Source organism: Sinohyriopsis cumingii, chromosome 14 (assembly GCF_028554795.1).
Source record: "Sinohyriopsis cumingii isolate HCF-2022 chromosome 14, ASM2855479v2, whole genome shotgun sequence".
NCBI lineage: Eukaryota > Metazoa > Mollusca > Bivalvia > Unionida > Unionidae > Sinohyriopsis > Sinohyriopsis cumingii.
In genome coordinates, this window is record NC_142974.1 from 93,461,796 (window position 1) to 93,573,506 (window position 111,711).

The 111,711-nt window shown below is 36.3% G+C and overlaps 1 protein-coding gene across 1 annotated transcript; it reads left to right on the plus strand.

The window, feature by feature from the left end:
- Window positions 1–17,647: 17,647 nt before the first annotated feature.
- LOC149784412 (membrane-bound glycerophospholipid O-acyltransferase 1-like) lies at window positions 17,648–96,922 on the plus strand. The gene is made up of 13 exons (XM_089932470.1): window positions 17,648–17,723; window positions 25,974–26,119; window positions 44,040–44,117; window positions 48,499–48,591; window positions 52,339–52,449; window positions 59,170–59,311; window positions 67,800–67,847; window positions 70,459–70,549; window positions 73,397–73,498; window positions 75,826–75,929; window positions 79,491–79,688; window positions 83,639–83,790; window positions 84,909–96,922. Exons 1-13 carry the CDS (start codon window positions 17,652–17,654, stop codon window positions 85,105–85,107), a joined length of 1,536 nt encoding a protein of 511 aa, XP_089788596.1. The 5' UTR covers window positions 17,648–17,651; the 3' UTR covers window positions 85,108–96,922.
- Window positions 96,923–111,711: the final 14,789 nt, after the last annotated feature.

Below are 111,711 nucleotides of genomic sequence, written 5' to 3' on the forward strand. Positions count from 1 at the left end.
AACAAATAGCAGCAGGGGGGGCGAATCCTACAAGATATTTTTCCGAGACACCCCATCCACTGAAACTTTTCCCGATAGAAGCGTTATTTCCATGAAATAACACTTTTATTCAGAAAACGAGACAAAAAAAAAATGTCCTTGAAAATGCTTTGTATTTCCGCTGATATAACGCGAGTTACTTCAATAAATCCGACTCGTATCCGACATAATTTCCACGGTGAGGTATCATCGAAAAATCAGGTGTAGTTTGCGCCCTCCCTGCTGCTCTGGGAAGACGAAGATTTCCAAGGAAACATTTTCATGTTAACGGAATTAAATCATTGATAAATAAATAATGGCAAATATCGGAGAAGCACTTACAACTAGATTGGCACGACAACGACTAGCCGCGATTAAAAAATTTCTTCCGGTTCGTGATTCCGTCAAAGAAAAATTAAAAGCAAGACAAGAAGCGCGAGTTGAGTTTGCAACATCTGCGGAGGAATTATTTAAGCCTATTACAGCAGCTACTGGTGAAGTTAAAACTGCAATTGTAGGAAAACCTGATCCTGCTGACCCTACCAAATCAAAACGAGGGCTACTTCAAGCAATAGAAGAACTTAAACAGCAACAGGCAGATGCAGGTGCCGCAGCTGATCCAGGTGCCGCCGGAGTAGTGACAGTTGCTAAGGAAACATTTATTAATAAATTTACCGAAGATGGTATTACTGAAATAAAAAATATTCCGCTTACTAACATAGATGAGCTTAGGAAGTTTTCTACTTGGATTGTCTTAAATTATCCTAACCGGCAAGATTTTCTAAAACCAGGAGCTGGCTCGGGTATGACTCAGGGTGAGTGGCGGGATTATGTTTATAAAGTAAACCGAGGTATTTCTCGAATAGCTAGCATTGATGATACCTATAATTTTATAAAAACTGGCGTAATTGGGGTTAATAAGGAACTAAGAGACCAACGAAAGGAGGCAAAGGAAAGGGAAAGGCAGGCAAAAATACAGGAAAGGGAAATGAAAAAGCAGGCAAAAATACCGACGAAGAAAACACAAGCTCTAAAACAGACCCCGCAAATGACACTGCCCGATCCAGTGCCTGAATTTTTATCGCGTGAACCCGTGGGTGCTAGTGCTCCCGATGACGATGATGATTATACTACTCCTGTTTTGTCGTCCATTCCGCCGCAAACTCGGCTGTCGTCTCTCGAAGCAATGATAGGAGAATTAATCATGAAAAAAGATAAACTGATAAGGGAAAAGCTCGATCTTTCAATAAATAAACAAAAAACAGAGAAACTGGACAAAAGAAATAAGAAAAATAAGGCTGAGCACGAAGCCGCAATTGCTGCATATAATAAAAATAAAAAAGAAATTAAAGCGATAGAGGAAAAAATTCATGAATTAAAACAACAAGAAAAAGAGAAAACAGGCAGCGGATACGACCACATCTGTCCTGATAGCGTCGTCGGAGATGTATCACGGTTAGAAGTTCTCATCGGAGGAAAACGCGCCGGAAACAACTCCCCAGAAATAATAAACGAAGCCGCAGATATCTGTCAACGACTATTTCAGCGTGGTCTTATGGATATAAGTACATACCGGGGGCTCATTGATGAACTCACGGATGGTTACCACAGCGACTAGTGAATTTAGTTAGAGAAATAATAATTAAATAAATGATCGTGCACAATTCTCAACCCAGACACGCTAGCGTGTTACCAGTCCGCGTAGTGAACTCACGATTACCAGTATACAGAGCAACCTACGGAGATGGTCTCGGTGATACAATTACTGGTTTGTTTTCAAGAATAGCCCCTAAGGCATTACCGATTGCAAAACAATTGTCGATGAAAGCTATTGATGTCATTAAGGATAAAGCCCTTGGATCTGTTGGTGATCTCGCCGGGAAGGCATTCGCGTCAATCAAGGACAGACTGTCACGGTTAATTCGCAGATCAAAAAAACCACCACCGGTGAAACTGGCGAGTACTGAACTTATGCCAGCGGATGTCGGTAAAATAATAAATCAGGCTGCCAGTCAAAAACTCGCAGAGTTAGTAGCCCAAACACCCGAACAAATAAATACAAGTCTGATATCAGGAAGTGGATTTCGTTTTAGAAGACGATAATTTTATATAAAATGTTTAAACCTATATCTGATCCAGCGTTCGACATGGATGCACCAACACTAAAAGATGAGTCCGTGCGCGATTATCAGTATTATTCTTATGAGGCAACAGTACCTAATCAACGCGGACGAATTGAATTACGAGTCCAGGATACAAGTAGATATTTCCTGCCCGCTGAAGCATTTCTTGAAGTCACGGGTGAACTTGTAACAGATGTTGTCGCTAATACACCATACGCCGCTAATGTTCGAGTTGGTTTTGTTAACAACGGTATCATGGCGCTGTTCAAAAGTGCTTCATACAGCATTGACGGAAGAGAAATTGAAATAATTCAGGATAATGTTGACGTTGCTACAACAATCCTGGGATTAGCGAGATACTCAGATGATTACACTAGATCAGCTGGTCCGACTATGATGTTCGCTAAGGATAATTCTGATCATCCTGAACACAGATCTGCTATTCAAGTGCAAACAGCACAAGACACTGCTGTAGACCCGCAACCGGCTGGATTTGCGGCCAGACCAGGTGCTGCATTTCCAATATTAAGGCCTAGTCCAGAGTACAATCTTGGTTTTGCTACGCGTAAATTAATGTTATCAGGTGACCGTAGGAGATTTTCATGCGCAATTCCACTGTCTCACATCTTTGGATTTTGCAGACATGTCAGAAGGGTTATTTTTGGAGCCAATCATACAGTTGTACTTAACCGAAAAAGTGATGACGTTGACGCCATCTGGCGAGAAGACGGTGTTGCTGGCGGTAAAGTAATAGTATTCAAGCTTGCTTTGTGGATGCCAGTGATGTCCCCATCGATCACTGAAGAGCAACGGTTACTCTCTTTCATGGACACAGGCGGTAAATCACTGATATCGTGGTTAACAACATCAACAGATTCCATTCAAGGTGCCGGTCTCGGGCAGTTTACGTGGCATATATCATCACAACAGGGAATATCAGCGCCGCGACATATTTTTGTTGCACTCCAGCAAAATGCGAGGTTGACTTCCCAACTACATAGTCATATGATATTTGACAAACTTGCTGTCTCTGAGGTTTCGCTGCGAATAAACGGACATCAAGAACCATCCGAGGATATAGCGATAGATTTTGAAAATAATCAAGTTGCGCGTGCGTATCATCGTTTGATGACATTTATGGGACGTGATCAAAATATTGATACCGGCTTGCAGATATCACAGTTGGATTTCACAACGTTGTATCCGATTTATTACTTTTCGCTGGAACATTTGGATCTAACCAAACAATCTGTCGTTGATATACACTTCAAAGCTCATGTAGGTGAGTTTCCCGCCGGCCCGCCTGCTGGTTTTAGAGCTGTCGCGGTTATACTCTCCGATAAAGCAATGCTGCTTGAAGGTGTTGGCGGACGAATGAGGGTCATCGATGCTCCAATCGAGAATATGTAACGCAATTAAAATCAAACTTAGGATATAATGTCATACAGTCATGTTAATGTCACCTTGACTTCCGGTCAGACAAAGAAATTGCAATCGAAGAACGCAAGCACGTGCGGGACATCAATAACACTAAAACGAGATCAGATTACTGGTGGTCCAAACAAGCTGTCGTTGACTAATACTCAGCTTAAACATTTTAATAAGGCACTAACAGCAAAAACCGGTGTCCGACTTGATTTCTCTGCTGCAGCTATCAAGGACATGACTAAAACCGGTGGAATATTTCCTCTTCTCGCAGCAATACCGGCGTTGATTGCCGCGGCAGCACCAGCCGTAGCAAAAGCTGCAGCGTTAGGTGCAGTTGGAACCGCAGCTGGAATGGCACTTAAAAAGGCAACCGGGGGACGATATAGCAAACGGGGCGCGACAACGGGTGGTATGTTACCATTTGAGGTCCTTCCGGCACTTTTAGCTTCATCGTCATCAGCTTCCCCCGCAAAGCGAGCACTCATGTCAGGTCTTGTTGCACCAGCTCTTGGCGTGCTGGCAACCCGGAAATTTCTTGGATCCGGGTACAAAAAAAAGGGGAGATCCGCTCGCGGATCAGGGCTAAGACTACCAGGAACTCCGGCATCATGGTACCCAAAACGGGTTTAAAAACGCTTCGTGAGACGCAGTCTCCAATGAGCAATTTTGATTTATTAGATGCTGTTAAAAAATTGCGTGTAAAACATTTCAGAGGAGTATTTATGCGAGATCAATTACCGCAACGACCAAATAATCCAGAAACTGGCATTATCAATCTCGACAACAAAGACGGTCCTGGAACTCACTGGGTTGCTTACGCGATCGATCCACGTGGAATTATCTATTTTGATTCGTACGGTTTAGCACCGCCAGTTGAGTTTCTCAGGTATGTCAGCAGATTTTATAATGTTCCAGTGTGGCAGTCGACGCTACCAACACAAACATTAGTTGATCCGCCCATTTGTGGGAACGAGGTTTTAAATGTTCTTGATGCAATCTCAAGAAATCCGGCAACGTCTCCGCATCGAGTAGTGCATGAATATACCGCATCGAGAAATGCTTAGCATTTTCATGCTCGCATTTGAAAAACAGCAATAACAAATAATGGTAGATATTTACGGAAGACCTTTCACAAGAAAAGTCAAACCAGGCACGGATGTTGATCTCTCAAAATATGCGACCCGAGATGAAGTCGATAATCTTTTGAATATAGCTGGAGTTGACCCAGATGAAGTTGCTATTTTCCAAGACAGGCAAGGAAAACTAAGAACGAGCAACATTAAGTGGAATGATATAATTCGCAGAGTTCTTGGAGCTACCAAGGATAACTTCGTTGCATTTAGTGATGGCGGCCGGATCAAGGACTCGAATATATCAATCGCAAGCATCAAAGACAGTATTGATAAAGGTGTTGACAAGTGCGTGAAAAAAGACGGTGACACGATGACAGGAGAACTCAGCATGAATGGAAACAAAATAACCGTACTCAGAGATCCAGCCTCGAACGACGATGCAGCAAACAAACAGTATGTGGACACAGCCGACAGCGTCATAGATACCAAATTATCCACGTTACGAGCTGAGTATGATGTTCATGTGACCCAGTTTGGAAGACTTCGCAGAAACGTTCTTAACACCGTAGATGAGTTCTTCGGGAAACCTAATGCCGTCAGTATGAAACTCACCGAAATTAAGGAAACATTAGATAACGTAGTAAATGGAATTCCGCAGATAATGGAAAAATTTAATTTAATTAAAATTCCTGCCGGAGTAACCCCAAAAAACCTTGTGTGTACGATAAAATCAGGAAGGGAAACATGGTCACAACAAAACAAGACTATTACACATACTGCAGATGTTACTGGAATATACAGACTGACAGTACTCTCTGCTGTAGAATTTAAGATATCTACCAGACATGATTTAACTAGCAGGTTTTCCCGAGTTGCGTCTGTGGTGATAAACAAAAGAACCGAAGAAACTTTTACGCTGGAAGCCGAAAATCCGGAAGGATTAGCCACAGTCAATTACTGGTATTGTCTGGAATTTGTCGCCGAAACACCTTAATTGGTCACCGGGTAAAGTAATAATGGAAGCATCCGCGTATAGATACAATCAAGTCCGTGAGTGGCAATCTGAGTTAAAAACTGTCATCGACGCGACGTCCCAAAAAGTAAAAAAATACCGCAGACGCATAACAGTGTTAGACGTTATGGTTTATTCAGTATCCGCCGTTGTTGCATCCTTGGGAGTAATACTATCAGCGGTCACTCCGGTAACTGCAGCAGTCGCCGCCACGATCTCTGTTTGTGCGACCACAACCACGGCAGGAGTTTTCGGCATCATAGCAAAAAAAATATCCTCGTGTGCTAACACAAAATTACACGATTACACGACAAAATTAAATACAGCCACGACCGCATATCAGAAATTATCATCGCTGATATCATCATCGTTAGACGTGCAAAGTAGCGATGCTGCGTTGATATCAGATTCTGAATTCAAACTAATGTCAGATGCGTACAATGACTATTTGAAAACTAAACAAATAAATAATGTCACAAGAACTGCTTCAACAAATAGTCACAAACACAACACCGGTAAGGACCACAATGATCTCAGTGTCCTCGACAAAGCCAGAATTCAGTATTAATTTTCGAACTCCAATTCGGGTGAACGAAATCGCGTTGTCGAAGCTCAGCGTGTATCACAGCTGGCCCAATATCAGGTCGGAATCATTTGGCGGTCAGCAGCCGAATAATTCGTTCGTGTTCGGGAAACCAAGCACGGACCCACAACAACGTGAACTTGAATGGGATACAATTACACTCCCCACTGGGAGTTATCAGATCGAAGAAATCAACAATGAGATACAACGCCAAATAAAACGAATCACCGGCAAGGAAGCCAAAATATCTATAACAGCTCATGAACCAACGCTGTCTGCGGTCATTGAAATCTCAACACCGGGATACGCCGTGGATATTTATAACAGCTCAATCAGGACCGTATTAGGATGGCCACAAAAACAACCCGGGTTCGTGCCGGGTCCGGAACTGCCACCGAAGTCGGATTTCACGACCACGAAGGAAGAAGTACACGACCTTGTCAACAGGGTCGGCAGCGACAATTTTGTTTTAGTTCGAAACCAACCATTAATAGAAGAAGTTGCGTTTACTTCAACTCACAAAGACGATTTGGGTTTAGGATTTAACCCGTCCGAGAATCATTATCTCGAGATTCTACATGTAACCGAGATAGAACCTCAGATATTTGTTCCGATCAAACAAATGCATCAAGAACAGCTAAAACTGTTGCGGGCGTATTTCCAGGATTATATTTCTGATACGACAAGTGGAAACGCTAGCTTTTCTACAAGCAGTTCTCGCACGAACATTATCACGACCATAGAAAAACTAAACAAACTCGCATCCGCAATGGAAAAAACAAATCAAATAGTAATTCAAAAATTTCTGGATGATCCCGACAAAGGAATAAAATTTGCGACGTTGTATAATATCCGCGTGGAAGATATTCCTAGTTTTAAATTTCCTGGGTATAACGCACCCGTGCTGCGAGAATCAGTCCGGGATCTCATCGAGGAATCCTACAAAGATATCACTGACGCGTACGCGCGAACAAAACCGCAGCCGGTTATTCTCAAGCACGACAACAGCACTACCGCGGACGGCAGACACATCTCACCCGGGATCGTAAATATCACAGATGTTATCGCGGTCAATCTTGTATGTGACGTCATCGACGGTAGCTACAGCGCTGGCAGCGCTAGCGCTGACACAACGACGGCACAACAGGGGTTTATCCTGTATACGTTCACACCAAGAGACCCCCCTGGTTTTCTGATTGTGCAAGAACCAATCAATGTGGTCTATCTGCGGTGTAATAATCCGTGGTTGTCAACGATAAATTTCAAACTCACCGACCAACGGGGAAATTTGTTGGACCTGCGTGGCGAGACTGTCTCCGTGAACTTACTGGTGAAATCCTGAAAATGCGCAAAGCACATTTTGGAAATGCTCCCCCGAGCGTGGAAACTCGAAGAGTTTCTCATGCTAGCATCGCCAGGTGGTTCATAAGTTATCGTTGGAAACTCAAAGAGTTTCTCGCACGCATTTAAAAAAAAACGGTTGTGTATAATGTATGAATACATTCACGCACGAGTTCATATTCATGATAAGCAAATTCTTTACGAGGCAATAAAAACCGCATTTGGAAACTCAAAGAGTTTCTCGGGACAGCCCCCAGAACAGTATTTCCCCGTTAAAATAATAGTTGACGTGTATGGCAACGAAGACTTCTTGTTAACTCCGTCACAATTGACTTTGTTACAGCAAAATCATATGATCACAGCTTGGTGTCAACGAGAACAGATTATGAACTATTCTCATTGTTGTATTGATGCGCCCGCGCTCGAGTTAATCCTGAAAATGTAAAACATTTCCAAAATCTGAAAGCGCCCTGGGCAAAAAAAATGTATTATTTTTTTTTACCGTGAAAATGTACAAAGCGTGAGACACTTTCAGTGTGTGAAACTCAAAGAGTTTTCCACGCATAGCGTTTCCACGTACTTATACTTCGTCGACGGAGTCACAAACACTAGTACCCGTAGGCATTTCCGTGTCAGAACTCGAAGAGTTTTCGGAAGTGTTAGCGTTTCCAAGATTCTTTATGTGACCTTGCAGCCGTCGTACCCTGGTGTTGATTAATTTTCGAGTCTCATATTGTTGTGACAATCCAAGCCTGATCTTCTCAACTGCGCCGCACAGTGGAACGAATTCAGATACCTGATCGTCAGTTATCGACGCAAGTGACCCGTAAACGTAATTCTGTATATTTTTAATGAACCTATAACACGCGGCGAGATTGTTCTTGCCGACGCGCTCATTCAACGATTCAAAATCTGACATAATTGTTTCAGCGTTTAGTAAAATATTAAAACCACGCTGTTGCAATTTTTCGAGTTCAACAATTATGACATTTATGTTTTCGTGATTCATATTATTATATTTTTTATATTTTTAAATTGCATGAGAGTGTTTACGAGTTATCGTCGAGGATAAGCTGTATGTAGGAAAATGAAATATATTGTTTGAGCTTTTTTGAAAATGCTGTTTTGTAGATCCCATTTGCGACTCGTTGTACCGAAGGTTGACAAATACCGAAATATTTGCCAGCTGCGGCCATTGATTGAAATATCATTTCTTGGCCCGTCTCTGTATTTCGAGACTTAACAGCCCGTTTTCCAACTGTTTTACAATGACCTGTGTTACCCAGTAAGCAGTTCTTGCGTTGCGTGACCATCCGAAGATTGTTTATGGCATTATTGGTCGGATTCCCGTCAACGTGGTCAACGACAAGACCCTTAGGGATCAATCCATGGAAACATTCATAGACGAAACGATGACAGAGATAATCTTTTCCTCCAGCATGGAATTTTAGATAACCGGTATTGGATACCATACCGAGTGGTTTCCGTCGCCGGCAGTGTCTGACTGTACCATCGTGTGACGCTTCATAATTTGGAATAGTTGGATGTGGAACAAATTCTTGTTCGGGAACAAATTCTTGTTCGGGGACGAATTCTTGATTCATTATACTATAAGCAAATCATTTGTCTAATTCATAATTTGTCTGAAAACTTATTTATGTAATCACGCTCCGAGAGAGTGTTCGAGGCTGGATATTTTTTATTATAATACCGTTTTAGTTCTCGATAGCGTTTTCCCCCACACGCTGAACATAATTGCGTTTTTCCTCGTACTCCAATGCCGCATCTGATACACGGTATCGGTCCTAGACTCCCGCCGCGGACCTGTTGAGCATGTTGTCCACAGTATTCGCCTCTGCAACGTCTGTTACACGGCGCTGATGAATTTAGTTTGATCCACTTGCATTGGTGCATATAATATATTTGTCTATTTAAATACTTGTCTTAATTATAATAATGAGTTTTGAAAGACTATCCAGAATAAAACCCGCAGGTTCTCGATTCGATCTTGACCGGTTAACCACTGATCGTCGACGAAGAGAGTTAGCAACGGTAATTGGTGTTATCAAGGATGCCAAAGAAGAGTTTCGTCGTGATGGTGCCGCACACACGTGGTCTTCGTATAAAATTATCCCGGAAATGCAAAGCATTTCTGGAAGAGTTTCCCGTGAAAACTCCTTGAGTTTCATCATTGATGGTACCATCAACGATACAATCGCGCGTAATATAATTGAGTATCTCGACGCGAGAAGATATTTCGTGCAGATAAAATTTATTGTTGGAGTCGACGACGAGGGAACCCGAAAGTGGATTATCAGAGACAAACTAGACCCTGTTCTTGATCCGCGCGGAAAAACCATTTTGTTGAGCAAAGACTCAAACCCGGGAGTACTTGTTGGGATTGATAAACCGTATTATGCCAGAGCGTATCCTGTGACCGCGGTCGTTTATGGAATTTATCCGATAAAGAAACCAAGTGTCGATAAACTCGCCCCGATGAGGGTGTCGCCGTTGACAGAGTCAAGGATGAATTGTGTAGCTGAGCGAGTAATGGAACATTTTAAAAATGCACCACGTGGAAATGGTCTAACCGAGATCAGAAAAAATAAAATAACAGAATGGGCTAAACGAGTAGCGGATACAGGAGCGTCAATAAATGATGTTGCCGCGTTGGAACGCTCGCTGAGATTTCCTATAACGGTTTCATCGTTAACCGGTACGGTATTGTACGAGTCAAAATATAATCGCAATGGAGCTTCAATAAATATTATCGATCATAACAGTCACGCTTGGACTGACCAGGTTAGAATATTTCCGCGAGACCGTGTTGTGAAGTATTACTCGGGAAATATGTTTGATTGTATTCATCGGATAAGTAAAACCGATCCAGTGTCGGTGTGGTTATTCTCGAGCGAAGATGGAGAATATAATCAGTTTGTGAGACCCAACGGGGAAATATACAGAACGGCGGCGTTACAGCACGAAATGAAAAAACTCGCAGAAAAATATCATGCGACGGACACTGATACGTTACTGCGACACTGTTTTACTGTCCCGGGTGTTGCCGCGCATGTAGCCCGGGAACGAAATTCATGGAGACCAACTCCGAAAAGTTTTCTTGCGGATATCCAACAGAGCTGTGTTGAATACGGACACGGCGGTTTGTGGAATACTCGATATGATCACCGCGGTATGATATCCGTGGACATGACGGCGTGTTATCCAGGAAGTTTCCTTGGGCGTGGAGAATGCAGCGAATATTTTAAACGGTTTGGCCACGTTACAAACTCGATGACAAGAGTTGCTGTAAACGGACCATTGCCTGATTTTGACTTGACCGGATTTGCTTGTGTGTCGTCGTTTAAATTCGCTAAGGATTTACATGTTGTGTGTTATGTTTGGTTTGGCAGACATTTCGTTGAGAAGCGATGGGCACCGATAGTGTTATTGCGATACATGCTTGACAGTCGAATACTGTTGTCGCTGACGGTCAGCGAAGCGATTATATGTTATTGTCGTCAAACCGAAGTTTGGTTGCCAACTCCGGTTACGTCACAAGAAGTCATCGAAGATTGGTCACGAGAATATCCAGAAACTTCTATCGACGATATTATCAAAAATGATGCAAGCACAGCAAAAGATCTAGGACGAAGAATAATAGGGAAATTCACTCAAGGTGGAGCGTATGATCATAAACAACATCACAGTCGATTAATCATGGACAAGGCTGAATTGGATCTTGTTGTCGCTGATGCAGCCACGAACAACATACTCTGTAACCGCTAAGATGTGTTTCTGTCAAACGGGGAAAAGCTAGGGACTGTTTTTAGTTATATCGACGGAGAATCATCTCAGTACACACATTTGAGATCTTCGATGCTAGCTTATGTATCCATAAATTTGTTGTCGATGATTAATAGATTCCCTGTTGCCGCAGTGAGAGTTGCAACGGATTCATTTTATATTGATAAAAAACACTCAGCGCTGTTGGATAATGTTATATCGGATGATCCATCGTGGGGCTCGTGGAGAATAAAGAATGAAATGTTACACGGATATTGTGAATCGGCTGATGTGACAATCGAAGATAAATACCGCAGCGCAGAAATGCCTTCGACGTCGTTGTCGCCGCCGGTGCACGATCCTGTTACAAGACACAAAACAGTTTATCTGAACGGGCCTGGTTGTTCTGGTAAAACAACTCGAGCGATTGAATTATTTAGAAACTCTGACATGATTGTGCTAACACCCACACACAGACTTGCCAGGGAGATGAGACAACGCAAAGTAAAAGCTTGCACGTATCACAGTTTTTTCAAATACGGTGGTGGTACGTGGACACCATCGCGGATGGGGACGAAATATATCCCTGAGAAAATCATCTGGGATGAGATAGACACTGTGCCGTTGGATACATTAAAACAGTTTCTGGATTGGCTGCTAAAAAAAAATACCGCAGTGGTGATGTGCGGCGATCATGGTCAACCACCGCCATTTACAGGTGAATCTCCACACACGTGGCTGAAAACTTTTGTAGATTATTATGAGGAAATAACTAACGATCACAGAGCACTCGATGAAACGCTGAAAGAGTTTAAGGCGTTGATCAGGCTACAAACTAATAAAGTCCAGTGTGAGATAATGCGTGAAATAATTCCAGAGACGGAGCTGAGCGACTTTTGGGAAACGTGGAAACCAGATGATTTAATTGTTGCAAGTAGAAAGATAGTCAGGGACACGCTTCAGCAGCAGTTATTTCAGTTACATCAGAAGAAATTTCCCATGTTGCCAGTGCCGTTGTGTTATAGACCAGCTGATACGCGATTGCAGAATATTGATGTTGATATTCCAGGAAAATCGGAAAAACAAAATTTAGTATTAAATGATATTGTTATCGTTGATGTTGATGCTGTTGAACAGGCACTGAAAATGAGCAAATCCCCGTGGACGCTAGGATACGCTATGACCATCCACAGTTCGCAGGGACTAACTATTTCAGATACAACAGTTTGGATTGTTGATGATCGCATCGAGTGGTCAAATTTAGTTTATTTAGCCGTGTCAAGAGTAAGAAGGATAGTTCAGTTACAAAGAATTGTATTAGATGATGTTATCAACGACAGCATCAACAGATCAATCGCTGATGATACAATAAGAAAGAAATTAGCCGGTTACAAACAGAGCGACAAAAAAAATGGCAGAGAGTTTGATCTCGACGAAACATTTATTATACAATTACAACAACAGCAGAATAATCACTGTGCGAGTTGTAATTGTTTATTGCTGTGGCAGTATTCGAAAAATAATCCAAGGCAATTTACCGTAGATAGAATAGATAGTAATCGCGGTCATACGCGTGAAAATGTAATGCTGACCTGTCTTGAGTGTAATCGACGCAGAGGTGTTGCTGCAGTTATTTAAGTGATCGAGGTGGTAATTGTGTATCCGTGGGAATCACCTGAAGTTGCTCGCGTGTGAATCCACGCTGAGGAGCAGTTGAATCTAATCTGTAGATTGCGTTTCTCCCAGTTGATCTGGTTATGCTGGATATCTTATGTGTAGTAACACTCCATGTGGGATCGGTTGCTCTTTTTTTTCCTCCTTCTAGTTCGCCTGGTTCGTATAAATACCTAACGGTGACATTACCCAGCAGTGGGGACGCTAGCGTCCATGGCTGCGTTGAAACATATCTGCGTGTACTGACGGGGGGTATATATTTTTTTGTGATTGCATTTACAGGTCTCATGTTTGTTGTTCTGGTAATTTCATTATTCAGCGCGGCTATCACGTTTGGCAGTCTTGCAACCCATTCACGAGATCTCGTATCGTAAATGAATTCCCTCGCGTACTGGTATCCGAATAATCTCTCAGCGAGTGTTCGGTTAAATCGCTCAACAATTGCCTGATCCCGATGAATTTCAGTATGCCCTCGTCGTATGGTAACGTTATGCTGCTTTGTCAGTGATGATACCGCGCCCTGAAATTCTTTACCAGGATCAACTTGTAATAATCGGGGCCAGCTTAGAGGTCCTCGCTGATAAATTCGTTTAAACGCAGAGGCAACTTCAGCGGCTGTTTTAGTCGCTAACGGTTCTGCTTCTTTGTATCTACTAGCAACATCAACTACTGTTAGCGCGTATTTGTATATTTTTCTACGGACAGTATCATGAGGAAGAAATAGTATGTCAGCCTGATGAACTTCATTGGGGGTACTAACATCAAAATGTGCAAAATTGATTTGTCGAGGTGGTGGTAGGTAGATTTGCCATATTGCTTGTTTTGACAGCCATTTTTTGGCAACCTTGCGTGTTACTTTTGCTGCGCTGGCGAGTTTATTAATTGCTGAGTTACCTCTCCAGTATCCGGCCGGGGAATAATAAATCGCTTCCATTGTTATTAATTATCCAGCGCCTAATACTAATTTAGATTTCATCGCTGATCTTACTAACCAATTAGCGAGTGACTCCTTAAATGATTTATTTTTTATGGCGCTTAGTGCATGAATTAATTTCACATCCGCGATATGCCTGTCTTGTAGATCTTTACTTCGATAAGCAACATCATGTATGTGACACGCTGCGTCGATAGCGTTTATCGGATACTCTCCCGGTTTTGGTTTAGATTGTTCATCAAGTCTGATATCTAGTCGGGTCCCTGGACCGCAGTAATTGTATCCCGGAAGATGTTTTTCTCCGGGATATTTAGCCCAAGGGGTACCTGGAAGTCGTCCGAGGGTTGCTGCGATGTCACCTCCGCTGACTTTGTCAGGCTTTTTTTTTGAAATCTAAATTTGTTTGTGCCACATCGCACACACTTACCAGAGAGTGCTTGTCTGTTATTTTTTGTTGTAATGGTTGTTATGTCGTTTGTAGGGGTTCGTGCCTTACACTTTACACAATATAAATCCATAATTATTATTCTTTATATACAAATGGAGATCACTGATTTTTCTGCGACGCGAAGGAAAGAACCAGTCAAGCATAATTCCGTGCTACCAAATTCTATCAGAATGATCATCATAGGACCGTCAGGATCAGGTAAAACGCAACTGCTACTGAACATGATAATGAAGTGGATGAAATGGGACAAACTATACTTGATAGCTCCGTCTGTGGATGATCAACGTTGTTATGATGTTATAAAAGATTTTAATGAGAGTGCAAAAGCGCTGAGTGAAGACGGCGAGGATGTTGTTGAATTTATAACTGATATTGAAGAAGCTCCGTCCGTGGAAGACCTTAACGGGGAAATAAATAACCTAGTAGTGTATGATGATGTGATGCTGGACAAGCAAAAAAATCCTGCAAGAATATTTTCCCGGGGTCGTCATAAAAACACTGATGTGATTTATGTTACTCAGCGTTATACACAAATTCCTAAAGTAATTAGAGACAACTGTAATCTTCTTGCGGTGTTTAATGGAGTTGATGTTCACACGCTGAGAAACATTCATCAGACATGGTGTAGCGGTGATATGGACATAAATAAATTCAAAAATTTCTTTAGTCGCGCTCAAAGAACCCCGCATGGATTTGTAACAATAAATTTACACGACCCCAGAACAAGATACCGTATCGGACTTGATACACTGTATGGTTAACATGAAAATGTTTCCTTGGAAATCTTCGTCTTCCCAGAGCAGCAGGGAGGGCGCAAACTACACCTGATTTTTCGATGATACCTCACCGTGGAAATTATGTCGGATACGAGTCGGATTTATTGAAGTAACTCGCGTTATATCAGCGGAAATACAAAGCATTTTCAAGGACATTTTTTTTTTGTCTCGTTTTCTGAATAAAAGTGTTATTTCATGGAAATAACGCTTCTATCGGGAAAAGTTTCAGTGGATGGGGTGTCTCGGAAAAATATCTTGTAGGATTCGCCCCCCCTGCTGCTCAAATTTACCTTCGCCGAATCGCCTTTATTACCTTCCTGTCGAAAATAATTTAGCAAACTCATTTTATCCACAGAGTAACTATCAGTTTGCTTGACAGCTACTTCTAAAGTGATCATAACATCAATTTTCTCTTTTAAATACGAACTGAAACAGCTCATTAATTAGTGTAATTGTTTCATTTCAAACACAATATCGCACGTAGACGTTAATCATCTGTATAATCAATTATACATTAAAGAATCATTACTGTCATTTAATCAGTTCGTAAAGGAAAAACCAACACTGATGTCGGTAAAGTACCTTTCATCAATTTAGTTACACTTACTCGCTGGATTAAAATGATAGTGAGCCGCTCGTTATGATCTAGATTGAGTAAACTCATTGCAACAAAACTGCTTACAACACCGCTAATTGATCATACTGGCTTTCTTTTGTTTGACGTGTTTTTATTTGCCGATAATTAGGTCGCTTAGCCCAATATGCAGTCAAGTGGTAACAGGATGTAAGTGTATACACGAAGAGGGGTAGAATAAAGTTTTCAGTACGCCCCGAGGGCATGATTGGCCAAATAAAGGCAGATATACTGATTAGGACTAGTCCGAATTTTTTTTTTAAACTATTTGTCCCGGACTAGCGACTTGGAAAATTTTACTTGTCTGACTTCAAAAATGACTAGTCCAGGATGTCGGGCTATGGGATTTGCTCAGCCCTGTACTGGTCGGCTACTCGCATTCCTCTCCTACCGCCAGACACTTCTATTCTCACTTCAGCACAACTGTTACTACCCTCCATGTGACCGTCATCCCCTTACCCCGCCAACAGCCCCAATGGTCCAGTAAAACTATTGCTGTTATGTGAGAGCAAAATGTAATGCAAGATGTAGCCAAACCCCAGTGGGTGTGGGGTCAAACATTGCCTTCTGCTATCTACGCTGCACACAAAAAATGGAGACGACGTGGAGCCAAACAAACCTTGTACATTTAATATAATATAGCTATATTAACGATAATGAGTAATCATTATTGTTTATACTTATATAAAGCCAGATCAAGTTTCATTTATTGTTAATACATGTATACAGCCATATCATGTCTATTCAGTTCTGGATTACCCCATTAAGCACATTAAGCACGTGCTTAGGTCACTAGCCCAACAGGGGGACCAGGAAAAAAATCTGATGCTAAAACTGAAAGAATTATATATATTTCGATCGGCATATACAAGTAGTTTGATTTGAAATGATGGCAACACTGATATTTTCCCACCTTTTAAGCTTAAAATATTGGTGTTTTGTTGTTGTTTTTTGTTGTTGTTTTTTTTTTTTTTAGTTTCACATTTTGAAGGGGGGGTGGGGTGGGGTTACTATTTTCAGTGCTTATGGTCCTTGAAGGCCTTCATCCGGCACTGTGTCATTAATTGTTTAAAGATACCCAAGTCCTTTACAGTATCTACTAACTCAAGCTGGAAATGCACCGGTACTTATTGAGTTCAGATAAGAGAGAGATGAGAGAGAGAGAGATGAGAGCGACATATATATATATATATATATATATATATATATATATATATATATATATAGTTAATGTCGCATTTACTGCGGAATGTATTTTTTAAATATGGAAAAGGGTAAGTACAGACTTTGGGGACGCTCATATCAACGCAAAACAAAATTCAAACAAAAGCAGAATTTTTTTTTTTTTTTTTTACATTTAGAAAAGAGTTTGCCTTGACGTGAATAATTCCTATCCTATCTAGGCCCATCTTAACATATTTATAAAATGCACATGTCAAAAAAAGAATTGCAACGTTTGAGCTGTAGAAAGTGTATGCCGATAAATCAGCCCTTCACCCGTGATGACAACATCGTCCATCAGTATCAATACAGATTTGTGGTATTGATTTATCGGACTAAAGAAAGTGTTGTCTACTATTTTATATTAACTTATAAAACGTATAATTTGTGTATACATATTACATAATACTTTAAATCTGGCTGGATCAACAACCGCTTGCTGTTTTCCTTGCATACATTTATACAACGTACAACGTGTCAAAAATATTTTAAAAACAAAAAATATGCCCTACTTGTACTGTTGTTTATCTAATGGTCCCTTCCTTGTCATGCAAGCTTTAATATGATTGGTTACATTCATGGTCTGGTCACATAATCTCCATCATGGCTTCGATTTACTCTGGTAGCGATATTCTGCTGCCTTTGTCAAAAGCTTTTGGTATACCAGTAGATCAGGTAAGTGAACATGGACTTTTATATTAAGTATAGAAAAAAAATGGACGCATTTATACTATTATTGTTAAATATGTTAGAAGAATGCTAGGAAGGGAGTCATCTCAGCAACAGCTGTAGCTTGGGTCATGAACCGAGAAAGGCGCGCAAGCGGTTCAAATTCCGCTGTAAGACAAATGGGCGTATGCTTACTACATCGTAGTATGTGATAGGTACGTTAGTAAAAATAAATCATGAAGGCTCACAATTACAACATCACTTAAAATCAATCCTCAGTAAGTGTGAATCAAAACCAAACAAAATTCCATTCAGTTGCTTGCGGACTAGTCCTGCAAAGTAAGACACATCACCCGATATTTTTGTGGGGTGGGGGTGATGACACTTAAACAAAAACAACATGTGATATGTCTTACATTGTAAGACTATATGGCTGACCTTAATTGTATCACCCCACATTTTGCTGTTAGAATTACAGTGCAAATTGCATGCAGATTTAGTGTATTTTACTTGAATTTTAACAGAAACTATACAACCCTTTGTTGGTAGTAAAGCGAGCTAAGCTGAGAAATATGACAAAGACAACACTAAAGTCATGCACTAATTCGATTTCGTACATTGTTCAGTTGACATTTAGGATAATGTGGGTCGCCTTTCCTTTGTATGTTTTCTAAGTAACAATGTGAGAATAGGACATGCTGATTCAAAAGTGAATTACACTGATGACATAAAAGAAAAACATTTAAAAAATAATGTAAAAAAATCTGACGAAAAAGGTACCACCACATCAAATAGGTGTTAACTGATCCACTGACAAGTATCATAGCATGTAGGTTTCTTGTCACAAGGCCTTGTGGTTAAGATTAGGCTTAAATGACTACAGTTATATTTGGATTTGTTTTTATTTAGTATTTGAAACCTTCAATTCAATTGCTTACCTTATATTCTCAATAACAATAAGATCTGGGGTCTGTGATGGCCTGGTTATGGATTCATTTTTGTTGTACAGTACCGACCTCCATCATGAACAGCCACCCCTGACCAGTGGCCACCCACTTTTTATGGTCAGAATCCCTTGGCACAGATGAGTTTGTGTTTGAACGTACCCAAGAAAGGCCATACTTCTAACGTGGTCAGCATATTAGTGCAAAACTGTAAAATTTACCCCTCTCAAATTACCACATTTTATTTTAATATGTGTCCAGAACCAATATTCTTTTACAGTAAGATAAGTAATCCAATTATTTTTATTGATGTCTGTTTTCTGTTGTCAGGTTTTCATTACTGAAAGAAGTATTTTCTAAAGTACATGTACCACTAAGGTTAATATTTAGAAGTATTTTCTAAAGTACATGTACCACTAAGGTTAATATTATATCATTAGTGCTGATATTTATTTACAGGCATTGGGTTCAACGGTGTGCACTGTGGTGATAAAGTTTTGGGGTTCACACAGTGGTTGAGTGTTTCTTCCAGTCTATTGAAGTTGATCAGAATTATTTATTCCCTTCACAAATGACAAATATAAAATGAGAACCATGCGTGCATAATTAAGAACATAATGAGTACATGATTAAGCTCTTAAATTGTTGTGTTAATAAATGTAAACATTTGTTTGAGTTTAAATGTAAATTCCTTTGTATTATTTTTAAGTAATGACAAACAAGAAAACCATGTCCTTCTATGCTTTAGATTCTCGACACATCACATATGAACAGAAGGATTTTGGGCGATTGCAGTATTTCAGTTACTTAAGGCTGATCAGCCGTAAAAAGTTGCCTTCGTTTGTGAAAGTTTTTGAACAAAAATAACAAAACGGTTTTTTAAAAATGTAATATTTTTATATGGTTAAATTATACATGTCATTATAGAGATTGCTCTGTTCATTTATTTATAACTTGAGCAAAGATATTGTATTTAAACAAAAACTGAAGTTTGCTTTTTGTAATGGATTATAATTGATTATCAATTGGTTTAGTGGAACAGATTATCAATTATGGAAAAAAATGTGTGACTTGAATCCAGATGAGCGAAGCGGATGCTGAGATGATGCTGACACTTGCATCACTTTCAAACTCCTACTCAGCAGTATAAAGACCAATAAATTTAGAGATGACATTTTCATGTTTTGCAGTTATTTAATTTCTTTGTGGCTGTGATCATGTGAAGTGTGTGCATATGTGATTGCAAGTTTGTGATATCGAACTGTGCTAAACTTAGAAACCAACCATTTTGATTTTGGGGGGGATGGGGCAAAGACTTAATTTTTTAAAACAAATTTCTTGTCCCTTGATAGTTTAAAAGGATTTCTTTCACAGATCTGTTCAAAAGACTAGTTTTATTCATTTATCAGTTGAAAATAAAAACATTTGTGGTGTCTGGAGATAAAATAATTTTTTTTATCCAGATTAAAGTCAAAATCTAGGCATGAAAACTAAAACCTAATCTACTGTTTTCAATTGTTGTTAAATGCTTCAGAGATAACAGCTATTTTATTTTATTTTATTCCGTTTTGAATTTCCAGTCACTTTTAGTAGACTGATCACTTACTCGTAACTGTTTGTGCACACTGACATCCGCTTCCCCCTTATAACCTCAGAACACTTTTATCCATAAAAAAAAACAGCCCAGTGCTGTCTGGAAGGTTGGCATGTATTGTGTCATTGATCAGATTAGCATGTAGGCTTCTATCAACAATCTCAGACAAGTTACATTATCCACTCATCTACTGGCTGATTAGAATTTATCAGATATACACTGTATGCGCTGTTATCATCATTAGTAGAATTTATCATCAGGATCTTTAATGAGTGTGATCATGAGCAACATTGGCACATACAAAGGTGGTGCCTTGCATCTGATAGGTTGAGCTTGTGAACACTCAATAGGCCAAATTTCTAATCAGATTTTGACAAGATCCATTTTCTTAACATTGTGTCATCATATGCATGACACATTAACAAGGTAAGTTTGCGTCTGGTTGGGCTTGTAAACACTCAGTAGATCGAATTTCTAGTTAGATTTTGACAAGATCCATTTTTTTAACATTCTTTCATCATATGTATTACACATTAATGAGGTAAGTTTGCATCTGATTGGTTGAGCTTATAAGCACTCTAGAAACCTAATTTCTGAACAGATGTTGATCAAACTTTGTATGTTAGCATGAATCATCAAACTTTCAGATGAGTTTGATTACAGGTGACATCTGTGTATAATAATTATGTTGCCTTGCAGCTGACTGGCTGAGATTGGTAACACTTTAGAAACAATGTTTCCGAACATACTTTTATAAGCCTTATTATATGTAAGCTTACATTATCAAGATCTCAGATTAATTTGATATGAGCAAGAACTCACATTAATGTGGTGATGTGCAAGATCTCATTAATTTGATTATGATCGAGATCTCAGATTAATGTGGTTATGTGCAAGATCTCGGATTAATTTGGTTATGAGGAAGATCTCAGATTAATTTGACAATGATCAAGATCTCAGATTAATTTGATTATGAGCAAGATCTCAGATTAATTTAAATATGAGCAGGATCAGATTAATGTGGATATGTGTAAGATCTCAGATTGATTTGATTATGAGCAAGATCTCATTAATGTGGATATGAGCAAGATCTTAGATTAATGTGGATATGTGCAAGATATCAGATTAATGTGATTATGAGCAAGATCTCAGATTAATTTGATTATGAGTAAGATCCATAAATATTAACAAGGATCCCAGCTGAACAGATGTTTATCAAACTTTGTATGTCAGCATGAATCATCAAACTTTCAGATGAGTTTGATTACAGGTGACATCTGTGCATAATAATTATGTTGCCTTGCAGCTGATTGGCTGAGATTGTGAACACTTTAGAAACATTGTTTCCGAACATACTTTTATAAGCCTTATTTTATGTAAGCTTATGTTATCAAGATCTCAGATTAACTTGATTATAATCAAGATCTCAGATTAATTTGATTATGAAAAAGATCTCAGACTAGTTTGATTATGAGCAAGATCTCTGACTGGTTTGATTATGAGCATGATCTCAGATTAGTTTGATTATGAGTAAGATCTCAGATTAGTTTGATTATGCGCATGATCTCAGATTAATTTAATTATGAGCAAGATCTCAGATTAATTTGATTATGAGAAAGATCTCAGATTAATTTAATTATGAGCAAGATCTCAGATTGGTTTGATTATGAGCAAGATCTCAGATCAATTTAATTATGAGCAAGATCTCAGATTAGTTTGATTATGAGTAAGATCTTTGATTAGTTTGATTATGAGCATGATCTCAGATTAGTTTGATTATGAGAAAGATCTCAGATTAGTTTGATTATGAGCATGATTTCAGATTAGTTTGATTATGAGTAAGATCTCAGATTAATTTAATTATGAGCATGATCTCAAATTAGTTTGATTATGAGTATAATCTCAATTGAGTTTGATTATGAGCAAGATCTCAGATTAATTTAATTATGACCAAGATCTCAGATTAGTTTGATTATGAGCATTGTCTCAGATTAGTTTGATTATGAGCAGATCTCAGATTAATTTAATTATGAGCAAGATCTCAGATTAGTTTGATTATGAGAAAGATCTCAGATTAATTTGCTTATGGTCATGATCTTGGATTAATTTGATTATGAGTAAGATCTCAGATTTAATTATGAGCAAGATCTCAGATTAATTTGATTATGAGGAAGATTTCAGATTAATTTAATTATGAGCAAGATCTCAGGTTAGTTTGATTATGAGCATGATCTCAGATTAGTTTGATTATGACCGTGATCTCAGATTAGTTTGATTATGAGCATAATCTCAGATTGGTTTGATTATGAGTAAGATCTCAGATTAGTTTGATTATGAGCATGATCTCAGATTAATTTGATTATGAGCAGATCTCAGATTGATTTGATTATGAGCAAGATCTAAGATTAATTTGATTATGAACAAATTATTTTTTATGGCTACCTGTCATAAATCAGAAGAACCTATGGGAGGGCCTGTCGTCTGTCATGTCTTTAGCACATGTGTCTTAAATGTTTCGGTGGCCTAGGTGGTATAATTGAAAAAAATTGTTAAAGCTATGTTAAATTTCCAAATCACACACACACACATGTATCTTGTCACTACTGCCACAAAACTTTCCATAACAATTCATCAGATATTTTAGTTGGCCCTAAATGAAGATGGCGCTCCTGCATTAAATGACATCGATATAGTGGCATATTGACATTAATTTTTTCTATCCCCTACTCCTCCTGAATGAATATTCATGTCAGCATTGTGTTTCATCAAATGACATTTTATGATGTCTGTGTGGTCCCAGTTTGATTACAAACATGGTTACCATCTTGAAAATGTTATCAGTATTTTTAAAATGAATGTTATATCAGCATACGGTTTTCAGAAAGAGACTTCTTACGATTTCTAGATTGTTGTAAAAGTGCTGATCTGACTTTTAATATGACAGACTGTTCTTTCACCAAAAGACTTCTTGTTATGTCTAGTTGATAGTATATAGAAGTGGTGCCAGTCTGATATCCAATATGCTATTGTTGCATCCAACTTGAATATTATGTAATTGTTACTTCTCAAAACAGAAAGTCATATTGAGATGTAGTTTCCATCAGAGGACCTTGTTGGTATCATCTGCATCTAGTTTTCTTTAAAGTATTTAAAAAATTTACCTCAAGTTTGATGTGGTATAATTTGTCTAATGACTAGACCATGTCTGTATATCTATGGCATGTTGCAGGACCCAATGCTTCTTAGGTCTTTATAAAAATTGGACTCGCCTATTACTCCAGGACCCAATGCTTCTTAGGCCTTTATAAAAATTGGACTCGCCTATTACTCCAGGACCCAATGCTTCTTAGGCCTTTATAAAAATTGGACTTGCCTATTACTCCAGGACCCAATGCTTCTTAGGCCTTTATAAAAATTGGACTCGCCTATAACTCCAGGACCCAATGCTTCTTAGGCCTTTATAAAAATTGGACTCGCCTATTACTCCAGGACCCAATGCTTCTTAGGTCTTTATAAAAATTGGACTCGCCTATAACTCCAGGACCCAATGCTTCTTAGGCCTTTATAAAAATTGGACTCGCCTATAATTCCAGGACAACATAGTGGATTACATGTACACAGACCACTCTTTCTGAGTATGTAATAAACATGTTCAAAGAATTTTACATATTTTAAGTATTTTATTATGTTTGGAACACAGTACACAGTTATCTTTCCTTGTGCAAGAAAAATTATATGTAGAACAATGTGTCATGAGGTAGCTCATCGCTGTCTGTGTCAACCAGTTCCTTAATGTACTTCTGATCCTGTTCATCACAGACAATAAGCTATTGCAGTCTGGGAAGAATGGAACATAAGCTTTATTGATTAATTTACAACAAGATGCAATACATGTACCTGAAGTCAATAACCAGTAGCAGTAGTCTAGACTGTGATGTGTTTGAACTAATCATGACAGTATTACTACGATAATACACATTCCATTGCATTTAAAATGATAGATTAATATGTAATGTTTCATTTATTTATTTAATCAATGTCAGACAGCTAAACGAATGTTTAAAAAAAAGTCTGATTATTCCAGCTTCTGTCAAAATGACGTGAAATCCTTGATACAAATCAAATCTGACTTAAAATGTAAAGCATGCTAAAAATAAACCCGGTATCTTTTATTATTTTTGAAAATTTTTATATACAATAAAAAACACTCCAACAAATAAAACCAAACAAAACTCGCCACGTAATTTATCATGTAATGAATTCTAATTCCAAACTAATTGTTTATTGTTGGAAAAACAAATTTCATTTACACGTTTTCAAGATCGGGGAAAATTGGTAAATAAAGACAGTTCTTTTCCTTACTGGCACTTGGATAAAGAGAAAAAAGAAATGTACCACATAAGGTATGCTGATCAGGCTATTTTGCTACGTAAATATAGAGCAACTTGTGATAAACTGCAACTTTCATTTCGTGTCACATTCTCTTGAAAATAGTAAGAACAACAAATATCGCAACTACAGCTACTGTTTGACTATAAAATAAAAATATTATATTCTAAAAGTGCCTGATGAATTGCCCTGTCCCTATTGATAAATAATTAGTTCTGAACCTCATTTTAGTAATATGGAGAAAAAAATGTACGATATGATCCAGCAGATTTCACCCTACGAATATCATACCTGCCAACCCTTTACGATTTTGCTGTCTTAAAAAAATGTCCCTTAAATACAGACTTAAGAATACAAGCAAAAGTGGTATTAATAAAGTTGTTGCGGTAAAATCAGGATAAATAATTCGCTCATTCTTGTTTGATTTGGATCCATGTTTCAGATTAGATTTAGCAGAGTTAATCTGGGAACATGATTAATTGTACACTAGTACCTCAGATGATGAAATAAGCCATTGAGCTTCATAGGATTTGTGCAACTGTACTAGAGGTAAATCAGTGGTACGTGTACTTGACGAACTATTCAGTTGAATATGTTTACCATCGCTTCATCGGTTTTAAATACTAAACATTTTAAGTTATTTTTCCAACTGTACAAGAGCAGTAAATTATATTTTGTTGCACATTAATGAAAACTGGTCAAACGTATGGAAAAAAAAATCAACTGTCTTACTGAGAATGTCTTGTTAGGGTTGGCATGTCGGGAATATGAATTTTTCTGTTCAATAGAGAATTTTTACTGAAGATAAATATACATTTCATGTCAGTTTCGTTTTTCTTTTTTGTTGGTAACAGCAATGCACAAAATTAAGCCATCATGGAAAATTGTTTGGTAAATTTGTGTTAGGGTTAACAGTTAAATCCAATGAAATTGTTTGGGATTTTTGAATAATCCCAAACCACTTATGTTTCATCCCCATGAGTATTTTCTTTTACAGTAGATACAGTTAGATACCTGTTAAGATGAACACTGCAAATCAAAGGAATATTTTATATGCATATTTTTTGCACATTTAGCAACTTTGATCAAAATTAGAACTTTTTGTGATCCTGAGGATTAGTAACATTTAAATTGTACTTATCCTAAAAAAAACCCTACTTATCCTCAACAAATTGTACATATCCTCAAAAAATTGTACATATTCTCACTCAAAAAAATGTGGGGAGATCAAAATCTCTGTATACAGAGAGTGAGACAAATGCAAGTAGACTGAGACACAAAGAGAGATGAAATATCAATGGATGTATAAAAATGTATTTTCTATTTCAGGTGAACTTTATTGCCATTGAAATAGTGGCCTTGTTATTTGGAGTTGTGTTTAGAAAACAACTTGGCCCAGAGTTGGTCAGTTCAAGAACACGGCATGCAGTCTCGCTTACATTAGGAGTTGCCTTTGGTTGGTTCTGCTTCGGAAAGTAAGTAGGCAGGAATGTTAACTAGTATATACCACACCATTAATGTTGAAGGGTGGTGTGTTTTTTTAATGGTACTTTTTCTATTAGTCCACACTTCCTCATGTCTATCCATCATTACACCTTGCTTAAAGGTTTGCACTTAGTTCTGGAAATTCATATATATATATATTTAAAGAGTATGTGGCGGGACAGCTTTTTCTTTGAGTCTATGTTAATCACAAACCAGTAAGTTGTATCAGTCCTGCTAGATGTATGTAACACGTTCATGTCAACCTGTACATGGCAGATACAGCTTTATATCCCTGCTACAACTTTTATTTGGTCTCGATGAGTGGGGAAAGTCTAACGTTTTGGAGAAATCCTCTAATTTGTGGATGTCTTCATTTTCTCTGAGAAAGTTTGCTTATGCAAGACAAACGGACCTTGTATGCCTAACAAGCTGGTATATAGAAACTATCCAATTTAAAATGGCCAGCCATGCTTTAGATAAGCAGTGTATTTTAATATTTTATACTTTTTTTTATACTTTATATATGTATATCCAACCAGTAGCACTATCCTTGTTTTTTAGTGGCGTATTCAATCAGTATAAACCCTGCCACCATTATAGGTTTCACATCTTTGTGTATATTTAATTTGTATTGTTTGTTGGCTTTTTTTAATGGTTATGTTATGTATCTCTATTTTGTAAACAGCTTAATACATAGCTAATATATCTCGATGATTGTGAATTATTATTAATTGTAAACATGCTTACTTCAATTTAAGTTGAAGATAGTCTTGGTTCTGAACTCAGACACTTCCGGAATGGAAATTTCCCATTAAGTTGACAGTATTTCCAGAAAATGGAAATTGCAACCTGGGTCAAGCAGAGGGGTATACAGTCTGTTTACCTAAGAATTATTCATTCTTACCTTAACATCTGAAACAGAATCAATCATAATGTTGTGTTTAGTTTTTAAATTGTTTGGATTTATTTTTTCAAATTATTATTCACTGGAATTACAAAGTGCTCAGTAATATTTTTTTAACTAAAATATTAATTTATAAATAAAGTGAATTCAGCCAAGGACATTTTGTATTATACTATTGTGTAACATCAAAAGACAGCATATCACTACGTGCCAAGTCATTTGCATATTGGCACATTTGAGACTATTGGCACATCAACACATTCAGTATCAAATTTATTTAGAATACCATTGGAATTCTATCCATAGTTTGTCTCCAAAAAAAGCAAAACTATTTTATATAAGTTGGATATATATATATATATATATATATATATATATATATATATATATATATATATATATATATATATATATATGCAATAAACTAAGAACAGTGAAAAACTAGTATCTAACTAGCCTGATCACTTTCGAGTCTTAATGAGTCTTTTTCAAAGGCAAATACAAAACATATACAAGACAAATAAAACAGAAAAACCGTTGTGTTTGCAAAACTTTACATGAATATGACTTGTTGGGAATGCTGGAAGATATTTTATATTGACCAAAATATCGATGAGCCATAACAACATGTTATTTTATTTAAATTTATGTGCACACAAAATATATCCTGGGTATATCATCGTTATAGTAGCAATTGTAGGTTATTGGGTGACAAATAAGCAAATTTAGATAATTATTTTTTTAAAAATGTGACGCCTGCAAAAAGATAATTTTATTTGTAAATGGCTGTCTTTTTCTAGTCTTCTTGGTTTAAATCACTTCGAACTTACAACGTCTTCATCCAGGCTGGTGGTAATTATTGTCTTTATTGACTGCTCCAGTTTCCTAAATGGTTAGAGCTGAGACTGAGTCACTATAAATTACCTCACAGTAGATATAATAAGGCTATGACTTAATGGTCAAAGCTGCATTAATACATTAACCCCTGGAGCTTTTTGCCATTTTTGCCTGAAAATCGAGTAGGAAACACATTTTGAAAGCTATTTCTGAATAGACTCGAAAACACCAAATCCCTGGTCATCTTTCAATAACATACTGCCTAGTTGTGTTAGAAACATCATTTTTCGTTGGCTATTTGACTCATGCATGAGCAGAAGGGTAAAAGTTGAACTTCTTTTTTCTTCTTTTTTTTGTGTTAGACGGAGCCATTATTTTTGTATGGAGACCACTCTTTACTCCAAATGCACATCTTATCCTACTTTTGCAAAGGCTTATCTGTCTGTTTGCAGTTCATACTGGTTTGCCTTAGATCTGAGACCAAAAGGTCTAAAATCCGGACACAAAATGGGATTCCGACCACGGGCGAATTTTGCATTAAAAAAAAAATGGGTCCAAAAAAATTAGGTTTTTCTATCTGTATGTTTTAGCGCAACTAGATATTCCAGATTATTTGGTATCATTTTAGAGCTACATCTGTCTACCTTTCTATAATACCACCCACTTTAGTGTATCATGCATGACCATGACGCTACAGAACTCGGCAGTAGGCTACTACCTCCTGCCCTGTAAAGTCGTCGCTAGGGGTTAATGTTTTAATTTTCCATACAAATGCACACATCATTGTTATTATAATTATTGTTGTTGTGGATAGAAATATTGATGAAAATGATTATGTTGCAGCCAGATCCATAAAATAGTTCATAGTGCAATGAACATAATTTATCTTTTTACATCTTAATACATGTATAATTTTACTAAATGCAAATACTGCTCCGATGGCCTAAGTGAAAGGTCACAGGTTCAAACCCCAGCCAAGTCATACCAAAGACTTTAAAGAATCATATTTGCAGCTGCCCCGCTAGGTACTCAGCAATAAGATTTTAGTGTTGGGACTGGTTGTCCTGGTGTCAGTATAATGTGATTGGGTGGGACATCATGCTACATGTCTGTGACATGATTCCCCAGTGCTAGATGTCACTATAAACTGCCACACTGCAGACATCATAGCTATATGCTTAAAAATTGTTAAAGCTATGTTAAAAATCTAAATCACACAAAAACACACACTAAACACAGGCATGAGTTAGTTCAGAGGTAAGGACCACATCAGTCAACCTTATAAGCACCATACCCCTTCCCATTCCACATGCATTGGGTAATTGTTGGGGATAGTTTTAGCACTCTTTCTAATATCATTATTATCATTGATGGATAACTTTGCTAGAAATATTTAGAAGAGATGTCTTTATGTAAAATACCTGACTGGTCCCTTATCATTTTATTCATGGACAAGAGAATAAAAAGCAATCAACTTTTAAAATCTGTACAGTATCTGAAATTTCTTTCTCCTGAATGGATGTTTATATCAAGATGGGGTTTTAATATGAAGAGTTCTTCAGATGTCTAGTTGGTCATTAATGGAAATTTCACTGATCTGACTGCCAATACGACCACCACAGTGTCCATCTTAATTTTTTGTTGTTGTTGTGATTTCTAGATTGCTGGTAATATTGATATCACCAGAAAACTCCTTGTAATGTTCAGTTTGGTTGAATAGCTACATATGGACCCTAATATAATTGTCAGCTATTAATATTGTATGGTTTTGTTTTATCGATATGCATATGTAAGTACATTTGTAATTTGTACATGCAGCTATGCATCATGGTTTTTGTTGTTAATTATATGCTTTTACATTGCTATAGTTACAACACATTGTGTATATATATATATATATATATATATATATATATATATATATATATATTAATTAGTACCTACATTAGGTTTATGAATCTATGATCATGCTTCTGGTGTTATTTACAGTTGTACTGATTTTGTTTTACACATTCATTGTTGCCTTTCATACATGTGCTTTGTTGCCAGATTGTTGATTTGCTAGTCTTTGTAGGCACTAAAGTCAAAGGTGAGTTTCTGAATCTTGTTTGAAGTTAAAAAGTTGTGTAAGGATCATGAAACAGATGCTTGGCAAATAAACATGATGTTTAATTTGCACAACCACTGGCACAGTATTACAATTAAACTTTGAAAGCTGTTGCTCAGTCTTATAAAGACACAGCTTGTGTACCTGTTGACCCTAGTTTTAATAAGTGCCAGCTGGCCTTTGTTTTACTTCACACACAGCCCTAGGTTATACCAAGATTGTTGATTGATCTCACATCTCCATTTATCTGCCAGCTGCCTGTTTGAGGTTTGAGTAAAATTTCTGTTTTATGAGAAATTTCTTTGGGATTTTCAGAGTTACAGAGTGGATTCAGTTTGGTGAATATTTTTAAAAAGAAATACAAATTTGGGATCAGAACAATGTTTCAGTTTAAGAGGATTGGAGTTTTGTCAGATTTTGGCTTTGAGTGGTTTTGCTGTAATTTCCTCTAAAAGGACAGGTACATGTATTTGTGGACCAATTTTCTAAAGTGCTTTCTTCACAACAGTCGTAGAAGTTCGGTGGTCTCTTTTGAGACATTTGCCTGCTTTGCATTAGATGATTGTTAGTATGTGTGACCTCAGAAAATGAGGGGGCCCCGAGTGGTCTAAAACGCTCTCCATTATAGATCATTGCCATCTCACCTGTCTGCATGGGTTCAAATCTTGGATTTGGCCAAAGTTGGTATGTAAGAAAGCTTGCCAGTAGCTTCTCATGGGTCGGTGGTTCTTTCTGTGGTTTTCCCAGGTTCTTCCTCCACCATTAATATTAGCCACCATGTATAGCCTATCATGTGCTGAAAAATGGCGTTGAACACCACAACAACAGCAACAACATCAGAAAAGGATAAAGGGAACATTCTTAATCGGCAACTTCATTTGAGAAACTTAAAACTGCCTCTTTTTAAATTAAGAAAAGGAATGATACATCTACATGTATCTGATATCAGCATTTGCAGAATGGCTCAAATGTGTGCAAACTGTTATCCTTTGAGCTGAGGGTTCAACAACACTTAGAATTCAGCAACCAAAATAACATGTATAACAGTGTTGATCATGAAAACCAATCCATATTTTTGCTTATGAAAAATTAATTTAATTCCTACGCAGTCCATTATATTTGAAAATAACAGTCCAATAGAAAATGACATGAAACAAAAAATTAAAAAGAATGATGGTTTCATTTTGATTATTAAGTCCTGTTTCACTGATCCATGTTGAACATAATAACAATATTTAATGAATTTATTGCTGTATTTTGCATTATGAGCTATTACCTTGACAGTGATACAGTATTAACCATTACCTTGACAGTGATACAGTATTAACCATTACCATGACAGTGATGCAGTATTAACCATTACCATGACAGTGATGCAGTATTAACCATTACCATGACAGTGATACATTATTAACCATTACCTTGACAGTGATACAGATTAACCATTACCATGACAGTGATGCAGTATTAACCATTACAATGACAGTATTATAGTGTTAACCATAATCTTGATGCAGTATTGACCATTACTTTGACAGTGATAAAGTATTAACCATTACCATGACAGTTGTACAGTATTTACCATTACCATGACAGTGATACAATATTAACCATTATCATGACAATATTGTAGTATTAACCTTAATCTTGATGCAGTATTGACCATTACCTTGACAGTGATACAGTATTAACCATTACCTTGACAGGGATGCTGTATTAACCATTACCATGACAGTTGTACAGTATTAACCATTACCATGACACTAATGCTGTATTAACCATTATCATGACAGTTGTACGGTATTAACCATTACTTTGAGAGGGATGCTGTATTAACCATTATCATGACAGTTGTACAGTATTAACCATTACCATGACAGTGATGCTGTATTAACCATTACCATGATAGTTGTACAGTATTAACCATTACCATGACAGTTGTACAGTAGTAACCATTACCTTGAATATGGACCGCTCCAGTGGCCTAGTGGTTAGAGCATCCACCTCGGATGTGGGAGGTCGTGGGTTCAATCCCTGGCTGAGTCATACCAAAGACAAATGGTACCAATAGCTGCCTTGCTTGGCTTTCAGCATTTAGAGGTTAGTGTTAGGACTGGTTGGCCTGATGTCAGGATAATGTGACTGGGTGGGAAATCATGCTACATGTCTGTGGCATGATGCCTCAGTGCTTGACATCACTATAAACTGCCACACTGCTGACATCATAGTGATATGACTGAACAATTGTTAAAGCTACATTAAAAATCCAAATCACACACACAATACATACATTATTAACCATTACGTTGATGGTAATACATTATTAACCATTGACAATGATAGAGTATTAACCATTACCTTGACAGGGATGCATCCTTGTGCTCTTTTCTGCTACTTAAGAAAAATATGAGACCAGCCATTTTTGATGGTTACTCAAAATCTTTTTTACTATATTTTTCCAAAACATTAATTTATTATGACAGTATTAAGATATAAAAGATAGCTGTACTTAATAGAGTTGGGTGTATCAACGCACTGTTCAGCGTCTGTCTGTTACTATTGGTCATGTGACCTACAACTTCACAACAGTTGGAGGTATTTTTGTAAAACTTTTTCCATGCATACATACATCATGACTATAGGCAGTGTTTAGCATAACTAGGCCTCAAGGTCTAGGTCATGGCGAGAGAGAGAATACAAAATTAATGTCCGTGATACATGGACTGGTATTACTATTGAAGATATTTTATTGATCTTTTGCCTAGATATACATCATGACTAGGCATTGTATTAAGTAGCATAAACAACCCCCGCACCTCAAGGTGTCGGTTATGTTTCTATGTACTGGTATAAATTTTAAACTTTTGAAGATATTTCAATGAAACCAGTCAAGAATACATGCATATCATAAATAGATGGTGTGTCATGTACCATGGCTTGCCCGCTGCCTTGATGTAATGGTAAAAATATTCCTACTCGACTTGAATGGTTGGTCATGTTAACATGTTTTTCATTTTACTCAACGACTTCATTTGGTATCTAGTATGGTCTGAAGGAATATGGTGCCTCACAGATATCCAGTATGGCTGCCCCGGTGGCCATCTTGAAAATGTACTTCACTGGAATGAATGAGGTTTCCACAACGACGTCTTATGATAAATTAAACAAATGTTGATCTGAATTCCAATCTGGTTGCCATAACAGCCTTTTTGAAAATCTTGTCCTTTCACCAGAAGACTTATTCGTTATGATGTCTTTTTGGTTCTGAATGGAAATGGTGCCAATCTGATGTCCAGCTAGCCACAGTGCCATCAATATACTGTTATGAACTGATCACATATCATGTAATGGACCAAATAAATCTATCATTAAAGTCAAAAAGAAAATTGTTAAAAATATACTTCCTAAGTTGAGTCATAGCTTGAAGGAAGTTTGATGTAAGATGAAGTTGTGAAGCCAGTATAGAATAAAATATATTAGTATCATTACACTAACTACGAGGGCCCCAAGTGGCCGAAAGTGCTCTCTGTTACAGATCACTGCCATCTCACCTCTGCTTGCATGGGTTCGAGTCTTGGATTCAACCAATGTAGGTATGTGAGAAAGCTTGCCATTAGCTTCTCATGGGGCGGTGGATCTTTCTGGAGTTTTCCCAGGTTCTTCCTCCACCATTAATACTGGCCGCCATGTATAGCCAATCGTGTGCTGAAAAATGGCATTAAACCCTACAACAACAACACTAACTGCACCTTGTCTGCCATGACAGATAACATGAGATTCTTGTGGTAACTCATTTTCCAGTAAGGCTTGCTATACCATATTTGGATGTTTTATGGGGTGTTATTCAGTGCATGCCATTTATTACGATCTGTTTACAGTTCCAAATAAGTATGCAGTGACTTTATATGTCACATAAAAAATGAAACGAGTTTGAAAATGGAAGTTATTAGATGAAATAACATGCTCAATGATTATTCGTATGAAGAAGGTAAACACTGTTTTACATGTATTTCAACAATACATTTCAGCAATTTGGACATTGATTAAATGGAATATTTAATTTCTTTCAGTATATATATGGAGCATCTTCAAACCTTTTGACAGTTTGCTGAAAAAGTGCACAGTGTGAATCACACCTAGCTGTTCCATTGCTAGGCTTGTTTTAGTACACCGTTCATGAAGTAGCGGTACTAACATTAGTACTAATATCCAATATGTCAGCCATCTTGGAAAAATTCTTATTGTAACTCCTCCAGCAATGGAAGTCACATCAACACTGGGTTTTTCACCAGAAGATTTTGTGATATCTTGTTTGCACTAAATGAAGATGGTACAAAGTTGACATCTAATATGTCCAGTGCATCAGCAGCTAATTTGAAAGTCATGTTGTTGCTTAGGAATATTAGAGATTATTCCAGCACTCGGCAGTTAGAGAAGATGAAATGGTCTTATCATGATATCCTAGTAACTCTTCAGTCCGTGGAGCATCTGTCCATTGCAGGTACTCTTGTTTTTGTGTTATCATGCATAATTTAGATAAGATACCTGAATAAGATTCTTGAATACTTGTGATGTGATTAACATCTTAAAAGATCACTGTGCAGAGCACCACTAAAGCTATAAAATTTGTAGACGGCACCCAAGAGCATCATGTTGTTATAAATTCAGGAAATCCTATATTTTTCCTATCATTTTCTAGAATGCCCATATTTAAAAAGTGTATATGGTCAGAAACATAAAAATCGGTTAAACTTCGCACATGTAGTATCTTATAAAAATAGCAATATAGTGTTAAGAAATGAATTTCCCAGAAATTACGTGTACTCTGTTTGATTTTATTTTGTGCATATGCATTACTCATTTGAGTGATGTGCAGGGGAGCTATAGAGTATGCTACCTTATAATGCAGTTGCTTTATAAAGAATTACGTTACACATACAGTACTTCTTCATTTGAAAGTTGTCCTTGGGAGCCATAGAAGATACTGTCTTAAGTGAAATTTTGTTAAATGAATTACATTGTACATACAATACTCCATCATTTGAATATTGTTCTTGGGAGCCATAGAAAATACTGTCTTATAGTGATTTTTTTAATAAATGAATGACATTGTATATACAGTACTCCATCATTTGAAAGATGTCCTTGGGAGCCATAGAAGATACTGTCTTATAGTGAAATTTTGTTAAATGAATTACATTGTACATACAATACTCCATCATTTGAATATTGTTCTTGGGAGCCATAGAAAATACTGTCTTATAGTGATTTTTTTAATAAATGAATGACATTGTATATACAGTACTCCATCATTTGAAAGATGTCCTTAGGAGCCATAGAAGATACTGTCTTATGGTGAAATTGTTAAAAGAATGACATTGTTCATACAGTACTCCATCATTTTAATGTTGTCCTTGGGAGCCATAGAAGTTACTGTCTTACAATGAAATTTTGTTAAATGAATGACATTGTATATACAGTACTCCATCATTTGAAAGATGTCCTTGGGAGCCATAGAAGATACTGTCTTATAGTGAAATTTTGTTAAATGAGTTACTTTGTACATACAATACTCCATCATTTGAATGTTTTCTATTAGAACCACATCATTTGAATGCTTTCTATTAGAACCACAGAGTATGATATATATATATATATATATATATATATATATATATATATATATATATATATATATATATATATGTATGTATGTATGTATATATACATATATATATATATATATATATATATATATATATATTACATTGAATGCAGTGAGATTCATGACTCTACTAATAAAGGGCCTTATAATAAGGGAGTATTGTTTATATCTTGAAGAGCACCAGTACTTAATACCGACAAATTTGGAGCCTCAGTGGTTAACCTACTGTACAGCAGGATGTGAGTTCAGATCCTACCATCGAACAAGTCTGGTTGTGCTAATGGGGTTTGTCCTTGGTTGTTGTTGTTGTTGTAGTGTTTAACGCCATTTTTCAGCACACGATAGGCTATACATGGCGGCCAGTATTAATGGTGGAGGAAGAACCCGGGAAAGCCCAGGAAAGAACCACCGACCCACGAGAAGCTACTGGCAAGCTTTCTCACATATCCACATTAGCTAAATCTGAGACTTGAACCCACGCAGACAGAGGTGAGATGGCAGTGATCTGTAACAAAGTGCGATTTAGACCACTCGGCCACTCTGGGCCCCATTTGTCCTTGGACAAGGCACTTTACTCAGATTGCCTCAACACAAAATAACCTATTTGTTTCGCTGTGATGTAAAGTTCCAAACCAAATGAAACCAAACCATCAAATACACCTTTATTGCGTCTAAGGATAGTAAAATATCTTTAAACAACAGTGTTTAAAGTTCTCTTGCCCTTATCATTAATATTGAAATGTTCTATATGAATTAGAAATAGGAAGTAAGCAAAGAGAAATAAAAGTTTAGTAATCTTGTTAATGACAGAAAAATAAATCCACATAAAATTGAATTGTAATATTATATGATTTTTAAATGTGTTAAAACATTTTAAAAAAAAATGATTTCATTTGCCTAGTCAATCATCCACGTTTTTATTACATACAGCAGTTTTTTTAAAGTTTTTACTCTTTAAACTAATGTATGAATATGTTGTACACTGGTATAGTCTTCCCAGTGTTTTACAAAGTAAATCTGCTTTAGTGAACATGGTTGATACCGGTAGTCTGCCTGGTGTGCAGGACTCACTTTAGAAAGTGAACCTACTTTATTGAATAAGCCCAATGTTTTATTACAGACATTGAAAGAAGCCATGATCAAGCATGTACTACAGTGAATAAGCCCAATGCTTTATTAGACATTTGAGAGGTCCGTATAGTGAATAAGCCAACCCAGTACTTGATTACAGGCATTTGAAGAGGCCATGTAGTGAATAAACCAAATGCATTATTACAGACATTTGAAGAGGTCCCTGTAGTGAATAAGCCCAGTGCATTATTACAGACATTTGAAGAGGCCATGTAGTGAATAAGCCCAATGCATTATTACAGACATTTGAAGAGGTCCCTGTAGTGAATAAGCCCAGTGCATTATTACAGACATTTGAAGAGGCCATGTAGTGAATAAGCCCAATGCATTATTACAGACATTTGAAGAGGTCCCTGTAGTGAATAAGCCCAGTGCATTATTACAGACATTTGAAGAGGCCATGTAGTGAATAAGCCCAATGCATTATTACAGACATTTGAAGAGGCCATGTAGTGAATAAGCCCAATGCATTATTACAGACATTTGAAGAGGTCCCTGTAGTGAATAAGCCCAATGCATTATTACAGACATTTGAAGAGGCCATGTAGTGAATAAGCCCATTGCATTATTACAGACATTTGAAGAGGCCATGTAGTGAATAAGCCCAATGCATTATTACAGACATTTGAAGAGGTCCCTGTAGTGAATAAGCCCATTGCATTATTACAGACATTTGAAGAAGCCATGTAATGAATAAGCCCATTGCATTATTACAGACATCTGAAGAGGCCGTATTTAATCATGTTCCATGCACTCTCTATTTCAGAGTCAAAATTTTGCCTGATCTTTTTTAGATTTGGTCAAACATTAGTATGACTTCTTGGACACATTTCACTTACTGTAGGTAGGCATATAATAAACTGCATCTCAAATGGCAGTAATCAGGGCTTGATTCTCAGTTCAGTGTTGCATGGCAAAATTTGTTTATGGATAAAACTGTAAACAATGATAATTTCATGTTGAATGTGAAACATAATCAAGTTGAACAATGTAACTTTGGTGCCTTGTTTTTTTAAATTGTTTTTTTTAAAAAATATGTTTTATCAGGTACTTAACATAATTCTGTGGTGATATACTAGATTCAGGTTTTTTGAATAAATTTTTTACATGTGCAAGATTTATATGAGCAAAATATATATATATGTATATGTATGTGATAAATCTTTAAAGTTTACATGCTTATACATTTGTAATTTTTCATCACACTTTCTTTAAACAAATGGAAAATGCTTAAGAAAATTAAATAATAATTAAATTTCAAAAATGTTCATACCAGGAAAATTAAGGATTTTGTTTCAATCACACATTTACATACTTTTTCACTCACTTTCCTGGCCACAAATCTTCTAAATGTTACTTCATTATTCCTACCATTTTAAATGTATAAACATATTAAAGTTTTTAACAAAAATCTTGACTTCATCAAAAACATCGTCTGCTTTTCCAACAAGTTTAAGAGATTGTGCCATGGGTTAGGAGTAGATAATGGCACATTCTCGGAAAATGGTAATGACTGAATAATTAATACACTTAATATTCCATTTCACAATTTCACTTTTGTTTTTTGTTTCAAGTTTAAGGCTATATAGATAGCTTGCTGTCTTCATTATGTTATTATAAGGAGCTGAATTCATCAATAGACTTGTTAACAGGTTCTTGGTCTGGTTCATTGATGGTATTTCTGAATCTTGTTCCATCTGGATGATTGGCATTAAAATTCATTTCTCCATATTTATGGATGGAAGCAAACACTTGTTTAAGCAGAAAAAGTACCATCTCTGCTCACAAGTCCATCTGTGAACAACATAGACACTGATCCGCCCTCTGTTGTGCTGATTGCTACTATCTGCAAAGACCATCAAAAAGGCATAGTACATGATAGGAAGATCAGTGTCTATGTCAAAGCATGTTTACCATATTTACTGTATATGTTGGGACACCATAAATTAATTTTAAAAATATTTTTTTGTGTCTATGGTTTTGGAAGAGGAGTTTGTAAAATCCAGTCATAAAAATCATAAAAAGATACATTATTTGGTCATAGACTTGTTATTTTACAGCTGTATGGTGCCAGTATATGAGGTGGTAATGTACTTGCAACTTTACTGTTTCTTACTCCTCAAGACGAATAATTAATATAAATAATTATTATATAAAAAAATTATTTTTAAAAATAATGACAGATGGCAAAAAGATGGGTATTAAAGAGCTGTGTTGAAGCATATGATTATAGGGATTGGATAATTTGAAATAGTGGATTTTATTTGTTTTTACACTGAACATAGTAAGAAGAGTTGTAGTGAAAATTGCTGCTTATGCACATTTCATAATTGAAAACTGATGGAAAAGAATGAGAATATATTGCAGTCATTTTCAATACAGTTTTCCTCAAATTTGGGAATATATATAATCACAAAAAGATTGACACCCTGGAATCCTGACATAAACAGTACTTCTTTCTTTTGATGTTAAAAACCTGATAGTATAGAAGTATTTACTGTTGATTTTTGCTGCCATCGTACATTGATTTATGAACCCCAGAAAAAACAACATTCAGCCAAGTTGCGGGTAAATATTGCCTTTCTGCAATGATAATTCAGTGGAACAGCTGAAATATATAAAAAAATCTGTAATTGTATTATTATGTGACTTTTAATTTGTCGTATTCCCTTTCCCTAAAGGTAATGAGATAGCGCTTTATACATTTTATGATAATTTACAAACGTACCAAAAAAAGACAACCAGCATGAAAAATTGCAATTGAAGAGTTACTTACTTCATTAGATACTACTATACAGTAATACCTCATGCATTCGCATTTCTGGATTCGCGAATTCACGGATTCGCAAAATTTTCATTGGTACCCTCTGCGTACATGTTTTCTTTATTTTATTGAATTGTACCTTCGTTATATGACTTCTGTGACATATGAAGTTTGCCTAGTTTACCTTCCTGACAATGACAAAGAAAATGTCAGACATTAAGTTTACAGTCCCATTCGTTACTTGGTTTTACCTTACTGTGAGTGCAAAAAGAAAACGGCAGCCAATGAATTAGGATAGGGGTAATATTAGTATACCGTACTGTAAATGCGCTAGTGTGGCAAATACCCATTAGGCGACACTGTACTCTATTTTTACGTCAACCATTTATTTTTATTTTTAAGGGTAATGTATTAAGCTAACTTTTAAATGAAATTAAAGTGCTTTGGGAGCATGATTTGGGTGATATTTAGGGTTTAAACCCTAGAAATAAGCATTTATTAGCATTTTTAGTGACTCGTATCAAACATTCGCGATTCCTCCTGATCCGCGACTGGTTCTGGAACCTAACCTCGTGAATGTTCGAGGTATTACTGTACTATAGTGTATACAATAATTATATACTCTGCTGTAATGTCTACATTAATTAGATACTCTGCTGCAGTGTATACAGTAATTAGATTCTATAATGAGATCCTATACTGTAAATGTATACAGTAATGAGATCCTATACAGTAAATGTATACAGTAATGTACATGTATACAGTAATGAGATCCTATACTGTAAATACATACAGTAATGAGATCCTATACCATAAATGTATACAGTAATGAGATCCTATACTGTAAATGTATACAGTAATGAGATCCTATACTGTAAATGCATACAGTAATGTACATGTATACAGTAATGAGATCCTATACTGTAAATGCATACAGTAATGAGATCCTATACTGTAAATGTATACAGAAATGAGATCCTTTACTGTAAATGTATACAGTAATGAGATCCTATACTGTAAATGTATACAGTAATGAGATCCTATACTGTAAATGTATACAGTAATGAGATCCTATACTGTAAATGTATACAGTAATGTACATGTATACAGTAATGAGATCCTATTCTGTAAATGTATACAGTAATGAGATCCTATTCTGTAAATGTATACAGTAATGAGATCCTATACTGTAAATGTATACAGTAATGTACATGTATACAGTAATGAGATCCTATACTGTAAATGTATACAGTAATGAGATCCTCTACTGTAAATGTATACAGTAATTAGATCCTATTCTGTAATTGTATACAGTAATTAGATTGTATACTATAAATGTATACAGTAAATATATACTGTAGATATATACAGTAATTATATACTATATGATAAATGTATATAGTAATTAGGTCCTATGCGGTAAATGTATACAGTAATTAGATAGTACACAGTTGTAAGCAACCCACTGTCCACTTTGTAGAAACCTTACACAAAGTCCCCTCTTCTTGCAAGAGGTTTGTGGGTTGGCAGATTGTACCTTCTTTCAAGGTGTCTGCTTAATTTGGTTCTCATTATCTAGAGGTTGACCACCCTTGATGTTAATGCCCGGTTTGAGTAAATATAAGTGGTGAAACTTATAGGTGGAATAGATAGAGATCTGAGCAGAGATATAGAACAGACCAACATGAGCCCCCATACATGTAAACAGCAATTTAATCAATTACATAAAACAACTGTGAGAATTCATTACATCAAGAATATACTCTGCTTCTAGAAATAAAACTTTCACCAAATTACAAAAACAAATATATTTAAATAAAGTAGCCAATCTGTTATACTGATAGATTTAGTTCATAGGATCGAGTGAACAATCAAAGCCAATGCTTTGTACAGTTGCATAACATGCTTCTCCGGTCCACTGCCGCTGTAGCTGTTCCTTCGACTTCCCTCTTTCTTGTCTCTTTCAGTCCTCAACTCTGTGCGTAGAACGTAGATTCACAGATACCTGGATCTTGGGATAATATGTCTCACTATATGTCTCATGATACATTGTAGACTACGTCTCAGGTAATACATCACAGGATACGTTGCAGAAATAATGTGTCACAGGATACATCTCAGATAATACGTCACAGGATATGTCTCAGAGATAATACATCACATGATATGTCTCAGAGATAATACATCACAGGATACGTCTCAGGGATAATATGCCACAAGAGCTATTTTCTCCCTTTGAGCTTTCAGTGTTCCTTGCTTCTATCGCCAAATTTGTTCATTGGTTTTCCTCAACAACGGTTCTCTTGGACAGCAGTTTTACGAGAGAATTTCTCCCAAATTTACTCTCGAAGTCCTGTTACACGTTTTCTCTTGCTGAAAAGCTTAAAATCATTAAAATGTTCAATGTGGCGATATTAAAACTAGGAAATTTAGTGTGGGAAACATGCCCCTTATTTAGTGTAACCAATCAGGATTAAATATATTTGCCACCTTTTTATAACTAGGTGCCAAATCTGGGGTCAGTTTGACCTTGTAGTTTGAGTAAAAGTGTCCTGCAATCTTTCATTTCTGATATTTACACTATGGAATCAAAGTTTGCTTTTGTTTTCATCAGTCTTCTGTTGGCTAAATAAACAAATGCTTAATTTAGAATAAAATTCTCCCCACGAAAAGACATTACCAATGATGGCAGTATGGCGATTTGATACGCGCCTGTCTCCATAAATCTAATTAATTGTTCTCTGGTCTCATACTAATGTGTTCTTCACAGATTGCCAGAAATTTCCCCTTCACAACAGTAATACTGATAAAGTAATTTGATCAGTGTCATTAACAAAATATTAAGCAGTTGGGACAACAAAAAATTATTTATTGCTTTTTCCAAAGTAATTGTTGTCTTTAAACTTTCATTTTGAGCTAAAGATATTGGCAGGCAAACAGGAAGAATGCATAATATTGAATGGAAGAATAAATAAACATACAGAAAATTAATTTCATGGATGAATAGTAATGCATGAGGTTCACTCAGTTAGAACTGTATGCTCTTAAAAAGCTACACTAGTACTAAGAATATAAGTAAACCGTTAAAGCTTTTATAGCACTCCTACATGTGTACATGAGGTGCTTTAATGTTTAGCAGTGATGCTTGGTGGTCATATAATCATTGACAGTGCAGCAAACTCTGAAGTCTTTTTATAATGTTGCATATCTTGCTCGTAATGTTTTAAAGAATTGACCTGAAGTGGGTACAGTAAAGCCAGACCTGGAAGTGGGTACAGTAAAGCCAGACCTGGAGTGGGTACAATAAAGCCAGACCTGGAAGTGGGTACAGTAAAACCAGACCTGGAAGTGGGTACAGTAAAGCCAGACCTGGAGTGGGTACAGTAAAGCCAGACCTGGAAGTGGGTACAGTAAAGCCAGACCTGGAGTGGGTACAGTAAAGCCAGACCTGGAAGTGGGTACAGTAAAGCCAGACCTGGAAGTGGGTACAGTAAAGCCAGACCTGGAGTGGGTACAGTAAAGCCAGACCTGGAGTGGGTACAGTAAAGCCAGACCTGGAAGTGGGTGCAGTAAAGCCAGACCTGAAGTGGGTACAGTAAAGCCAGACCTGAAGTGGGTACTGTAAAGCCAGACCTGGAAGTGGGTACAGTAAAGCCAGACCTGAAGTGGCTACCTAAAGCCAGACCTGAAGTGGCTACCTAAAGCCAGACCTGAAGTGGGTACAGTAAAGCCAGACCTGAAGTGGGTACAGTAAAGCCAGACCTGAAGTGGCTACAGTAAAGCCAGACCTGAAGTGGCTACAGTAAAGCCAGACCTAAGTGGGTACAGTAAAGCCAGACCTGAAGTGACTACAGTAAAGCCAGACTTGAAGTGGCTACACTAAAGCCAGACCTGAAGTGGGTAAAGCCAGACCAGAAGTGGGTACAGTAAAGCCAGACCTGAAGTGACTACAGTAAAGCCAGACCTGAAGTGGCTACAGTAAAGCCAGACCTAAGTGGGTACAGTAAAGCCAGACCTGAAGTGACTACAGTAAAGCCAGACTTGAAGTGGCTACACTAAAGCCAGACCTGAAGTGGCTACACTAAAGCCAGACCTGAAGTCACTTCCATCAACTCCTCCAAACATTGTTTTCTGTTAATCAGAGTTGTCCTATATCACATTAATAATGGTACATGTACAGTATGATTTGATTCATTTTCAGTATGGGGGGGGGGGGAAGGGAATATTTAATAATTATTTTAATAAGTTAAAGTATTTAATAACATTATATATTAAAATGACCTCATTTGTAACATGGTACACATTAATGACCCGCATGAACAGCTAGATGGTAAGGTAGTACTGTAGAATGAACAGATCCTGTTCTGCTTGAATGTACATAATGTGACTCAGATTAGGATCTGTGTTGTTTATATTTATATGTGCATTTCACACCATCAAATACTGCATTAGGCATCCTCTACTGAAAGTGATTTAATCTTCTGTTTTATTTTCTTTTTCAGAAACCTGTTTCATACTGTAGCTCAGACGGCAGTATGTTACACGTGTCTAAAGCTGTTGCCGGCCAGTGTTACCCATATGTGAGTCACTCATGTAATTTTATCACATAGCTTAAAGTCAAGTATTTGGTTTACTCTGGTGTTATCCTTAAATCTATGTTAAACTTTTTCTTTAAATTTCAAAACTGTATTAAGCCAAACATGCAATAAATGTTTCTGTCATTTTCATTACAGGAATTTTTTTAAACAGTAAAAGCAGTACACTTCACAATGATATCAGTTGAAATTATTAGAGCTTTTAAGCATAAAATTTGAGTAAATCACATTTAAATAAAGGAACATGGATTTCTCATTAATTCATACAAAATATGACTTAAGTTATAAAATAATATACAGAAATGCAGAATCTCAAATAGCTGAGTAATTTCTGTTTTTTTAAATCATGCTGAGAAAAACATTGGAATGATTCAAATAATTTAATCAAATGAGGATGGAAGTTGGATTCTACTAAAATATTAGGAAATTTATTTTCATTATTGAAAAAAAAAACGAAACAACTCGAACATTACTGAACCCTTTACCTCATGCAACCGTCTGGATGCCTCTACAGAAGTTGCATCGAAGCGCCTTTTGACGCCTCTACAAAAGTCCCATCGAAGCGCCATTTGAAGTTGGCTGTAAACATCAGCCATTTTAAGCCGGTTTTTGTAGCACCACCTTCGGGGAAAGCCCCTTGTTAGATACTAAATTCATTTCTGCGAATGACAATTATGTCAGATCATGTGGTCACTGTTTATGTACTGGTCGATATCTGCTATTTAAAGTAACTGGGTCGTAATCTCCACTCTCCAAAATGGCGGTCGCGGATTTCATTCAGTACTTACAAAGTTTTCACAATTAGAATCACAACTATGAAAGATTCAATAACCTAGGTAAAGGCTCTGATATTGATGTAGGCAGCAATTAGTTTTTATAAATTATCAAATTCAGATGACTTAGTGATGTAGACACAGACGAAAAACTTGTAAATTTCGAGTATGAGAAATGGCTGCTACAGTTGGTCAGGTGGCCTCACTGACATGACGGTGAATGAGTTCTCTCAAGATTTTAAAGCACATACAAAATTCTTCCATGAAAAATAATTACACAGCTATAACAATCGGACTTTACTCTTAAATTTTTCCACACATAATAGATGCGTGCCAAAAATGTAAAATGGTTAAAATGGCTGTTAAACGTAACATACACTACATTGCCTAACAGTTAACAGGCAGACCTATGTGTATGGAGTCGTATAGGTAACAGGTGTTCTATTTATAGTGTGCTGCACTTGGCAACTATGCTGTTTGAGGTAATGGGTTATAATGAATCTGCCTGTTGGTCTGAATCTTATTAAAGAATTTGTCAACGAAACTTGTCAACTTCTTTACTTGCACAAATTTTTTTATATCTGTTTGCAATGAAATATTGTGTGCCAGCTCCTTAAGAGAACTTTAGCTTATCATCAGTCTTGAAAAGCACATTTTACATACCAATATTAGCCTGTCCATCAGCACCAATAGACACTTGCTTTGAATAAAAAAGCTGCTAAACACTATTTTCTAGATCCAATAATTTCTGTGCTAACACTAGTTTTTCAATTGATTTTGAAAGTGAAAATTGCAAGCATGGATGATGGGATATGCATATTCTGCAATAATTACCATGGATGATGGGATATGCATATTACACGAGTCCCTCAATAACTCGCACCCTGATAACTCAAGAACCCACGTTTAACGCGCTGTCAGGTATGGATCCCATTTTTTAAAGCCGAAAATACCCCATAAATTTATCCCTATTTGTTAAACTTGAAGAAAATCGCGATCAAAATTGGTAACGGAAACTTCGATGTCTCGCTCATTTTATCGTTGAAAACGGTGGATAGGATATGGAAATTTTAATTAACACTATGAAATATCAAATTTAAAAATAGCTCATACAATTTTTTACATTTTCTTTCCAAACGACATTCTTAGTAAACTGCAATTAACGATATGTAAGGAAATTTCAATCAATGAAAATGTCACTTATGCTGAGTGGAGGCAGTACTTTAATAAATAAATACAAATTACATAACAAATTTTATCAATTGAAATTTGTGTTCTAGTTCCTATCATTTAGTTCCTTTTAACTGTAATCGTCATAAGTGCAATGTATCCTCTTGTAATTAAACGTAAAATGCGTCAATCTACCATAACAGCTATGTCTGCGAGCGTTTCTCTGAGAACCTTGTTTTGATAACTGACTTGCAGAAGTATTTGTTGTATTGTTGCACTGAATTAAAAGCTAGCCTCCTTTATATTATCACATTTATTATGTCTTTTGAATAAAAAAAGGAGGTGGAATAAAAGAAAAGTTAAAAGGCACAAAAATCGGACTAACTTAAAATCTGGCGGCTTCGGTCATATGTCAGTTGAACTCACTTCATTTGATCAGTTGAACACTGTAATATACGTTATTGTGTATGTAGCAGAAACTACCTTAAATTAACCAACTTGTTTCATAACTGTGATCAAAGATAACAAGGCAGCAAAGCAAAAAGAATAATTCGTAAAATAAAGAGCTTGATTTCACAGATATGGACCATTGTGGGCAAGCGAGTTTCAGAGAATTCTTGAACTGGCATTTAGAGATATCCTCAGGGATAATAAGAAATTTCATTATTACTTACAAAGAAATCATGACATTAACATTGTACTAATTGAACAATAAAAAATTGAGTTTTGACGTAGACATGTCACGAAATAAATGTCGTGTGTTTTTGAGAGAGAGAAATGAGTCTTGTTTGGTGTTGTATCAACAGTTAGTCTAGTTCCCAAATTGTGGACTACCGATTTGGCAAGATAATATTAAATACCACTACGGGAACCAGACTCATCAAGAAAACAAAAAGCAGTGACGTAATACACAGATTTTTTGCGTACAGGTGATGGGTTGTTCAAACCAGTTGGAATGATCTTTCATATCTTGGATATTTTGAGGGGGAAAATGTTATTTTAACAGAATAGCGAACAACTTCATTAGAAAAAGCGCATTATTAAAAATTGTTATCGACATGATTGTAAAATGAGGATTCAGTCATTAAACAGCCCAGCTCCCTAACAGCGTCGCCCCCGCCCCTCCCCTCCCCCCCCCCCCCTCACCCCCCCCCCCTGGTTTTCTCGATGTCAAAGCAATTTTTTTTTTTTTCAATTTTTGGAGGCCCATCTGTAACTCGCGCCTCACTTATAGTGCAGTCTGTGTTTGTGTACCCCGTTGTGCGCAAGTTATCAAGGGAGAGGTGTATGTAGTAATTAACATGGATGATGGGATATGCATAGTATATAGTAATTAACATAGATGATGGGATATGCATAGTATACAAGTAATTAACATGGATGATGGGATATGCATATTATGCAATAATTTAACATGCATATTGAGATATGCATATTATACAGTAATTAACATGGATGATGATATATGCATATTATACAGTAATTAACATGGATGATGGGATATGCATAATATACAGTAATTAACATGGATGATGGGATATGCATAGTATACAGTAATTAACATGGATGTTGAGATATGCATATTATGCAATAATTAACATAGATGATGGGATATACATATGCAATAATTAACATAGATGATGGGATATACATAGTATGCAATAATTAACATAGATGATGGGATATGCATATTATACAGTAATTAACATAGATGATGGGATATGCATGTTATGCAATAATTAACATAGATGATGGGATATACATATTATGCAATAATTAACATAGATGATGGGATATGCATATTATGCAATAATTAACATAGATGATGGGATATGCATATTATACAGTAATTAACATAGATGATGGGATATACATATTATGCAATAATTAACATAGATGATGGGATATGCATATTATGCAATAATTAACATAGATGATGGGATATACATATTATGCAATAATTAACATAGATGATGGGATATGCATATTATACAGTAATTAACATAGATGATGGGATATGCATATTATGCAATAATTAACATAGATGATGGGATATGCATATTATGCAATAATTAACATAGATGATGGGATATGCATATTATACAGTAATTAACATAGATGATGGGATATACATATTATGCAATAATTAACATAGATGATGGGATATGCATATTATGCAATAATTAACATAGATGATGGGATATACATATTATGCAATAATTAACATAGATGATGGGATATGCATATTATGCAATAATTAACATAGATGATGGGATATACATATGCAATAATTAACATAGATGATGGGATATGCATGTTATGCAATAATTAACATAGATGATGGGATATGCATAGTATACAGTAATTAACATGGATGATGGGATCTAGAAGAGCTTTAATAATATTTTCAATATCTTTTTCAGAGTTGTATTTCTTGTTGCCATGGGGTACCTGGTTTTAATACACATTGACAGAACCTTCTTTGGTGAGCCAGGATATTACATGGACATTTCCGGGTAAAACATTCCATTAATACTGTATTTATCCTGTGATCAGCTGATTCCTGATGATAATCCCACCTACCATTTTACATTATTTTGGCAAATTGTATGAAAATGTTTGTCTGATAGAAAGCCCACCCCCTGCCTTTTAGCAATTGTATTAAGCCAGTCAACAGATCTTATCCTGGAAAATAAATTATAAGGGATGGAAAAATATTCCCCTTTTTTAGTAGCCTAGGACAAGTTTAAAATTGTACTGGACAATCACTAATCATAAATAGTTGGACTGGACTGATATGTAAACATTGACAAAACTTATTTTCCATTTAAATCCCATTTCAAGGTAAGGACATCATTGGACATATCCAATTCTGATTTTTTTAAATCATTTGGCAGACACAATTTGAGATAGATCCTGGATCAGAAGATGTTTTATGCGTGAAATTAATCAGGGGAAATACTGTAAAAGTTAGTTCCCTTTCCAATATATCAAAAGTAGGGTTTTGGTCTTTGGCTGCAATAAAGATCATACTGGTTTAAGTTTTCGATAAGGTTCGTAATTGGGCATTCTGGAACATCCGTATCCCAGTTTGCATTATGTATGAAATCTGAATTTCATTCAGTATGTAAAATATTTACACAAAAATACCCCAAAGCAAAACAGCATGAGAATAATAACTTAGAGCTGTCATCTTCATCATCAGCACAGTGACACTAATCAGTTACTTTTATAATGGTACTGTATCGTTTGAATTAAATCTGCATTAAATAACAAAGTAATAGCAACCAAACAACACAATTATATTTCTGCCGTAACAATGTCATGGTAAAATGCTTCTAAAGTCTAAATAATGAATGACAGCTCTAGTTTTTAATGTCAGTTTGGTTTTGATGCTTTACCTAGCAATTAGGCATTTGAATGACCAATGTGAGTTAAGTGTTTGGTTTTGATGCTTTACCTAGCAATTAGGCATTTGAATGACCAATGTGAGTTAAGTGTTTGGTTTTGATGCTTTACCTAGCAATTAGGCATTTGAATGACCAATGTGAGTTAAGTGTTTGGTTTTGATGCTTTACCTAGCAATTAGGCATTTGAATGACCAATGTGAGTTAAGTGTTTGGTTTTGATGCTTTACCTAGCAATTAGGCATTTGAATGACCAATGTGAGTTAAGTGTTTGGTTTTGATGCTTTACCTAGCAATTAGGCATTTGAATGACCAATGTGAGTTAAGTGTTTGGTTTTGATGCTTTACCTAGCAATTAGGCATTTGAATGACCAATGTGAGTTAAGTGTTTGGTTTTGATGCTTTACCTAGCAATTAGGCATTTGAATGACCAATGTGAGTTAAGTGTTTGGTTTTGATGCTTTACCTAGCAATTAGGCATTTGAATGACCAATGTGAGTTAAGTGTTTGGTTTTGATGCTTTACCTAGCAATTAGGCATTTGAATGACCAATGTGAGTTAAGTGTTTGCTTTTGATGCTTTACCTAGCAATTAGGCATTTGAATGACCAATGTGAGTTAAGTGTTTGCTTTTGATGCTTTACCTAGCAATTAGGCATTTGAATGACCAATGTGAGTTAAGTGTTTGCTTTTGATGCTTTACCTAGCAATTAGGCATTTGAATGACCAATGTGAGTTAAGTGTTTGGTTTTGATGCTTTACCCAGCAATTAGGCATTTGAATGACCAATGTGAGTTAAGTGTTTGCTTTTGATGCTTTACCTAGCAATTAGGCATTTGAATGACCAATGTGAGTTAAGTGTTTGGTTTTGATGCTTTACCTAGCAATTAGGCATTTGAATGACCAATGTGAGTTAAGTGTTTGGTTTTGATGCTTTACCCAGCAATTAGGCATTTGAATGACCAATGTGAGTTAAGTGTTTGGTTTTGATGCTTTACCTAGCAATTAGGCATTTGAATGACCAATGTGAGTTAAGTGTTTGGTTTTGATGCTTTACCCAGCAATTAGGCATTTGAATGACCAATGTGAGTTAAGTGTTTGCTTTTGATGCTTTACCTAGCAATTAGGCATTTGAATGACCAATGTGAGTTAAGTGTTTGGTTTTGATGCTTTACCTAGCAATTAGGCATTTGAATGACCAATGTGAGTTAAGTGTTTGGTTTTGATGCTTTACCTAGCAATTAGGCATTTGAATGACCATTGTGAGTTAAGTGTTTGGTTTTGATGCTTTACCTAGCAATTAGGCATTTGAATGACCAATGTGAGTTAAGTGTTTGGTTTTGATGCTTTACCTAGCAATTAGGCATTTGAATGACCATTGTGAGTTAAGTGTTTGGTTTTGATGCTTTACCTAGCAATTAGGCATTTGAATGACCATTGTGAGTTAAGTGTTTGGTTTTGATGCTTTACCTAGCAATTAGGCATTTGAATGACCATTGTGAGTTAAGTGTTTGGTTTTGATGCTTTACCCAGCAATTAGGCATTTGAATGACCATTGTGAGTTAAGTGTTTGGTTTTGATGCTTTACCCAGCAATTAGGCATTTGAATGACCATTGTGAGTTAAGTGTTTGGTTTTGATGCTTTACCTAGCAATTAGGCATTTGAATGACCATTGTGAGTTAAGTGTTTGGTTTTGATGCTTTACCCAGCAATTAGGCATTTGAATGACCATTGTGAGTTAAGTGTTTGGTTTTGATGCTTTACCTAGCAATTAGGCATTTGAATGACCATTGTGAGTTAAGTGTTTGGTTTTGATGCTTTACCTAGCAATTAGGCATTTGAATGACCAATGTGAGTTAAGTGTTTGATGCTTTACCTAGCAATTAGGCATTTGAATGACCAATGTGAGCAATAAATATTAAAGAATTTTCTAGGTTTCATTTGACTGGTAGAAGATACTCTGTTCACTCCTCTAAATAGGGAATTGTTTGGTTTTGATGCTTTACCTAGCAATTAGGCATTTGAATGACCATTGTGAGTTAAGTGTTTGGTTTTGATGCTTTACCTAGCAATTAGGCATTTGAATGACCAATGTGAGTTAAGTGTTTGATGCTTTACCTAGCAATTAGGCATTTGAATGACCAATGTGAGCAATAAATATTAAAGAATTTTCTAGGTTTCATTTGACTGGTAGAAGATACTCTGTTCACTCCTCTAAATAGGGAATTCATGTTGGGTATTCACTCAGTTGCATGTCCTTAGAAAATACAGAGTTGTAGAAATGTTGCTTAACTATTGATAATATTCCATTTGGCTATGAGTGACTGATTTTTAATTGGTAGTTGTTACAATTGTTATGAGAAAAGTAGCGATGGAAAAGGACACCAGGTGTTGTTAGATCTATAAACTCCATGCTTGAAATCTAGATTGCACCTGAGAAATGATTCCATAGTTTTATTTTCAGCATGTCACCAATATAGACTATTTTTTGAAGTATGAAAGTTTAATACATTGAAGATTTCTCGAGACGAGGCATTTTGAAACTCTTGTCGGAAGGTTGTGCAATATTGTTTGAATGTTTGAATTTGCGCTTCAGAACACACAATAAAATACTTCGAGTTTTGGGTACCATTTCAAACAGCATAGACCCAGATATGCATGATGTCTCTAATGATGTTTGTCTTATCAGTTTTTGTTCTGTTGTGTGTTAAGCCATTTTCAGTTGAATTTGTATTTAAGACATGTAGAAATGCTACCTTGATAGGTTATTTTAATTTTCTTGTTGGCGTAGTGGATGTACTAGCCAGGAAAGAACGTGATAACTTGTATTTATATCCTCTTTTTGGCTCCTTACAGGCCCCTAATGATCTCTACACAAAAGATGACAAGCCTGGCCTTCAGTATTAATGATGGTTGCCACAGAAATTCAGAGAAGCTTACAGACTTGCAGAAAAATAAAGCAGTTAAGTAAGTCTCTGTCACGAAGAAAAATCATGATTTTGTGAATTACGGTTCAAGTCCACAGCAGTGTTTAAGATTTGCATTAAAAAGGCATGATTTGAAGACTTTGACACCTGGACACAGGTGAGACACTTTGGGGCAGGGGAGCATTTCTTTTTGGACATAAATTTTCATTTTCCTGGCTTTAAGTCTTTTCTTTTTTCATATATATTTTGTTTTATAAATGATGATTTGTCATCAGATATGCTGCTAGTAACAAATGTAGACAGACCTTCAGATAATTTCTAATCAGATTTGACAGAACGTTCATGAAGACATTTTAGAAACGGCTGCTGTTACTAAAACTTTTAAAAGCCTTAAAATTACTTTTTTGTCAGAACCGTTGAACAGCATTTTACCCAACTTTACAGGAAGCATCCTGGCATGAAAACCTTTCACATCTATGTAGAGGATGCCATTTTGGCATTTAATATGGCTGCTGTTAGTAAAAAAAAAATAAATCTTCAGTAACTTACTTTGTAAATAACCATTTAACAACATAATTTGAACAAATCTGAGAAAAAGTCCCTCGCTTGAATGCCTTTCAGAATTATAAAAGATGCCATTCCATCATAAATAAAAGTGGAAAAATGCTTGCAGAACTTTATGTACAAAATTAGTGAACAGAATTTGGTCAACATTGATGCAGACTATCCTGGTATACATGCATTACGATACTAAAGTGTTGTCAGTTATGGGTGAAAATATAAAAACTAGCAAAGCATACCACTGATATGGACTTCTTGGCCATCTGCTCTTGCATTTATCCATTAATCAGTTGTCAGCCAAGTGAGCAATCTCAGGCCCTCTTGAGCCTCTTGCTTGAGAATAAAAATCGTGATATTATGCTTTTTGTCAATACCATATTTACTGTATATGTTGGGAAACCGTATTTGTTGGGACACCATACATTTATTTTACAATTATTTTTTTTGTGCACTGTATGTAATGGGACACATCTTGTTTACAATTTTCTTCCTAGATGCATATTTGCTAAGAACAAGAGCTCAGGTAAGAATGAATCGTTGTGTATATGAGAATGAGTTCAACTTTTTCTGTTCTTATTTATGCTTCAACATAATTTCTAATCTGTTCTAATTTATGTTCTGGTTTGTTTCTAATTTATGCTTCAACAAAGTTTTTTAAAAATTAAATGCCAAGGCTTATTTGCCGTTAATGCTCGTTACACGACTTATTTTGACAAAATAACTAAAAATGAGCACAGTATAAACTATTCACTGTAATTACAGAAAAATTATATTCAGGGAGAGAGAGAGATACCGGTAGATATTGACGGTACAAAGTGATTGATAAACATACTAATTCCGAAACCGAACATCTTTTATTTACACAGGAGTGATTTCTGACATAATCCAAGTACTGCTGAACAAACTTTAATTTAAATCCTTCAGTCTGTCCACATTCTTAATTGCCTACTCAACCCCACCTCAGGCTCAAATCCATCAAATTCTTCCTCTTCACTGTTGCTGATATTGTCCTCACATCCATTCAAGTTATTGTTAATGCCACAAACTTTAAATGATTTTCGGATCAGATCTGGCCTGTCCCGAAGCGATTTGACTGCTTTCACAATCCAGCCTACAACTGCTTTTTTATCTGCACTCTTAATATGAGACTGTTTTCATTTTCCTTGGAAAGGCCCTCTGCTGCTTTACGAATAAAATTTGTCCAGCTTTTCCTCATGTTGGACTTCTGTTTTTCTCCTGACTTGAATCAGATATTTCTTGATATAGTCCGTTTTTTATTTCATCTCTGATCAGGTTGTTTAAAAACGGTCTGTCCGGTCTGATACCGCAATGACCCTTGTAAATTATATGTTCCATATATTAGTCAGCACACGACTCTCATAAAGAGTATTCTGATTGGTCAAAGGTTTAAATTCGTCCAGTGAGTCTTCATGTAATGGAAACTGATGACAGTGGAAAGAAGAAGCATACTTGTAAAACAAGGCATCCTGAATTGTTGCATGACATGAAACGTTTAGATAAAGGTTTTACAAACATATGGAAATGGGAATGGCAGAAGCGAAAAGTTGACAGAAATTTAGTTGGTCGGTTTATAAGAAACTGAACACTAGAGGACTGTTATTTTGTGACCTCTGCAAGAAAGATCTGAATTACGGTAATCGCGGTTGGAAGAGTTTGGAACAACAGCTTCAGAAGAAACTGCATATGGAAAAACAGAAGCTCAGAAGGCATCTGGAAAAAGTGTAGTTAATTACTATAAGAAGAAAGATTTCTTGCATGAGAGAACAGATGTAGCCCTGTCAGAATATGCACACTGCATGTCGCCAATGCAAGCACCAGCTTGAAAGGAAAATAGGCTCTCTTTGAGAAGGAAAAGAAATGATTGCACATTGAGTCAGTGGTGACAAAAAGGAAGGCTAAAGAAATCTTTGCTAAAGCCGCAAAAAGAGCTCAACTGGCATTATCAGCAGGTTGTGTCCATTGGAGAAAAAGAAGTGAATGTATGGGATTATTTGTATATAATTGATGTACTTGAGTGTTTATTTTACAGATTTGTTTTGAAAAGAGATAAGTATAATATATTTGCTGGAAAAATTGACAAATTATTGTGACTTAATTATGATGTGAACACTAAAATGCACATGAAATAACTTCAGCATCAGCAGTATTAGAGAACAAATTCATGTGACTATAAATATTGTGAAATTATTGAAGTAAAGCTGAACATTTTTGGTAAGTTTATTAGTTTTTCAAATGATTATTTTGGTTTATTTTATGATCATAAGTTGCACCAGGAGCAGTTTTTTATGAGTTTACAATACATCTTTGGCGGGGGTCTTCAGGCTTCTGGATCATGGTCACTGCCCTTTGAGACCCCATTGGAGGAGGACCCCCAAACCTCACTTAAAATGTTTTCAGGTTTTTTTTTATGGAAGACCAAAATCGTGTCTGTATCACTAAAAGAGATTGTTCCTTTCCTGTATTCTTGAGATAATTATTATATCTCTTTAATCCACTGCAGCATCACCTCCTCATCAACCCAGCCCTTATCCTGTACATGTACAATCCATCCTTTTGGTGCCTGATTATCTTTTAGTTCCCTAACACAACGAAAAATTATCATTGGCAGCAACACATCTCCTGCTGCAGAAACTGCAGGTACTGAGGTTAGATGCTTTTTATCCACACCAGTCGTGCAAATTCTCACACTTTTTAACACCTTTCTGTCAACAGTTCATCTTGGAATGAGATCAAAGTACATGGGAGTTTCATCCATGTTAATTATCATCTTGTCTTCGAAATCGTCTTCTCTTCGTCTTCAAATTCCGTGAAATTGTGGAATAATTTTTTTTCTATAATGTGTTTTTTTTTGTTTTATTTTTATTAACCTTTATATACGCTGTGTACATGATAACAATGACCAAGGAATCACTTTTTGTGTAAATGTGTGAGAAGTTATCGTTTCAAAGTGTTCCATTGTTTCTGTTTATTTTTAAAATCCCAGTGAAAACCGGTAGAAAGAAATCAAAGTTGGCTTCCCCATGTCGGCTGACTTTGTATACATATGTATAGTTTTTTAAAAAATCTTAGCCTACTTTTTGGGAAGGTTGGCCTGTGTGTACTTCAGACTGGTCTGCCTTAGAACTGAGGCCAAAATGTCTAACATTCAGGCACAAAACAGAATGAAACCTTGTTCAGGGTTCCCACAATACCGGGAAATTAGGAAAAAGTTGGGAGAAATGATAAATTTTTTCCCCGACCATGAAAAGACCTTGAATTTTGCAAATATTGAAAGTCGGGAAAACCCTGTGAATTTTCCTCCACAACGTGATGCACGAAACAGTTATGTAATTGAGTCGTAACTGAACTGATTGTGAGTTTAATGTAACGATTTCTAACCAGAATATTGGAGGTTGCAGTATGGATCATTTGGGTGCTTGCCGTAAATATATTTGCTGAGACAATCCAAACGCTTAGTGGATTAAATTCATCTAGCAGACTTTTAGTTTCACCGATAGCTTGATATCTGTATTTTTTAAAAAAATTATGGAAGGTATTAAAACCAGTCTAGCATCACAAGCGGCCAACATGTTGGCATTAAAGCATATCCCCTTAGCAGATGGGCTAGGAAACTTAAATATTGTTAAATCAAGTTATACCTGCATGAAATCGTGATGAAAATTATTTATTTTCTCAGAAATTGTGAGAGTATTAAAATCATTATGTCTTTAATCTGTTGAAAGACGATTAAACTAATGCGTTGATGAAATTTGAGCTGGTACTAGCGATTTAGATAGCAAGTCGCACGAACACACAGAATCTCACAACCATCATTTTGAAATATTATAGAAAAAATATTAAATAAAAGCTGTATACTGGTTGTAATAATAATACAAGAATGAAAGAGCACAAAATTCTCTATTTATTCCGAGACCAACTTCGAAGTTTTGTTGTATCACATGATTACTACGTTTATGTGCTCTATCATGTATGGAGCATACAAAGCAGGTAACCAGACTACTCTGCTTGATGAATCAGACTGGCCCAGCTTCTTGTAATTGTTCTTGAAATAAATTTGTTGAGAATTATATGTTCTTTCTGATTTTTACAAAAGGTAATAGACTTTCATTTAATATAATTGAAATTTTATACAACAACATTAAAAAGGAGTTTGTTGTTGATATCACATGCCTATTGGACTTCTGATGTCGTTGTTTGAGATTTGTGAAGTAATGTGACTATTAACGCAAATGGCAAGTACTGGGTCAGGTTTCATCTATGCTTCATTTCATCTAGTCTGTCAGCAGATTAAAGACATAACGATTATAATACTTACCATGTTTGAGAAAGAAAGAAAAATTTCCTATTGATTTCATGCAGGTTAAAGTCAATATAACCCAGCTTAAATTTGCTAGGCCTGCTGGTAAGCTATCTTACAGTGGTGGCAGATTCCAAATTTGATATGTAATTACTCTGAACCCACACTCCATCCAAGATGTCCAAAGGTGAAAAATGAGGTTGGAATATTCGGCGGAAACCCGGATTAGAAAAATTTTGAATCTCTGAGCTGAATTTTGGTGCGAAACTATTACACAGTGACATGTAGCTTAAAGCATTGGTTCCAGATCTTGAATAGAATGCAGGAAAAATGGGAAGTTGTCGTCCTGTTAATTATATATTAAGAAACGATAATAGCCCATGTTTCAATACATGTTTGGGGACTGGTTTATTGAACTACAAGAAGATAAGTTGATTGTACAGAAAATTCAGTCCTTGTTTATATAACATTATATAATTTTGAAGATCTTTTGTCAAAATTTAAATCAGCCCTTTTGTAAATGTCTTTAAATGATGGAATTTTTAACCAGATCATCTTAAGAAGTTTAGGTTGGTTGAAAAATCTTGTTTGAGATTTTATTGGCACATAATTTCAGGGATAAACTTTTTTCGTAACAAGATAAGATTCTAAAACTGTGCATTTATTGGGGTTTTATCATACTGTGATAGGAAATGTTTACTTTGTATAACATGCATACATATTGCTCTAGAATTCTTTGGAATTAAAGGTTTGAAAGGAAGCAAAATAATGTATGCTTATTATGTTGTTTCCATGTAGCAACATAATGCAGGTCTGCAAAGTAAAGTTAGAATTTGTATTCTGTACATTGAAATGGCTTTAAATACCAATTTATGTCAATATAGTCAAATTTGTTTCATGTGACTCATTTTGTGGTTTTATAAATGATCATCGTTTCTGACATATATGTTTTGGAGAGTCTTGAAAGAGAAACTTTGTCAGATTTGGAAAATGCTTGTTTTATAATGCAAAAAGTATTTAATTCCATCAGTAATGGTCATATGTTAACCATGAAATAATTAATTTCATCCTGGAAGAAACCTGGAAAAGACCTGAAAACTTATATTTAGAAAAGCGTGGGAACCATGCTTGTTACTTTCGATGTCTGGACAGTATCTTTAAAGATCAGTCTGCAATGTCATGGTCAGGTGTTATGATTGTGACCATTTTTTGACTTCATGATGGTAGACAGGGGACAAAACTACACTGAATTTGCTTGGTTTAGTCTGCAATATATGACTGAATTCTTTTTTGTAATAGTAACTAAAATATACAGTTCACAGTTGGTAAACTTTGCAGTCTAAAGAAAACTTTTTTGTGCTGTGTCTAGTTAAGTTTCTCAATATTTGTTCCTCTAATAATGCCCCACTAATTAGAAATACATGCACCTAAAGCCTAGTCACATTCTGTCGTTGTAATTACAATAGTGTCATAGTCGTATCACAAGTAATGGAATTCATTAGAAAGGGACATTTATTACTCCACATGTAGATGATGGGCATGATTTACAGACAAAGAGTGAATGGCCAAATTATTAACTGATTACCAATGTTAAATTTATATTGGACTTTATTGACAAGTTGGTGCTAGTCCTCCAGAACTAACTTTGTAACTGGCACTTTTTAAAATCATTTTCCAAATGGAAAAGTTGTTGCTGAAAAAACAGATAGTGTATAAAAAACTTCTTTAAGAATTGCAGCAGGATATAACGTGAACTATGCTTGACAACACCCAGCACAGCATGAATATAGCATGGCCTGTACATTAGGCAGTTATAGTGTGTTGTACAGTTTTCGGCTTTCTTTATTAGGTATGTTCCTAGTTTATTTTATCTTCCTACAGATGTTGCCCAAGTTTACTGGAGATAAGCAGCTACATATTTTACTTTCAAGGATTCCTGGTTGGGCCATCGGTATTTTTCAGTGATTACATAGCATTTATAGAAGGGACTGATTTAGTGAAACAGGTGCCACCAACAGCAGTGGTAAGTTAATGAACCCTAAGGATGATTGCTAGTGAAATATTGGAGTACTGCAAATTCTTTTATTTCATGAAAAATAACATTTTTATTAATTCTTAAATTCATGGATCAGTTAAGGAGTTTTATTGCTTCCACGGCAGACTTGTTGTTGGGGTTTTTAATTTATGGCATGCAGCTACCTTTAAATCATCAGATAGTTCTGCCCCACACAAAAAAAAAAAAAAAAAAACATATACTTGTGTACAAGTTGAGTTAAACTGCATAGATCTTGATTAATCGCTGACAGATCAGGGACATATGTTGTTTGTTTTATTGATTTCTTCTAAAAACTACATAGACCTTGACGGGGCCCCGAGTGGCCGAGTGGTCTAAAGCGCTCTTCGTTACGGATCACTGCCATCTCACCTCTGTCTGCGGCGGTTCGAGTCTAAGATTCAGCCAATGTGGGCATGTGAGAAAGCCTGCCAGTAGCTTCTCGTGGGTCGGTGGTTCTTTCCGGGGTTTTCCGGGTTCTTCCTCCACCATTAATACTGGCCGCCATGTATAGCCTATCGTGCTGAAAAATGGCGTTAAACCCCACAACAACACAACAACAACATAGACCTTGATCTGCAGTCACATAAATCGCTGGTAGACCAGGGGCATATGTAGTTTGCTTTATTGATTTCTCTGGAAAACTACATAGACCTTGATCTGCAGTCACATAAAGAGCTGGCTGATCAGTTGTATGTTGTTTGTTTTATAGATTTCTCCTAAAAACTGCAGAGACCTTGATCTGATTGCTTTTCTTGCACTGTCAGATCTTGGTATGTTCAGTTAACAGTTGGGTGTGACTTAAAAGTGAATACAGTTGTTAATATGTTTACAGTATTGCACTTCTTGCAAAAAGAATATTTTTGCATTGTGATGAGTCCATACAGTTTATCGATTGCAATGAGTCCAATCAGTTTATCAATTGCAACGAATCCAAACAGTTTATCAACACAATGAATAGCTTGCTGTACACTTTCTTACACAAGCTGCAGTATCTATTCTTAGAGAAGGATAAAGAAATAGAGTTTATATATAAGTATAGAGTTTAGATATAAGTATAGAATTTATATCCTCTAACCACTTATTCTTTATAAAAAAAATTACATAGAGTATTGAAGTATCTTTGAAAATAATTTTATATGAATATTAAAAATTTTTATGTTGTTTTTGATAATTTATGTTTTGCTTTAAACATCAGGGAAAATATAGACTGCCATATTATATTTAAATAAGATCATAAGTGTTCAGGAGGCATAATAGGCCAGTAGGTACAATATCGGACTCATTGTCCCAGGTTTGCAGGTTTTTATACATGTCCAAGTCAACCCAGATATGCTTCCTTGGCATGCTCTCGAAAAGGCATTTAGCTCCCATTTCCTCAGCTTGATTAGTGAATAAAGTGTTGTTGAAAGCAAATTTTTAGTAAATTGTATTTCTCCGAGAATACTTACCCGATCACATTAACGTTAGAGATATAAGCCTGCTACCTCTCGAATCCAGCCCTACTAAAAGACGAAAATTCGTCTTTTCGGTCTATCTCATATAGACCAAAGGGCAATAACTCTTGCCCCTTACCTCCTCTTGCCACCGCCAGGTGTCACTAGTTTTTTAAGCTGAGCGATATATATTATATGAGGCTGCTCGCATAGCGGGGTGGTTGGGATGGTTTTTAAGTAATGTGATCAGGTAAGTATTCTTGGAGAAACACAATTTACTAAAAATTTGCTTTCTCCTTCAAATACGTATCCCCGATCACATTAACATTAGGAGAATAAGTAATAGGAGGAGGGAATGCTGAGTATCCTACCTCCACCCCGGGTACCTTCTAGGGAATGATGGCTGGATTCCCCATTTGAACGATAACCCGTTCTCCTAATTTCATCAGCACCACAGCCTAGGGTCCTGTGATATGTGACCCCTATATGCGGTTAAGAAGATAGTTATTGAAATCTTCTTACCTACGAAATTTCACTGGCGAATCCAGCGAAGCTGATAGGCTGTGCTGATTGTTTTAAATGGGTCTGGTGGTCATCTGGGAAGCCGACACCGGACCTACCAGATTCAAGGTTTGCCTCTGCGAAGCCAAATCTCTGAGATAAAAACTGGAGAAGGTTGACTCAGCATGCCAGCCAACAGCTTCTATTATATCTCAGATCAAAACATTGCGTTTGAATGCCAGGCTCGCCGAGATTGCTCTAATCTCATAAGCCGTAATCTTCATGAGGCGACTCTGATCTTGTGAGACCTCAGAGTACACTTCAGCCATGAAGCCAGGGCTTGAGGGCGCTTACGTGTGTCCCGACATGCCTCTGTGCGTTTTAAATAGTGCTTGAGTGCACAAACAGGATCTTGCATGGCTGCTGCTCTTGACTTATCTATGGAAGAGAGCGAGCGAATGACAATTCTTTGATTGCCAATGGATGGTAACTATTTTTGGCTACAAAGCCTGGTTGCGTCAGGAGGACCGCCGAACCATCTGATCTGAACTGAAGAAAGTTTGGGTCACTGGAAAGGGCATGTAACTCGCTCACCCTGCATGCAGAAGCTAAGGCTATCAAGAAACATGTTTTGTATGATAGTAACTTTAACAAAGTGTGGGCTAAAGGTTCAAATTTGTCCGAATTGAGCCATGTTAAAACCCAGGACAGATTCCATTTTGGAAACAGGGTGAGGGATTTTGGGCGATTGAAATCAAAATTGGCTAAAAGATCTGATAGATCTTTGTTATGCCCAATATCACATCTACCATGATGGCGGAATGTGTCTGAGATCATGGAGCGGTAGCCTTTGATAGTAATTGGGGCCAACTGTTTCTCCTCAAAAAGCCAAAGAAAAAAGTCGGCCAGTTGAGGGATTGAGACACTCAAAGGGACGATGTTATTGATATGGCACCAGTCCCTGAAAACACGCCACTTTCCCTCGTAAGCCTTCAGAGTGGAGGGCCTTCTTGCTCTTGAGATTCTCTCCACAATCGAAGATTTAAATTGTTTGCCTCGCAAGGCTGCCAGGACAAGAGCCAAGCATGAAGAAGGAGACGGTCAGGGCAGGGGTGGAACACCTGTGACCGCGGTTGTTTGAAAAGATTTGGGCTGGTTGGAATCTTCCTGGGTAGATCTATCGCTAGATCGAGTAGATCAGTGACCCAGGACTTGTTCCATCTGAGAGGGGCAATCAGAATCATCCGACAGTTCTGACCCCTTAACCTCTGGATTATTTTCGGTACCAAAACCGTGGGAGGGTAGGTGAATGCCCACGACCCCTCCCAGCTGATTGACAGAGCGTCCACGGCCCAAGCCTCTGGGTCTGGAACCGGAGAGACGAAGGTTGGCAACTTGCGATTTCACCTTGTTGCAAAAAGATCGATCATCGGACGCCCCCAAAGTGTGCAAATCCGAAGAAGACTGATTGATGGAGTGACCATTCCGTGTGAATGACTTGACCTTTCCTGGATAGAGTGTCGGCCAAGACATTGAGACTGCCGGGAATGTGTCTGATTTGTACGTTGATGTGGAGGTTGTCGCACCAACATAGAAACTGCCAGATCAGAATGCACAGGTCTGGTGATTTGGTGCCCCCTTGTTTGAGGAGGTAAGTCACCACCACAGAGTTGTCTGACATAATGAGGACAGTTTTTCCAGAGAGTTGATCCTTCCAGAAATGAAAGGCATTGATGACAGCCCTCATTTCTAAAAGGTTGATATGGAGAGGCCTCTCCCTTAGCTCCTACATGCCGCTGACTGTAGCGAAGTCCGGCAACAGGTGGGCACCCCAACCGTAGGTACTGGCGTCGGTACATACCGTTATCTCCGCTTGGGGCATCTCCAGAGGAATCCCCATGGACAGCCAACCGGGGTTGTGCCACTGACACAGGAACGATCGTATCTTGGGCGTGATCATTATTGTTTGATTGAGGGGACTTGAAAAGGGGCGCCATTGTGCCAGTAACGTCATTTGTAATGGACGCATAAAAAGACGGCCAAGTGGGATCAGGTCCGCCGCCGCATTGAATAATCCGAGGAGTTGCAAGAATTCTCTTGCTGAAATCCATGTCCTGTTGGAAACGGACTCGACGAGTTCAATGATCTGGATTACGTGAGCGCGAGGAAGCCGTACCAGATTCAGATCGGTGAGAAACTCCATACCCAGATGGACAAAACGCTGGGATGGACGGAGATCAGACTTTTTCCAGTTCACGAGAAAGCCTAGATGATCTAAAAGTGCTTAAAGATCATTTCTGCCTTTGAGCAGAATAGAACTTATATGTTTCTTGAGGATGTCGTCCAAGTACACTGCCATCCCTGTAGATGAAGTCGAGCGGAACAGGGTGACGACGCAATCCATAACCTTGGTAAAAGCCCAAGGGCTGATGTTGAGGCCAAAGGGTAGGACATGGAACTGATAAACCGCGTCGCGGTAAGCGAATCGGAGAAATTTCCGTGACACGGGGTGGATAGGGACATGAAAATATGCGTCGGTCATATCTAGACTGACGGCATACTTGTCCCGCCGGTTGGAAAGACGGATTGATCTCGCTGTTTCCATCTTGAATTTTGGTGGTAAAATGTATTGGTTCAGGCGACTCAGGTCGATGATCGGCCTCAACTTGCCTTTTGCCTTCTGGATAAGAAATAGCCTGGAATAAAACCCCAGCGATTGCGGTTTTTTCACAATCTCCACCGCCTATTTTTCTATGAGCGACCGTATCTCCTGTTGTAGAAAGGTATCCTTCTCCCGATCGGACGGTACGTCCGTGAAGAGGGGAGAGGAGGACATAGGAGGGGGTTGGATAAATGAAATCCGAAGTCCCTCTGAAATGACCTGGAACTCACCCAATCATTCTGAGGAAAAAAGGTGGTCCAGTGGTCCTGAAATTGCAGGAGGCAGCCGCCCACAGGTAGGCTGCCCATGGGTGGTGGAGAGGGTATGTCAATTTTTAGAGTTAGGAGGCTTGAAGACAGAAACTTTGTTTCTTACCGCCTCTGTATGGTTGCCTCCTAGCTTGATTAGACTGTTGTCTCCTGGCATTGGGTTGGGATCTATACTGCACATTTGATTGTAAGGATCCCTTGTCCCTGGTACGCCAATCATCCCTCCGCTGTGGCCCGGGCTGATTTTTTCTAAACGCCTGCGAGGGTTGGGCGGCGAGTTGGAGGGGCAGTTCCTGAGTTGCCTGCTTCCGAACTTCTTCAATTTTTCCTCCAAAGAGTAAAGGCGACCCAAACAGAGTCATCCGTAAAGCCAGAGTATCATGGGGCTTGAGCGACATGGACCGCAGACATGCATCATGTCGTATCAGGTCTAAGTTGGCAGAAGCAGTCAACGAATTAGCCATGGAATGGTGAGCTGCCCCGTTAATAACTCTAGCGATCCGGGCCGTCGCTTCCCAAGCGTGGTCATTGTCGGATTTTTCTGAGAGTCGGAAAATGGCTAATGAAGCAAAGTCTAACATGGAAGACGTAGCGACTACGTTCCAGACTAGCTTTGACATGGCATGGAACACATTTTTGTCCACTTTGTAAAACAGTGGAGCGGACATGTGAACTGCTGCCATATTTTTGTCCAAGGCCAGAAGATCCGTACTGAAGGCGTGTGAATGAGTTTTGTACCAGCGACCCGAGAACATCGCTGGTACTTGGCTTTCTGAAAAGAACGCCTTAGCATTCCCGGGATCAACTATTCGTCCTGATAGACGATCATTGATCTCCTTAATTTTTGCCGACTGGGGAAGGAGCCGGAAGGACGGCATCTCTTCCTCCCCGTCAAGATCTACAGATGCCTTAACTTTGTAGTCTTGAGTGGCGGTAGGAGGTGGAGGGCATTCTGAAGTTGCCAACACCCTATAAATTTCTTCCACTGCTGCCTTGAAGCCAAACTCAGTCCGTTCCATGGTTGGATCTGTGTACGGCTGATTTGCAGGAGTTTCGTCACCCTCACTGTGTGCCGAGTCGTGTTCTGGAATAGCTTGCATTTCTGGATAGAGGATACCAGGTGGCATAGATGACGCGATTCCGTCATCCTTAACACTGTCACTAACTCTCCCTTGTGGATAAGCCGTGAACATATGGACTGCCGGCTTGTTTGTCTGGCTTGTGGTCGGCCTGAATGTTGGCGACGGTTCTGCTATCACCTGTACTGGCTGCTCCAATGGCCTGGCTGGACGGACAGATTTCTCACTAAAATCTCCGCCATAATATTGGTATGTTGCCAGCAGTACAGCTTGAGAGATGGATTTATCACTAAAATCCCCATAAGTCATATTTGGTCGGACCGTTTTAGCAATAGGGTCCCCATGCTGGGACAGCTGGACGGCCGGTGACGTAGAGGTTGTATAATGAAATGGATCTGATGGATCTGGTAAAAAAACCCATGCGTCCTGACTTACAGGCCCAAAGGCCATGCTCGGACATGTGGGGAATATTACGCCCACTGGGCAGCCTAAAATTGGGGGAACATTCCCCCAAAGAGTCAGAAAAGCTGTAGAAGCGACCGAGGGAAATAAGGGTAATATCAGGCCTGATGTCAATAGCTGTGTCGTCGTTTCCTGGACCAAACGACGCATCTGTTCCAAGGTGGACTGTTGTACCCTGTCAATATTTTCCTCCATTGCCGCTGATGTTACTGTGGCTGACAGTTGCAAACGATGAACTTTAGTGGAGGGGGGATCCCAACGTCCCCCACAAGGCTCGCAGTGGAGGCTGTCTTCGGATGTATACTGAGGACATCAATGCTATCTTTCTTTGACTTATTCCGTCTATCCATCCCTTTTGCTGCCTTCTGGATTACATCAGCCCACGTTTGCTCTGTCCAAGTATTACACATGCTGCATGGTATAGATGATGTACACTTAGTACATACAATCCAAGAGTCATGGTTGTCTTCTTTTGCTTTGAACTTTTTGCATTTCATGCATTTGGTTGACATTTCTACTGAAATGACACAAGAAAAGAAAACAAAGCACAAATTAGCAATTCAGCATGTTATTAATTCGCTAATACCGCAACCATTACTAACGGAGTAAGCGAAATTAGTCAGTGTCGCGTTAAGTTTTAATTGACAACACGAGTTTAGCGATAGCGTGTGTAACATGGTCTTCAGTAGATGAAATCCATAAGGGTGACAAAGTCACTCAATTTTGAAAAAAATTGCTAAAATAATGTATACAACTTGTAGAAGAATGATTGTCCGACGCAGTAAATCCAAATTTAACTTCGGATGGTCCAATTTAACGCTAAGATGGCTTGGATTGTTTGGAGGTATAATGTACGTGTTATCCGTACAAGCGAAGCTTAAAAACTAGTGACACCTGGTGGTGGCAAGAGGAGATAAGGGGCAAGAGTTATTGCCCTTTGGTCTATACGAGATAGACCGAAAAGACGAATTGTCATCTTTTAGTAGGGCTGGATTCGAGAGGTAGCAGGCTTATATCCCTAACGTTAATGTGATCGGGGAACGTATTTGAAGGAGAAATAAGTCATCATAGCTGTAATGGCATACAGGAAGATACTGGTATACAGGAAGATAGTGGAGTCTGTTGATGGCCATTAGTAAATTTGTGATCATTTTGTGAGATTATGTGTACACGGGTTCTCTTGTTTTCATCTGGAATAAATGTTATTTCTTCGTAAGTTGGTTTTTAAGTTTATCCCTTGAATTATGGAATATGATAAAGTTATTAAATGATATAAATGTGAGGTCCAATATGCACATAATTCCTTGCACTACTGATGTCCCACCTGTTCTCTTCAGTAAAACAAACCCTTCATTTTTCTAAGTGAGTTTTCATTATATTTTCACTCATTAAAATTAGTTTTCTGTAAAAGAAATTACCACCAAATTCTAAATTGTTCTCTCGCCAATAGGTTGGTGTATAGACCATTTATAAAATAATCTGATTTGAGCTAAGGTTTGGTATATTTTATACAGGGAGGATTTATTATGGCATGATTTGTGCATGAGGTTTGGCATTCCACTTAACCCTTATTTGTTTTTTGCAAATCTTGAAATAAATTAGTAAAATTCCAGTTTTGATTGGGTGGGTGGGGATTGGGGTGTAATGTTATAGAATGACAAAAAAGAATTCCACATCATTTTATTTGAAATTTTTCTGGGTTTATAACTGTTATGCAAATACATAGGATTTCTACCTGTAAATATTTCAGGGGAGAAAGAAAACTTGTGCCATGGCTTATTGGGGTTTTAGTAATTTTGTACTGCAGTCATTAACTTGATTCACAATTATAATCATGTCCTGCATTTAAACCAGAAAATATGGTTACAATTTTTATATATGGTTCCTCGTGAGTTAGAATTGCAGCACTTTGTTCATCAGAGTTGTCATTTGTTTTGGTAGCAGGTTTTTATTGAGTGTCAGACACTTTTTCTATTAAATTTACTACTTTTTCTTAAAATTAAAAAACTGATTTACTTTCGGATTAAACTATTTTTTCCTTTTTTTCAGACTAAAGGGAAGCCAGAGCCTATCTATGTGCACAAGCCTTCCCCTCTGGTATGATGAAATAATTTTGTTTAAAAATCTGATTTAAAGCACCATCATGTTAGACATCAAGACATACAAGTTCTTTTTTTGAACAGTATTTATGAAATCACTCCAATTGTCCATCTTATTCTTCTGAAGTCTCTTGGAGAAAGTTTTCTTTCACAGTAAACTATGTTCCAAGCTGAGCATCACTGATTGGATCACAACGGACTGAAAACACAAGATGGCTTAAATTGGTGTATTAAATGACTGAACACACAGGATGGCTTGAGTTGGCATATCAGATGAATGAACACACAGGATGGCTTAAATTGGCATATTAGATGACCGAATACAGGATGGCTTCATTTGGCATATTAGATGACTGCACACAGGATGGCTTGAATTGGCATATTAGATGACTGAACACACAGCATGGCTTCCATAGGCATATTAGATGACTGATCATGCAGGATGGCTTATGTTGGCATATTAGATGACTGAACACACAGGATGGCTTAAATTGGCATATTAGATGACTGAACACACAGGATGGCTTCCATAGGCATATTAGATGACTGAACACACAGGATGGCTTAAATTGGCATATTAGATGACTGAACACACAGCATGGCTTCCATAGGCATATTAGATGACTGATCATGCAGGATGGCTTATGTTGGCATATTAGATGACTGAACACACAGGATGGCTTAAATTGGCATATTAGATGACTGAACACACAGCATGGCTTCCATAGGCATATTAGATGACTGATCATGCAGGATGGCTTATGTTGGCATATTAGATGACTGAACACACAGGATGGCTTAAATTGGCATATTAGATGACTGAACACACAGGATGGCTTCCATAGGCATATTAGATGACTGAACACACAGGATGGCTTAAATTGGCATATTAGATGAATAGACATATGAGATGGATTAAATTGGCATTGTAGATGTTACTCAGAATTTCAGAAAATCACAATTTTGGCAAACATCTGCTTAAATATTTTTTACACCAGTTAACTAAAATATAGGTTCACGTGGATGGTTATGAATTTTAATTATGGCAGGGTCAGAAGGTACTGAATTTAGTTAAATATACATATTTGTATTTAATGACACAGCTGTAAGCATTTCACATTGTGTTGGCCAGTCCAGTTAATGTGTACTGGTAGCTTTGTTGGTTGTAGACCAGAAGAGCTTATGGGATGATCAGTTTTCCATTGCTCGTGGTCATTTTGTCGTCTGTCATCTATCCATCCTTTAGCAGTACTCTGCCTATGTTACTTGGATGATTGCCATGAAAGTTTACACATTCATCATATGGTCTAGTTGGTTCTAAATGAAACTGGTGTTGCATGAACATCAAATGAATTTGCTTTGCATCTCGTCTCACTAAGTTAAGACAGTCACCACAAACATTGCATATGAGCAAAACTGCTGTTTTATTATCCATGCCATGGGATGGAGATCTGAGTACACTTCTCCAGCATTTGGAGATCTTTCATCCTAAAAGCTTAATAAGGATGTGGCTTCAGGATGACTGCTGGATTTGTAGTAGGGATACCTTCTGCCATATGAAGCCACTTCCCTGACATATGGAGTCTATTCTCCAGTAGAGTTATCTAGAAGTTGTCTCACATACATTAGGAGACTCGAGATGGTCTCTCTTGGGTAAGGGGATGCATCTCCATCACCCTCCTACCTTTTCACATAAGGTATTGTGATTGGGTAACACATTTAAAGAAGAAACCAATTTTTTCTAGTAAAATATGTTTGATAACCCAGTCATGATACACATACACCCTCCCAACCTCCCTGCATCCATGTAGAGAGCATGCCTTCCAATCCAACAGTAAATGAAGAAGTAATAGGATTTGACTCCAATCCCCGTGACAAGGGCAGATCACTCTAACCACCTGCTGTGAAGTCAGATAACTTGTAACGTTAAAGCTGAAGAGTTTATTCAGGGAATGCTGGATTTGTGAGGCAGTAGTAGTTCACCTAAGATATTATGATCAGGTAATTATTATCAGAGACGCATTTTACTCGAAAACCTTGTTTCAAATTATTCCATATTCTTATGATTATTCATACAAACCTCTAAATTGAATTTGCTTATAACTAATCACATTTTAATTAACCTTCCCGAGTCCCATATACATTGCTGAAATGTCCAGAACGTGTAAAATATCATAAACTGTCAGCGTTTCCATAGCATCTATTTCTGCTATAGCATTGGGATGGTGGGGCCCCGAGTGGCCGAGTGGTCTAAAGTGCTCTCCGTTACGGATCACTGCCATCTCACCTCTGTCTGCGTGGGTTCGAGTCTCGGATTCGGCTAATGTGGGTATGTGAGAAAGCCTGCCAGTAGCTTCTCGTGGGTCGGTGGTTCTTTCCGGGGTTTTCCCGGGTTCTTCCTCCACCATTAATACTGGCCGCCATGTATAGCCAATCGCGTGCTGAAAAATGGCGTTAAGCCCTACAACAACAACAGCATTGGGATGGTAACCCAAATGCATGACTGTCAGTAATTTCATGGGAAAATTAAGTCTTCTGTTGTTATTTCAAGATTACACGTATAATGTACATTGTTTATAATGTATAGCTAACATTATGTTTCATTGTAGGAACCAGTTATGAAGAAGCTTTCAACAGCGATAGTTTGGATGATGATTCATCTTTTCCTCTTGCCTCATTACCCATCACATCTCAATGCAGGTATGTTTTATTATCCACTCTGCAAATGAAGTTTTGGGGGAATCAGCTCGTCTGTCTGTCCACCTGTTACACTTTATACCTCTAAAGTGGAAGTGGAATATAGTAATTCTTGGGTTCATCAGTCCTTCCATCTAGCACCTGTGAATGAAATTAGTCCCACAGTTTTTGATGGATTGCCTTGAAACTTGGTAAATATTATGGTTGACACAAAAAGATTTACGCATCCACGGATCCGTTTGCTCCCAGTTTTTTTCTTTCCCATTATAAGGTTACTTTTTTTATGAAGAAATTGGAGGGGGGAGGGGGAGAAGGGAGAAAGAACAAGTTTGTTCTTCAATAGGAAAAGCCTTCTATTTTTTGTAGATAAAGATTAAAGTCAGGGAAAAACAAGAAATTCACACATGCCACTTGTTGACAGAAAAATACAATTGAATAGTAACTGGACTGATCATGAGCTAAAATTTATTGAGTTATTACAGAAGTTTTCTGAGGTTGGGGAACTTTTCAGTCACTTGAGATACAATTGCTGTATTGATCATCTGGCTCCAAACTATGCTATATAGTCAGTCCAAATGCGCATGAAATTGGATAAAGCTGTATAGTCAGTCCAAATGCTCATGAAATTGGATAAAGCAGTATAGTCAGTCCAAATGCTAATGAAATTGGATAAAGCTGTATAGTCAGTCCAAATGCTCATGAAATTGGATAAAGCTGTATAGTCAGTTCAAATGCTCATGAAATTGGATTGGTCAGATAGATTGGTTACCCTTTAGTTCACTTAATATCTGTAGCTTTTCTTGTGTAGAAGGCATGATACCAAATTGAAATCTTGGTAAATGTAAGAGAACATTAAAAGGCTTATCTTCCCCAGTTCCATTTTCTTAGGTAAAGTTAATGATAAATTCTTGCTTCCTGTTTGATATGATGCACTGGGAGCATGGCTTTAAGCAACGTCTTCAATAGTTCTTCATTCAGATTGACAGCCTTCTCTTGTGAATTTTCTTATCTGACCAAGCTAAATACATAAACGTCTCAGGGTTGTTGATGCAATTTTCAATGCAGAATCCCATGCTTTGTGTGTACTTGACAGTGATTGCATTAAATACACAGTCCATTTATCATATTGAAATTTGATGTCGGGGCACCAATCAGACAAATGATACAAAGGTAATATATTTTTTAAAGTGCTTTTTGTCACATTTTAAAAAAAAGAATTTTCTATTAATACGTTCGTCATAAGAACATGCAGCTCAGCAAGTAAAGTAACATATTTACTCAAATTCAAGCGAGTTATATGCAAATATATATGAATTGAAATATTTTTGTTTCTCGTCATCCTGTAGTTTAATACATAGCCTTAAAAAAATGCTTGTTTTCTTAGCCAACATGATTTTGATTCCATTCATTGTGGGTCATTAAGTAGACCTTGAAAATATCAATTTAATCCAGGGAAAAACAGAAAAAGACTGCAAATTTTAGTTTTAAAAAGTGGGATAATCCTGTCTGAATGAAACTTGCTACGGCGTCTTATCCTGAATGGATGGATATATCAGCATGGGGTTTTCACCAGAATTTGTACGATGCCTGCTTGATCCCAAATTAAATTGGTGCCAAGTTGACATCCAATATGGCTATCGTTGCAGCCATCTTGAAAATCTTGTTCTAAATGGTTAGAATTATTTACACAAGATTTTCACCAGAAGTGTTCTTATGTCAAGTTAGTCCTAAATGAAATTGGTACTGATCTGATGCCCAGTGTGGTCCATCACAGCAACCATTTTAAGCATTTTTTAGTGCTGTTTCACCTGAATGAAAAGTAACATTCCCATGTGGTTTTCACATGAAAATCTCTTATGATGTCTAATTGTTCCGAAACGAAATGGGTGCCTCTTGCACAACCAATATGGCCGCCAGAGTGGCCATCTTAATCATTTTGTTATTAATACTTCTGGATGAATGGCTGGTCATATTGATATTGTGCTTTCACTGAAAGACTTCTTATAATGTCTTGTTGGTCCCAAATGGAAATGGTGCCAATCTGATGTCCAGTATGGAAACCATCTTGGAACTCTTTATTATGGCATCAGACTGGGATTATGTATACTTTTGTTAAAGATCTGTGGTTACTAACTAGAGTAGGAATTCACCTGGGACTGTAAATGAGCACCAGGAAAAGTGAAAGCAGTATAATGATAACTGATGAGTATTACATAATTAAAATTAGTTGTTTTTATATTAAAAAACTATATTTTCCATAGCTGTTAGCCTTCACCTGTGATCAGTCTTGTAGCTTCTGTGTACTGTGACATATCATGAAAGTATCATTAAAAAAATGGTGATAAATGTGATGCTAGCTAATGCTCATGATAACGTCTTCATTTACATGTGCCAAAAGTTTCCTACATGATTTTAAAAAATATTTTCCGACTCGCCTATGTAAGTAGAAAGCCAGATTGTCATGAAGCAATTCATAGGTGAGAAACTGCGTTCTTCAGAACCGTTGTTGTATTTCATGGAATATTTTGATGTAGTGATTACTACCATTTGGTAGAATAGCCCTTGAATCAACTTTGTGTTTGTGTGCAACTACTTCAGTTAGAACCGTATCTTGCTATAGCAGCTGCAGCAGTAGGAGTCTGTGTTGAAATTATTGAAATCTCATTTCTTCTTTATCTTCAGCATCATTTAATATATTAATTAGTAACTTATGCCTAAATTTGTAGCCTAAAATAATAACGATTTCTACCACCATCTTTGGCAGAAAGTTTTATCATCATAACATCATTTGAGGGAAGACAGAATCTTTTGCAGAACTTTGTATTTTAATGCCTCTGTCCTCCTTTGCAGATCCAGGCTTTATCGCTAATCATAGCTTCCTGTACAGACTGTGGTACATTTGGCTGTCCATGACACTGTGTAAAGCCAGGTACTATTTGGCTTGGTCACTTGGTAAGACATGTCATAATGTTCTCACTATAATTATGGAAGGTGAATGTAGTATTTGCAATATTCTGATGTCTTGTCATGTCGCATTAAGTCCCATGATATCAGGTCATGACCCAATGGATTATGTCATGTTGCAATAAGTCCCATGACATCAGATCCTGAACTAATGGGTTATGTCATGTCACATTAAGTCCCATGACATCAGTTCATGACCCAATGGATTATGTTATGTCGCAAAAAGTCCCATTAAATCAGGTCCTGAACTAATGGGTTATGTCACGTCGCATTACATCCTATGAAATCATGTCCTGACCTAATGGGTTATGTCATGTTGCATTAAGTTCCATGACATAAGGTCATGACCTAATGTGTCATGTCGAATTAAGTCCCATGACAGGTCATGACCTGATGGGTTATGTTATGCCGCATAAAGTCGCATGATAAATTTGATATAAGGTTTTATATTGAGAAGATGTTGGTCAAGGTCAATTTTTGCTACTTTCCAGCAAACGTTGAAGGAGTTATGGTCCATGTTTGACTCAGAAATTTGCCTTCATTTTTTTTTTGTTTCTATCTTTTGAAGGACTTAATGGATTACAGTTAAATTTGGTTTGAGGCTTATTATTAAGAAAACCTTTGTCAAGCTCATATTTGAATGTTTCCTCCATAATTTATGGAGTGGTTGTTCCTTTTTGAATTTACCTTTTGCCCTATAAGTCTCATTCTGCATAACAAATTTTGGAAGTACTGGACCAGTTTGAAAAAAAAAAACAACTTTCAAGAAGGAAAAAAGAAAGTTTGTTTATGAGAATAATGCATGTATGTGAAATTTTGAGAGCCACTACATGATTGTGTTATATCCAAATTCATCCTATAATGGGTATTGCTATATTGGGGTCACACCGTTCATGTATAATCTTAAATTAACTGCATTTCACATACATATAACCATGATTCAGAATTGACCACATTTCTCATGATACATGTATAAACATATCTCTGTCTTGAATTGACTGAATTTCACATGATACATGTAAAACCATATCTCAGTCTTGGATTAACTGCATTTCTCATGATACATGTAAAACCATGTCTCAGTCTTGGATTAACTGCATTTCTCATGATACATGTAAAACCATATCTCAGTCTTGGATTAACTGCATTTCTCATGATACATGTAAAACCATATCACAGTCTTGGATTAACTGCATTTCTCATGATACATGTAAAACCATATCTCAGTCTTGGATTAACTGCATTTCTCATGATACATGTAAAACCATATCTCAGTCTTGGATTAACTGCATTTCTCATGCTTTTAGGTGATGTAGTGCATAATGTTTAATGTACAAGCCAGAGATACTGAAGTATATGCCAGATATATCCGGCATATCAATGGTTTGGACCGGCATATACTCTGAGCAACTGGACATCAGTCATAGAATTGTTGTATCAAATTGTCTTTGATTAATTTATCAATTCATTTGTAAATTAAACACCTTAAAAAAGAAAAATTCAAAGGTAACTAGGTCTGCTTTATAGATTGAATCTTTGTCAGACAATAAATAAAAGTATCTCCGACTTGGCTTAATTCAAGGGTGTCTAGGTCTGGTTTACAGATTGTTTCTTTGTCAGACAATGAAACATAGTGTCTCATTATGTTTTCTCCAATTATTTCATTTCTCTATAGACACAAAGCACAATAAAAGTGTGAAAGCTTGTCTCCTGGACGTTCAAAAATTCCTATAATTAAACGAATGCCTGAGAGTCTATATTATAGATGTTACATTGGTACCTCATACCATATGTTTTATTTTAAGTATATTGTATTGCTGACACTGCTATGTCAGCATATCAGGCCATTAGAACTAAATATATACTTGAATAAAGATTAAAAAAACAAATAACTAAATTTTATTATCATCTTCCAAGACTTATTTAGGGACCTCCTCAAATAAAACTTTATGACCTGACATTACTGGAAATGCCCATCTATTAGGTGTTATGTATTTCCATTGTAGTACGTCGGCTTGCTGCCAAGTAATAATTAATTTTGAGTAAAAAAAGTGAATCTTGGATCTTAAAGTGGCTGAAATCTAGAACAGAGCATAATAAAGTTTCCAGTGCATCTAATATTTAGACGGTGGTCTTTTCCTTTTTTTGGTCACAACTTGTTATATCTCCTTTGAATGTTTTTATATTGAACTTAACATATATACTATCTATGTTAATTTTTGGGAACAAATGTCTGGCAAGAGCCATTAGAATTTCAGGATCTAGGGTATAACCATGCCTGAATCATAATTTGTATGCATTTCTCATGAATTCAGGTGATGCAGTACACAATGCATCAGGTTTTGGATGGGCTGGTGTGGACAAATATGGTCGCCATAAATGGGATTTGGTCACAAACATCAAGATAATAAACATTGAGGTAAAAAAAAAAATCTTGTTTTTCTCTCTTATTTCTCAGTAAAACAGGATTGTCAGCAACACTAGATCAATGTTTTGGGCTGTTAGACATCTGGGCATGTTATACCATATTTGCTATCATTAACCAAACATGCCCTTGTAGAGTATTGGTCACTTTGATTAATGGATTATATTTTGTGTGATCTGTTTTGATTGAAATCACTTTTTCAGGCCATTACTACCATTTCAGCTGGTCAGTGATAAATAATTGATGTTAAGTCACAACAGTCTTCCCGTACTTTTAAGAAATTTTTGTCAGCTTCAATTTTTTTAAAATTAGGACTAGGAAAGGTCCAGGAAAAATTAACGATTTCAAAAAATATCTCTATGATTTCATTTATAATCATCTGGAATAGACATTCATCATGTACTGAAGAACTCTAGAAAATTATAGAAACCTCATGTCAGTGAATTAATTGATTAGCAGTGGGTACAAAAAAAAAAAGAACAAGAATGGTATACCCCAAAATTTTAATTGTTTCCTGATAAAACACTCATCAATTATAAATTGCTGATTTCAGCTGCTTCTTCTTCAAATATGTTACCCAATCATATTACCTATGGAGAACTACTACATCCTCGCAAATCCAGCCTTCCCAGATACTCCTGGTTCAGGAGATGACAGTACAATTTTTAAATGTGTGCCTTTATATTCCACTCTTTCTTCCATAGCTAACTTGCATGGTCTTAAGGGCTGATGTCCAGGCACATGGGGTTCTTGACATCCATTGTATCCGTACTATAACTAGAGTATCTCCATCCTGACCTGTGCAGCCATTTCATTTCGGGGATCATACAAATAGATCTAAGCATGCTGATGACTTGATCTCTGTAGCTAGTTGGGATCTGGGTGATTTATCTATCTGTCTCAACAGGGCCATGGCAACACATGCATATAGTGACAGAATTTGATGATAGATCCATACATCCAGTCATGCCTATGGTACAACCAATACTGTCGACTGGACCGCCCTCTGCATGTGACCAGTAACCATGCTGTCCACGCTTCTGCCAGGCGAAATGACCCATTCAACAAATTCAACCAGTGGAACCAACTTTCCATGTATGTTTATGCCCAAAACAGATGGAAGTTAAATTGACTTATACAAAGATCATGGCTTTGCATCATCTGTGCCACACAGGATGGTTTATCCAGATGTGGAGGTAAAACCAGAACAGGACACCACATACATTGAGTATGAAGATACTCACTAACAACAGCCTTACTCAGGTCCAACAATGAAATAGGATTTAAGGCTGCCATTGAAGAGATATGTGTTGGTGATTTCAGACTGCCTTCCACCCCCTACAGTGAGGAAGAAACTCAGTCCTTCCTACTGCCTCTCTAGATAGTGAGGATTAGAGAAATTAATGAATAATCTTGGATTTGGGGAATGTTAAGACTTTCTTATCCAAAAGCCAAGTTCCTGCAATATTGTGCCAGTACAAGACTCACAGTGACTCCTTGCATACTGAATTCCAGACTCAAGAGAAGAACAAAGCAGCTGTCCACATGTCTGCCCCACGTTTTTATAAAGTGGACAATAATGGGTTTCTTACCACATTGAAACTGGACCTAGATGTTGTTGCCATTTTTTATGTTAGACATGACCTCAGTGTTAATTTTCCAAGTTGTGGAAAAATTGGGCAATGCCTGTGAGCTAATGGATCATTAATAGGTCAGCTCACCAATTCTGACTGCCTCTGCAAATCTGTACCTGACATACAACATGATGCTTGTCACTCAAGCCATATTATTCCCTGGCATCACAGATGATGTACTTTGGCTCACCAATACACTTTAGAGGCCAGCTTCAAGTTCAGAGACAGGTACCTCAGGAACTCAGTCTTTTATGACCAATCTGCCCTTGCCATAGCAGAGGAAAGATCGGTGAGCAAAGGAAAAGGGATCTTTAAATTGCAGATTCAGTTCCGATCCCAGCCAATGCGGGGATGCAACAATCTAACCAGTTTAGGCTACGTTAAGGAGAGGTAAGAAACTAAGTTTCACATTCTCTGAGCTTACTAACTCTCGACACTGACATACTAACCTCACTGCCCACAGTCAGCCTACCATTGGGTACCAGACTCCTGAAATTAGTCTCACTAAATTAATTTCTTCAAATTTAATTGGCTAGCATGGGTATGTGGGAAAGCCTGCTAGTAGCTTCTTGTGGGTCGGTCGTTATTCCCTGCGTTTTCCAGGGTTCTTCCTCCACCAGTTATACTGGCCGCCATGTATAGCAGATCTTGTGCTGAAAAATGGTGTTAAACCCTAGAACAACAACAACAGCAACAAAATGAATTGGTGATCTAACCTACATTTAGGAGTGGTTTCGGATTTCATTTATCAAATCATCTTTCTTCATATAAGGAACTTAACAACAGAAGGATGATATTCTACAACAGGAGATCCAGTCATTCATTTTGAGTAAATTACAACCTCCATGGATTTATTCAAAGCTTTTCCTTATATGAATGCAAATAGCAAGCTGAGGCTGATCATCAACCTGAGTCTTCTCAATCAATACAAGATGGAGATGGATTTGACTCCTTCAGAAGGGGTAAGTATGCCGTCAGTCTTCAGTCTATCTACCCATTGGCAAGAACATTTCCTTGTTTTGATAACCATTACAAGGATTACCAGTATCAAGTTCATCCATTTGGTTTAATCATCAGCCTTTGTGTCTTTACTAAACTCATGCATTGTATTGTTACCCTGTTCTGGTCTGCAGCAATGGTGGCATACTTGGCTAACATTCTCCAGCAATATATGGTAGGTTCTTTCTTCTCAAAAGCAGAAATGATCTCGATCCCATTGGAATCGTTTCACTTTTCTATCCCATTGGAATCATCTCACTTTTCTATCCCATTGGAATCGTCTCAGTTTTCTATCCTATTGGAATCTCAGTTTTCTCATGAACTGGAAGAAGCTTAACTTTCATCCATCACAGTGTATTGTCCATCTAAATTCATCACCATTCCATTCTCCACCCCTCATGTATGCATAATATGGCTTGTTGAACTCGTGTCCATTTCCAGTAGGACTTTGATTTCAACAAGAGTTCTTGCAACTGTTTGGATTATTCAGTGTGGCAGTGAGGTTAATACCTCTGGACCATCTTTTTATGTGCCCCTTACATATGACCTTGCTAACTCAGTGGTGTCCATTTTCCAGTCCACTTGATCAGACTTGCTTATACTAATAAATTGAGTGGTAACATGACACCAAGCATGCACAGTGGTAAGTTTCAACAAGTTATAATGTTCTAAACTGATTTTGGCAGCTGTTAAGATACAGTAATAGATATTTTGAAAACTAAGTTTTGACAAAATTGATGTGTGTACACTTATTAAAGCATGTGCAAGTGTTATGTTAATTAGGATACATATATATATACATTTGTGTCAGTTTAAATTTTGAGATCAACAATTTCAAAAATACTTCTTGTTGAGAGCCTTTGAAAAAATTATTTTATATCTGTTCAGCCTGTACAACACAATTTGCTTTTTTTAATTTCAGACTGGTCTCAGCTTGAAAGATTTCACTGATAATTGGAACATGCAGACATCCCTATGGTTACGTTACATTTGCTATGAGAGAATACCAATACAAAAAGTACTGGCAACGTTTGCACTCAGTGCTTTATGGCATGGAATTTATCCAGGATATTATTTCACTTTCCTCTGTGCAGGGTTATTTCTTTCTGCAGGTCGCCAGGTAGGCTAACACTTTTTTAAAAAGATTGATGTAAAAATTTGAGCCACATGTCATTCTAGAACCTGTTTGTTTGGATCATACTGAGTTGCTTGTGGATTACTGTTGCTTGGATCATATTGAGTTGCATGTGGATTACTGTTTGTTTGGATCATATTGAATTGCTTGTGCATTACTGTTGTTTGGATCATATTGAGTTGCTTGTGGATTACTGCTGTTTTTTAATTCTGCATCATCTTAGTTATCATTTGCTGAAATACCTCCACATCACTAACTTGCAAACTATAGGGCCCATAAACATGCACAGCATATGCAAGGTCACGGGAGGGTGGGAGTGGGGGCTAAAATGTTTGTTTAAACATAGGATGGAGGGAGGTGGGAGCTTTTAACTGTAATTTATGCATGAGAATTATAATTTTAAGCTATTGAAGTATTAGTCTAAAGTCAAGGACTCAGAAACTCAAATCGACCACTCCAGTGGCCAAATGATTAGAGCGTCAGCCTTGGATGCAGGATGTCACAGGTTCGAACCCCGGCCAAGTCATACCAAAGACTTAAATAAATTATACTAACAGGTGCCTTGATAGGCACTCAGCATTAAGAGGCAATTGTTAGGACTGGTCTGCCTTGTGTCAGGATAATGTAACTGGGCAAGACATCGTGCTACATGTCTGCAGCATGATGCCCCAGTGCTAGACATCAGTATAAACTGAGATACTGCAGACATGGTAGCCATGTGACTGAAACATTTGTAAAGCTGTTTTAAAATCTAAAGCACACACGCACACAGAAACTGAAATCACCTTGAAGCCAAATGAGAATTAGTACCTTGGCCTGAAGGCTGCCTCACTGAAGAAAAATCTGCATTATTGATTGATTGATTGAACTTGTACGGCATTATTAATTATGTTACAAATTCCAGGTGTCATTTCTCCACAGGAAATAACTCCTCACACCATAGGAAATAACTCCATTGGCCCTGGTCTAAAGGATTATATTTGAGGATACAAATTCTGTTTGAGCCCCCTTAAATTTAATAAATGAGTGCTAGATGTTTAATGTGAATCACATTCATGTGCAGTACTTATGGAATTGTGTATCATTGATGTTGGAGTAGCCTCCCTTTCAGTAACAAACCATGCATATCCATCACAAGCGAATGCAACCAAGCTGGAACTACACTCATAAAGCGTCAGAGCTGACTGTGTTTATAGATTTGTGCCCTTACTAATTTCTCAAAAATGTGATTGTAAATGTTAGCATGAACGACATTGAGATTATATTACAAAAAATATTGTACAACTCATTATACCACTCTGGTAGCCTAGTGGTTAGAGCATCTGCCTCAGAAGCAGGACGTTGTGGGTTAGAACCCCAGCCGAGTCATATCAGAGACTTACAAAAATGGTACAAACAGCTGCCTTGCTAGGCGCTCAGCATTAGGAGGTTAGTGTCAGGACTGGTCGGCCTATGTCAGGATAATGTGTCTGGGTGGGACATCATGCTATGTGTCTGCGGCATGATGCCCCAATGCTAGACATCACTATAAACTGTCACACTACAGACATCATAGCGATATGACTGAAAAATTGTAAAAGCTACATTAGAAATCTAATCACACTCAACAAAACTCGGTGTTGTTTATACTGATGAACACTGTAAAAACATGGGTTACAGTGAGATTTGCATTTGAAAGTACAACCCATATTGGCAGACATGTTGGACATTTAGTCACTCCAACAGTCTAAACAGCCTTCATCACATAATTATAATTAGCAGAAAATTTCTCTTCCGTTCCTGCTTATGTATTAAGCTTGCTGAATTGTAAAGAATAGATTGAACAGATCTATGTACCCAAGATAGCCATATAACAGTTAAGACCTGGATTTAACACCAGATTAGATAAGACAGGTCTAGATTCATGCTGTTTGTTTTATTTGTGATGTCCAGATCACAATCTAACACCACATTTATGTAAAGATAGATGAATCTTGGTCTTTACTGTTTGTTTTACTTAAAGTTTTCATCCATCAGTCTAGGTCCCAATCTAACACCACATCTATGTAAAGATAGATGAATCTTGGTCTTTACTATTTGTTTTACTTAAAGTTTTCATCTATCAGTCTAGGTCCCAATCTAACACCACATCTATGTAAAGATAGATGAATCTTGGTCTTTACTGTTTGTTTTACTTAAAGTTTTCATCCATCAGTCTAGGTCCCAATCTAACACCATATTTATGTAAAGATGGATGAATATTGGTCTTTACTGTTTGTTTCACTTAAAGTTTTCATCCATCAGTCTAGGTCCCAATCTAACACCATATTTATGTATAGATGAATATTGGTCTTTACTGTTTGTTTCACTTAAAGTTTTCATCCATCAGTCTAGGTCCCAATCTAACACCACATCTATGTAAAGATAGATGAATCTTGGTCTTTACTGTTTGTTTCACTTAAAGTTTTCATCCATCAGTCTAGGTCCCAATCTAACACCACATCTATGTAAAGATAGATGAATATTGGTCTGTACTGTTTGTTTTACTTACAATTTTCATCCATCAGTCTAGGTCCCAGTCTAACTTTGTTGCCCCACACTTTCTTTTATTATTACACACCCTCCTTATTTGGTAAAGTCTGAAAGAAAATCCTGGCAGTTTTTTACATGACTAGTCTGAGACATGATTTTTGCATTCTCATGGTATAGATCATATATGGAAAACTGCAAGCAGAGAAAGAAATATGAAATGTCTTTTCAGTAGTAAAACTGCAATCAATCAAATTACCATAAATGCATATATAGCTGAGGCATTGTTGATATAACTCCAAATGGTGAATTTTAACAGCTTGCCTGATGTTTATGCATATAATAAATGTTGAATTTTCTGTCAAAAACACCTAGAAAATCTGTTAGAAATGGCTTTGAACCCATCTTTTAATTAGTCTTTAAAAACTTTCACCTTTTTTCATTTTCTACCATTAAATCAACTTTCAGCTGATTTCCACTCTCTCTCTGAAAGACAACCAAAAAATAAGGCTTGGCAGCCAAAGTACCTAGTTGTTGGCCTATAATTACTGAAGTTTGATTGTATTTGGGATGCTAAGGGAACTGTTTTCCTGTAGTGAGGTATAGTGCACATTCAGAATGTGGGAGAATATACCCACCAGACTGGGAACAGTTCTCCTATAGTGGGGTATAATACACTATCGGAAGGTGGGAAAATATACTCGCCAGACAGCGCTGTCCAAGGAATACCCAAGGGGGGAGCTAATAATATATTTAGTTCAAGTCTTGTGACATAATATAATAATAACACATAGCAACAGGTATAATTCTCATTGTCATGTATGGCAACCTGTCAACAAGGGGAAATTCATACTGTCCTGTCCGAAAATAAATACATCTATTCATCCAATTTGAACTCTGGAATTTATCATGTAATGTAATAAATGTAGAGGGGGCCCCGAGTGGCCGAGTGGTCTAAAGCGTTCTCCGTTACGGATCACTGCCATCTCACCTCTGTCTGCGTGGGTTCGAGTCTCGGATTCTGCCATTGTGGGTACGTGAGAAAGCTTGCCAGTAGCTTCTCGTGGGTCGGTGGTTCTTTCCGGTGTTTATCCCGGGTTCTTCCTCCACCATTACTACTGGCCGCCATGTATAGCCTATCGTGTGCTGAAAAATGGCGTTAAACCCTACAACAACAACAACAGCAATAAATGTAGAATTTCTGAATTTATCTTGTAATGTAATAAAATGTAGAATTTGGGCATTCATCATGTAATGTAATAAAATGTAGAATTGATCCAAAATGATAAGATAAAAAAACACAACCAAAATGATCAAGCTTTATATATATATATATATATATATATATATATATATCTGTGTGTGTGTGTGTAACATTCAGCTTTAGCTTGTAGTGCTGAATTAATGTGAAATATTTTTAATTGCAGGTTCGGAGGAAAGTGCGCCCCTATTTTCTTAATTCGACATGGTTGAAGTCAGTCTATGATGTGTTTACATGGTTAACAACACACTTGGTTATAAGTTATATTGGTGTTGCATTTCATTTGCAATACTGGCACCCTATAATATTTTTTTATCGGTGAGTATCATCTTTATCATTTAAATAGTCATATTTTTCATCATCATCTCCATCATCTTGAATTAGCAGAACTTCTACCATGATTGGCGTTAGTTTTTAGCTCTACTGTCATAGATGAGAAGAGCTTATGCGATGACTGTCATCTATCATCGGTATAGCCATCCATCAATCTTTCTGTCAGAACAGCATTAGCACAACTAGTCCTGCAGCATTTGATGAATTGCCATGGAACTAGGTAAATATTATGTTCATTCCCTGAAGATATACCTGTCATCAAATCACTTTGCTTGCAAAAATTTGTTTTTAGTTATTGTCAGAGTGTATGACACGGTTTATTAGTGCAACATGCCCCGAAGATTTTGAAGGATTGCCTTGAACTTTCAAATTATTATGGTCATTACTTGAAGATGCACATCTCAGTAAATAACTTCGCTTCCAGAATTTGTTGTTGCCCTCTTGTTTTGTCAGAGTTCTTGCCATTTTGTCTTGTAAGTTAATGCAGTGTAGGACACAGTATTATCAGTGCTAAAAAGTCTGCAATTGTGAATTGCTATAATTATGGTATGCTTTGTGATTATCATCAGACAATGCACATATTAACAGATCTTGATAGTGCCATGAAAAACCAACATCTTCCATGCACCAATAACATTCTTGTTTAGGCATATGGACAGATGCAACTAATCAAGCTATCCAGTAAAACATGTAATGGAAAGACCATTGATGTTGAAGTTCTCTGCCATGAAAGCCCACATTTTCATAGATCAAAAGTTTTAAATAACTTCCACTGACAGTCCACATGTCTTGTGAGACCACTTTTGTTGGCAAAAGGGGTAGTTGCTCCCAACAAGCTTTAGTGTATCAGGATGGACATAAATGAAAATGTAAATTGACATACAGTTTTTCCTTTTCCAATGTCGTTTAATGGTTAATATGTAAGGACTTTACCATCAATTACATCCATGTGATATGAAAAGATTTCCAAAACACTTGAGTGTATTACCTTCCTTATGACCTTTTAATCAATGTTCATCTGTAACCTAAGTAAATATTTCTAGTTTTGATCTATAATCCTTGCATTTATTTCAAGTGTATTTTCATTTCCTTTTTTTTTGCAGGAGTTTGTATTTCTTCCTTCATGCATTGGGTGTTGTGATCCTGGTCATAATGCCGTTTGTTCCCACACAAGAGGCCAAAATGTCTGGGCAAGAAATATTGTCAAGATCATCATTAAAAAGCTCAAATAACACTGAGATGGTCAGTGGAAAACGGACTGAAGAAATTCATTCTTCTTATATTCCAAAAAAGCATGCTTAGCCCATGTTTTCCTGATTTACTTTGTACCATTATATTGTCTTGCCTCTGTAAGCATAGTGAGATACAGTAGTCTTCTTTATTTTCAGTTTCCTTTGACAGGATCATTGTTACATTGTTTAAAATCCACTTCTACTTAAGTTGCTGTCATGGCAGTCTCGCCTGCTTAAACATACCGGTGAATAATGTTAAAGATTTGCATTAAAGCTTTTGAGACTCCCATATCTTGAACATCAGTTTTAAACATACCAGTGAATAATGTTAAAGTTTTGCATTAAAGCTTTTCAGAGTCCCATATCTTGAACATCAGTTACTGCCTTTACCTGAAACTTTAAGGTATGTTACAATGGTTTTAAAGTTTTATATATTCATGTATATTTATGGCTTTCTTGTCTTGCCTGCATAAGCTTTTGAAAGTCACATACCTTAAAAGTCTTTCACTATGTCCAACTGAAACTCTTTGCATAGTTCGTATGCTGATACATTAAGAGTTTCCTGTCTTAACTCTCTTGACTACTTAAGCAGAAAATTTATTTCATTGTTATAAGCAGTGTTCACATTTTGTCTTAAATTTTTTAAGTCACATGTGTTTAATATCAGTTGCTGTAGCTATATCAAACTGTGGTATATTATTACTATAGGCCTAAAATGTATACGATCTGTTATTGTCTTGCCCATCTTGTTGTCTTCAGCAGTAAAACTATTTGCATCGTAGTCAACTGAGTTCAGGTTTTGTGTGAAAATGTTTATGGAAGCCAGATATATGGTTTATACTGACACACATTCAGATTTGAAACCCTGGGTTACAAGAACATCTTTTTGGTGTTTTAGATTCTATTCTCATGTTCCCTGTCTTTTCTTCAGTCTGTTTTGTGCAATGTATAATTACATTTGTAATGTTGAGTCTGTTTTCCTGATGTGTCATCATTTCACAAACACCTAATAATACCGTAAGTCTCAAAGTTTTAGGAAGTACAAAATTTTAACAAATTAAGCAAGGAGACTACATTTATATTCATAAAATTTGTTTTGCTAAAAGTGATTGATTCCATTCTGAAAAATTAAATGATACTTAAAATAAGACAATTTACAGTAAACAGCTGTAACTTTTGAATGAATTAGCAGACAATAAAACTTTACCAAGAATATATTCTAAGCTCCTATGTTCATAATGGATGAAAAAGGTTGTAAAACTATATCAGCATTCAAAATGTGTGTACATGGGCAGAGGAGACTGGCCATCAGATATGTTCAATAAGGTGCTAAAGAGCACATTTTCATGTGTAATAAAAGACCAGAAGACCAGTTTGAAGTATTGTTAATATGTCAGATGAGTGATGCCTTGTATAACTGACTGGCAGCTAGTTCATATTTACTAAACAATTTTTCCAAAAAGTGTTGCCTTTGTTTTGTGAGACCTTTCACATCTGTAAAAATGCTTGAGACAGAAAATTACATTCGGGTTAACTTAAAAAGGGAATCAGATGGTCAAGGTAATGCAATCTGAAATCATTGGCACAGAGATATCAGTTTTTAACACTGAGTGACAACTAGTAAAAAAGAATAGGGTAAAAATTTCTCCATCAAATACGTTCCCCAATTACATTGCGCTCAGGAATATTAGCCTGCTACCTCATGAATCCAACCCTACTAAAAGACGAAAAAAGACTGTTTCTGTCTATCTCATATAGACAAAGGGCAATAGCTTTTTTCCCCATCTCCCTTTGCCGCCGCCAGATGTCGCTAGTTTTTTAGCTTTGCTGCTGTACTGATAACATCGTACAGATCACCTCCAACAAAGCAATTTTTTTCTCCAAATTGGACCATCGAACATTTCTTTTGGATTTATTGTGTGGAATGATCATTCTGCTGCAGTTGTATATGTTATTTTTACAAATTTCGGCCAAATTATAGTGCCTTTTTCACCATGATGAACTTTATTTAAGACAACATTAAACCGTGCTGTCGTTGATCTTGTGTTGTCATTTACAAGTTAGCCTGACACCATTTTTGCTTGTTCCACTTGCAATAGAGCTGGTTTTAGCAAGTTGTTAACGTGCTGCATTGCTAATTTATGCTTTGTTTTCCCTTCTTATGTTGTTTCAGTAGAAATGTCAGCTAAATGCATGAAGTTCAAAGCATTTTCTGGAAGCATAAAATGTGACAATATTTTTGATTGCTCCATTAGAAACTGGATATATTGGCAAATTAGTGACATGATGAATTCCTAATTTATGCTTTATTTTCTCGTGTTGTTTCAGCAGAATGTCAACTAAATGCCACTTTAAAGCCTGGCAGTCTACCATGACTCTTTTTTTACTTATACTACGTAGATATCATCTATGACATGCAGCACGTGCTCCTTGAGAAATGTCAAAGCAATAGTCCTTAAGACAACAAAGAGAAAGAAACATGGAATAAATTGAGAAAGACAACCTAAAGCTTGTCACTGTTGATTCTGACTCGTTAGGGGAGCATCCCCCAGTTTTAGGCAGCCAAGTCCCCTCGCATGTCCGAGCATGGCCTTCAGGCCTGTAAGTCACGACACATGGGTTTTTTACCGGATCCATTGGGTCCAACTCATTATTGCACCGAAACCATTACTGGCCATCATCGTACAAAAGCTGCAATCATCAGGGTTTTATTCAAGGCTGTTTCTTATTTGGAACGGCAAGTTTAGGCCAATCATCCCCTTGAGCCATCTCAACCAATTAATTGCACTACCAAAATTCAGGATGAAGACAGTGAAATTAAACTGCGTCTCCGTCCAAAGGGACAATTCTTCTGTCAATGTGAACCTGACCAATGCATATTTTCATGTCCATATCTACCCTGTGTCTTGGAAATTTCCTTGTTTTGCTTATTGCGACACGGTTGAAAGTCCTACCTGTTAGCCTCAGCATCAGACCATGGTTAAGGATTGTGTCATCCAGTGGACTTCATCTACACCAGTGGCAGTGTACCTGGATGACGTCCTCCAGAATCGTAAGTTCTATTCTGCTCCAAGGCTGAAACGATCTCTCATGTTTGATTTTCCTGTGAACTGGGAAATATCTGACCTCTGTCCATCCCAGCTTTTTGTCCATCTAGGTATGGGGCTTATCATGAACCTGATTCTGGTAGAATTTCCTTGTCTTCACATAATCAGGATTGTCGAACTTGCCAAGTCCGTTTCCAACAGGACATGGATTTCAGCAAGAGAGAGTTCTTGCAATTCCTTAAATTATTCAGTGCAGCAGCAGACTTGATCCTGCTTGGTTGTCTTTTTTTACACCACTTGCAAATGATATTACTAGCACAATGGTACCCATTTTCAAGTCCCTTTGATCAAACAGGCATGATTATGATCATTCCAGTGTCGGTGGCATCCCACTGGAAAATCCCCAAGGGAAAATAATGGTATGTACAGATGTCAGTACGTACTGTTGGGGTGCCTACCTGTTGCCAAACTTCACTAGTTTCAATGGCGTGTGGTAGCAGACTTGGGGTTCATTACTTTCATCAGTTACATTTACTATGTGCTTGCAGGGCCCCGAGTGGCCGAGTGGTCTAAAGCATTCTCCGTTACGGATCACTGCCATCTCACCTCTGTCTGTGCCGGTTTGAGTCTCGGATTCAGCCAGTGTGGGTATGTGAGAAAGCTTGCCAGTAGCTTCTTGTGGGTTGGTGGTTCTTTCTGGGGTTTTCCCGGGTTCTTCCTCCACCATTAATACTGGCCGCCATGTATAACCTATCGTGTGCTGAAAAATGGCGTCAAACCCCACAACAACAACAACTATGTGCTTGCAGATGTCAATTGCAATTATGATTTCATTTACTCAAGTTAAGACTGTTCAATTACAATTACACCATATTGGTGATCAATTACAATTACAAATACAGTGTAATATAATTCATTACTCAAGTACGTTGTAAATGAACCCAAGTGTGGATCCCACAGTAAAATCATTTATTTATTATGAAAACTTTATTGATTATTCTAACTCTCATATTATAAGCCTTCCACCTGGCAGTTAAGATAAATGTTTATATTTTATAAATTTTTAAAATTGTATTGGAATTAAAATATACATTTATCTTTGCTTTTGTAATTGATTTGTAATTGAGCAATCTAGACTTCAGTTACAGTTACACCATGACCGCTCCGGTGGCCTAGTGGTTAGAGAGTCCGCTTCAGATGCGGGAGGTCACGGGTTCGATCCCTGGCTCAGTCATACCAAAGACTTACAAAAATGGTACTAACAGCTGCCTTGCTTGGCGCTCGGCATTAAGAGGTTAGTTTTAGGACTGGTCGGCCTAGTGTCAGGACAATGTGACTGGGTGGGACATCAGGCTGCATGTCAGCGACATGATGCCCCAGTGCTGGATATCACTATAAACTGTCACACTGTTGACATCGTAGCAATATGACTGAAAAATTCTTAAAGCTACATTACAAATCCAAATCACACACACACAGTTACACCATATTTATGATCAATTGCAATTACAAATACAGTGTAATTGTTGTTGTTGTAGGGTTTAACGCCATTTTTCAGCACACATTAGGCTATACATGGCGGCCAGTATTAATGGTGGAGGAAGAACCCGGGAAAACCCCAGAAAGAACCACCGACCCAAGAGAAGCTACTGGCAAGCTTTCTCACATACCCACATTAGCTGAATCTGAGACTCGAACCAACACAAACAGAGGCGAGATGGCAGTGATCCATAATGGAGAGCGCTTATGACCACTCGGCCACTCGGGGCACCACAGTGTAATTGTAATTAATTATTCAATTACACCAGTTAAGTTGTAATTAAACCCATGTCTTTGTGGGAGCCAGAGAAGTGGCCTTTGCACATCAACCTACTAGAAATGTCATCAATGCCTTTCACTTTATAAAATATGGACTCTGGCAAAACGGTCCTTATTATGCCCAAAACTCGAACGGTGACCAATTTCCTCAAATGAGGTAGGGGGTGGGGGCCAAATCAGCTGACGTGTATGTTTTGATTGGCACTTTTTATGTTGGTTTGATTGCCTCATATCAATGTACAAATAAGGCACACTTCCGGTTATCTAAATGTGTTGGCATACATTCAATCCAGGACAGGTCAAGTCCTTCACACAGAATTGTCTTCTCCATCATTCAGTATTCACTATTATCTGTGCATTTCAGACCTGTTTACCCATACATTTTCTTGTCAGTATTTTCAGCAATGTCTGTCAGTATATTTAGAAAGCAGTCAGTATTCTCATTCAGTGTTTCCAACATCGTAACACAGCACACATCACCTGTGAAACAGTGCACAAATAGTAGACATTATCAATAACACTATAATTACCATTTTAATATGTAGTATTGCATGATATACTGACTATACAATATTTTGTAAATAACTCCAAGTTTGTAAAGATGCTGGTATTCAGGCAGTTCTGTGTTTCAAGGTAAAATCTGCAGAAATTGAACACCACTGACTTAAGATCCTGTTTATATTATAGTGATAAAAACCACAAAAGAATACCTCCACACACAAAATTCATTCCGCCATTTACTGCTGTTACTTTCTCTAGAAAATCTGTTTTCTCAGCTTCATCCATAACATTTTAAATAAAAATAAAGCCAGATCTATACATTATACATGGTTAATTAAGACTCGATACAAAGCAGTATGATAGACATTGTTATCCACTCAGAAAAAAATAACTTTATCTAGATATTTGAACTCCGTCTTATTATTTCATGAAATCTAATATCGGCTTTGTCAACATTTACTTCATATATTATTTTGTACCAAGTTTGTCAACAATATCAAACTGATCCACTTGGAATTATGTTTTAATGAAGGCATAGTCTATGGGGTTTTTAATGGCGATATAATAGGCACTCTTTATCCTATCTGGCTGGTCATCTGTCCACTCTTTGGTAAAATTCTTTGATTTTGACTTCAGGATCAGTGAAGCCTCAATGGTATGATTGGCTTGTTAGTAATGCAGCTGAAAATGCGTTCACAAGCAGCACTGCCATGAGGCACATTGAGTAAGCTCTGTATGACATTACACAAAGACTGGAGTTCAGGTTCCTTTGTAGAAACAGCAATCCAAAATTCATCTATTCTGTTTTTCAAACACATTGAGATGTCCATTGATTGGTACAGCTCTATGATGGTATCAGCAGTTGTACCTGGTGGTAACAAGCATGGAAATCTTTTCAGAAAGTAGTGCAAGTTTATTGATTTTGCTGCTACTTGATTCTTAAGATCCACAACACAAATATGTTAAAACTGGGGGACTTGTAGTGGCAGCTTCTCCAAAAGATAGGTGCAAATCGCTTCATAGTAAGCCCTCATCAAGGAATAAAAGTCTGTTATTCTGCTCTTTCGCAGATGATTTTCTTCTGCTTTGCCCAGAAAATATCTTGCTTCTCCTCCAATTAAGAGGTCTTCATCATCCTTTTGTTCCTGTCAAACTCTGAAATGGACCTCCACAGTATGATTCAAAATATCATCTGGCCTAATAAAACGACTGTATAGATCATTTAAGAGACTACACAGCAATCGCTGCAACACATGGATCATGGGCTCCTCTGCCTGTAACTTGAAAATAACTTTTTCAAATGTCTTGATGGTGTAGCTGAGGAATAAACAATACAGCCTGTTTGTTGGAGAATGAAAGAACTGGAAAATTGCATCAATCTTCTGTGCAGAGTAGCCCTTATCTTTGGATTTTCCTGGGTTTTTTCTTCTGTTCTTCATGAAGGAAATGCTTTAATGGATCACAATTTTCAAGCAGTCTTGCAAGGCATCTGAAAAACAAGAAGGCAACAAATTTGAGAAACTGCATAAATCAATATATTTAATTATTTATTCTGACCAGAAGTTGACATTAAGGCCATTGTCTATATATTAGATTATTATTTAAACAATCTACATGTAGCTGAAACGTGGAAATAATTATTATAGTCAGAATGAATTGATGACATATAACTAATGAAATTACAAAGAATTTGTTCAGGAAGTCAACAAATGTGAACCTTGTATTACTTTCAAAACCTCTATGGCAGTTTGCTAACAAATATTGTGAATAGTAATCCATCAGTGACTTACCTACCAATGCTCAGCCATCTATTACTTCCATGCTTGAGCATCTTTTTATGTTCAACATCATATAGTCCCTGAAGATCAACATCGTATAGTCCCTGAAGTTCCACATCATATAGTCCCTGAAGTTCCACATCATATAGTCCCTGATGTTCAGCATCATATAGTCCGTGAAGATCTTTCAGATATGACTGGTGGACTGTACTTTTTTTAAATAAGTAAAAGATGTCTACTAGGACCTCATCAGCTGGTGGCAGGCGTTCTGCACCTCATTTTGCAGCAAGATGCACTAGGTGAAGGGTGCAGGCAGACAAGACTTCAACCTGTTCCTTCTCCACAAAGGATAACACTCCTTTCTTCTTCTTCCCAGTCGTTACACTGGCATTTCCAGATCTAAATGAGATGCAATTCTTCCATGTAATCCCATGGATGAAAAGCTCTTTGTACACAAGATCAAAGATCTTTTCACCTGAAAAAGACGTAAACATAAACAATCAGAACGCAGATTGTGAATGAGATAACTGAGAAAATAAAACTTCAAGGACTTTATAATCTCCTATTCAATAGTGAGAAGAATGATGATGAAATTGTTTTAAACAGAAAAATGAAATACCATGTCAAGGGAACAAGATACTAATGTTATAAAATGAAGCACATAAAGCCTATAGCTTGTAACAATTTTTTAGTCCAATCTTAAGTTTTATATATAATGATTTAAAGAAACTAGCCCATGTCTCAGCAGGTGTCCTTTGAAAGGCATGACCATCCCCACCCTCAATAGCAGTTTTAAAAACAAAGTTAGTAAAACTTTTCTCACCAGTAGCAGAACCTTCACATGCAGGTACTGCCAAACACTCTGAGCTGACCTGTCCTAGTTCTGACTGCTTGATTCGAACCATAAGAGGAAACTTTCTTGTCACCTTCATTGCTTCCATCAGTGGCAATGCTGAATGGGAACTTTATCATGCATCCAGTTAGGTCACTCATCTGAACGGTTGACATTTCCTTTATAAGAGCAGTTGCTTTGTTGCAACAGCATCTCATTCCTGAAAAACAACAGCAATAACATTAAAAAATGGAGAATTTTTTTTTACAACCACTGACAGAAAGTTTATATTATGGAGCCTGTTATTTACCCAGTTCCATGAGGAACAGAACTTCCCCCCCCCCCCCCCAGGATTTCAGACCTTATTCCAATATCTGCAAACTAATCAACTAATGACCAAGTATAGCAAAGTTATGTACAACTGGAATAATGCATAACCTGAATTTTTGTAAAATATTTTACTTTTACACAGATCATTGCCATTAGCATATTTTTCTATGAAATTCTATCCATTTTGATAATTTTTTATATTCAGTAGTATTCATGGAAATATTTAATGTTTGTACAAGTTTAAGAGCTTTCATGCATCTAGCATATACATCAGAATCCCAAGGTGTTGGCGATTCTTTGACCTCAAACTGTGATTCTGGAATTTCCGTTTTATTTTATTTTTAAAAGAAGAAGAAAAAAAAAACAGAAGTTTGGATTTAACCTGAAAGGAAAAGGAACACACCTCAGTCTAAGGTGTCAATTTTAATGATGTGTCATGAGTGTGCATCTGTCTTTGTGTGTGTGTGTGTGTGTGTATGTGTAAGAGAGAGAGATTGATTGTTTTTAAATACTTTGTACAATTTTGGAATCTGGGAACATTTTTCATTGCTTCGGTTAACTTGTCGGCTGTGCTGAATGACAAATTCATATTTACAATCAACTGATAGAATCACCTCAGCACATGTTATTTGCTTTTGAAGTATGTGTTGATCACCGACTTTCCCTTCATCATTGACAAAATATTTCTATTTCCCTTCACTAATGATTCTAATTTTGCATGATTTTCCGATTCCACATGCTGTGAACAGTCATTCCTTCCACCACATGCACAGGAAAAGTCTAAGTTGCAAACAGTGCAGAGCATTATAAATTAGTTTGAAAATGCTGCTTTTTATGTTTAGAATTTCCATTTTCGTCATCAGTTTCATCCTGAAACTTTGTCAGTAGCATTTTCTTTGTTTAAATAACCGGATGTTGAGAATGTTAAAATCAGTGGTGTGGCACAGACTGTGGACGCAGACCAAAGAGACGATACAACGAAACGAAATGGAATAAAAACAGTTTAAAAATCGATTTTAAAAAAAATAAAATAAATGCAACCTCAAATCGTATTTTCAGATCAATGACCGTATGGATGGGCTTTATTCCATACAAATACGGCAAAATGCGAACAGTTAAACAGGTCAGGCTTTTGGGGGGTATCTGATGATCGATCTTTTTGTGACACGGTGGAATTGCAAGTTACTCATGGAAGCTTAGGCGAAGGATGCACTGTCAGTCAGTGGGTAGATGGCATTTGCCAATCTCTGCCATGGTCCTGATACCAAAAATAATCCAGAAAGTTGCAGGGTCAGAAATGCAAGATGATTCTGATGGACCTCATCAGATGGAATGAGCCCTGGGTTACTGATCTGCTCAGGAAGATTCCGACCAACCCAAATCTTCTCAAGCATTTACGATCACGGGTATTCCATCCTGCCCAGGCCATCTTCATCTCCATGCTTGGCTTTTATTAGGGCAGCTTTGTGAGACCTTCGATTGTGAAGAGAATCTTGAGAGCAAGAAGAACCTCCACTCTGAAAGTTTATGAGGGAAAGTGCCACGTTTTCAGGGACTGGTCCATACCAATAACATCTTCCCACTGAGTACCTCAGTCCCTCAACTGTCTGAATTTTTTTTCTCTGACTCTTTGAGGAGCAACAGTTGGCCCCATTACCTGCAAGGTAGCTGTCTAGTATTCCCTAACGTAATGTGATGGGGCCCCGAGTGGTCTAAAGCGCTCTTCGTTACGGATCACTGCCATCTCACCTCTGTCTGCGGCGGTTCGAGTCTAAGATTCAGCCAATGTGGGTATGTGAGAAAGCTTGCCAGTAGCTTCTCGTGGGTCGGTGGTTCTTTCCGGGGTTTTCCCGGGTTCTTCCTCCACCAATAATACTGGCCGCCATGTATAGCCTATCGTGTGCTGAAAAATGGCGTTAAACCCCACAACAACAACAACAACAACAACGTAATGTGATTGCATCAGTATTTTGGCAGAAACATAATTTAATGGTATTCTTCAAAAAATTCCAATTACTTTTACAAGATTTACGGTATTTATCATTAAAAGTGTAATGTATAAAGTGAAATCTTTCATGCACAAACTTTTAATTTCTAATGCTGTATATAGCTGTCCTTCATTATAATGCCTTTTATTACATCACAGTTGGGAACAAAACAGTACCGGTACAGTTATGGACCAAATTATAATGCCTTCATATTGTGCATACTGCTGACACATTTCAGTATATAATTGGTGTGACAGTTACCATTGACTGCTTCTGATACACTTATATGTATAATTAGAGTGATAGCTACCATTAAGTGCTTCCAGTAAATTTCTATATACACTGTATTGTTAGAGTGATACCTACCAGTAAGTGCTTCTTATGTATTTCTATATATAGTTGCTGTGATAGTTACCGATAAGTGCTTATATTTTAGTATCTAATTTGAGTGATGTCTGACTTGAAATGCTTCTTGTATATTTCTTTATATAAGTGTTGTGATAGCTACCATTAGGTGCCTCTGATATATTGCTATATAAAATTGTAGTGATAGCTACCATTAAGTGCTTCTGATATATTGCTATATAAAATTGTAGTGATAGCTACCATTAAGTGCTTCTGATGTCATTTCTTTATAAAATTGTAGTGATAGTTACCATTAATTGCCTCTGATATATTTCTATATAAAATTGTAGTGATAGTTACCATTAATTGCCTCTGATATATATCTATATAAAATTGTAGTGATAGTTACCATTAAGTGCCTCTGATGTCATTTCTATATAAAATTGTAGTGATAGTTACCATTAAGTGCCTGTCCTATATTTCTATATAAAATTGTAGTGATAACTGCCATTAATTGCCTCTGATATATTTCTATATAAAACTGGAGTGATAGTTACCATTAAGTGCCTCTCATATATTTTTATATAAAATTGGAGTGATAGCTACTGTTAAGTGCTTCTGATATATTTCTAAATATAACTGGTGTCATGGTTACATTAAGGGCTTTCTTTATAAAATTAGAGTAAGAGCTACTAATAAACGCTTCTGCGAAAATTTCTATATAAAAATTGGTGTGATGGGTAAAATTAAAGGTATAAGTTATTACCAGTTTACTACAGGATTTTTTCCAGTGGTACATACTACTGTACTTTTTCACTGCAGTAGTACTTTCATAGTTTCCATCCATAATGATTGCACAGAAATTCCTGAGTAATTTTGTTACAGATTTATTGATTTTAACAGCATATATTAATTTAAATGACAATGCTGTTAATATATTTGTACAAAACAATTGTATTTGTCAAAAATTATTTCTGAATATTACAAATATAGTTTTATTATGATCATGTTTGACATGTGCTATGCATGCCTACAGGTGACCAAATGGATTATTGTGAGGATATGAGGGCTAAATCCAACTTTTTTGAAAATTTGAGATTAAAAAATTGTAACTATTTTAGTTATTTTTTAGCATATGTTTGTCTTAATTATGTGTATTCTTTGTAAGTTTGAGAATTATCATGTGATTGCAGAAGAGAAGTTGTTTTCAGTTTCAGTGCTACATAAAGTCCACTAAATATTTGTTCTCATTTGTTGAGTGTGTTTTATGTTTACTGACCCTCTCTGATGAGCATCTTTCCTGTGTGTTGGCATCGTTCTTCAAGTTTCTTTTCCTATTATGTCAGTCATATAGCTAGTAAATTGTAGGCTCCAGTATAAACACTTTTCCCATTTTTATCAAAAATATCTCTAATGTGAAAAGAATGTCTTTAATGAGTGTTAGCTATAGTGCACCTCACAAGCCACATGTGGCTCCTGCAAGCCTATTGAGCGGCTCCTGCCTAAAATAACTACTTTTTAATTTTGTATTTATATTAAAATTTGCTGAATAACATGAACAATGTTTAAAAAAGATTATTTTAGAATACCATCACTCTCCTCAAACACAAACTGCTCTTTACACTCCATCTTAAATCCTCTATTTTTGTCTTATTTACTTTATCAAGATGTTTGAAAAATAATGTAGATGGCTCTTTCCAATAATGCCTCCAGTATTGTGGCTCCCAATGGTCATCTAGTTGTCCATCTCTGCTATAGTGTAAGCTTATTCACTCCATTTTGTTTCGTTTTTAGATTATAACTTCTGCAACAATTAACATACACATAGGAAATTCATCTACCATAATGGACTGACCATTTAATTTGGAGGTAGGCTGCAGTTTTCTTTTGAACTATTTTTATTTTCTTTATCTTATTAATTATTTTTACAAATACTATAATGAATATATGGTTTATTTTGCTATAAATCAGAGCTAGTTATTTTTTCCAGCAAATGACAGAAATTTCAGTGAAAAATGTGACAGGACACAGCCCCAAAATATTAAACTGTTGGTCTCTAATATAATTCCAATATATCAAAGTATGTCCAGAAATACTGTGGTATGTGGGGGCGGGGTACAAAATGTTTTTGTGGTACCCAGCTCTAGCTACCAGGAAGTGCTTCTGATATTTGGTGTGTTACCTGCCAATGTGTGCTTCTGATAACATTTCTCTACATAATTGGTGTTACCTGCCAATCTGTGCTTCTGATAACATTTCTCTACATAATTGGTGTTACCTGCCAATGTGTGCTTCTGATAACATTTCTCTACATAATTGGTGTGTTACCTGCCAATGTGTGCTTCTGATAACATTTCTCTACATAATTGGTGTTACCTGCCAATGTGTGCTTCTGATAACATTTCTCTACATAATTGGTGTTACCTGCCAATGTGTGCTTCTGATAACATTTCTCTACATAATTGGTGTTACCTGCCAATGTGTGCGTCTGATAACATTCCTCTACATAATTGGTGTTACCTGCCAATGTGTGCTTCTGATAACATTCCTCTACATAATTGGTGTTACCTGCCAATGTGTGCGTCTGATAACATTTCTCTACATAATTGGTGTTACCTGCCGATGTGTGCTTCTGATAACATTCCTCTACATAATTGGTGTTACCTGCCAATGTGTGCGTCTGATAACATTTCTCTACATAACTGATGTGTTACCTGCCAATGTGTACTTCCGATAACGTTTCTCTACATAATTGATGTGTTACCTGCCAATGTGTACTTCCGGTAACATTTCTCTACATAATTGGTGTGTTACCTGCCAGTGTGTGCTTCTGATAACATTTCTCTACATAGTTGATGTGTTACCTGCCAATGTGTGTTTCTGATAACATTTCTCTACATAATTAATGTGTTACCTGCCAGTGTGTGCTTCTGATAACATTTTTCTACATAATTGATGTGTTACCTGTCAATGTGTACTTATGATAACATATTTTATACAGTAGTTACTAATATGATCTTTTCTAAACAGCTTACATTCTTAGTTCTTACCTTTTACATTGGGCCCTTAGTGGGCTAAAAGCGCTCACCATTGTGGATCAGTGCCATCTCACCTCTGTCTGTGTGGGTTCGAGTCTCGGGCTTGGCCAGTGTGGGTATGTGAGAAGGCTTGCCAGTAGCATCTCATGGGTCGGTGGTTCTTCCTGGGGTTTTCCTGGGTTCTTTCTCCACCATTTATACTGGCTGCCATGTATATCATATCTTGTGCTGAAAAATGGCGTTAAACCATACAACAACAATTTTTGTTACATCCGTTGAACCACTCAACAGAATTTGACCCTGGCATGAAGCTGTTTTATTTGTTCAAATAATGCTGATCTGCCATCTGTCTGCTTTTTCTTAAAATAGAAAACAAACTTAAAATTACTTCTTAAGAAGAACTGCACAACAGAATTTGACCAAAATTTGAATGAAAACGCCCTGGCATGAAACTGGCTCTAAATAAGGGAACATTACCAAAGTATTAGGCTTTAAATAGGGGAACATTACCAAAGTATAAGGCTGTAAATAATGGAATATTACCAAAGTATATTGCTCTAAATAATGGAACATTATCAAAGTATAAGGCTCTAAACAGGAGAACATTACCAAAGTATTTGGCTTTAAATAGGGGAACATTACCAAAGTATTTGGCTTTAAATAGGGGAACATTACCAAAGTATAAGGCTCTAAATAATGGAACATTACCAAAGTATATTGCTCTAAATAGGGGAACATTACCAAAGTATTTGGCTTTAAATAAGGGAACATTACCAAAGTATAAGGCTCTAAATAATGGAACATTACCAAAGTATATTGCTCTAAATAATGGAACATTACCAAAGTATAAGGCTCTAAATAGTGGAATATTACCAAAGTATAAGGCTCTAAATAGTGAAACATTACCAAACGATAAGGCTCTAAATAGTGGGACGTTACCAAAGTATAAGGCTCTAAATAGTGGGACATTACCAAAGGATAACGCTCTAAAAAGGGGAATATTAACAAATTATTTGGCTGTGAATATAGAAATATTACAAAAGTATTAGGTTCTGAATAGGGGAAAATTACCAAAATCTTCGACGCTGCATTTGGAAATAACGTTTTCTCATTTTATGTGTTGTTAAATTTAATCGGAAGAACTTTACTAAAAGCAACAGAGTTTAGTTCTGCATGGAAAAAAATTATGACATGTGTGGCTAAGTTGAAATATGTTTTAATCAGTTTTATTAAAGACGTGTTTATCTCTCCAGTCTTCAAAGCCAAGCAAGTATATGGAGTGCCCCATCCTATGTCATGTGCTGTCCACTATCCAGCCATAAACATTTATTCTGTTAAACTTATCACAACCACTGGATCAATTTCAACAAAACTTGGCCAAGAGAATCCATGTTTGAAGGGCGTTTAAAGTTTTAACCAATGACCCCAACCTACCTTCAGATATGGCCACCATTACTGAAAAGTATGACGACCTTCAAATGACCTCTTCTCAAAAACCGCTAAAGAAAATGCTCACAGTATGATAACACATAGTTCTTACAAGTTTGTATAAATATTGCCTTTCTGCTATATAATATGGCTTGTCACTAAAAATAGAACAACCTTCAAAATTTCTACTCGAAAAATCACTCGTTGGAGTCTGATCAAAGGACAATGTTCAGCAATGGGTCCATTCTGTTCCCCAAACTAGGGATAAACTAAAGTGTTTATATGAATATATGTTCTGGTTATGCGATATACAATACATATCAGCTACAGCATGTGCACACATGATATAATGAAATTAACAGTTAATTTTGTTTTTATATATGTTCAATCAAAACCTCAAATTTTGCCAGATTTTCACCTCTTTGAAGTCGTAAAATACTAGCAGTGCATTTGAGAACATGTTTTATGTTTTGAGACGATACTTTTTATAACTTAACACAAGTCTAAATTTCGTACATGTTCTGCTTTACGCTCATCACTAAAGAGCAGAAAAATGAAGGCAAACTTTGATCATTGGCTGTTTACGTCGCCGTTCAATGTTGGGGTTTCACTTCACAGTAGCTGTGTGATTGTGTAATTTTTATTTTCGTTTTTTTTTTTTCTGGTTACATTTTGAGTGCAATTCATAAATCTGAATATGTGGATGCAAGATGCTAAATATAGAAGGATTGAGTATCTAGGTCAGTGTCAAAAAGGTAAAACGATCTCACTTTCAGTACTAATGTATCCCACTTGTAGCATAATATTTTATTTATATATTATTTTTCTATTTTTGCTTTCCTTTAAATATAAATCATTTCATTTTGTTTTGTCTTCTGTAATTCATGCATATTTCATTAACACTATTTCTTTATTTCTTATTTTCCATTTGTCACATGTTTCTGATGAATAACTTCAACTGTTTTCTATCCAAAGGTTTGATTTAGATGCTTAAAATAACTTGAAAAGTATTTTTTCTCTAAAATACTGTAATTTCATCTGGTCGTGGGTGGTGTACACACTGGAACAAATACATTTTTTAATAATCTGTCAACTGTTTTATTTTTATTTTCATTGTATTTATTCTGGAGTTGCATTTCAGTTAAAAAACTAAAATTTGCCTGTACATTCATCATCTTCACAATGAATATCAGAATCTGAAATAGAAGTGTGTTGCATACCATACTCCTTTACAGCTATGTACTCTCCTCATAAAATCATAAAAAGTACCAAAGTTTTGTGATCGTTGATCAATGTAAGGAATAATTTTATCAAATTCGTAATAAAATAAAGTCTAATATAAGCTTTCCTCCGCAAATACGTGCACAAGACATAAAGCTTTGATCACTTACATTCTGAATATTTCGGTTGGATACACTTGAAAATATGACTATGTTACTGCACAAAAGATCTGTGCAGATTTGGGGTGTTTATTTATTGTAAAGAAATACACACATTGTTATTCTTTGGCAATGAAGTCAAGGTTTGGATATTATTTTAAGCACAATATCGGCATCACCGTTTAAATGAAAATGAAAATAGGTGTCGTTTATCAACTGTACTAAATGTAATCATATATATAGCATTATGATTGTTTATTGTTTCAAAAAAAATCATATTTCTATGTACTATCATGCATGCTGTGCACAAGTGCAGAATTTTAGGTGCATCTCTTTCAGCAGTCTTGTTAGCCATATTATCTACAATCTATGAAAATGGGTTCCATGACATGACCGCTCCAATGGTCTAGTGGTTAGAGCGTCCGCCTTGGATGCGGGAGGTCGTGGGTTCTATCCCCGGCCAAGTCATACCAAAGATTTACAAAAATGATACTAACAACTGCCTCGCTTGGCGCTCAGCATTAAGAAGTTAGTGTTAGGACTGGTCGGCCTGGTGTCGGGATAATGTAACTGGGTGGGGCATCATGATACATGTCTGCGGCATGATACCCCAGTGCTAGACACCACTATAAACTGCCACATTGCAGACATCGTAGCGATATGACTGAAAAATTGTTAAAGCTACGTTAAAAATCTAAATCAAATCACATCACAACACATCCATGACATGAGAAAACCATCAGCTTTTTAATAGTATATTTTTTTTTAAATTAAACTTGATCCTGGATAAAAATTAAATACATATGTTGGGACGAGAGTGTGACCACTTTTATTTATACCAGTTTCATGGAAATCGGATTTTAGACCAAAATTACCGTCATAGAACCTTGTCCTTTAACAGCATCCTGGGATTTAGGGCTTTCAATTTTATACAACTCATATGACCTAATATGGCTGCCGTTGTTAAAAATATATAAACCATGCAACAACTTATTGATAAAAAGTACACTTTAGATGCTTACCTGTATTTGGTATCTAGCGCGAAATTCAGTGGTAACGGTTGGTTATTAAACGTTTAACAGAATTGCTGATATATTCAATGCTTCGCAGGAACGACGATAGATATGCCTGAGACGACGTTGGGAAAAACATAATAGAAAGTGAGGACAATATTTTGAATTTATCACGCTCTGTATAATATCAGAAGACATCGAAAAACGCGATGACAGTCGGTCCGGAACCAAACTTTATATGTATTTATGTGTACTAGTCGTGCATTCGGGAAACGTGTGCAGATCTCACGCGATCCAACAGACTTGATAATCTTACGTACGTGCAAAAAACGGACATACTCCAAAATATTTGAACGACAAAAGTGCGGCAACATACATCGTAATGAACCCGTGACAGTTTCAGCCAATAGATTCAGAGCAGTGTTTCGTAGTAGTGAAGTATTTACTCAGACAAGCAATCTACAAAGGCACCATACATCTAAGAATAAGAAGAAAAAAAAATGGGAAATGCTTATGGTGCAGTGCTGGCAGCGGATAAAACTACCCCGGCACTAATTTGTAAATATTTTCTAGGTCTACAATAGGTGTTCTTACGCCAGAAGTTATAGAAATAGCTTTCAAAATGTAAGTACGAGTGAAACCAAGTAGTGGAAACCGTGTTATTTTGTTTTAGTGATTTGCACAGTTCCGATATAACATGAACTTTGAAGAAAGTAGATAAAGTATAAATGAGGATGAATAAACTAAAATAGTAAGCCATTGCTTTCCGGTGACTTCACACAGTAGACCTTCACTGTATCTAACAAGAGTGCATCCCCTATTTAGAGATCCCTCTTCTGCTTAGGCCACTTGACTATTATCCTACATTTAACATATACTGTCTTTTAAATGCAGTACTTTGTTTCCTATATTGCTGAACACGAAAACAAAAGAAAAGTTGCCAAATGGAATAAGGCGATATTCTTTAACGTTAGTGGCGAACCTTTACTTTTTTCATTGTAGATTACATCCATAAAGATATACTTTAAAATATAATTTAAATTGCTCCCACATAGTGAACAAGTTTGGAATAATAACCGCATAGCTGTCTATCAGAATATATTAAATGAAATCGTTATTCCTCGATCAAAACAAATTTAGTGACTTTTGTTCAACGTTTATCAAGCACGGAGCATAAAGGACCATTTTCGTGTACGCGATATTATCCACGCCAGAATAGGCATATATCCTAAATTTAACATTCTTTCTTTTGAATGCGGTCCATTTTTACATATAGCTTAACAGTTTTCAAGCAAAAGAAAACTTGCCGACTGGATTGGTATTGTTTAGTGTTAGTGGCGAACCTTACTTATTTTCATCATATATTGAACTTGTAAATATATAGCTTCAAATATTTAAAACGATACCTTACAGAAAGTAATTTTGGAACAATGCATTTAATAGCTTTGTCTTTTAAAATGTCTCGAGTGAAACTTGTATCTTTCAAAACATTTTCAGTGACTTTTTTTTGTAAGTTTAGAGAGCACAAAGTATAAACGATCTTTCTTTTTTTTTTAAACTTTACTCCATCAATATCTCAAAGTTAATATTTTTGAATGGTGGATTCATTTGAGAATTTTTCAATGACTGTCCTTAAAATAAGGGAAAACATATAGAAGGTGTTACATTTCAAGAAAATACGAAGAACAGAAGTAATGCTTTCCTCCATTCATTGGTTATGTGCTTCAATTTGTGTACAAAGTTTATAGCTTGCGATACAAGTAAGGCGACGATCTTCATTATGGTTGGATGACCTACAAATGGAGCTCTAGGAAGCGACTGAATATTCGTTTCAAGAACTTAAACAATATAATTCAGCATTTTGTCTCTCCGATCAATGTTTTAATTAAATAAAAAAAAATGTTTGTTGGTTGGAAGCAACATTAAGAAAAAGGGACCTTATTGCCCCACTCAATCTAGCCTGGAGCGAATTATTGCCAGGAATAATCTTCTTTTACTTAGTTCTGTCCATTGACAGTCAAGGATGGATCATGGGGATATTACCCTGTATCTTGAGGATGCACAGAAGAAAAGTTTGTGGTCATGAATACCCTGAATAGAAAATTGAGACATGAGACACAACAGAAACAGTATTGCTTATTATGATCCGTACATCATCTTCCATGGAAATATGATATTTTAAAACTTCAATATGTGGCTATATAACGTTTTTGGACTTATTTAAAAAGTTGTGTCAAATACTGCCATGTGAATATTTCTGAAAGGATAAACAGCTGAAATGAATATAAGCTCCGCCAAATTCAATAGAATTCATTTGTTCTACACCGTGTATATATCACTGCGTGTCTTATTCAAAATTAAAGAGCGAAAGATTGAAAAGTCTCAACTTTGATTCGCTTTCTCGTGCGTCAATATCGTGAATAAAATTTTGGACCCAATGGCTTGCCATAGACATGCTCTTCTAGACAAACCCTTCGGGCGTTACCAGGCCACTGTTTGATATGTCGCTAAATCGTCGTTTTAATTTCTAGACAAGTCTTAGTCCACGTCTACCTTCGCTTTTCGCAATTTCACGTTTGTTTTTTTTTGGGGGGGGGGGATTTTTTCAAATTATTTTAAATATAAGAAACAAAACCAAATGAAATAAATTATATTGCCGTAATTTATAAACCTTTATCAATGTTCATTGAAGGCTCAAAATGAATTCCCTTGGTTATGTTGTCGGTTAAAAAGAGGTCAAATATCAAGAGTAATTCTTGCATGTCGATGATCTCATGAGTAAAACACCACGAACAAAGCTAGTTCTTAAATCAGACAGGTAAAAGCTATGTAACGGTACTTACAATGACCAGTGTTATCAGGTATACAAGTCCTGCGTACTTTCTTATATAAATGTATCAACACTTTTACGAACGAGCTGTATGTGTTATTGTTAAAAAATATAATCATTGCTATGTTTTAAACTTTCAATAAATTTATCTCTTCTCTGTTTCGAAAAGTTGCGTTTGTTCTCTGTTGACAATGAATTTGTATGATGTTTTATCTTAAAACAATTCAATATATTTCCTGAAATATTAACTTTGAAAAATTAGGAAGCATATTTAAAATGTAGCTTTAATGTTTATTTAATGACGGTGGTGGGATTCGGAGAACTCAACCCTGAAAAACTGGACAATTTTTGCATAAAACTATTTAATAAACACATGAACATCTTACATCAACATTTTAAATACTTCTTATCAGTCACATTATGACACTTGCATGAAATTCATCATGTGAACCAGTCAGCGGGTTAATGATAGCGTGATATCAATAGTTATGCGAGACTTTGAACTGATATCAAACATTATGGCGGCACAAATTTTGTAACCCTAATACTGTCACCATAAATTCTTTGTGACAATGAAGTGTCACCATAATGACGGTTTGCGCTGTAACACACTCACACACGCACACAGACAGAAAATAGAGTGATGTTTTAATTTAGGATTTAGCCGCCTAGTGGTTAGAGCGTCTGCTCCAGATGCGGGTTCGAATCCAGACTGAGTCATACCAAAAATGGTACTAGCAGCTAACTCTCTTGGCGCCCATCATTAAGGGTTTGTGCTAGGACTGGTCGGCCTGGTGTCATAATAATATGTCTGGGTGGAACATGATGCCCCAGTGCTAGACATCACTATAAACGTCCAAAATGCAGAGCAGACATTGTTGCGATATGACTGAAAAACTGTTAAAACTATGTAAAAAAAAATCCAAACCACACACACACACACACACACACACACACACACACACACACATGATGTTTTAACAAAAACTTTCTGTTTTCTAATGCAGACATGAAATTAGTTTAAATGTTAATCAGTTCAGAGACACGCTATTTTCTCCGAGTACCTTCTTAAAATCCTACAGACGGATTTCGGAGATGTTGAGCGATGAAAATCAAGCCAAAATCTCTCAAGTGAACATTAAAAACAAACAAAAAACAACAAAACACATGTTTGGTCTTTTAGTGTTGCTTTGGTCTCTTTCCATCTATATGTCAGTCCTAATGCTCCTTATAAACCTCAAAATTTGTACCGTGTAAGAATGACTCTGATTCTCCTAAACCTCAAAATTTGTACCGTGTAAGAATGACTCTGATTCTCCTAAACCTCAAAATTTGTACCGTGTAAGAATGACTCTGATTCTCCTAAACCTCAAAATTTGTACCGTGTAAGAATGACTCTGATTCTCCTAAACCTGCATAAAGGCCAGTTACAAATGTCCTTTTACATGTTAAGAATTAGTCATTAAAAAAAAACATTTCAAAGGGAGAAAATCGTTTGCAATCTATAAGTCACTAGCTTAGTTTTGTGATATTAAGATTTCGTCGGACATTGCTTATTCGCAGTAAATCGCCATTCGCTGTATGATGAACAGCACTGCTTTGTATAACATGATTTAATATCTGATGTTCATGGAATTAAAATTACATGATTTAATATATGATGTTCATGGAAGTATAATTACATGATTTCATATTTGATGTTCATGGAAGTAAAATTACATGATTTAATATTTGATGTTCATGGAAGTAAAATTACATGATTTAATATTTGATGTTGGTGGAAGTAAAATTACATGATTTAATATATGATGATCATGGAAGTATAATTACATGATTTAATATTTGATGTTGGTGGAAGTAAAATTACATGATTTAATATATGATGTTCATGGAAGTATAATTACATGATTTAATATTTGATTTTCATGGAAGTAAAATTATATGATTTAATATATGATGTTCATGGAAGTATAATTACATGATTTAATATTTGATGTTCATGGAAGTAAAATTATATGATTTAATATATGATGTTCATGGAAGTATAATTACATGATTTAATATTTGATGTTGGTGGAAGTAAAATTACATGATTTAATATATGATGTTCATGGAAGTATAATTACATGATTTAATATTTGATTTTCATGGAAGTAAAATTATATGATTTAATATATGATGTTCATGGAAGTATAATTACATGATTTAATATTTGATGTTCATGGAAGTAAAATTATATGATTTAATATATGATGTTCATGGAAATATAATTACATAATTTAATATTTGATGTTCATGGAAGTATAATTACATGATTTAATATATGATCTTCATGGAAGTGTAATTACATGATTTAATATTTGATTTTCATGGAAGTATAATTACATGACTTAATATTTGATGTTCGTGGAAGTAATTTAATATTTGATGTTCGTGGAAGTAAAATTACATAATTTAATATTTGATGTTCGTGGAAGTAAAATTACATGATATAATATTTGATGTTCATAGAAGTAAAATTACATGATTTAATATTTGATGTTCATGGAAGTAAAATTACATGATTTAATATATGATGTTCATGGAAGTATAATTACATAATTTAATATTTGATGTTCATGGAAGTAAAATTACATGATTTAATATATGATGTTCATTGAAGTAAAATTACATGATTTAATATTTGATGTTCATGGAAGTAAAATTACATGATTTAATATATGATGTTCATGGAAGTAAAATTACATGATTTAATATATGATGTTCATGGAAGTATAATTACATGATTTAATATATGATGTTCATGGAAGTAAAATTACATGATTTAATATATGATGTTCATGGAAGTATAATTACATGATTTAATATATGATGTTCATGGAAGTAAAATTACATGATTTAATATATGATGTTCATGGAAGTATAATTACATGATTTAATATTTGATGTTCATGGAAGTATAATTACATGACTTAATATTTGATGTTCGTGGAAGTAATTTAATATTTGATGTTCGTGGAAGTAAAATTACATTATTTAATATTTGATGTTCATGGAAGTAAAATTACATGATTTAATATTTGATGTTGGTGGAAGTAAAATTACATGATTTAATATATGATGTTCATGGAAGTATAATTACATGATTTAATATTTGATTTTCATGGAAGTAAAATTATATGATTTAATATATGATGTTCATGGAAGTATAATTACATGATTTAATATTTGATGTTCATGGAAGTATAATTACATGATTTAATATATGATGTTCATGGAAGTGTAATTACATGATTTAATATTTGATTTTCATGGAAGTATAATTACATGACTTAATATTTGATGTTCGTGGAAGTTATTTAATATTTGATGTTCGTGGAAGTAAAATTACATGATTTAATATTTGATGTTCATGGAAGTAAAATTATATGATTTAATATATGATGTTCATGGAAGTAAAATTACATGATTTAATATTTGATGTTCATGGAAGTATAATTACATGACTTAATATTTGATGTTGGTGGAAGTAAAATTACATGATTTAATATTTGATGTTGGTGGAAGTATAATTACATGATTTAATATATGATGTTCATGGAAGTGTAATTACATGATTTAATATTTGATGTTGGTGGAAGTAAAATTACATGATTTAATATATGATGTTCATGGAAGTATAATTACATGATTTAATATTTGATGTTGGTGGAAGTAAAATTACATGATTTAATATATGATGTTGGTGGAAGTAAAATTACATGATTTAATATATGATGTTCATGGAAGTATAATTACATGATTTAATATTTGATGTTGGTGGAAGTAAAATTACATGATTTAATATATGATGTTCATGGAAGTATAATTACATGATTTAATATTTGATGTTGGTGGAAGTAAAATTACATGATTTAATATATGATGTTCATGGAAGTAAAATTACATGATTTAATATTTGATGTTGGTGGAAGTAAAATTACATGATTTAATATATGATGTTCATGGAAGTATAATTACATGATTTAATATATGATGTTCATGGAAGTGTAATTACATGATTTAATATTTGATGTTGGTGGAAGTAAAATTACATGATTTAATATTTGATGTTGGTGGAAGTAAAATTACATGATTTAATATATGATGTTCATGGAAGTATAATTACATGATTTAATATATGATGTTCATGGAAGTATAATTACATGATTTAATATATGATGTTCATGGAAGTAAAATTACATGATTTAATATATGATGTTCATGGAAGTAAAATTACATGATTTAATATTTGATGTTGGTGGAAGTAAAATTACATGATTTAATATTTGATGTTGGTGGAAGTAAAATTACATGATTTAATATTTGATGTTGGTGGAAGTATAATTACATGATTTAATATTTGATGTTGGTGGAAGTAAAATTACATGATTTAATATTTGATGTTGGTGGAAGTAAAATTACATGATTTAATATTTGATGTTGGTGGAAGTAAAATTACATGATTTAATATTTGATGTTGGTGGAAGTATAATTACATGATTTAATATTTGATGTTGGTGGAAGTAAAATTACATGATTTAATATTTGATGTTGGTGGAAGTAAAATTACATGATTTAATATTTGATGTTGGTGGAAGTAAAATTACATGATTTAATATTTGATGTTGGTGGAAGTAAAATTACATGATTTAATATTTGATGTTGGTGGAAGTATAATTACATGATTTAATATTTGATGTTGGTGGAAGTATAATTACATGATTTAATATTTGATGTTGGTGGAAGTAAAATTACATGATTTAATATTTGATGTTGGTGGAAGTAAAATTACATGATTTAATATTTGATGTTGGTGGAAGTAAAATTACATGATTTAATATTTGATGTTCGTGGAAGTAAAATTACATTATTTAATATTTGATTTTCATGGAAGTAAAATTATATGATTTAATATATGATGTTCATGGAAATATAATTACATGATTTAATATTTGATGTTCATGGAATAAAATTACATGCTTTAATATTTGATGTTCATGGAATAAAATTACATGATTTAATATATGATGTTCATGGAAGTGTAATTACATTATTTAATATATGATGTTCATGGAAGTAAAATTACATGCTTTAATATTTGATGTTCATGGAAGTATAATTACATGATTTAATATATGATGTTCATGGAAGTGTAATTACATTATTTAATATTTGATTTTCATGGAAGTATAATTACATGACTTAATATTTGATGTTCGTGGAAGTTATTTAATATTTGATGTTCGTGGAAGTAAAATTACATTATTTTATATTTGATGTTCATAGAAGTAAAATTACATGATTTAATATTTGATGTTCATGGAAGTATAATTACATGACTTAATACTTGATGTTCGTGGAAGTAATTTAATATTTGATGTTGATGGAAGAAAATTACATAATTTAATATTTGATGTTGGTGGAAGTAAAATTACATGATTTAATATTTGATGTTCATGGAAGTAAAATTACATGATTTAATATTTGATGTTCATGGAAGTAAAATTATATTATTTAATATTATTATTTAATATTTTGATGTTCATGGAAGTATAATTACATCATTTAATATTTGATGTTGGTGGAGTAAAATTACATGATTTAATATTTGATGTTCATGGAAGTAAAATTATATTATTTAATATTATTGTTTAATATTTTGATGTTCGTGGAAGTATAATTACATCATTTAATATTTGATGTTCTTGGAAGTAAAATTACATTATTTAATATTTGATGTTCATGGAAGTAAAATTACATAATTTAATATTTGATGTTCATGGAAGTAAAATTACATGATTTAATATCTGATGTTCGTGGAAGTAAAATTACATTATTTAATATTTGATGTTCATGGAAGCAAAATCCTGACTGTCATTGACGGTGGTGCATCACATATTATGTGATCCATATTCAGTGGTACTCAAAAAGTCACGAGAATGACCACACAAGCCACGACTCGATTTATCCATGGAGTTTGTGAGTCCTAAGATGAGGGTACTCGGTATTTCAAAGTTAGCCACCTGGAGGACCGGGACAACGGAATCAAAATTTGAATCATTCATTAGGGATGGAGGGCGTTACGGAGACTCTTTAGTTTGATCAAATTGTATTTTGCTTGACGTTTGGCACGAAAACGTAGCAAACTTCTAAAAAAATTGATTTAATTTAATCTATTGTTTCATTGCTGGTAGGCGAAAATTCATGTCAAAGGTCACTGAGTAGGAAACATTTCATTTTAGTAGGTGAAAGTTCCTTAAGCCTCTGTTTGTTTTATTGGCAGATCTATGTTTTCTAATAGACGT

What these genes read in the sequence shown, in the direction of transcription:
- LOC149784412 (XM_089932470.1), top strand. Translation starts at nt 17,652, where the DNA reads ATGGCTTCGATTTACTCTGGTAGCGATATTCTGCTGCCTTTGTCAAAA. An exon ending in GGTTGGTTCTGCTTCGGAAA is followed by an intron (nt 26,120 to 44,039) that starts GTAAGTAGGCAG and finishes TTTCTTTTTCAG; the next exon opens with AAACCTGTTTCATACTGTAG. An exon ending in AGGTGCCACCAACAGCAGTG is followed by an intron (nt 59,312 to 67,799) that starts GTAAGTTAATGA and finishes CCTTTTTTTCAG; the next exon opens with ACTAAAGGGAAGCCAGAGCC.